This window comes from Dromaius novaehollandiae, chromosome 8, assembly GCF_036370855.1.
Source record: "Dromaius novaehollandiae isolate bDroNov1 chromosome 8, bDroNov1.hap1, whole genome shotgun sequence".
Taxonomy (NCBI): domain Eukaryota; kingdom Metazoa; phylum Chordata; class Aves; order Casuariiformes; family Dromaiidae; genus Dromaius; species Dromaius novaehollandiae.
In genome coordinates, this window is record NC_088105.1 from 18,466,508 (window position 1) to 18,610,686 (window position 144,179).

The window sequence follows — 144,179 nt, forward strand, 5'->3', positions numbered from 1 at the left end:
CGTGCACATTTGGTTTATGTGTGAAAGTGCCTTAATCTGAATTTTCTGGCTTTCAAACCTTAAAGATGGATATAAATTCTCATAATATTTTGATTTCTAATTCATATACATATATATGTGTGTGTGTGTGCGTGCTTCTTTCTGTTCTTTTTCTGTCACTCTATTTTGGGGCCTGCTGCCTCTGTGTTTTGGGATTGGGGAAGGTTGCTCAGGGATGTTCAAGTCGGCACATTTCTGAGGGTGGAGGCGGTGAAGCCCCTGGGCAGGTACTTCAATGCCAAGTGCCATGCATCGGTGCTCATAACTGGGATTGAAGGTGAAACCAAACCACGGGCAGGGCTTGTGAGGAAAGGGCAGGTCTGTGTGGGTCTCTGAGCTGGTGAACAGCCTGGGACCTACCCTGCAGCAGCTGGTTTCTCCTGGTCTGCTCCAGAAGTTTACATTTCATGGATTTCTCGAGGAACTGATTATTCTCCTGAGCAATTAAACTGCTTAAATATTTAGTTTGTTCCTTTTTTAGTTATTTACCTTTTGTACCAGATGTCTTCCCTAAACAAGTGTATCCATATTGTGTTGTTGTTCTAAGCCAATGAAAATCAGCTTATGTCTAACTTTTCTTTCTTTGCTGGCTTAGTTGGAGGATGGTGTTGGAACAAACAAATCTCCATTAAATTAGGATTTCCTGACTATTGACAAAACTTTGTCATTATGCAAGCTAATAGAAGGATAATCAAATTTCATACTTCATGCAATAAGCCGATCACCACAGGAGTTCAGAGGAAATCTTTCTACAGATTTAAGCACTAAAGAACTTGCTGCTCTTTGGCTTTCTCATAGACCTCATGCGTTGATTTGCTCTTAGGTAAGAGATGCTGGAATTGAAGGATCTAGTTAAACAAATCTTGTCCCTAGCTTGTGCTGAGTAATAGGATGGAATTTTAAAACCTTTGTTCAGTTTACTTTTGCCTTTCTTGGCAGTGAAGAAAATTCAAAATTTATGACCTTTAATTAGTGATGCCAAGAACTTGCAGCAAGAACGAGGTGGAAACTGCATAGTGGATGTACTCGTTTGCAGTGGGCAGTAGACCTGCTCCCTCTGAGTGTAGCAGATAGGTCATGGGCTGGTGTCACCCGTGGAGCTGCCTTGACAAAAAGAGCGGTCCTGAAAGCATGCATTGTTGTATGTCATGAACTAGTTGGTTAGGTCTAGATCAAAATCTTGCAGCCTGATACCTTTCTCAAAACTGGAAATGGCAATCAATATTAATCAGGTGTGGAAAACTCCCTTGTGGAGAGTGATGTCATCTCACTAGATGGTGCTACAGAATCACTTTGGCTAGAGGGAATGAAAGCATACTTTGTGTGATGATTAATGGCTACTGTATTTGTGAGAAAAAGCTGGATTAGATGTTGGAATTTGTGTCTGAGCGAGTTTTAGGTTTTCTGCTTAACTTTTTAATGAATAATTGTGTCTGGGAATGGTATCTGTAATAAACAGTTTGAGTTGGGGAAGAATGGAAATAAGAACTAAGAAGAGTTACCTAAGTATCACTGTGGTGTGTGTGTGTAAAATACACAGAATACACATTTTTAAAGATGAGATTAAGGGATTGGATAAAGCAAGACAAAGTAAGAAAAGTCAAAAGAGGAGAAACGCACTTCCTTTGAGCCAATCCTTTTCCAAGATTTTCATGCGAATCCTTGATCCTTCACTTGCTATCACCATGAAGCTTGACACTTTTTAAAGTAAAATATTTTGTCCTAGAATATTCTGTATTTAAATTGTATCTTGCTGTGTTGCTTTTTGCTAAATATTAATGTTCAAATTTAAAGGATGTTTTTCCTTAAGGACATTTAATTAACCAAGGATTTATATACTTTGCTATAAAATTCTGCATGTAGGAGAGTTGGTTTACAAGTTGATGGCAGTAGATTAAAACATGAAGATTCATTCTTCAGTCCCAAAGTAGTGTCAATACATGTTAACCATAAAAGCAGCATTTCAAATTCATTCCTATCCTTATTGTTCTCCAAGTTGCAAATTATCATTCACTGTCCTATGATGTCAGGGAAGAAAGTTGATGTCTCCTGTCGCAAACGTGCAAGATGAAATGAAAGGTCTTTGGTTGAAACCAGGTCTTTTTCAAAGCCAAGCCATGTAGTGCAGTACATAAGCTAAAAAGTCAAACAGTTACAGAGAGGGGAATTGTGATTAGTATTAGTTCTGCAATCATTTAGTGTGTGCCCATCAATATTATCATCTGGACGTGACAGGTGGAGCAAATCATGTCAATATTTCAAGCGTATAGGGCATATGTATTCATCACTTTCTGCAGAATCTCAGTGTCTGTGGACAAAGAGAGGCAAAACTTGCCAAACAGGTTAAATACCGAGGATAATGCATCTAACTTCCATGGAGAATCTTTGGTCTGGTGTATATTACACTGCCTTCTGACTATAACTGTGCTCACGATTAGACATCATTTAGGTCTTTGAGAAGGATTGCTACTGAGGCTGCCTAGCACGCAGCACAGTCTGACTGTAGGGGCAGCAGCCTCTCCAGTCCACTAGTGATCCAGGGAGCAATCTGAGGTCCCATTAAATTAACGTCACCAGCAAAGTAGTAGTAAACTATTCAGTGTGTTGCAAACAGCAATCAGTATTCTGTCCTGTATTCAGTTCCTGAGAACACCACATAAACAGTAAATAGAATAGGACTGGGAAAATGATGGATTTTTTTTTTTTGTTTGGTTTCTGGAAAAAAAGAAAAAAGTAATTGGGGGGGGAAGGGTCAATCTGAAACAGCATTTTTAGAGGCAGTTTTAAAATAAGTAATATCACTTGGGGAAAAACTTTACATGTACTTGATTAAAAAATTTTAGGGGTTAAAAAGAATTGTTGTCAAAGTTAAATTTTACATTAAAAATGCAATTTGAAGATGAGAAGTTCTGAGGTTTTGTCTTGCAAGTATATAAAGTGTATAAAATTACTGGCATTTTTGCAACTGAGTTTCTTGTTTGAAGAATGGTGGCATGCTTCATGTAAAGCTATATTTTTAGATAATTCTTGCTCTTGCGAGAAGTTGCAGCTCTGTTTAATGAGAATGCTAGTCATTAATGGAAATGTAGGGGGAAGTTAGAATGTGAAATGGATCATTTGAGATAAATGTATGATTGCTGGTAGATAACTAACAAGTTGGTTTTATCTTGCGGTACCAGGACTATAATTCATTATCCAACTTTTGTGGTTATGCACGTTGATGCATGACATTATGATGACAGAAGTATAGAAGTTATTTGTGTAAATGGAGTAATCTTATAGTTCAGTACGTAGCTTTCCTCTCTTAAATACAGCTCTCTAAAATCAGCATAATTATTACTGAATAGTTTAAAGCTGCACTTAGTGTTATTGATGTCAGAATTCATGACTATTTTGAGTTAAATATGATGTTTCTGTTTGTTTCAATTAATGTGATGCTCCTTTTTAATCATTCTTTAACAAATAATCTTTCCTCTTCTCTGGATGAAAGAACAGCTATTCCCAGGAGAAAAACTTTTTGATCTATATAAGGTGTTTGGCATATTATGCTTAAAACATTTGTTTGTGGACAGAATTTATTGAAAATATTGGAATTTAGCTATAAGTTAAGACAAAGCTGCCCTTACTTTCAATTCTGAACTAGGGCAGAAAATGAGTAAATTCGATTGCAGCCTATATGTAACTTAATCATCAAGTTTAAATTGTGGGCAGCATTGAGTATTGCAGGTGTTGTGCTCTGCCCTGCCCTGAAATCCTTCATCTGGCTGAGACAAAGTACAGCCTTTGCCAGAGGGGAAAAAGGGTCCTGAATGCAGGGTAACCTGCTCCTGCCTGTGTCCCATGGTGAGCGTGTGTCCTGCCTGCCCAGTCCCCAAAATCCCTCCCCTCCAGGTACGGGGCTTGTATCTGTGCCCCTCGGGTGCGCTTGCCGTGGTGGAAGGACGAGCGTCGTCCTTTAGTTCGCCTCTGGGTAGACTAATTGTAGAAATGTGTCCAGCCCACAAGGGCTCTGATGCATAGGCAATTTGGATGTCGGCCACCCCCCCCGTTCAGAGGTGGTTATACTAACCACAGGCTAGGAACGTCACTGTAGGTTCCCATTTGAAGATAAATCAGATACCTTCAAAAATAAAAATAATAATAATAAATCCCATAACACAACTTCTTTTTCTCCACAGCCAAATCCTCAAGCTAATGATGCCAAGTGAGGAAGATTTAATGTAGTTGCTATGGCAAAACTAGAGCGAAAGATACAAAGCTGATATAAAAATTGTGTGATCTTCGGCATCTACTCCAGCTTTCTTTTTTCTTACCACCTAGGAAAGATTTGAGAGTGAGAAAGAAAGGGGAAGGAGGGGTTATATGTATTCATTCTTTGCATTATATGCATTTTCATATTATGATACACTATATTCACTGTGACATTTAATACAAATTAATAGACTTCCACAGAATTAATTTCCATTATGAGATTTACTTATCGTGATTGCCAATTTGGCAGCCTCCTGCAGTGCTTAATGTTACATCTGCTTAACAGGCCAGATAATAATACTGCAAACTATACCCAGATCATTTGCTAAACCACAGATCAAGTGACTATGAAAATAAATATATTATCAAAAAGGAGTATTACACTACTATTATTACAGTACCACCAGGTATTACAGAAGATGTAAAATTCCATAGTATCTTCTAGTTTATCAATGCATAGTATGTCGCATTCCCTGTGTAATGTCTAAAGAATAATTCTTTTTATGAAGAAGAATATCTTCCTGGGGAGATGGATTTTGGGCTAGGGTAGACTAATTTTGGGTGCAAATATCGTTTGGTAATTTTTCCACAATATGTATCTTTCTGAAATAGTGAAAAAGAAAGCAATAATTCTGCAGCAGTTCTGTGAGTGAAACGTATTTCTAGCAGAGCAGAACTGATCGTAAAATTCTCTTGCAATTCCCTTACAGCACGTTAAGGTTGGAGGACCAGTTGTTCTGATGTATGTCCTTCACCTTCAGTACAGGATGCCTAAAGGAGAACATTTAAACTCTAAATTCTGTCCAAATCCTCCTTTCTAGCTGCTTTCTTGAGTGTTATGGGACACGGTCACTATATTTTTTTTTTCGCTCATTTGTATCCTAGGTGCTATGTTCAGCTCACATTATTTATTTGGGTTTTGAGTTGCATATGATACTTGCAATTCTTTCTGTAGTCTGATGTGTCAGACTATGAATATACTTTTTTTCCTCCTTCTATCCTCTAGTAGAATAAGCCTTTTCCTTGCATTCACCTTTGCAGAAATAACAATAGCACATACTGAGAAAGATTTTTTTTTTGTGGTGCATTAGTTTGTTGGTTATATAAAGCACTTCTTGAAATATTTCAAGAATTTTTCCCAGGTGAAGCTGCATCATGGACTTCATTCCAATGATTAAGCTATAAGTGAAAAATCCCAGCAGATTAAACTGGCTAAAAATTCTGAATGGTTTATAAGCTGGAAAGCCTTGGAGTATCTGAAATTTCTTGATGAAGTAGTTGAAACTGTTATCACCTAACCAAGAGGGAATGAGTCCACTTGCTCTAATTCTCCCTGGCTTTGAGCTGCAGATTGCATCAATCAAGAATGCGGATTGACTTGTCGTATGAATAGGTCTTTTGATGAGCTAGTAAAAATGAGAAGCTTTTAGCAATTAAGTTTTATACCATGATTTGAAGAAATCTTTATGTTCTTAATATAGGTAAAACATCAAAGTTTAGTTGTTTGTTTTTGTGAATCTTTAGAGGTCCTGCCCTGTTTTATAACTGTTTGTCTTTTTCTTGGTTCTAGATCTTTCTTACATCAGATGTGATTCAAAATGAAAGGCGTGAGTTATCCTCCTCCCCGCTATGTGTCACCTCTGTTTTGGTCCTTGGGGAAAGAGCAAGTTTTGAAGAATAGAACCAGAAGGATTTTCTGTCGTCTTGCTTTAAGACCCTCTTGCTAGCCTTCTGAAATGGTAAGTTTGTTTTGCTCAGTAAAGGAAACACTTACTGTGTATGCTGTTTTTATGCTCGGGGGGAAGTTCTTGCCAGTCTTTCATTAACTATTCGCATTGCTTTGAATCTCTGTGCTATAAATGGGGCTCCAGCATCATTACTAATTGCTGTGCTAATTGGTTAACCAATCTGAAATGTAAGCATATTTTAAACCCTTTCTATCCTCAGAAGAGAACAAGTATATTTGATTGTTTCCATATTTTTATCCACCAGTTCCTATTACTTTTGTTCCCCACCTTGTTTTACTTCTCCTGAAGCTCTTTGAGGTCCTGCTTCAGAGATGGTGGATTTTTTTCTGTTTACTTGTTTGGGTCTAAAGGGCTGACAGACGCATGCTGCAGAGTCTGTGTGGGCCCAAAATGTTGCTAAACTTCAGCCCATCTGGCAGCTGAGTGGTGGCAGGCGCTGGGGTGGGAGGCGGGCGTTACTGCGGCCCCGCGGCTGCTGGGCTGGGGGCACCGCGGCAGGGAGCCCTGGGAGGTAGCAGTGGGAGCCCTTCTCCAGAGCAGCTCCTCGTGTTTCCCAGCTGGTTTCTGATATGCCCTCTGTGGCTGCAGACTTCTTACTTTGATAAGCTCAGCTTTGGTTTTGAGTAGAGAGAGTTGGGTAGCTTCCAGAGTTGGGTGTTTTTCTGTCAGCTTTGTACCAATATGATGTGTCTCGCATCTTGTGCTTTAATAATTGTGAGCAAACTGGCTACTCTTCCCTTGAAATCGTGATCTAGCAACGGGAGGGGAAATTTTGAGGGAAAGGAAGGAGTAAAGTTTTCTTATATGAAAGCATTGTCATAAAAAAAAAAATTGTCCCAGCTTATTCTGCAGATCTGGATTTGGTACTGTAAGCCAATTGCTAATTTCCTTATATGGGGGAAGAAGGGACTTGTTTCTCATTTCTGTACTGTAAAACCAACTGGGGAGAAGTTTACATACTTTCATTGCTTCCCATTTTTGTTTATATGGCCAATATGATTTTTGATTGTGCCTGCTGGTATTCCTGGAACAAATATACTTCTTTTAAATGAACTCATTGTTCATTTCTGAATATTCATTTCATTGAATATCCAGAATTTGGCTTATAATAGAAACCTTGTTTCTATTATGCCTTAGTTCACAGGTTGCTTCCTCTGCTCTATGTTCTCTCTCTCTCTCTCTCTCTCTCTCTCTCTCTCTCTCTCTCTCTCTCTCTCTCTCTCTCTCTCCCCTGATTTTTGTATGCATCCTGTTTTTGCATATCTTACTAGGATATGTTGTGTATAAGAGTTCTGTAAAGAAATAATGATCTTCTGTTTAACTCCTATATTTTCAATTGAAATCATGTGCACTCAAGTTTCATATAGATTTAATGTGGTCTCTATTACAAAACCTGATAGCTACAATTCAAGATTATGAGCCCATTCTTTCCTACAAGGTATTACATGAATTTGTTTTATAAATTACAATCTCTGATACTTGTTGATTTTTTTTTCTTTTTCTAAAATAAATGAACCATGAGCAATTCTGAGAAAGAACATAGCGAATATTTTATTTCAGTTCGGATATTTTAGAAACAAGGTCTCATAGTTTGAAATAACCAACAATAATAGATGCATATGTTCATATTTGTTTCATCTAGATTCCTGGTAAAAGTTAGACATCTAGATCTGTTTTATTTTTTTCAATTTAAGACATACATGGTAAAACACTGGTGTATGTTCTGATTCTTCCTTTGTAGACTACTTCTGTTATAAACATGAGGGATACAAATTGTTTTCTGCATAAAATATTTCGCTCAAACCAAACTTATAACAAACATACTCTGAAGAAAGATAGGGTGTCTAGAATGCCTCGGCCTTTTTTAATGTTAAGAAGTTTCTTGAGAAATAACTGCTGAGTCATAGACTAAGGAAGGTCCTTAGGTGCTAAAAGCTGTGTAAGATGGAACAGCTGTGCAAAAATCAGCTCGAGAAAACTGATGATTGCTGCAGAAAGCCTCAGCTGTGGTTTCTGATACTTGTGTTTAAAGCAAATGTTGGAGCAGGCATGCTTGGCAAGAGGAGTCGTTAGGAGCTGATGGAGGGGAGACATGCTGGCATGGCCGTGCTGCCACTGCGCTTCCAGCGTGGCACGAACCAGGGAGCCAAGGCAGTGGCAGGCCTGGAAGTGGAAATGGAGAACTTCCTACCAAGCTGCAGGGAGCTAAGCATGCATGTGGCTGGTGGCAGTAGCTTTTTTTCCTTGAATCTGCTCTGCTGTAGTCATGTTGGGTGGGCATTTCACTCTGCCCCGGATAACTCGTTTTACATTAATTTCCAACATTTGCCAGCCCATTTAATCTTTGGCAAAAAACCTGTGAGATCACGGGGTTGGACACCTAAAGGACTAGCTTCCCCCTGAATGTGAGCTGGTTATGGTCAGTAAGTCATTGCTGGTCCTGTGAATCAAGCGGCTCAGGGTGGGTCTTGCCACTGCTCTACTCCCTCTAGCCCTTCAGGTTGCCAGTCCTTAAAGGTGCTTAACTGCTCTCTCTGCCCAGACCTCCTCTTAGGAAAATATCTTTGCTGCTAATTCATGTTTCAAGTATTTAGGTCTTGCTCAGTATTGTCTTTTCATTCCACTGTTGGTTACCTCACTGCCTTGTATTGCAAAACTTATGGCAAAGGCCAGGTTAAAGCTCCAGTAGCTTTTGGGTAAACTAAAAGACAGCATCCGGCAGGAGGGTTAATATAGATGTTTGTTTTGAAATATTTCCTTCTCCTTCCATCTCCAGTGTATATCAGTATAAATTTATGTAACTATAGAATTTATTTGATCATGCTTATGTGTGCCATCATTTATATGTAAATTCAGACTGTTCATATGAAGATCATGTTTTTAAACTTGTTGCCGGCCAGCTGGGAACCACTCTTGGTTTTGGATGGTCGGAATATTTTGCTTGTGAATATTAATCATATAGGCTTGCTACCTTATGAACGCATGGAGTTTTATTATCTGTAACTTTCACCTCACAGCGCATCAACTTACAGTAATCAATCTGGAGTGAGAAACTCATGGATTGGTCTGGTGGTCACTGAAATAGGATGAGTAGCATGTATTGCCCAGCCAAACATGAGTGAGACACTAAGCAAACTGTCACTGGAAATCTTGTCCAAATAACTGAGACTGAGGTATGATTGCATAATAGTCATGTATTTGATCAAGTTTGTTTCTGGTTTCTCTTAAGAAAGTATGAGAGGAACTTCAATAGAACAAAAACATAATTGAGGAAGGGATGAGCTACATGGTCAAAAGTTATTAGGACAAGTAAATCCACATTAGAAGTGATGTAACTGTGAAAAAGAAAATTAAGACTAATTTTAAAAAAAGATAAACTGACAAGTAATTTGTAGGCTTAGTAGAAAAAGCAGTTGGGCATAAACTCTTCTCTCCCGTGCAGAATGAAATGCTTATTCTGACAATTGACAGCTTCTGAGTATCTGTACTTCTTTTTTTAATCTCTCTCCCCCCCCCCCCCCCCCCGTGGACTTTTATATTCCGTCTGTGAATTATCAAGAAAGCAGTGATTTTTACAACATGACAATTAATATTTTTATGTATTTTTGCTGTGGAAAAGACAGAAATAATTATCACATTTCATTAAGATGCAGAAATAACTTTCTTAATGTTATTGCAGAGCTTTCAGTGTAGAGTGTATATGTGTAAGAGAAGGGTTTTGTCCAACATGAGTGGCTTTAGGCATATTAGGGAATATTCCAGTGATCTTTGAAGAAGGTAAGAAGAAGAAAAAATAGAGAAGGTAAAAACACAAACTATCCTCAGGCTGGTGTAGTATTTCCTCCTTTCATGGATGAGTAGCCTGTCTGTGGGAAGTGGTGTGGGAGTTTTCCTGTGCCCTGTGTGGTTTGTATTGCAGCAGGTGCTCTCCCAGCCCATCAGTTTGTGGAGAGAGAATGGCATCTGGGCTGCCTGCTTAGGAAACAAACCAGTTGCCTAAGTTGATAACCCAATCTGCAGAGGTGCTCGCCATAGGGCGTCTCCGGAGAGCTTGGACGCAGCCCGCTGGAGGGGGCACCCGCAGGGGAACGGTGGCTGCTGTGGGCTGGTTATGAATGCTTCACCCCACAAATTAGTACCTACGATGTTCCAGGCAAAAAGAGTTTGAATTAACATATTAACACATGTACACGGGATAACAGGAAAGAGGAGAGTCCTTTTTACATGGTACTTGTATGCCGTCCACGTTATTAAAGTGGTTTCAAAAAAATAGATGGTGTCTAAAATACATAGTGTGGGTCCTGCGTGTCTCCATGGCTCTTTGTGCCAGGCTGTGGGGTTTCTCTTTGTGGTTCCCCAGGGCTGCTGAGGCAATAGTGCAGTGGAGGAACACTTGAAAGGCTCCACTTGCTGCTTAGGCAAAGTTATGGGCAATAGTAAATATGATTAAATGGCTACTCCTGCAGCTGTCCGTTTGACAGCTCAGAGTCTCTCTTTTTTAAAGATGAGTAAAAGATTGTCTAGAGTGCATAACAGCAAGTTTCTAGAACTGCCTTTTATGTCTTCTGCATGGCCATTGAAGACGTGAATATAGCGATGGGGAGTTGCAGCAAGTGGCTTCAGTAGTGGCTCACTGGAAGCCTCTCATCTAGTGGTTGAGTTTCTTTGGTGAGAGATGTTGGTCTCTGCATTTACAACTCCACTTTAGGCCTTGTCATGAGCATCACTTAGTCATTTGAGGAAAATAAAAGATTTAAGTAGCCACTCATTTGCTATGAAAACAGCAAACCTTATTCCTAGAGAGCTGTGGCTGCATCACACACAAGGAGAACAGTATTGGTGTAAGGGGAAAAAAGTGCATTTTATTGACAGTGAAGAATTTCATGTTATTAACCACCTGGCATTATGTTGTCTATAGCTGATGTCACTGGATTGCAGAGATCATGAACAAAATTAAAACAGAACTCACGAGTGTGTGTGTGTGTGTGTGTGTGTATATATATATTTTTTTTTTTTTAACTGGCAAGAGAAATGAATGGGGGACACCCAGAGGAGGCATGGGAATCGCGCTTCTGCTGAGTGTTGGTTCTGCAGGTGTAACGGTGCGGCTCGGAGGCGTTACTTGCCCAAACCAAGGAAGCCTTCCTGTAAGATGGCCAGTCCCATTTCACACTGTGGTGGGTGTGTTGACTTCAGGCTGCTGAAATCAGAGTCAGACTTCAGTTTCTTTTTGGTGTTCTCAAAGTTTAATAAAAAAAGGGGGGGGGGAAGTACGTTCCTCTCTTCATAGGAAATTGTTTAATACTGTTAATTTTTAGGAATATCTTTTTAGAGTTCTTAGCACCTCGTCAATTTGCGTTACAGCAACATGGAGTGATAAAGTGCTGTGAGCATCCTTCAGGATTTGGACTTCTCTGTTCCTCTCAGTTTTTGGAGGTTTTAGTATGTTCCACTGTTTCCGAATGAGAGAAATCAAGTGCTAAACAGCATGCAGCAATCTTGCTGTCTGGTCTGGCTTTCCATCATAGCTTTGTTTACAGGAATACTGTCTGAATATGATCATGCCTGAGTATAAGCATTTCTTTTGTCTACATGTGAATTACCATGTAAGATTGTAAATTTTAGTAGATCTGATTATGATGCCAAGCTTACTGCAAGCCTGACATTCTTCTAAAAAGAAACCCTACCTGTTGTAGGACATACAACCCTTCCAAAAAAAGGGGGGGGGGAGTAGTTTGCTTCATGCAATAGGGTATGAAGAGTAAGTGTGGAAGTGTTGTGTGTGGGGTTTTTTTTTTATGACATTAGTATAAACAGGAAAGAGAATAGATGGATTTAGATCCTTAGACACTATCCATAGCTCACAGGCAATGCCTGTTCTTCACAGTCTAAACAAGCTGTTAATCATCTTCCTAGCTGTAACATTTCTTTCTATGCTATTTGTGACATCTTAGTGTCAATAGCTGAAATGTTCATTATTTATTTTACTTAATTTTCTGTGATAACATTCACTTTCTAGAGGAAAAATTGTAAAATATTTGTAAAAAATATATAAACTTGGCCTATAAGAGAGAGACTCTTAATACATGTGGTAACTTATTTTACAAATGCTCATATTGACAGGTATAATTCAGTTAATATTTTCTACTCAGCCACAAGCAACTCGATACTGCAATATCACATATCCCCAAGCAACCTTCTTGTGAGCAGTCTTTATATCCACCACTTTTGCATGAGTGGGCTCAGTAAAGAGGAGGGTGCTTGTAAGAACCTGCCTATTTGTTTATTTGATCAACTAACAGAAAGTCAACAAAAGTTTGATCTGAAGCATGCTAAAATATTTTTCAGAAAGTCAGTGCTGTCACTACAATATCTACTGTAAAAGCAACATCGAAAGATAAATCGTCTCGGAAGGAAACAGTAATATCTATATTGATATGAAAACTGGTGATCTTTATTGGAAAAAATATGCAATTCTTTATTTCCCAATAAAATATTTCAGTATTTCCTTCCATACATTTAACCAACAGCAGATTGATATTTTAACATAGCTATTTTTGAACAGTTTTCTGTATAACTTCAAGGCACACTCAGATATTTCCCTGGTTTTAAAGAATGACAGCAAAAGCACCTTTATCTGACATTTAGGATGATTAAATTTTGAAAAATCGCTTGGCATATTCAGCATGACTCCACAGGGTACTCTTGCTTTATAAGGCAACGGATCATGTTAGCTTAACTTATATTTAAGATTTGCTGGCCTGATATTATTGTGTTAGGCAGTATTGCTGAAATGGAAACATAAAATTTTGCTGCCAGGAGATAAAGTCTGTGCCTGCCCTACACTATAAATTAGTTCCATAAAGTTTTAAAATGCAATATTTGCTCTAGCCCAACTAGTATTGTGAGCCACCAAATTGTGCTTAAATATATAAAATTAAACTTCAGGTCAAAAATGTGTGCATTTCATTTCTGACATCTTATACAGTAGGTAGAGAAATTACTATTCTAAAGGGAAAATTAACTTCATCTCTTGAATATATTTACAAGCATTAAAAACTTGTTTTCCTTTTTTGATCCAAGACAGTGATGTAGAAACAGATTTGGGAGTATCATAACTTTTTCATCTGGATTCCTAAATGGTAATGTGTTCGTATTTCTTAAGGGGCCTGAGTCCAAAGCAACACATGGGCTAGAAAAGCATTTTCTGTTCTTTAAAAGACATGGATCTGAATTTTCTGCCAAGAAATCATGGTTGTATTCAACAGCTGAAAAAAATGCATTAAACTTTCTATTTTTCTTGTCTTAAACCTTGGAAGAGTGGCTGGAGGTGGCACTGCAGGGTTCGCTTCAGGTTAGACTGAGATCCTGGAAGCAGTCCTGGTCCCCATCCTTGGCACAGCCTGTTTTCCGGCTTCCACCTCCACCAGCTGTGGAAACAGGACAGCGGAGTTTAGGATCCTGCAGGTCCCCTTGCATGTCTACTTGAGGCAGCTGTAAATGCCATTTGAACTTCCCCAGTTTTCTGTTCTCCACAGTGGGAGCTCATTGTGTTACCTGACTGAGCGAAAATAGCTTCTGCTGGCTATGTAACCTCTGAGGGTCATGGAAAAGACTTTTTAAATCAAAGGAGAGAAGCAAGTTGTTCCTTAAGCTGGGCAGTGGGCACTTGTTTTTGTCCTGAGAAGCAGGCTTTCTGGGTAAAGAGAATGCTGGGTTTGCAGCTTTTCTAATCACAGAAATGTACATTTTACAATAGCTTTGTGGAAGAGAGAATCTAGCATGTCATTTGATTGCACCAGTGTAGCAAAAAGCACAAGAAGATCAGAAGTGAGAGTGAAGCAAGCAATCCTGGCATCTTCAATTCAGAAAAATTCTTTTAGCAGCCTTTGTTTTGTTTTTTTTTTCCCCATGTCTGTATAGATCAATTAATATTTTTGACACAGTGGACCATTTCCTATATAGCCTTTAGGCTACATTAATACTATCATATTAAGAATTGGTTATCCAAGTGAAATGTTAATCAAGAGAAAGCCTCTAACTCAGTATCATTCTGTGCAAGATTTCTAGTCCACTGAGAGGGGTTGGTCTGTATTTCAATGATATATGTGGATAGGAGCTGACTATTCAGAGCCTACACGAGCGAGAGCTGGGTTAATGCAGAGACAAAGCAGCTATCCATCTAGGCGAGGAGTCATCTCTGTCCCTGTACCTAAGCATCTTGGATAGAGAGTAAATTGGGCCCAAGGAGACGCATGGAAATTTTATAAATCTTACTTCATGTAAAGCAGCCTGCCCCGACTGAGGCTGGTGATGAGTTACAGTTTGAAATCATTGGGTCTCGTAAGACCCAGGAAGAAGCGTTGTTGAATACAGGGTTCTTGCTGTAGATGTTGGAATTGCAGCGTTGGCCTGGCTGGTGCCCCGTGTTGGGATGGGCAGGCTGCAGGACAGGGACTTGCAGAATAGAGGCTGGGAAAGAGCTGTAACAGAGATCTCTCTTCAAATCATATAAATTTTTCTCCTGTATTGTTCTTGGAATCACATAAAGAAGACAAGAATTAAACCAAATAGAGTTAGTTGAAGTACAGAAGGATATGAGACTCTTCACATATCTCTAGATTCACAAGAGCTAAATTTATGGAAGATATTATCTTTCTTTCCTTTCAAGGGCAATTTGAGAGGATGTGGCTAATACTTAATTGTTTTTCTACAGTTGATGCATTCAGCAAGTGTCCTCAAAAGATTATAGCTTATACTTATATACGGAATTTCTGCTTTAGGAGACAGCATTTCTCTGTTAGTGTTGTTCTGGTTGTCTTAAAGTTGCACCTGAGATACTTTAGCAGAGAGCAGGACAAATTTTGACAGTCTACTGTAGTATACCTGATATTTTCATTTTAGGGGGAGAACAAGCCCATGTGACATTCTGATGGGTGGGTATAACCTCATGTGATATAGCTGCAAAGCTGTCCCAGTCACCAAGGTGTTAATGAGATAAATTATACTACTGGTTATGGCTAGAGGAAAAGGAAGGCTAGGAGTCAAAAGGCTTTGAAGGGAAGGCTGAGTATGAGGAGCAGGGAAGGAGTGCTGCAGAGTGCACTTATGGGAAAGCACTGAGAGGACAGAGTAATTGTATTGCCAAGATAATGCTGTTTTGGTGGTGGAGCTGGATGGTGAAAGCTGCAACCAAAGCGCTGGGGAAGAGATGGTGCCTGAAGTCTTGGTCCCCTCCCCACTATGTTATATCACAGTTCCCTCCCCTACCAACACCGTGTACGTCTGGTTGGAAATGCAAAGACATTCAGTGTCCTTGAGCATGTTCTGATAATGATCTATGTCTGCAAAACTGACAAAACACTAGTGAGCTGCCCACGAGCATTCCCAGCAAAGATGCTGCCGCCCATCTGAGTGAGCGGTTTCCTCCTGCCTGGTGACAAAAACACCAGCGTTTCAAGTCCACAGTAGCAGCAAAAAATGATTGACGATGTAGTCAATTAGTTGAACTCAACAGCTTAGTTAGAAAGGTCTTCAAATCTGTATTAATGCCTCTTTACCCCATTTGGATGGGGGAGAAAGCCACTGGGAATGCTTTTTGGGCTGGGCAGGCACTGATGGGAGGTTGCAGTTGTGTGGAGCCTCCGACTGTGCAACGTGGCCGAGTTGCTGCTCGCAGGGACCTCACTCGCACCCTCTCCTTCCATGTGCTTTCTCAACAGTCCAGTTCCCAGGCTGATAAATCAGCCAGCAGTTTACACTGCACCACTAAATTAATGTCTGCTTTGCATTATGGTTATGTTAACAAATGCATCTGGGAATTTGAGTCAGTGGCCAAGTTCCTAGTATTGTCACCACTGATCTCTCTACTGTTTTGCTCTTTGTACGGGTACATTCTGGGAAAGATAAACAACTGCAAGCTGCAGCTAGAAAATCAGGTTTCAGAAAGGGTGCAACTCTGTGCAGGAGTCAGCAGAAGTTGAAGCCTGGAGAATCACAGAAAGATTTGAAAGAAGCTAAGCATTAAACCAAGTGATAAATTGTTGAAGAAATATTTGTATCCCTTTGGTTGCTTGTAACATCCCTTATTATTAGTTAATTAAAAATCCTAAAGGATCAACACACTTTATGAAAGCATGCTCACTGAAATAATTCAAAACAAATTACGGTTTCACAAATGGACTACTACTAAGACGGGCACTAACCAAGAATTAAATCCTTTTTGCCCGGCCCTCTAATAGTACCCATACAAACCAGTGCACACAAATGCCTCTAATAGTGCCAGTTCTGAGAGCACTGAAAGGGGTGTAGATTTCTAATTTGTTTGTAGTTTCCTTTGTCTTTTGGTTTCAAGTCTGTATGGAAATTGTATCATATTTTGAAGCTTATTTTATCTATGGAAGGTATCTGATGTAATTACGTGCCTCTAGAGGCCATGGATCTAAGATGAATACTGAGTACTACAGAGATTTTGATTAAAATCAAGAAAGATGGCAAGAAAACTTTTAACATCTCTTGTACACTGCAGCCATCCTAAATGTACCATTTGGCTGCTCAGGGTTAGGCTGGTACCTGCTCAGACTGGATGGTCTAGTATTGTCCGTGGCGATAATGCGTTTTGGCCTGGTTTCAGCAGCAGTTATGATAGCTGTTCCACGCTGCAGGTTTAATATTGTACAAGCCAAGAATTCATCTGGTGCAGAGCAGACGTTTTTATCTCAATCTATACAGCAGCTGCTTTGGGCCAGCAGCGTGGGCTGCTCTGTGCAACAGCGGTCTTGGACAGGTGATTTTGCCAAGGTGTTTGTGCAAGTTTTCGGTCCATGCTCTGAAGCAGGTTGACATTAGTGGCCACTTAGCAATCAGCAGGCATTATCATGTTGGACTAGCATTCCTGGAGACTGATTAAATGGTGTCATATACTACCAAGAAAGGGGCTACATGTGAATTAAGATATTGTTCTGTCTGATGTTATCAACAATCCTAGCCCTAAATATTTTATATTAGGATTGTTTATCTTTTTTTTAACCTGATTGTGTGTTTTGATTTTTGTAAGCCCATTTAGCAAGTACTGATTTATTTTTGCTATTGAGTCTGATATGGGGAAAGGTTGAAATGACTGAATTGAATAGCTAGCTACAATTTTCATTTATAACTGTATTTCCTATCCAGGATAAAGCATATCCCTGTTCCTTGGTACAGTATTCCTGTCTTATATACCCACTGTCAGGAGATTCTAAAGTCTCTTGGTTTAATGAGAGACCTCATTGTATAAAGTACCAAAAACCTGATGTTCTCCCATCCTTCCCCAAAGCTGTTGTAGCTCACACAGGTTTGAGACCCATCTGCTGGCAGTGTCTGCTTGCTTGATCCTGAACTGTACTTGATTAAGGGTGTATAAACTATGCCTTCTTGGAAGGGGCAGTACCACTGGAGCAAGAGGAACAAGTGGCTGACCCTGTAACCTCATCAATTCAAGCTAAGGACTGGCATTATTTAAAAGCACACTTATAGATTAAAGTATCTAATAACATATTAGAGGGAGAAGCACTGTATAAGTCTGTAAAAACTGCTACTTTCCCAATTGTATTTTCTTTTGTCCTCTATATTCAACTTGTCAACCTTTTTTTTTTTTTTTTTTTTTAGTAGCACTGAATACAAAGTACAGCCAGAAACCTTATCAGATGTGTGTATTCCTCCAATGAAAAGCTTTCAATAGCATGTTTAAAATCCTTTTAGATTTGGGATGCCAGAATCCAGGGCAAGTTTAAGAGAAAAATCCTTTAGTTCATACCACGTTTCTGAAACAGTAAAATTGTATAATTTAGGAGTTCTACTTAAAAATGCTGGTGACTTGAGAAATCAGTATCTCTTTGTGTTTTCTTTTCATGTCATACATTTTTGCTGAGTATATGATCAACTACTGTCTGCTTTTCAATATATTCAGTCTTATATACTAGGGCACCAGAAATGATAGTATGGTGGTTTACCATGTGAATTTAAATTCCAAGAAAACAATTTTGCAGTGCGAAGAGTAAATGACAGGAACACAGACTTTGTTTCTTTACTTTTTCAATTTGGGTGTTATTTTAGGTTCCATTTTATATTTTTAAAATCTTCTGTTTTGTTTAAAAAATGGATATAAAATAGGAGGCTGAATTAATATTATTTGGGGAGAGAAGTTTTAGTGTTGTGTATTGTATCTATCACATTAGTAAATGAACCCAAGTATTCAACTTTCTTAATGGAAAGAAAGTTCTCTGACTTTTCTGACAATTTTTTAAAGTAGCCAAAAAGTCTATACTGCAGTAGTACTCCTTGTAGAAAAACATGACCAAATCACATCTTTTGTTTTGTGTGGAGGCTTTTTGGACTGCTCTGTAATAGCTAACTGTGCTACTGCAGTAGCGCTATATTTCTGAACATAATATATTGTTATCAAGATGGAAGTAATGAGATTACATAATCTTTAGACTCTGCAGCAATAAAATACCCCCTGAGGTGTGTATCTATTTGTTTCATTTTTCTTGTTCAGGTTTGTTTTTGGAGAAGTTTTTGTAAATGTGGGAGGGAGCACTGAAGCATAGATTAGGACTTTTTTTAAGGGTTAGGGTGAATATGAACACGAGCTAATGTTCTGTTTACAGTTTTTGCATTTAAGAAAAGCTATTCATCAGGAAAGGCAATTTTACATTTTCAGTGCTATCTTCACTGTGAAAACTGATAGAAATAAGTTCAAAACAAAGTTAAACAGAAACAAATCAGCTTTGTTATTTTTAGTGTCTGTGATTTCAAAGCCTTCCTACTGATGATATGTTTGTTCTTTCAGTCCTGATTTTTACTAAGAATGTATGTGTAAGAAGTTGTAATGCTAGTAATCAGTGTATTACAGATGATTATTGCAGATTGTTTACCACAGATAAATAATTTGTAAGTAATAATCCATGGTGCTTTCTATGAATGTGCTTCTGACTTTCTCAGTATCCTCAAGGGGTGGCTCTTACCCTGGGGTCTGTCTCTTCCAGGACTATATGATTTCCTGGAAAATATCCTAAGTGTAACTTTCATGAGCGGATGAAGTATGCGCTAGTACCAACCCCCTTGCTGAAACATGCTGGAACAGGGAGTATAGTGTGCCTGCACAGTGTCCTCCTTGGGGATGTCTCTGGCTGTCCCTGGGCTTGCAGAGATGTGACCGTGCAGCAGCTCAGGCTGAGCACAGAAACAGCCCACAGGGAAAATGTAGGTGGTGTTGACCCCGACTGTGCTGTGATTTCATTCCCTAGGTGAGCTGTAAGAATTGATTGTATAACTGTGTGCTTCGTTTCCCATCCGCCCCTTTACACAGTGAAGTTGAATGACTTAAAGTTTTGTGTTGAAAACCAAGTTCAGAAAATGTATTACAGAGCTCCTGTGCATTCATTCATGTGCATGATAGCCTTCAGCGGGCGTTTCGCTGCGTGCTGCCAAAGTTGCAGAGATGGGCATGTGGCAATGCAGGCAGAGCATGAGATGGGGCCTGTAGGAGACAGCTGTGAGGTCCGTTACAAGTTCATGTCCACCTTTTGTTTTCTTACATAAATATTCTTGCCTTATTACTGTTATGTTGATAATAGATGATTCATACTGTTCTATTTTTGCACCACATTGTCCTCCTCTAGGACATAATTTAAAAATTTCTCTTAATTACAATAAGACAGGACCAGCAGTCAATTATATTGGAGATTGATACTGAGAGCTAGGAGCTGATTAATAGGAAACAAAATATGACTGATAATCCGTATTGGCAAGGAGCTTTGAAGGAGCTATCTGAGTGATTGGAGTGATGTACCTAGTGTTACGACCCAGGGTTGTAGAGATCCAGGTTTCGTGATTCCCTTGGGCTACGTTAAGGTGAAATGATACCAATCAATCGGTCACGTGCTTTATTCATTAACATGGACTCAGAAACAACATTAACTTGGAGGCAGCCTGAACCCGGAAAGCATAAATGGTAGGTGGCCTGGGTTCTACTGAAATGTTTTTAAGAAGAAACAGAAAGGAGCGAAAGATAGAGAGAGTTACCATGATGGACGTGGCAATCCTTCAGTGGTGGGTGCGTGCGTGCTTTACAGAGTCTGCGGTTTTTATAGGTGCTTTCCCCACTGCCGACAGGGCGCTTCCTCGCTTCACGTGCAAATTGGCTGCCATGTGCAGCCCCCCCTCCTGGAACCTTCCAGAAAGGGTCTAGGAGCTTCTTGGGGTCCCGTCCCCCCCCCTTGCAATGTCAGGGCCAATCAGAAAGCAGGACTGTGCCCCCCGGGCGTGTGCCCCCCCCCCCCCCCCCCGGTCCTGTGTTGCCTTTGGGTTCTGGAAGCTTCTCCTGGGCAGGGGTGGCCCCGTGCCGTGGGCTTCGCAGGCTTCCTTTATAGTTTGCTGCCGCCGTGCAGAACTGGTTTGCTAAAATTCATCCTGTGGCAATGTGTGAAACATTAGCAACCCGCGTGTCCTTAATGGTCTCTTACACCTAGTATTTAAGCTTCATTATGGGAAGAAATTGAAGTATAACATCAACCATTTCTAAAGGTCTGAGCGACAGTAAAACTGAGATGCAAGGCAAAACCACGTTGGGTTCCACCTGCAAAGTGACAGGGAGGAGCTATGGGGCCCTTGAGAAGGAGGTGGCTCAGGGTCAGATGGATGGTAGTGCATCTAATGAACAGTAAACTGGGAGAAAACTGTCTGGTAAGTAACAAATTTAGTTGTGTTGGGAGATTTTTCTCCGTATTGCTGTGTCTTGCTAAATGTCTGTTGGCCTATTCTAGTTTTTGTGGGATTCCCCCACATGTTGGCTGTGAGCAAGTCATGGGCTACTGGCGTTTTTCTGCAGGCTTTGTAGATCTGCCCCCACGGAGCGGCAGCTGCCGTGGGTCTGCCGGGTGGGCAAAACGCTTGGCTTCAGCATCTTGTGGTTGCTACCTGATCAAATGGAGCAGTTCATGTGGTCAGCCTGTTCCACTAGAGGAGGGCAGACACCTGCGAGGTGGCTGTGTGACAGATGCACTTGTGGGCATGGGCTGGAGATGTCCACAGATGTGGGGCCTGCATGTCTCCCCAGGCATCAGTGGGGCTTCCCCTGGGACTTCTCCTGAATTTCTAGATGTGATGGGATGAAATTGCAGATGACATTTTCTCCAACCAAGGGTGCACTTCTGGCTTTTCTTTGATTATAAATACTAGTGTTTATTAAAATGATAATAGAATTGGGGAGAAGTGAGAGTTTTACAGAAAACAGATGTCTTGGAGGCATCATCCGTGTCCCAAATATTTGTCATTAAAAACCTTCAAGATGAAATGTAGAAGAAGAAGGAAACTGTTCAGTCTAGGAAGGTAATAGTATAAACCTCATGAAAACTAGTACGTAGGTTGAAATTTTATGGGCAGAAAGAACAAACCAAGAAATCAAAATACATTTCAAAGCATGGTTGACCAGAGTGGTGTTAAAATCGCTATTGTCCCTGATTCTGGAGAAGTCATAGTAGGTTTTTCTTTTGTTTTTAAGAAGTTCCATTTGTCTTTAGCCCCAAACTGCAGTCTGTGTTGAGTGCTCCTTCTCCCTGAGTGCTCCAGCCTGCTTCTGTGGGACTTGGTGGCGTTCTGTGCCACTAAATTTAGGGAAGGGCATAGTGTGCCACAAGCTTTGGGTAATGAAATTGCATCATGTCTCACAAAACAGACAAGAATGAAACTCATTTTTCTCTGTTTTACAGCAAGCCCATTGGGGAAAAAACATTGTCTTTCAGAAATGAAGTACACTGAAATCAAATATCAGGTAAAAATTGTATGCTTGTCTTTGGAGGTAGCTTCCATTTTATGAAGAATTATTCCAGTTTTTTCTTCTCCTAGTGCAGTTTTTTTCTGTCTAACCATCAAATAAAAGTGCCATGGATTAGCTGCTGCTTGTGTCTGCTATTTTGCTCCACCATGAAGAAAAGTTGTCTTGGCATATTATCTTTATAGGCATATTCTCATACCTGAGGTGCCTAAACCTCTTTTGTCTCACTAGCAGAAACAAGCTGATGGGAACTGTTGCCTGCAGTGAAACCCCAATATGATCAACTGCTTTTAAGGTAAAAAGAAAACCACAACAACTTTTAAGAGAATAAAATATGAAGTCTTCAAACAACAAACGCTGGTCATAATCATTTTTTTGCCTTAGGAAAGTTATGCCTCAAAATGGAATAAGACTGTCCAGAGATGCAGAAAGCTGGAAAAACAAATCAAATTTTTTTGATTTTTTTGTTATTGACTCTTTCTAAAAATATTTATAGACAACCTGACTGCTTTTGAAGGTGGAATTTAAGAAAAAGGCTAAAACTTGATTATGAATCCTGAAATGTGAGGTGTTTTGGTAGAGTAATGCTATTTATAGGGTTATATAATTTAGAGGGCTGCTTTTTCCCTTATGTAATACTTGCACTATTGATGGCCTCTAGAAAATGTAGCTTTTACCCTTTATACCATGAATGTTGACTGGAAAATTTCAGTTTTCCCCCTTGTCCGCTCCTTGTAGAGAATTAATTTTTCATTTACTGGCCCATCAATAGAGGGGGGAAAAAGAATCTTCTGATTCATAGTCATTCAAATTGTCAGATAGCTATCTTGGACCAGTAATCCTCAAGGCTATCTGGTTGTTGCTTTTCAATGCAATGTAGAAAACAGTGCATAACACAAAATAGAAGCTGGAATTTAAGTGGAGGGTGTCATGTGATATATTATAGTCAAATACTAAATGAGGTATGATTTCATTTGAAGAATAAAATCAGTTGAATGTTTTTAAGCAAAATATTTTTCTCTAGTAACAATGTTCATTTTTAGTTAAAATACTTTAAAGTGAAATTTGAGTTAAATTGCTTATGGGGAAAAAAGTTTTCTGGCCTGCTCAAAAAATAAATATTTACTAAAGATCTCATAAAATCCAAAGAGTGGATTTCATTGTACTTCCATAGAGTGCCAGCTAGTTTGACCTGTGCTGGAATGTACTAAATCTCTTGAGACTTATTTGAAACTTAGAAATATTAGTGTCAGTATGATGCCTAAAAGCTCAGTACTTCGTAATTCATCTTGTTTTCTCAACCAAACAGATGCAAAATATCAAGATGTCAGTTTAATCAGCAATAATTAGATATGGTAACGCACACTCAAGGCTCTTTCTTATTTTAATTAAAAAATTCTTTGCCATCAGCTGTCACTTAAAACATAATCAAAAGTCTCTTTAAAAAAAAGCACTGCCTGTGTGATTAATCTAAACTATAAACTTTTTCCAGTCAGCTTACAAGCTGCACAAAATACAGTCCAGATTTGAGGGTCAATAACTATGATGTCTCGGGGATATGGGGAAGAAGTAACATTTTAAAGAATGTATGGCGAGGATGTTCTTGGGCAAGTGTGGTTAGTAGCTGGGATGTATTAACACACCACTTTCACTTAACTCTCTGAGACATAGCTACAGTGTTGCAGCGTTGTGTCAAGAGAGGATCCCTGGATGCCTCCCTGTTAAGGGAGTTTTGAAATGAGACCATTCTTGCATTTTGCAAGTGCTGCTTCGGTAAAAACACTTGGGAGAGTTTCATGTTCCTGGGGCTTTTGTAGCAAGGCTTCTTTGGCTGGGAGCTGGTGGCCTCCTGTACGGACAGCACACACAGTGTTTGCGTTGGGTGACTGTAAAGGCTGCAGGCTAGTCCTTCTAAACTCCTGAACAAATGTGTATTATATTGGAGCAAGAGCTATGGAATTTGAGAAGTATGAAACTCAAGCTAGTCTTATAATTGTGGCATAGCTGTTTTATCAGAGTTGTGCCTGTGTGCAGGCCATGTCCTTGGGTCGTCAATTCCCTGGGCAATCCAGGAGCTCCCAGCTACGCACAGCGAGATATGGATTGATTTGAACCAATGCACTGACTTTTGAGACAAGGTGTTTGGGGGTGCCTAGACAAATATGTATGCTTCAAATGTTGATAAACATCCTAGGTGGAGAATCTCACACTTCCAGAGGCTAGATTGGGTGGTTCCTGCTGCAAAATAGATCAAGCTGTACATAGCTAAGATACTTGCAAATACTTGGTATGTTAATTCCTGTTACTGTAGATGCAGAAATGATTGTTTACAGCAATCTTTTGTACAAAGCATAAGACAGGAGAAGTTTCATACATAGTTTAGGATAATGGATCACATGTGTGCTGGACTGGTCACATAGGATGTGGGCCAGCTGCAAAGCTGAGTAGAGCAGCAGTGTAGGACACCTCATCTAATCTAGCCAAAGATCAGTTGCAAGGTCCCTTGCAATGGAGACTCCCATCACCATCCGGACAGCGGCTCATTGTCTTGTTCAAGCAATTTGATTCCCTATGTGATATTTACCTTATACCAAGATTTTCTTTTTTTTAAATCAAGCACTATCCTTGAGTGCCTGTGCAGTAAATGCCACATCCTCTGTGGGCTGAGTTAGAAAACTCTTTTTTGACAACCCTTCCCCCCACACACTTCAAAAGGAAGGAAAGAGATCTGACTGTGGAAATAGGAAGGACAGGACAGCAGCAGAGATTGTAGCAGACAGGAGCTTTGCAATGCCTTGCTCTTCTCTGCAGGTGCTTCCAAAGACTCCAGCATCAGTTTCCTTCATGAGGACTTCTCTGACACCAGATAACTCAAATGACAAGATGGTGCCCTTAGGTCCAGGTGCTGGAACTGACTCAGTGCTACAACTTTCCCTTTTGCACAGCAGAAACATGCAGGGCATTGAATTCAAGGTAATGGTTAAGCTGTGCTGATTCAGGCATTATTGTTTTTCAAAATATAATAGCTATTCTGATAAGGTTGTATAACTTTTAATAAGAATATATTGTCAAATCACGGCTCTGAAGGTAACATGGTAGTTTGCTGCCGATTCTCAAGAGGAATTATTTTTCTCATACCTCTGAAAAGGTATCTTTTATTTTGAATATTACTGCTTTCTGTGCTGTGAAAGTATGAATATGGCTTGCTAAATTCAAGTGTGTTTCAACAGCGATTAAGTGGAAACCCCTTTGTTTAGCAAGAATATTGAGCTGAATAAGAGCAAATTCAGTTCAGTGAATCAAAGAAAAATACCCAGACTTCATGTTTGGTGTGGAAGCTCAGACACTTCAGGGTATACTTGCCTGACTACTGTTCTTTGTAGTGATACACACATGAAAACAATAATTCAACTACCTATTTCATGTTACTACTGCCACACCTAGCTCCTCTGGAACTGCAATGTCAGCCCAAATGTGCCCACTACCTATTGTTACTTCCCTTGTTAGCTCTTCACAGCAAAATCTGTGCTTGGTATGGCATTTAGTATGCTAACAAAACTTAGATATCTAGTAAAACCTCAAAATACTTGAAGTGTGGTGATTTTATCCTCCATGGTTTGAGCAGCCATTGTAACTCTGCAGAGTGCCTGAGTCGCTGTGTGTGTGTGGGTGGTCTCCTTGCATTTGTTCAATTGCTCGTGTGTGTGACATCCCTCCGTCCAGAGTAGAGTCACAGTTGGTGTCCTCACTTGGTTGAAACCATCTTTTTAGTTAGCATGGGACTTGTGTTTGAATAAAGCCCTTAGTAGTACCCACCCCAAATAATTGCTCTGGGATCACCACATTTGAGGCTTGCACATAGAGTTCAGATACTACACAGTGATAAAACATCTTGAGCTTCCTGCTGGCAAAACGCTACATGATCTTGCTTTCACTGGGCTTGTGTCTGCTCAAGTTGCATTGTTAGTCAGAAGCAATTTAAATAGCCTCTAAGAGGCTAAGAAGTGCTCTGACACCAGGCTGTTATGGAAGTGTGATTTTTCTTTTCTCTCTGAGCTGTGGGTATTTTCCATTGTTTTCTTTGCATCTGAATGGGGGAGGTCATCCAGTGTGGTTTTCTATATGATGCTCTATGAGCATGTATTTAAGACAGTAGTGGTATATTTGTTAGCACTCTCTTCCCTTCAATTTTTCTTTCATGGAAACCTATCAATTTTATTTCTTTCCTTCCTCCCATAGTAGCATGTTTTTATTGCACAAGGTAGGAGCATAAATTCCCTTCTGTATCTGACTGTATGCTGATATTTCTTTCTGAAAAGTGAGTAGAAAGGTAAGTCAGTATAGATCCTGAAATTAAATTTCTGCTGTGCTGTTTTGAGCATAGCCTAAAAGGAAGGGCATAACTATACTTGCCAGCATGAGTAAGTCTTACTGGGCTATGCACACTTTATACACTTTACAGCATCATATAAATTGAGATTAAAGAAGCATATCACTAAGACTAATACTTGTTGCTATTTTCCTTGATAGCATTTGAAAAATGACAAGCTCCTTGGCCCATGAGCATGTTCTTACCTCTGTCTGAGTTGTGCTACTTGCTGAGAGTACAAAAATGAAGCCTGTAGATTTCAAAAATAAGGAGCAGGGGGTTTTGGATAGTATTCAGTCCGTAGTATGCCCGGACAAAGTGTTTTGTTGTTGTTCTTGCTTTTTCCTAAGCCTCTTCATCATAGAAGTAATTATAGTTAGAAAAATACCAATAATCTAAGAGAAAACTGTGATCCATAATGTTACTTGCTTTCCACTAATCATATTGTAACAGCCTTGAATAATGACTTGAAATGAATAATAATTTTATTCTTTCCTGCGTACTAGTGTACCTTTCATTTTCATGCTGGTGGTACATGGGAATAGATTCAATACCATGTCATAAAACTAAATAAAATCTTCTTTACTTTGTATTCATTTCAAATCTTATTAGAATGGTGTTATATAGTTAAGTAGTTACAGATAATTTTTTTGAAATGTTGTAAGTGATTAATTTTACTGTTAGAGCAAGCTCTTGTTCTCAGTAGAGTTCACCTAATCACAGTAGCTTCTGTAATGGATTAGTTGACCAGTTGAGTTAATTCTGTGATTTTACATGTTCAGAATTGCACAATCAGATTAAGAAGTGAAAGTATTAAATATTGTATCTGCAAAACCATTATAGGGTTTATTAAGGTCATAAATAGCAATTCAAAATACATCACAGGTTCAGAAGTTAAGATTTTAATTTTGGCTTAGTCTCTTTGGAAACAATGGCTGCAAAAAAGTTGGGGAGACTTAGCAGAAAGGCTTGCAAAACCTGCTCGTGTTTGCACTCGTACAATATGCTGAATGCTGCTCCAAATATTCCTTACAATTATAGACTGTAGTAATGTGTTTATGAAGACAACTTATCAGAATTGATCTGTTGGATATTCAGCATCAGAAAATCCTTTGTCATTTTATGTAGGCTGCATAATAATGACTTTTGTTTGCCTGCTCTGAGCTTTAAAGTAATTATAAAAGGATAAACCTTTATTGGTAATCTATATCTTCTGCAGAGTTGTGTTGATTTTAACTGAACAACAATGACAAAAAGGATATTAGCTTCACTGAACCAAACATTTGCAATTAAATCAGAGGATTGAGGAAAGGATTAAACACTAATGAGGTGAATAGTATGTATTACAGAATCTACATTTTGTCCAATTATCTCCAAAATCTTTATATTTATCTAAAGCAATGCTTGGGGTAGATAATGGCTATTGCCAGTCATATGTGAAATATAGTTTTGACAGAATACATTAAGAAAAGGTTTATTCAACTTGCTAAATAAATTAGGATTTCACTATCTGTTCTATTAGGTGCATTACACGATAGTCCTCTTAGCCGCTTAGGCTTTCTGTGTTTTTTTTGGTTTGTTTTTTCTTTTGAAGATGAAGTCTGGGAAGCAAATTTTTCCAAGATCTGATGTTAGTTTTAACAACTTCATGTTCCAGAAGCAGTTATTGTGCACAGTCATTGAGCATGAACATGTATGCAAGAGAAACTTCTCTAATTGCTAAAATTTGTAAAGGCATAATCTATGGATCAAATATCGTATATTTTTCAGCTGAATGCCCTGAAGTTTTGCATATTTGCTTTCTCAGAATGCCCTATGACTGCAGCCTTATAAAAGGCTTACAGCTCTCTTCTGGGGCCATTAGAGAGTGGTTGCACAGGAGCTGATCATCTGTAGGTAGCAGCAATCTTAACCACAGAAAACTTTCCAGAATACCTGACATTCAGTGTAGACTTGAATAATTTTCCATTTTTTGACCTTGCTTGAGATTTTTTTAATCTTTCTTAAGAATATTCTTAATTTAATTTGCATATATACTTATGGCAGAATTATGGTATGTTTTCTCTTGTTATCTTGAAAATTCTAATACAGAGGAGTACGCATTTCAATTGCAAAATCAACCTGCAGCAGAACTATTGCTTAACCTACCTATCCAAAATAAAAAGCAGATAGAAAATTTCTAATAGGTGATTGTGTGCAGGAATATACAGACATCTTAACATACAGTGACTAGTTATTTTCATCTTATCACTTAATTTGAGGAAAGAATAATTTTATTTTTAAATAGCACATTGAATTAAAAAAAAAAAAAAAGACCTACTTGAATACTGTCTGAGCTTGTAGTTTCATAGTGATATAGAGACAGCTTCACCCAGTTCATTAGTTGAATTTGGTCCAGATTGCCCAAGATATAGAACAAAATTTCAGGTATTATACTATGCAGTGGAAGCCCTTAATTATTTCCCTGTTGTTATTTAAAATCGCATAGCAATTGGCAATGAAGCAGACTTAAATTTGTGTTACTCTAGGGGTTTGGTTGTGGATTTTGATTTTTTTTTTGGGGGGGGGTATTAAAATTTTATGCATAAGATTGATTATGTTTATAGAAATTGACTTTCTTAGATTGCAAATGTTTGCCTGAAGGAAGCTGTGTTTGTTTTTGGCTACACACAGAATATAATCATGAAAATATAATGAAGAGTTAATGAATGTGTAGCACATTAAATAGATCAAAGAATAGTGTGGTGAAATGAATTTTTCGGATTTTTTTTTTCTTGGCTGATTACTTGTGAAGGTAGTTAACACAAAGGACGAACCATTGCATAATTAATTTATAACTGTAATACTGCATATACCCTAAACAAAACTGTAAAATCAGAATATTAATATATGTACTGGTGATTATGTCAGATTTTTTTGCCCAAACCATGTAATTATTTAATGCAGTATTTAACTGTAACTAATGCTATGAAAGGAAAATGGAACATGAGTGATTTAAAATGTTTATAAATACATGCTTGTGTGTGTGTGTTTTATTTTTTTAAATCATGTTGACTTGAGATGATTTTAGGATGCCAGTTTAATTTTTCACAAATTCTTTATTATGCATTTTATTTCTTTCCAGTGAGAAAAAGTTGTGAGAGAGGAAAAAAAAGGTATATTGCTGTCTTACACTTCTCGGGTTTCTGTAGTTTGGTTTTGTCACAGTTTTCAGTTAATGTAATTTAATTTTCCTGCAAGTAACTAAATAATTATTTCTGTGAAGATAAAGGAAAAAAAACAAAAAACCCTCCATGAATTTTGTATTGAGTAAAGCTCTGGTTAGGAAGACAACAAGAGTAGTAGGAAGGTATGTGCCACACTGGATATGACAGGGAGCTTTGATTCCTGTAGGTAACGCAAGCCATGTATGGCTGCAAGAAGTTTGACAAAAGCATTCAGAGAAATTTTTTCAAAGGTGCGTAAATAACTAAGGATTTTCTCTTCCACTTTTAAAGAGTAGACCAATGTCTAGGTTTTTTGCAAGCACAAAGTACTGCTAATTTGAAAGAATAGTGCAAGAAGGGCCCAGGGCATTTGAAAGAAGAATGGATTTAAAAGAAGGCAGAATTGGGCCTGAAAGAAGGGCAGTAAGTTTGAAAGTAAAGGTTTACCTAAAGTTCTTTTCTTGGTGAGGGACTATAAACCCCCACTTCACTGTGGCATTTCTCTTTGGCAGCACCACCATTGTGCTGAGCACCCTTCACCTGCTGTGGCAGACCTGCAGCATTTGGTTCTTTTCTTCAGATGGTAGTGAGGAGCGAGGCAGGGTTTTAATTACTGGAAAATTTCAGATGCAGATGTAGTGGAATACCAATAAATGCTATTTTTGAGAGATAAGTAGGTAGCAATGGTGCAAACTGTAGTGCTATTGATAATAGCAAATCACAGTGTGGTGATTTGTGACCTGAGGAGAGCAACATGTTTGGGACGTGTCTGGAAGGATGCCGATGTCACAACTTGGATTGCAGACAGACAAATATCCCCTGTAGATTGGCTGTCATGTAATCGGCTTATTACTGCGAGGGAGAGTTGGGGAAAACATTGACAGGCAGATCGATTAAGTGGTGGAAGGGTACGGGAACCTTCAGAGTTGAAGACTTATGTTTAAGACTTTAAAGAACCATTTATAAAAGCATCTCTCAGGAACATCATAGCTACAGTTTCTTCTTGAACGCAATGGCATGGAAAGGGCTTCTCAAGGTCCTTCTCCACTTTCTGTGACTTCTGTGGTCATCAAAGTGCAGCGCACTGGCAAGTTCCTGTGCTCATCAGTGTAAATCTGCCACAGCAGCTCCACGCAGTGTGGTCAGTCACAGCCCTGTTTTCTGAAGTGCTCAGCAAGAAGTGAGTGATCAGCAGTGGGACTGTGGGCTAAGACCAAAGACCGCTTACACAGGAAGGTACATAAGGAAGTATGGTACTGGATTTTGAGGAAAAGGGACCTTCAAGACCTCACAGATTTGTCTCTTGTTCACCCACACTCCCAGGCAAGATCCAGAGAGTTTTCTTTCCCTTAACCCTGAGCCATGTGGAAGAAGTTCTCTGTGCAGTGTTTATGCCTGGACTGGGTATGACAACCCAAAATCACAGCCTGCCGTATGAGCCAGCTGTTCTGGGGCAGGATCATGTCTGTCTTGCAGTAGCTGAAAACTGAATGCTGAGCTAATTGAAACAAGTGTTTTAGTAACTTTAAAGGCATTTATACTGGAAGGTTGCAGTGATATAACAAGACTAGAAGGAGTTAACTTGGGTACAACTTTTCCATGCATTCAAGCTCTTTTGTTTTTGCATACACAAATCATAAGTAAACTGCAGTAGTAGTGGACTGGTCTAGGTATCTGTTGCTTGTAATAGTTGTCTGAAGGCATGTACCAAAATGACCAAATAAACGTGATATTAAACAAGCAAATTTGAACCTGTGATCACATTTTTAAGTGAAAACAAGAGGTTTGCTAAGGCAAAATGTCTTGAAATGTTTCCAGTCTCTGCAATGCATACCTCAGTGGTCATTTTCATCACCAGTCCTATAATAATGTCTCAACTCAAACTTTCAAACACTTTTACCAAGGGGTTCTGGCAAGTTCTTCATAATCCAATTAACCTGACCAAGGTACCTTGAAGAGGACTCCCAGACTGCTTAGCAAAATTTGAATTAACTGTAAGACCTGTCTAATTAGATAGCATCATTTCTATTTTAACTTCTATTTTCAAATATTTGCAATGTAAATGCTCTAAATTGCTCTCTATACATCACATCATAAATATTCAAATCATCATTTGACACCTATTGCTAATTTATACTCAACAAAATGATTCTAAAGTGCTGAAGCATTATCCCCATCCCAGTGGAAGACAACAAAAACCAGCACAACCTTTTTTTCAAAAAGGTGTGAAAGAAAGGACTCTGAGGAATTTAAACAAGACCTAATTAATTCTACTGGCTGTATGTTGCCAAGTGCACTTTATAAGACTTCTGTTAGCAAATTAGATTTTATTTTTGATGTGTAAAATATGATACATACAAATACTCTCCAATAGTAATTAATTAGTCTGGGGTGTTCTTAAAATGTAAATATTAAATTATGAAATGGCTCAGAGAATAAAGGAGAAGTTTCCACATTTTTGCCTATAGCTCCAGTTTTGTGACCTTCACTAAAAGTACAGTTCAAGTATTAGAATGATTGTAAAATGCAAGTGCCAAAGCAAATGACATGCTCCTGTTGTCCAAGGGAGAGATGTTATGGCTTGAGACCTGGTGACTCTGCATATTCGTGTTCATCATGTGAGACAGAGTTGAAGAAAGTCATCAGGGGACCACCTAAACATCTGCTTTGCAATGGAGAGGGAGAGAATGAGTCCAGCAATGTTCATACTTGGAAACGGATCCATTCAAATCTGTGAACTGTTTTTTAATCAAATTCAGATCTGCTGCTGAGCTGTCTGCTGTGAGTTACATCTCTGGTTTTTGGTCTTCACATGGTGAAGCAGCATGTCCCCTTGTTCAGGCTTCTGAGGAGCACCAAGCTGTGCTGCTGTGGTGACTGAGTAAATGTGGTAACTGCTGCACCCGCCCACCGGTGTTAGGGCATTAGAGACAGTTGTGGTGGGACTGTTTTACAGTATAAATAATCAGTAAATCAGCTCCCCTATGGCTTACTGCCAGCATCAGAGAACTTATTTGGTGGCTTATCTGTTTTGGTGGTCTTGTGTTGTTATTTTAAAGGGTGGTATTTCTTCTAATATCCATTAAAAAAAAAAAAAAAAAGACAAACTCTGAAGGGGATAAAAACAAAGCCAACAGGCTATTAGAAAAAAGAAAAACCAAAGTGACTTAATCACTGTAAAGCTGACGTAGATGAGATTTTGTTTTAAGGCTGTGAGGGGAAGGGTAGAACTAAAAATGAAGAGGTGTGTCTGGTGGGATTCTGGAATTTCAGTACTGAGCTGGCAAAGTGTCTACTGCTCATTGTCCTAAATGCCTGGCTGTTTTCGGTCATTTCATTTCACTTCCTTAACAAAGAACATGGGAAAATCCAGGATTTTAACATAGATGTTGAAAATTGCAGTTTCCCAAGTCGTTAAAGCTTTTAAGAAAACTTGACTTTTAAATGTTTAAGAAAACTTCATAGGAAAGTTGCAGAAGCCTGCTGTTCCCTGTGCAATTCCTTGTAGATTTGTAAAGATTTTAAAATTCAACACTTCTCACCAGAATTTGAGAAATCTTGGAAATAACATTAGTTGCAAAAAAGAAAAAAAATAAATAAAAAAGGGAAACTTTTCTATGTTGTGTTTCTTACCATGCAGTCTGGTGGTTCAGGAGCTCTTTTCCACTCCCCGAAGCTTTAGCCGGGGAGAGCCAAGTGGTGAACTGCAAAAGGTCATTGGGCACTGCTACTTGAACTGGTTAGTGTGGAGAGCAGCAGGCTCTAGCTCAGCTAAAACACTGAGGGATTTCTTTTTTCCTTAAGCTAAAAGAAGAAATAATTTATGTGAATGAGGCAGGATGGGTCAGTTCGCAGGTTCCTACTCTGTGCAGGAGTAAGGCACATCTCAGTACTGCAGGTTTGGCTGGGATTCAAAAAAAAGTTTTGGAACTGTAATGCTCAAACCAAAACTTGTCTGTCTAGCCCTGTTTCCTATTGCAATGATAATGATTGGCCTTCTCTTCCTGAATTAGGAAATATGGAAGGGGATGTTTCACTCTTACTGCTGTTACTCATAAACCTACTGGATGATACAGAGATGTAATATGTTACTGTTTTAGACAAAGTAGTGATCGTTTAAGTACTTTTAAAACTTTGTCTCTGTTTTACCAAGTGAAGAGTTACATGTGTTTTTTAAAGATGATGCTGTAGAAGAGCATTAGAGGGGCTTCTGGAGAAGTATCCCAGTAGACTTGCCCTGTTCATGTGCTGTTCTCAGATATTTGCTGTTTGCCACTATGGAGGCAAAGCACTAGGTTAAATGGGCTTTTCCTCTGACCTGGTGTTGGCTGTCTGCCCTCTGCTGAAGGTTATTTTGTTCTGATTTTAATACTGCTGTTAGACTCCTAATTTCTAAATCAGTAAGTTTCAAAGAATGAGAAAAAAGAAATGCTAAAAGAAAGAGCAGGGGGCTGGAGTGGGGGACAAAGCTTTTCTTGTAATGGGGGTGGATTGTTTGAAAAGCAGAAAGATTCATCTCTTCCTTTCAACTTTAAATGCTGATATATACTGCAGGACATAAACCAGAAAGGTTCAGACAATAAAAGAAAGTGATTCCAGATAGAAAAAGATAACTGAATGAGGAATATTGCTCTTGGGGATCGTTAAAGGGAATGTTTCAGCATGGGACTATATAACTGATCTTCCCAACATATATGAAGTATTTCACTGAAGCTGCTTCCATGTTAAAAGTATTCATAGGAATTTATAGGAATTTTCACAGTCATAGTAATTTTCTGAGGATTTAAAGTTCGTAAGAGCAGGAAGTGTCAGAGAGGGAGAATATCCCATTTGACTGCTTTTGAAAGTAAAAATACCTTCAGCAACCTGAAGTAAATTCATGGAACACCTTTTAAAGTAAAAGAAGAGTGATATAATAGAAATAATGGCCGTTACAATATTCAAATTAGCATTCTATCATGTTATAAAAATAAATCTATGCTAAGTTATGAAATTTTACTGTGTATGCAGCCTCACAAAGTTCTTATACTTTCATGAAGTTGAAGGTAAAGATTTCAGTATTCATTAAGAAAATGAAAAACATATATTTAATGTTATTTTGCTTGTGTTTATATTCATAACAGTTCGTTTCCTTCCCTGAAAGGAGAGAGAATGACTCCTTAAAATATTAAGCTCTCATTTATTGAACATTTCACAGCATAAAATCTGAACCAACTTATTTTTTTACCGAACCCTATCCTAAATGTCTGATTTCTTTAGTAAATTAAACAAAAGAGGTACTTCATTCTAGCTGAGATATTGCAATATGTATCTTGTCTTTGGGTGCAAGAAAACTTCAGTTTCTGTTTTGTTAACTTTTGTAAATCTGATTTTGTTCTTATTCACTGTTTATACTTCAATTTTTTTCTTTGATATTTGAAGTGCTGGTTCATTTTCATTAAAGTCAAGTGGAAATATGACCTGAACTTTGAAAGGGCTGAGATTCAACTCTAAAGTGTTAAGTAAATGTGTATTTAAAATGACATACAAAATAAAGCTGCTTTCTCTTACTGTTGTGAAGACTTTTCTCCTAGTGGGTAAATATTTACACACACGTGCACATATATATGTGTGTGTCTGTGTGTGTGTATACATATATACATATATACAGAGAGACACACATTCCACCTTTATGTTGATGAGAATAAAATTTGGGTATTCTATCAAACGTAAAGTAACAATATATATTTCCTTATCAAATCTAAAGCTTAATTCATCTAGACACCCAGGATTTGTTATTGTCTTTCTTCAACCTTCAGTTTTATTTAGTTTTGTGTGCATGTGCATATGCGTAATAAAGTATATGTGTTCTTTCGAGGTTGTTTTTTATTTTTACTATCTTAGCCTATCGGGTCTAAATTGAACATCTTTAAAGCATTCAGAACAGTTCTTCAGAGGCTCACAGTCCTGAAACATTGTCTTCAATTTATGATGCAGAATCTGGAAATTAATTTGAGAGTTTTCTTGCAAGTTATATTTGAAAATTATATTATCTCTGTATGTTCCTTCTCTATTGTACATGGACCTCAGCTAAGCCAGGGAAGTCTATTTGGACTGAGATTGTGGTGGCATTATCCTTGTCTCTATTTCCGTAGGGTTTCAGCAGCAGCTTTTGATGGAGCATGAATGCTATTGGGTGAGTGATTATCAGGTGTGTAGCTTATGTAGCTTTGGGAGAAAATGTGGTGGAAGTTGCCTTGGACCCTCCTGTCACAGTCATAACCCTTTTTATTTTTGGGATTGTTTTGACCTGTTTTGACACGTTGATGTCAGGTCCTGCATAACTTGCACCTATAGAGGAGGTGAGAAACAGAAAAACTATTTGCAGTCTCAGGGACCTCACACTATGGTCAAAGACCATTTTTGCACTTCTAAATACTGTGAGGCAGAATGGTTGGCCTTGAGCTTTGAGAAAAGAGGATGGATTTGGTCCACAAACACAACCTTGCTCCATATTTATGTAGTGTGGTCTAAAATTCAGCCAAGAGACTCTGATATCTCCCAAAAGAGGCACAATATGGTGCCCCTGAACCTGTGCACTGGGCACAGGGATGTCTGCAGATAGGTATCTGTGTGTGTATAAATGCATGGTGGAGCCCTGCTTCAGTATTTATGTCATCCTTCACCTGTGATACCAGAGCAATATTCTGCATTCAAGAATTTTTTTGTGTTATGAAATCCACGAATTCACAACCAGCTGCAAGTAGATCTAAGCATTTAATGACTATAGCTTGCTTCTGGAAGCTATTGGCTCTATAATACCCTTTCTTAGAGCATTTGAAATATTATGGAAGACTGTAGAAGTGGAGAGATCTTCAGTGATCATTTTTTCCCTGTTCTTGCTACCAACTTAAGTGCTTTCTCATGATATCCTTCCCATCACACTTCTCTCTGCTTTTGGTCCATTGATTATGAAATGAGTTGCTTTATCTGATTGACATTTGCCATTCTTTAGTACAAGTTCAGTTACAAGTACATTACAGTTTTTTCGAAGTGTCTTTAAAGGTGATAAAAACTCAGATGAATCTAAAATCTAGACAACACAGAGGTTACTACTGGGAGAAGTTATTGTAGCAAGCTATGTTTAATGGATGAGGAAAGGAGAATTATCCTTCACTACTTAATGAGTGAACAGCCAAGCCTCCCAGTTATAATTACAATGTAGAAAAGGACCATTTCTAGTGACAGTTGACAGCAAAAGTAGAACAAATACTTTTCTGTTGGTTTAGCGGGCCCCTAATGTTTGCTCTAGTGGGGGTATACTCCTTATGCTTCTTTTTAGCCAATACCTGAAACAGCTTCAATGCTGTAGAAAACTTTGCAGATTAACTTTTTAAGGATGAGGAGTAATTGGGGTATTTTGCAGCTGGGGGTGGGGAGGGTCTATGTTAGCATCTTCATTCAGCTCAGCAGTGCACTTGTGCAGTGAATTTCATGGCCTTTCTCTACCACCTGGGTTTGGCTGATGTTGCAGGGCAGCCTTGGAGCAGATGAATGGGGTTTCTTCCAGGTGAAACTACCCCAAAGGATTGCTACAGAGATGTGCCACTAATGGGGGCCCAGTGTTGGTGCCAGACTGGAGCTAGTCTGAAGCATGTACTGTGTCGGCATGGGTCACTTAACACCAATAACTTCAATCTCCAGATCTACTGCTTGGCGATGGAGCTGTAGCCTGTGACAGCTCCACTATGTGCTTTTACTCTAAACAGTTGGTTGCAATTGGAAATAAAGTAAAAGTCAGTTGTTCTAACTTCAGTGAGTTTAGCCTTGACATAAAAGGCTTCTTGGGGAAATGAAAAGCCCTAATGTTGTCATGATGGATGTTCACCTTTTCGTTTATGTTAAGTAACTTTTATTTGTATATTACATAAAGTTGATACCAGGCATATCAAGCATTGGACATGTGCTATAGCTGTGTTTCATTTGCAGCCTTTCTTAGATCTCAGAATATACACACCATGGGAAATGGGAAATACTAGTAACTAATGGGTATTTTTATAGAACAGCAGAACAAATAGGCACATAAAACTTCCACAATGGTTACTGCTTCCTTTCAGCCATAGTAACTCCCTGGGGTACACTTTTGAAGAGAAATTTGGGATCGAGAAGTAAACACACAAATCTTCATTTGTTAGGAGGACTTCTCTGGAATCGTCTTTTCTGGAATGCTATTTAATTTATTTTATTTTGAAAAATCCTTTTTTCTCTCCAGGAAAAAATGTACTTAATTTTCAGACTATTTTTCACCCAGTTTCAAAACCTTTGGTTTTCTATGCTTTGCTTCTAAATGTTGTCTTTGACTGGTTACCATAGCTATCCAGAAATAAGCAAACAGTGTTTGAATCCAGTGCAGTTGGGTGTTTTTAACTTAGCTGGGGAAGGGGGAAGAAACTGCCTTTTGTATTTTTTCAGATTAAATATTGAAATGTGATAAGCATTATCTCAATTTGCAAATGAACAGATTTTTCTAACCACATTTTCCTTTGATACTAGTCAAAGACTGATAGAGAAAGGTAAGTTGTTAGCACTCAGATATTACTTAATGGTTAAAAATATTTGCTTAGGAAATTCAGAATCCGGAAGAGTTGTCTGTGTCCCTAGAAGTGAGCAGGACTTGCACTATGAGCTGCTGCTGTGCTCTGGTGTCATGTCTTACATGCTGTGTCCAGAGAAAGAGTTGAAGAGAATTATACAGTTAGTGTGATAAAAGAATGTTTTTTTGGGGAAAAAGAAACAGTTATAAAAATCACTGTTGAAAGCTCTCTGAAACTGCTAGCTACTTCTGGATGTACTATGATAGAGGCATTTTCCCTTGCCTTTGCTTTAGGTGCATGACAGCAAAAATGTCACTTTAAGGGAGACCTGCTTCTTATTGTGGCTAGCATGTAATCCGATTACGTGTTTGAGCTTTGAGGGTCTGTCATTGTGCTGTCTCCTTTTATGTATTTATATTGCTTATTTCTTGTTCTGTTTGTTTTCTTTGCCATTTTCTTTCAGGGTAATTCTCTGGATGGTCATGTGATTGCTTCTACCACAAAATTTTCTGAATTATTTTAAAGAGAGAATTTTTTTTAGTAGGAACTAATAGAGTGTACTGACATGTATTTGAATTCTCCCTTAGTTTTAAGCTCTGCTCAAAACAAGAGACCATTTCATATTACATCACTTTTACAGAAAAGAAAAATAGTAGGTGCAAACTGGATTTTCCAAAAAAGTGGCACAACTTGAAGGCCATGAAAAAACAGTCATCCCTTTTCGACAGCTGTGCCTTAAGCACTTAGTGAAGAGATGGCCCATGTTAGTACATGGTTGCAAGCTATGTGCCTGATTCCGCAGATGATTTCATAGGGGCAGTTTTGTGCCCAATGCTGTGCATAGGTGTGCAGTTCTGGTTGTACACCACTCTCGCTAGCTCTTTCATACTCAATTTTAGCACGAGTGAGCTGCTTTTGCGTGAAACTGGACCGGCTTTGGCTGATGCATTTGTGTATAGTGTATATGTATATATACCTATTGATACAGTGGATGCCACAGTTCACAGTCATATTTTTAGATTTACTCACCTAGGGACTGAACTGGGACTTCTAACAGTGCTTAAAATAGCTTGCAATAAACTGTTTATTTTCTTGTTTGTTTTTGTTAGGATCTGCATGTCTAACTCCCTCAATAGCAGCTCTTTTCAGTTGAAAGATGGCCTGTTTTAGAACAGTCAATCTTTTCTCAAAAAAATAAACATTTGAAAGCAGATATGAAGGATGTATTCTGTTAAATATTATTGATTTACACAAGACAAAGCCATTCTCTTCTAACAGCAAAGGCAGAATTTGGAAAGATCTGGGGCTGTATAAAAGAATTTCTGTGAGTTTCTTCTATATTCAGTCCATATAAGCATAGAGATAAATAGCACAATGGCTTAAACGGAAACCTCAGAGTGACAGCAGGTACACTCTTTATGATATACTTAATGTGGGTTCTGCTACTTTGAAAAACGGGTACAGGCAGATTAAAAAAAAATCAGTCTGCTTTGTGAAATAGTAAACAATGTATGGTTGGATTTTTCTCGTCTAAAAGAGTTTAGTTTAAATGAGGGAAGAAGTGCAATTTTGGATTTCAATAGGATGTCTACTTATCTGGGCTAATTTTCTTTAGATTAACAGAATACTTGTCAAGTCTTACTGCAAAGGGTTCCTCTTACAAGGAGAATTTCAGCTTCATTTTCAAGGTTATAGGTATTTTGAAATTACCATAGAGACAAGAAGCTAAAGGTAGCAGCTGCAATTCTTTAAAATAAAAATAATAGAAAAATCAGATGATGATGAAGTGCCTTCAGTTGCTTCTGTAATGTGTAATTGTTGCCATTGAAGGTGGCTTCTTTTTTGTCACATGATGTCTGTTATGATGCGAGATGAAATTTCATAGCTCTGAAAGCAGGTGAAACTTGTGGCTGTGTTTTGTGACTATTCATCATCTGTTTTATTCATATTTTTGGGCCTTTTTCATGACAATCAAAGTGTGTTTAAGTAGGCATGTTTTTATTAACAAGAGCACGTGAGAAAAGGAGTCAAAGTTCCATGAATGTTCTGCAAATAAATACTGTGTGGGAATATTTGTAACTTACCTGCTTTTGCTGAATTCTATGTTTTTAAGGCCAGAGGAAAGAGGTGTTAGAGTGGGCAGTGGAAGGAATTTGTTAAAATAGGATGCGCTATCCTGCCCGAATGCATTGGGAAGCACAGCTCCAGGTAACCGGAGGGGGATAACAGGGCACCGAGCAGATTTGGTGATGAGTTGAAACTGATGTAAAAGTTCCGGTTAAGAATATATTCTTTGTGAAAACCATGGGCGCTGCTGAGAACCTGGCCTTGGTGAGTTCAGGCCACTGCCTAAGAAGGAGGTGATCTCTGGTTTCAGCTGTGTGTGTGGGAAAAATGGTGATTTGTATAACTTCCTGAAGCATTTTTCTCTGCACAACTAAATTTTGCTAAAGCGATGAGTGAGTGAAAATGGTTTCTTAGCATTCAAGTTACCAGGCCATGTTAACCATCAGCAGTGTCTTGACACCCCGTATTGTTAGGAGTAAATGGTGAATGAAAGATGGTCAGTTAGGTCAGATAATATCACATATTATATATATATTTTTAATACCTTAAGGACCGATAGCACTTCTTTTGGTTATATAATCCCTATGAGAATGTTTGCAGAAGTAAATCCCTCAAAATTTTGATCTTTTTCTAAAGATGATATGCTCCTGGTATTTTAATGTCCTTTCATTTTTTTAGTTGCATCCATGTAATTTGACCGTACTAATCTGTGTCTCAGAACTCAGACTTACTATAAAAACTGAAATTCATTATTTTTCACATCCTAACCATACCCTAATGCCTAGTTGAAGGACCACAGCACAATATTTTCCTAATTTGAATGTTTTCCTCATTCAGGAGTTTATGCTATTTTTAGAATAACTATTTCTGAATACATTTCACAAGGTCATTCTGTTTTCAAACACTTGCATGAAATATTTTATATTACTTTTTGCTGGTGTAAACAATGGCAATTTGTCCTAGTGTACAATTAAAATTAGAGATTAGGTTTACACAGAACTGGATAAGCAGTTCGTTGTTCTTGCCGCAGATGATTGTGGAAGGAATGCAAGTGAAGTGTGGGCGTTCTGTGCCTTGACCTGCCCCTGCAGATTTCCCTGTGGCTACTTCTGGGGTTCTTGCTCGGTGTCTAGTCTTAAGTGAGGATATCTCTTCAAGCAGATGTGGAAATAATGAAGATGTAATCAGGGGGAGAGTTAAGAAGACTCCCCCCTCCCCCCCCCCCCCCCCCCAGTATGGGGACATTTTAGGTGACTACTATGAAATAATGAAACAAGTGAATTTGGTCCATGTGGTGGTAGTATTATTTTACATGGTTTTTCACTTCTGAGCAGTAATTATTATTTGTTTGCTTGGAAACTTTTGCTCTTTGATAAATGGTTAAAAATCGGTAGAGATTAATGTTTAGCAATGGTATTCGATTTTCCTGATAAATGTATCTGGCTGTACTTACTGTTTGCTTATTAGTTACCTTCCAGTGTTGGCCTTTTGGGTCTCATTGTCTTCAATGTTGTAGATTTGAGGAAGGCTACTCCTGACTTGGTACCAGTGTGGCTCATGCTGGCTCACCTAATTCACTTAGTCGCACACACCTGACATTAGATGTTGCAGCCTGATGTTGGCTGTGTAGGTTTCCTTAAATACCTTTAGCAGCATTCAAAAGATAACCCAGCTATCCATAACTGAGCAATATAATTTAAATGACTCTTCTTGTGTGTGGGTTTTTTTTTTTTTTTTTGGCCAATATACTTTTTCTCAGCAGAATTTTTCATCTTAATAAAGCACTGTAGTTACTATCACATTAAGATGAGCTGAGGGAATGATATGCTGCTTCAGGTGTGTTGTAAGGTCAGCTTCATGAAAGTTGTTATTGACGAGTGCTTTTTATTTATAGAGCTTTTCATGAATAAATCGTATCTGAGTACCAGGAATTCTATGTAAATGAGTTGCTGAGAAGGGAGTAGAAAGTTGGAGTTTTAGTAAGGTGCCAATTAGAAACATTGGACTTCTCAACAGATAAAGATAAATATCAAGTTGTTTCAGGTCCTCTGTAGCTCCGTCACTATTTCTCAAAACTGTTTTGAATTCGAACAAATGTATGGTTGAGTATCAAAATTATTTATATGAAAATAATGCTGAGCGCTCTATGGGACTGAGCTGCTGTGAAGACAAGAATATTTAGTACATTTCAAAATTGAACACAGCAAGACTAGGTTGGATATTTTCATGTAGCATGCCTTCAGTTGCAGAGAAATATGATTAGGAGATAGTCGTGCACTGTGTGTGGTATGGTGTGATAGTTGCATTGCTGAATAGATGCATTTTATTAACATGTCTGTAGTCCAAAAACACCTCTATTGGTTGTGCTGACCAAGCCTCCCGTTGCCCAGCCAGGGCCAGGTTCCGAGTTGCTGCCCGGGATGCTGCTGCGCCGGCACCAGCTGCGCCGTGGTCACCCTCGGCTCCCTGGCTTCCCTTGGTGAGCAGCCCCATAAAGTAGGGGTGGCCAGAGTCTCCTTGTAGACTGGAAAAGTTAGTGTTTAAATATTTATTTTCTGTCCTTTGCAGACACTGCTTTTTCTAGTCTTTGCAAGGCATGTGTCACAGACAGTACAGTCATACAACAGATAAATAAGATTTGGGTCCTGGATCCTGGTATTTATGACCTGATGCCTCATCAGGTGAAGAATGAGCTAGGAACCTCCTTTTTAATGGTGGGAGGGATGCTATGAGCTCTCACAACTTTGCCTGTGGGTCTTTCATGGGTAGTGGGAACTGAGCTCGGCTGCCTGCCACGGTCAGCTGGGTAGCTTGGGGCTGGTCTCCCAACTCTCCCGAGGTGTCCACAGTAGCGCCAAGTTTCTGAGACCAGGTGGGCCTTAGCGTGGGGCTATGCTCCTACTGTCTTTCCCTTGATTTCTGTTTTTTTAAGATAGCATTTGAACTCCTGAATAATTATAGGACCTAGGTAGCTCCCACCAAAGGGTACAATTCAATTTAAAGGAAAAAAAAAAATGTTCAGGCTCCTACATTGCAGATGGCCACGCTGGGCTACTGAAAGCCTTTGTGGCATTATGTGGGCTATTCTAGCATGGAAGCCAAACATTGTCTGTTACTGATTTGAGACTTAAATGATTATTTAAATTTAGACTGAAGAAGGGATTAATTTCTCTTGAATGTAAGTTGTCAGAATTAGTGCAGGTTTGTTCTTTTCTCTCTGGCATGCTTTCTTGTTGGAAAAGACCATCTGTTTGTCAAGGGAAGTCACAAAATAGTATTTGACACAAGATTTGCACTGAATTCCTGACATCTAGTAACTGCAGTTATGAAAACAATTATCTATAATGTATCTAATTCATTTATATTTTAATTTTAATCCATCAGTGTCAGACAAAATAAGTTATTTTCCTTCTATTCCTGGGTGGCACCTATAATAGCTTAATGTTGTCTGGATAGTAGAACAGGGTAAGTCCTGCTAGCCGGGGACTATTTTTGACTAGAGTTGCCCAGATGAAAGCTGTCGTTAGAAATAATTAAACTTTGTATTTCAATAGCTAATTATTGTATTTTGTTTCTCTAAAATGATTTGCCTATCACAGTTATTGGAAGCCATATGCAAAGGGAGAATAAATTAGGGATAAAGCAAGAGCAGGTACAAATTTTGTTTGGATGTGAGGACAGTGATGAGACAGTGGAGATGGAACGTTCTGTTGGCTATCAGAGTGAGATGGCTTCTCTTTTATGTTGCAAAATTAGTAAAATAAATGAAAAATTAACAAAGCAATTGTGTGCAGTTCCAGGTTCTCTCATTTGACTCATTGCATTAAAAGGAAGAGTGCGATCACTGGTTTAAAGGATGTATTTAGCCATTTCTTTATTTGCCAGGGTTAACCACAGACTTCCTCAATGCCAGGAGGTGCTTTTCAGAAGAAGCCAAGTTGTTTCCTTTTGGCAAGAGTCAAACATCAAAAAATAAGTCTCCCTTGCATGATCTTAGGAAGATGATCTAGGCTGAAGTCATGACATCATGCTGCTTCCCACACTGTTTTTGTTAATTTCTTTTAAAGAAATTTCATTTCAGGCTGTTACTTCACTAAACCTCCTGCAGATTTTTTTTAACTCTTTCATTGTGAGCATTCCTAACCCCATTATACATTCATCTGTCAGCTTTGCCAAACTGTGAGCCCTGCCAAACAACAAAAAGAGATGGTACTAATTCACTTTTTCTCATAACGAAACTTGAGGATACTAAGTCAGGTTTCTAGAGATGGAAGTCTACAGGCTCATCTACCTCTTTAAGCAGTATGTTCTTATCTTGAAGCTAAGCTGGACCTTAAAGTACATCAAAAAGTAGGGTACGTTTCTTCATAGTCTCCCAGCTAAAATATGAGGAGAATATATAAATTTCATGATCCATTTTCTGTCTAAGCCTGTCTACTGTATTTTTCTCATATAGCAAAATGAAAATTAACCCTTTTAACCACTTGCATGGGAGTTAGTTAACTATTTCTGGAACACAAGCCTGCTTAAAACTCCCATTTCACCTCCAATTATATTTACAGATCAAGGCCTCGGATCCAAAAAAAGGCTTACTTTCCACTGATGTTGTTATCAGCCTAAACACCCCGAGGATCTGGGCTCAAGTGTTTTCATGACTTACAAAACTACTTGAGCATAATTGAAATAAACTGTCCATTTCAGGCTAAGCGGAGTATGATTTAGGCCTTCAGCACTTTGCAAGGAGTCAGAAATAAACAGGGGTGAAATGATAAACAGGGAAATGAAGGAATTCTTCCTTTTCTCATATCCACTTTTGATCTGCCATTGACAGAACAAAAGAATATATTGTAACCGTGTCCTCTTTTAGACAAAAAATGAAAGTATGACAGCTACATTGCACTGATTAATCCAAGAACTTTTAATCAGTGAAATATTTTTCTTTCCATTGCTTCAGACTCAGGTGTCTTCTTCATAATGCCACAAGCTTTATACAATTTTATTTTTATAGAATATTCAATGACAAATCCTTTAATCTGAAAGCTTGATTTATAGAGGACAGTTTGTTCCATTTCATTAATTTGCAATATTGAAACCCAGAGGTGCTGACTTCTGTTTTACAAGAGGAAAGTGAAGTGTATTTTATCTATTGCTACTCTAAGCTTCTTTTCTTCTCTTGTCTCTTTACTGAGAGCAAAGCAGCTATTCTTGCTATAAAATATTCTTGTATTGTAAATGTGTTATTAGGAAGCAAATGTGTTAGCAAATAGCTTTCTTTTGATGTAGTGGGAATGGGAGTTTGATTTTTTTAGTAACTGGCTATTTGGTTACAATTGTAATAAAGCTCTCTATATGGATACAGTTAACCTAAAAGAAAGCATCAGGATTTGAGTTTTGTAGTTCTAACTCTCATGTACATGAGCAAAGAATGTTTTCTGTGCACCTTGAAGGTAAGCACAGCTGATGGTGAGGCATACCGGAGACTGACCATGCACTATGCTGTGCATCGTGCCCTGGTCTTCTCATCCCGGTCTGTGCAGCCACCTTTCTTTCCTGTGGAAGAACGGAAAACTGGTGCTCAACGGAGTGTCCCTTTGAGACACTGTCAGCACACCCACCTGGCTGTGGGAGCAGGAGGAATAAACCTGGCGCTCATTGCCAGTTCTGCTTCACCAACAAATAGTAAAGTTGGTAGTTTCTCAAATATTCAGACAAGGACCTCTCGGATGCTTTTCTACCCTGTTGTCTATGTGAATGAAAGGAGCTCACTTTAAAAATATGCAAGGCAACCATTATTCTGCTGGTACTGTCAAGAAATCATACATGTAGCCGTGGTACTTTGGAAAGAAAAAAACAAACAAAAAAACCCTGCAGTAGAAACAGAGCTTAACTGTTGAGAATGATTAAATAGCATGGTACTGTTTCTCATCATACTGATCAGGACTTTATCCTCTTTCCATCTTATGTTCTGTGGGGTAGAGTGAAACCCACTTCACTATTTTAGTTCCATTATTAATATATTCCTTCTAGCAGAAAACAGCAAATTTGCAAGAATCCTTTTCTGAAAAAGTATCCCAGCCCTATCATCAAATTGGAGAGGCTTTATCAAGTAGCTGAGTCTATAGCTGTGATGGACATTCAGATATTTTGGAATGGAACACAGACTGACTGTCCACTGTCAAGAAGGGACCAAATCAATATTTTATTAGTTATTTCCCTCCAAACCTAAAGAGTATTTTCAGGTTCATTCAGCTGTCCATTTATGGTGGCCACTTTTGCATATGAAATTCTGATATCTATAAAAGATTATTAGTCTGAAAATTGTTTGTTTTTATTCCTTTTGGAATGGTCAGGAAGAAAATGTAATCGTATTTTTCAAAAGGTAAAATAAGTGTCTTACCTATTGTTCGATCTGCTTTTTATCTACTCTTGGCAGAACAAAGCATGTAAAATGATCAGTCCCTCTGTCAAACATCAAAACTTAAAAATCTGACCTATGTCATATATTTGAGAATAGTTAGTTAATAGGTCTGATCTTTGCATTTCTTGAAAATAAATGCTAATTTCCATTCCACTACCTGCTGCTTTATTTTTAGTCTTAAAAGCCAAACCTCAGCATCTCTGAGGGTTCAAATCAGCTAGACCAAGCTATTTTATTTCCTCCAATTTTAATGTTTTTTTCTATGTATGCTCCATTTTATTATTAATCCATGCTAAGCAATCCGAACTGCAGTGAATGATTCTATTAAAAAAAAATCAATAACCTAAGTGGCTTTATCTACATCCACTGTAAGCTTCTTTTCTTTGTCTAGTTTTGCAGAAAGAAATACAGACATTGTGACTCAAAGATTTTCAAATACTGTGCTATTCACTGGGTACTTAGGGATAGTACATTTAGAACTGGAGTGGATAATGTGTATACTTTGCTATCTGCTTCTGGCACTATCTGTTCAACAGTCATGGCAGGGAATAGCTTCAACAGTGAAAACTTTCTGGGGTTTTGTAAAATACTTCAGATGAAGAAAGAAGAATGACACTTTCCTTGCCATTTCAGAGTCAGTTTTGTCTCATGCATAGTGCAAGGAAGTAAAGTGAGTTAGCTTAAGCTGAGAAATACTTTACTCTAAAAATGAGGCAGCATGAAAATGTGAGGTGGATGAAGTTTTTGTAGATTGAACTTGTGTTTTTTTACTGTGACCCATTTAGCTGCAGATTCAGATTTATATTATTTGTGTAATTTTAGTGTCATGGTTATCAAAGGAGGACTATACATAGAGATAGCTTAGATTCATTTTTTAAAAATCTTCTCTACCTTTTTCTCTTGCATTAAAAATTGTTTAAATTTTGAAAATACTAGAGCACTATTACTTTCCAAATATTTCTGTATTAGGAATGGCCATCAAATATGCTGTAGATAATATCTTACTCCTCAAATAGCCTCTGCAAATGAAAAGAAATGGTAATTTCTAACTTATTTTACATATGGTCTAGATCTCAAGTGACATGATCCGAACAGATGGCTCCATGAGTACAGGGTAGTGTGCCTTAGGAAAGTTTTGTTATGTCTTTATGTTGTGGTGATCCTCCTCCCTACTATTTCTCTGTTTAGGCTGTAATAGCTTCAAGGCAGGAACGTATGTCCTGGTATGTGCATGTTCAGCTTCTGACATGATGAAACTCCATTTTGGCTGCAGTTTCTAAATTTGACCATAATCCAAATAATTAAAAATGGAGGAAAAAGAAAACTATTAAAATAATTAGTAGTCATTTTATCTCAAGTATTTGGCATAGTTGCGGATTTTGTTGTAGCTAGTGTAGATAATTCAAACATTTCCTTCTTTCTAATTTGAAGTACAGGACCAATGTGTTAAACCTTTTCGTCATATAGAAGTTCTGTCCTCACTCTTAGCATGTATAGAAGGACACATGCCCTTCCCCCAAAATTATTGTAGTTGTTGGTGGTAGCCCTTCTAGCTTTTCCTATGTTGAGCAGCATGGAGAAACAGCAAATGCCTGGCATAGGGTAAAGATCAGCAGTGGGCTTGGGTGTCCCTGTTAGCCTTCTTGGGTGCTCTCCTACCTGTTGCTGCCTTTTCTCTCTCCTTCCCACGTGTTTGCCTCTCACAGGCCCCTGGGGTGAATAGCAAAGTTCCCAAGTGGCCAGAAGCAGAAGACAACAGGATCACCCATTAAAAAATTGGTCAGAAACATCTCAAGGGGAAAGGGTTTCCAACATACCTGTACCCAGCAATTGAAACAGCTTGTTTGGTTTTGCATCTAACTCCTTAACTTCCTGTAATTATTTGACAGTTTTTTATAGGAACCTTTTGTAAATTTCAGACAGAATTTTGGTAGCAGACAATCACATTTCATTAATTTTTTTTTCACTAGATGATATTCATAGCTCTGCTATTCCTCCAATATATCCTATCTGTTTAACTACATCTTATCTAAAGAAAAGCATAAATCTAAGGTCTTAGGTCAGGCTATGGGATTTATTACATCATCTCTGTCACAGTATTGGAAAGGGTGCTGCTCTGGCAGGCGCCGAATATTATAAGAAAAAGTTTCTGCAGAAGAGTCTGCTCACATAGACGAAAGCTTGGAATAACTAATTACTGGAAGTAGCTTATTTCCTTGAGGTAAATCAGCCAAGGTCACAAAGAAAAGTTTGGGTAAAATTAGGTGGGTAAACCTTAATAACACATTGGTTTAAGCATGAAAGTAACAGATTGACTTGTATGTAACTGAAAATCTGAATTTTGAACTTTCTGCCCATCTTAAATCTAGTGGAGTGTTTTGCAATCTTTTGTGGGGTGTGAACTTGGTTATCTATTGGAAAAAAAATGCATGTGGACTCTTAACTTTGCCATGTTACCTCACTCCCTTCTGAATGGCAAATCACCATCACTTGTTTCATCTTCTTTCAATGTACTGCTAAAGGAAACTTTGTGTAGAATGCTAAATTTTCAAACTTTAATGTCAGATTACTTGCTTCAGTACAAATCAGAGCTGAGAAGTATTCCTTTCTTCTTTGTCCAGTGTTGTTTCATTATTAAGTAATAATGATAATAGCAGAACTTTTTTTTTAACCTATCTAAATTAACCAGGAACTGTCAGGTATGCAAGCAGAACCTGCTGCTAAGCAACAAAGCCGTGCTACCTGGGGAATAATATTACCTTGCAGTAAATACTGACAGAATTGGCAAATGGTCTCAGAGAAAGAGGATCAGTCACTGTTCTGTTGCAAACCTATAAATACAGATGGTAACAGGAGATTAACAGTCTAGGGGTTTTCTGGCTTAATAACTTACAGCCCATGTCCTTTCAAAACATGCATTTCAATTGAAGTCTGACTCATCATAGTCCTGTAAAATACTATGTATTAAGAAATCTACAGACTAGTAATTTGAAGAATACAGATATAGTCTATCGGGCTATGAACATTTACCTTTTATTACTGTTAAAATTCCTGTATATGTTGCAGTTGCTCAAAAGGCAAATTTGAAATCATTTTAGTCTAGCACCTAGTGACGTGTAGGTCAAAAATAAAGATCCTTCACAATAATTAAATTATCAACTTATGGATAGTTAGATATTACTGCACAGTAGATGGAATACCACTGAAGAGGAAAACTGAGAATGTATTTTTCAGAGATGTTTTGAGGAGGCATAGATCTGCTAATAGGCCATTTTATGCATTTCAACATATAGTACTTTGCAACATTGCTCCTATGCATTTTTCTTTTTATATATGCGATCCTTTTATAGGGCTGAGTAAACCTCAAATCTATTCCTCTTCTTTGAATGTCTATATATTTTTAAGACCAGGTTAAAATGATAAAGAGATTTCATCTCCCCTTTTTGCAGCTTAGTTTGTTGTCCTGGTTAATTATCCATCATGTGCCCCAGAATAACCATGATGTCTAGTTTAAATCTCTTCTTGCAGTCTAATTCTGTTCCTTTTTGTCCTTTTCCCCAAGGGCAGAGAGAACAAATTATTTACTCCTCTTGGCAGCACCCTTTAACATACTGGCTTAGTTGTGAGGTGAAAGGAGGATACAGACAGCGAAATGGAATTGAATAGCAGAACACAGCTGTATTAAATATTAAATTAGTAATTACAATTACTTTGTGCCATTTCATGCCAACAGAGCTCCACCCTATATGCACTGAAGGACACTGCATTCTGGTTTGATGTCATGTATTTGGTAAGACATAGAAACAACCAATTCTAGGCCTACTCGAAAGTGTGCTGCACCCCCTTTGCAGAAAAAGCTGTGTCCTCACTTGCCCAGATGCTCTTAAGAATCCTATTTAAAAAAAACAAACAAACACAAAGCTACATGAAGTAAAACCTGTTTGTATGGTTGCAAATATTGCAGCCATTCTAGCTGTATTTACTTGCTGTCTTGACCTTTTTGACTTTAGCCTTGTAATCAGACCCAAAATCTCCTTCTTGTACGCTCCTGTTCCATTTTTGAAATCTCTGAGGTGAGGGATAAAAACAGTATAGCCTTCATAGAGGGTTGAAAACTAGGTGAAAAGAGGACCCAATTATTTATAAAAGGAGTGCAAAAGGAAAAAAAAGAGGGCTAGTGGTCTTTAAGCAGGGGTCTAGGTCTAACTCAGTGAACTGTTTTTCCTGTTAGCTGTTAAATAAAAGTCATTCACTGTCAAAAAAAATTGCCCTTAACTACCTTCCTCATTAAGGCACTTGCAGACCATGATTTCTTTTTCAACTGTTATTGCATGTTCTTGGTGCAGAACTTCAGGTATTTGAGCTGATTTGTTGTTCTTTGGGTGAGAACTGGGTGTTTTGTTTGCGTTTGTACAGTGCCAGTCACCCTGGGATGCTAGTCTGAGGGGACTCATGGGCACTGCACCATCGAGACAGTGCCAGAGACAAGTGAACTATGTGCACTTTCTCCTATATCCAGCTTGCTGGTACCTTTTGGCCCGTGTATAGGTGTGGGTCTGCCTTGATAAAATACTGTCAAGTAGGAACAGAACATCTTGCTTACTTGAATTCCTGCCTTCTACTTAGCTGACATTGATGTAGTATCTCACTGCTGTGCTGTAAAACTTGTTACTCACTGAAGTTCAAAAGATAGCGTGCTCCCAGGTGCTTTCTTGATTTCCAGTGCAGGCTTATTTTAAGAAGTTTCTGCATGCGGTCCTTGCTTTGAAAAGCGTGGTGTTCACCCTCCACAAGCAGAATGCATTGTGTTGTGAATTTAGGGCAAACACAAAGTCCTAGTTTTATCTTTTTATTGCAGGCTTGTTGGAATATTTTTAAAATGACCTCTCTTTGCCTTCTTCACAGCAAAGGCTCACGTACCCTTATGTGGTAGTACAACACATTCTGGATTTTCAAAGCTCATTCTGTGCTTTCTTACAGACAAAGATGCATTTTCTGAGGAGAAGAGATTTTCTGATTCTTATAGCTGCTCTTGGCTGCTCTTAAGCTTTGCCTCTAACTCTATTATTTCTGTTAAAGAAGAGCAGTTACTCTGCTAAACTGGCTGAAGAATACTCTTCTACATGTCTGAGCACACGGCAGAAGTTAGCATCTTAATTAGATGCAGTGTACCCAAATTTTATAGGGAGAGCTATTACCTTGGATAAATAATGAAGTTAGTGGTAGATGAGAGTAGGAGCAAGACGCACTTAACCTAGAGATCCGGCTCCCTGTCCAGTTTTCACTTTCAGATATTTACAGCTTCAGACAGAGAATAGGTTAGGACATGGATCAAAAAGGAAACGGGATGTCCAGGGCAAAATTTTGCTTTGGTTTACTACAGTGACAAGCCAACTTGACAAAGCTTTTGGGAGAAATGCCCATGGCTGACAGAGTGAGCAAGAGGGGGAGAAAGCCTGGTGTGCTATCAAGCTGCTGCAAGTAACTGTCTCCCATGCGCAGTCTCCAGCTTCATCATCTGGGGTCTGAATTAGAGATGGCAGGTGGATAATATGTGAAGAGTTTCAGATTCATCTTTAATGGGAAAGCAATATGCCCAACTGTGGTTGCACTAAGCAAGTTTTCCTCTATTATGAGTCTATCAGCTGTACTGAATTTGTAGCATAATGACATTACTATAAAATAGAATATTCCCAGCATAGAATATTGTCTATTGACTAGACCAATGCCTGTTTAGTATGTCATATGTGTGCCAGAAGCAGTGGCTTTTCTACATAAACAGAAAACTGTTATTTTTGCTCTAGATGCATGTTCTGCTGCGACTTTATATCTGTTCTGGTGTACATTTATAGCAATATGATAAATATGGGTGTAGACTTCTGCTGTGTTTTCTGAAACGTGAGGAAGCCAAATATTTAAGCAGCATAAGTAAACATAGACTCTTTGAAATATGTGGGAAAATGCTGATTTTATACCAGCTCAGGATCTGGCCTTTCAAACTTTACGCTTCAAAACTTTCGAATAAGCTTCAGTGGCTACAAAGTTTGTGATGATGCTATTTAGATAAGTTTGTCTAGCCATCTTTTTTTCCTTCTCTCCTTGTTTTTCTAATTGGACAATGGAAAAAAACAGTTGACTTTTTTTGTCCCTTTATTCTAGGGCTTCTATGCACACTTACAAATCAGGGATACATAAGATGCATGTATTTCTGGAGCTTCTGTTGCACTTTATGGGGATTTTTTTTTTTTTTTTTTACATTTCTTTTTGATTTCTGACCTTTTTTCAGAGATACTGGTTTATGTTCTGATTGTGATTCTGATAGATGGTGACATTTCTAAGTTTCCAGGTGGGGCCACTGAAAGGACATCGTCTTTAAGTAAACATTTATTATCATGACTTTTTTGTTGTTGTTGGGCCTACAGTACACTCTTCAGGTGGGCATTATAGCAAGTGGCTTCCCAAGCATGAAAAAACATCTCAAGCCTATCAAAATACATCCTCTTTTCAGATGGATTAATGTCATATTCATCAAGCCTCATATGTCTAATGGATGGTCACACGTACCGTACCGCATCAAGTAATTTAGTCCACTGTGTGTTTACAATCTGAGGATGATATTCATCAAAATTGCTTCCTTGTTTTTCCTCTTTTACAAATTATTCAATATTTTGCTTGGACAGGTCTATGCTCTAGGCTATCATTGGGTTAGTACAGTTGTTTTAAATCATTAATTCAACACCTTCAGTGCTTTTAAATGAATACAAAAACTACCCAGGACTTCAGACTTCTGTGGCCTTGGAAACTACAATATATATTCATTTTAGAGATGATTAATTTATTACAGCACGGTCCAAAATGTTTTGGATTAAAATTGAATTGCACTATTTCTTTTGTTAAAATATGTTCATATGGCCCATCTGCTGCTGCTGTTATTACTTTCAATTTATTCTTAGTAGTAGTAGTATATTTAATGAACACTTCCCTGCTTTGTAGCACTTACAACCTTCATTAAGGAGTGAAGCGCAAAGTGTTGGCCTCTATATAGAAAGACAGTCCTTGTTTTGGAGAGGTTGTCCTCAAAGGTGTTGGTGGAAATGGGTAAAGCTGTTGCTTGTTAAGGAGGTGGCTTTCAGAGGGCTTTGAGAAGAATCTGACAGGAAGTCAGCTCACTGGAGGAGTGAAACAGTTCAGATGTTTTGAGAAGAAAACTGTAACAAAGTAAATATAAGTAGATAATTTATTTTCCTTTTTTTGTTGAAATCAAAAGTATTAATGATACCTAAAATTAATTACACTAATCTAGAGATCATAAACTTTTAGCATTTATTTAAAGTGGATATGTGTGAAAAATTCCTAATCTATTGGAGAAGTGCCCTTTTCTTTCAGTGCTACCACTAGTTCTGCATATTCGACAAGGCAGAATTATTCAGTGTGCAAGCATATAATAATAAAAAGAATCAATTAACACTGTTTTGCTCTCTGTTTTGAAACAAGAGTAAAACATATTTATAGCATTCCTTTGCTGTAATAGCGTGTGTGAATCGGTGACAGAGTTTCATTGTGCTGCTTGTTAGCATTTGCGGAGCCAGGCTGCTCAGGAGCTCCTGGCATTGCCTTTGCACTACCCTGCCTTAACCTCCACTTCATAGCTACAAAAGGCTCCTGGCAAGAGGCTGAACTTTGCCAGAAATGGTTAAAAAAAAGCCATTTGGTAAGACTGGGATCTTTTAAAATGTTTTGAAAGTTATTTTGAAGAGATTTTTCAAAGCAAGTGAGAATTTGATAAATACTAGAAGTGTGAAGTTGTCATTAGGTATACAAAGATCTGTTCTGCTATTTGCTCCCTTAACATCCCATTTTCCAAAGTGGTATTTTGCTGTTACCTCCAGAGAAAGTAGAAGTGGGACATGCATGTGTATATGGATACTATTGATGAATATCACCACTGAATGCCTTTGAAGCACCTACTGAAAGGCATCTCTGAGACTGTCAGCAAACTTCTGACAGCTTTCTGGGGTCTGTGAGATCCTCTGCACAACAGCTTGGATTTGATTGTTTCTCATTGGACTGAAAATAACACGTTTTGAATGTTGTCATGCAACAGAATTGTCAGATGTTCTCAAATCAGAAACCTTGATTTTTCTTTTTGTTCAGAAGTTATAGAAGGGATCTAAAACTTCTATGCTAAAAACACTTTGGGGAAAATAAAATGTTTCTGTTAAATATTTGGTTTAAATGAAAGGTCATAGTAGACTTCTATGAATTTTCCACACCATTTAAAAGCTCTGCTGGTACAAGAGCTCGCTTCTCCAGAAGGCTTTATCCCTATAGCAAGACTACAACAGTCTTCAGTAAAGATAGTGCTAAAATTCGTATGGATAAGGGGGAGAATCATTACCTCAAGAAGTAATGATGAAGTGAAAATACCTATCATGACAAAGAAAGTAAGTTTAGTAGTACAATATTTTATTGTTTAGATCAGTGTTATTCAAATTATTGATTAAATTGCAATAAAATACAATTATTATTGCTCTGTAGCTGAGCAGCTTGTTCCTCTGTAATTTCTGGATATCAAAATTGTTTTTAGCACTGGGAATGGTATATGACTTGTCATAAGATCAGGATGGCTACCTTTAGCCAACTGCGGCGATCCTTTTTGGATTAAGATCTTTAAACAATTGTACCAAGCATTCCTACTGCATGTTATTGTAAATGGGTGAATGAATATTTGTGTGTCATGTATAAGAGAAGTCAGAAAAGATATTTGAAGCCCTCCCTTCCTATTTCAGTGTCAAGTACAATCATAGAAATGGTGACACACGTTAACTTAAATACTTAGTTGTTTCGCCTTAAAATTGTAGCTTGATGTTAATATCCTGAAACAGCTTTTAATTCTTCATTATAGTTGTAAATATGCAAATGTTAGAATACTATTTTTATGTAAGAAAAATATTCATTTCCGTATACGAAGGTATTTAAGTGGAAGTCAGATTAGTGTACTAAGTGAATCACAGCTGAGAAAAACAACAATGCAGTTCAATGTGTTTTTAACTGGAAATGGGCAGTAAGAGCCCCTGTGGACTGAAAGGACAGCTGGCATGACAGTATTTAACATCCTGTGTGTAATTGGTTTTGAATGCTTGACAGGTTTTTATAATGGTACGGAGGCACTTAGACCGGCAGGTAACTTGGGAATAGATTGACTGGTGGTGAGCCCATTTTCATATTACTCTTACTTGGGATTCCTTTAGACACACTGGATATTGGAGATGTGTTCCCTTTAAAGTTCAAGTGCTTGTCAACTGATACACTCTTTTTCACCAAATTCAGGAAAAGCAGAGCAACTTAACACCTCTACATTAACTGATTAGTTTAAAGGTTAAATTTAAAGTGCTGTTATACACAGTAGGAATGGGAAATAGAGTATCAGCTGGGCAACGAGCCTTCACGTTTTATGTCCAAATTATTTTTTGTTAGTAAGCCCTGAGCAGAGAATCACTAGCAGAATTTGTCAGAATCAGATCAACCAGGCCAGCAACTACAACTGGGGACAAGAAAAGCTGTTTCTCCTCTGTTGAAACTAGTGGTGTTTTTATTTCTAATATCAGTTAAGTGAGTTGATCATACTGTTTTCTTTTTGTGGTAGGTGATTGAAAGTTGTCAAGTAAAAGAAAGTCATCGCATCTGAAAATAGGTTTGATTTTTGAGTTTGCTCTTCCATTTGTTTCTCTCCATCTTTGCTGCTGATTGGATGAAGGAAATTAGGATCTACAGCTGGGTTTTTTGAAAAAAATTAGTGGAATGAGATACCTTCATTTTGGGATACTGAATTTATGACATTTTAAAGGATTTGCCTTGCAAATAATTGAACAACCTTGAATCAAGCACCCAAACATGGGAGATTCAAACATGACCAGTTGCTGTAAAAATCTAGGTCATACATCTCTAAACCTTTGGTCTACTTCAAAGTGATTGAAAATATTTAGTTCTTAAAGGTTTTTTTTGTTTGTTTTTTGTTTTTTGTTTTTTTTTTTAAACCTCGGTCACCACTAGCTGCTAAGGGTTTCGCATTTACATTTCATGTAAAGTCCATTAAGAACTGAATGTGATTGCTTGGATTTTCAAATTGTGGGCAATAAAATATCCCACATGCTACTGTGTAGATATCCAAAGAAACCACTGTGCTAAACTAATGAACTGTACCAAGCAACATTCATAATGTCAATTGGATCTAGAAAATTTTACAGTGGTTGGACTGACCATTCATCCAAAAGATACAGGAACTTAATTGTGTCTAAGCAGATATCAATTTTGTATGCCCTTAAGAGGTCCCTTTCTCACTTGGCTGGTTGCATCACTCTCTGAGCCCCTGAAATCTTCAGGCTTGAACCAGAACAGAAAATGTTGCTTGTGACAAAATTGCAAGAGCTTAAATACCATTCTTCTGCTGCACATCTATATCTCTGTTTCTCAGAAAAAAAATATTCAAAGTTATAGAAAGGGACAAACACAGTTGTAGTGAACTTGCATAATAATGTAAATATCTGTTTTGCAGAATTTTCAGTACTCACGCTATAATTTTTTCATCAAAAAGATGCTTAGATGGTGAGCCTTTTTGATCATAGATGGGAAATTTTTCCACACTGAAAGAGCCAGCATGACCTGTGCTCTTCAAAACTCCTGATTTTGCCATAGGTTATATTCTTGAACATAACAATTAAATCATGACCACAATTTTCTCAGGAATAGAGGTAAGTGGCCTTGGTATCTTGACCCAGTTCCTATCCAAATTGCATTGGGTCTAGCTACCCAAATCTTTTCAACTGTATAAACTATTCTTCATTTCCTGTTATAAGGAGTTGTGCAACATTCATGGCAGAGCAAATGTGCAATGCACTCTATCTTAGAGGTATTTTCAGTTATTTATGTTGAGGAATATAAGATAAAAATCAGTCAGGAAACAAAATCTTGCACTGGAGGAACATCTTGATTGTTCCTACAAAATTAATTTTGCATGGCAAAGCCAAAGAGTGGTGTTGCTCTGCTACTCACCCTAATGACTCTTACAAATTATTAATTGGGGAATTATAGATTTTTACTTTTTCAAAACTTACTAATTTAGAGCTCATAAATAGCCACCCAAGCATTGGAGTTAATCTCATGAGTTTTACTGTCATCATCCTGTAACAATTGTTTGAATATTTGATACTTTTCCACTCTCTGGAGGCAAATATTTCATTGCTGAGAGGCATTTGCTATAAACAGAAATGTGATTTAAAATTTCTTCTTTAATGTGCCATGCTTTTTAAAAAAGAATAAAAATATTGCAGTTATTTAGAAATTGATTTTTCTGTTATTCAAGTTCCTTAAAGACACCCAAAAATGGTAGCTAAAATATTGCTTTAATATTCAAGAAACATTTATTAAAGAAAAGGTCTGGAACATCTGCTAATCTCCTCCTTTTCATTTAGCATTTCCATTGTACATGCATAAGATGGTACCTGTAGACAACCTTGACTTTAGGTAGTACTCTAGTTAGGTTAAAGACTGTCTATAGAAAATTAGAACTAGCCTAGATTAGCCTAAGATAGCATAGGACAATATTAGCCACTAAAAGTGCATCTAATAAGACTAAGGAATGCATTTTTTAAAAAACATATTTGAGGTAAATGCACATAAAGTTCAAAATATGTAGCCTGATGCATTCTAAACTGGCTAATGCTGGCCTCATTCTTAGCTATGTTATGCTTTAGTAAAATATACAAGCTTGATGAAATAACTTTTCTTTTTAAAGCAGAAATATGTATTTGTATATTTTCTCCTCTGTGTTTTTTACTGTCTAATTCCTTCCCTTTCTGGCTTTTCTTAAAATAAGAGAAGTCCTAGTGTTAATCCTAGAAACAAAAACTAAGACCAATTTATCCTCTGCAATTTAACACTGGGAAAATCCTATGAACAGAGGCAATGTCTTCTGCATTAAAATGTGACAGAATGGTAATTTAAATTATGAAGGAGGGCCAGTTCCCACTGAAGCCTATCTAAGCAGAATTTAGCATACCTGTCAAAGTCCATTTCATTTTCAGAGGCATTATACATCTGCTGCCTCCCAAAAGATAATCTTGGAAAACCAATTAGTATCAATATTCAACTTATATATTCCAAACTTCCATCCTGCGATCACTTGAACTGATTTAAATATACTGTGTTATCCCAGTATTGCAGCTGTATGTTTTAGATGCTAAAAGTAAAGATTGTCTAAGTATGTGGCTGCAAAATTACTCAGAAGCAAATTGTGATGTCCTTAGATCCTCCCTGAGGCATTTTTCTTTGTTATCACAAAAGTGAAATAAAAATTATTTTGGTCTGATTTATTTATTAGAGCAGGATATATTTTAAATCTATTTGAATGCCTCAGCATTGATGGAAAATTCTTACATATAGTCTCCCTCACTCCCTCCCTCTTCCATATGATTATATTCTATACAGTTAGAAAGAATATTGTTATTCTTGAAGGGAAAATTTTGAGTGCTGGGTCATGGGAAGCACTGTAGAGCCCAGATAACTTTTCCTTTGAGGAATGTTAAGACCAATTTATACTTTGTGTTTGTATACAAGTATACTTGGTATGCAGTCAAATTTCTTATTTTCCTGAAATGATTTACAGCTATCATATTTGGCCAAAAGTAGGAACTGGCTCCACTTACAGCTGTTGAGAATATGTCACAAAAATTTAAATCTGTTTTAGGAGGAATATCCAAAATAGTTCTTCCCCTGTACTTGAAAGTCCTGAAGCCTTCACCCTGGTGTAAGTGATTTCTTATGGTTGAAGATGAGTTCTCTTGAAAAGCCATAACTTTATTCCATGCAACCAGTTTTCAAGCTGAGAGACTGTACATGTTCCTTAGTGCTTTTGTTCAAAGAGAGCACACAATGGAAACAATTTCTGATTGAGGAATCCTTGCAGTACTTAAATACAGTCATCGTCTGCTCCCACTCATCCCTCATAGTCTTTAGCATCAGAGAAGGAGCAACCTTGATGGTAAACCTCCTACGCCAGATTCTGTCTTGTCATCTGTGTCAATCTGAATATATGTCTAATATACAGATCAGCAGTATCTGTTAATTTTGCTCTGTTTTACATTCTATCTACCTTGCCAACTTTGATTTTATATATATAAAAAAACCAGGCAGTTGTCAGCACTGAACAGGTTTAGTTTTTGTGGTTTATATGTAAGCAACATTTATAGCTGTATCCATGAAATATGGTTATTTTTAAGTTATGTAAACATCCTGCTGACTCACCCTTGACCTGAGTTAGAAACCTTCTGAAGCAATTAAGTAGAATTTATTGCATCTGTATCAGCTGATGTATCAGTGCAATGGTTACTTTTCATGTAAAAGCCATTAAATGTTCAGTACCTGAATAGCCTTATACTGCTCAGGTTTCAAAATGATTTACTTCACATGATTACAGCCTAGTCATTACTGTCTGAGAAAATATGTATTTCTGCCATGCCAGATGGTAATGGTACTGATGGCTTTTTCAGTGAAAAAAGCTAGGAAGCTTTTAAGTTTCTTTTCTTTCAAAAGTCATGTCTTCCCACTCAATGTTATTACCACCTGCCAACATCAAAAGACAGATTTTCCCACAAGTTCTTTACTCTCTATCTTGCACCAAAACAACTGGCCATGTTTTAGCAAAAGTTTAATGTAATGGAAAGTTCAGTCTCATTGTGTGTGCCTGAACTTTTTTGGGGAAAAAAGCTATTCCCTTGGATTTTTATTGTTCCTATCATGGCCCAAGGAGTTGAAATCAAGCTGGTCTGGTACTTCTGTCCATGGGCAACCACCAGGAGCAACCACACCAGTGCAAACTTGTTGAGGAACAAGGCAAAGCTGCTGGAAGTTATGATTTACACAGTGTTAGCTGCAGCTGGGGAAATAACGGGTTGTACAAGCTTTGCCAGTGTATAGTAGGATTTTCCAATATACACCAGTGCTTGCTGCTGTTGACTGTAATTGGAGCAAATCCTCAACGATATAGCTTTGCACATACTGGCTCAGCAGCCCTTCAATGCATCTTTTTCCTATTGTGTTGTTACATTGCAGTGGTGACAGTGAAACCTCATAGTTACCCAAAGTGAATCAGAGACCTTTTTTCAGGACAGTGATGTTTTCAGTGCTGTTTATTAGATTAGGCTAAAGGAAGTCTGACCACCTCATGTCTTGGTATATAGATCAATTAATATAATTTAATATTGCAAATACATTTCACCTATGTAGCAACCAAATGGAGCATTTGATTTATTATCATGCGTAACTGCTTTTTAATATCAACATCTGTAGGGGGCTAATTTATTTTTCAAAAAACTGAGATGTACTATCATAAATAAAGTGTAAAGCAGCAATAAAAGTTTCTACAATGTAATTTTCATTCACAGAGAATGAATAGATGTGCATCCATTCCCAGAACATACTGGACAGGAAAACGTTACCTGTTCAAGTGATTAATGAAGGTACTGTGTATTCCAACAAGTGCTCAAAAATCCAGATATATTTGGGAAAATAGGTCTGGATTCAGTGATAGGCATCACCTACTTGATTTTCTTTAGAACACAAATGTAGTCATGCTAGATCTTGAGGAACGTCCCCAAAGCTCCCCATTAAAGGAACTTCTATAATGGGAAGCAGAAAAAAGAATAAGCATACTGTATTTTATTAGAAGAACCTGATGCATAAGATAGAAAAGAGAGAGCTTGTTTGTTGTTTTAAAGTATGATTTTCTTTTTTTCCTAATCAAAGAAGATAATTATTGATCAAGCCTTAAATATATGTTGAAACCTATTTCCAGTAATTATGCAAGATGGGGCGGCGGGGGGCAGAGGGGGAATGGTCACCTTGTGGGACAAGGTTTTGAACTGGCAAAAGTCAAAAATGTTTCTTCTAGTTTAGGATAATCATCAAAACACAAAATAATGGTTAGGGGTGATACTTAATGCACAACTCAGTAGTATACCAAAATATTCTTATTACCACCATTTGCTTTCTCAAATATTCTCAAGTAGACTATTTGAGATGACTCTTTCTATTCTCTATAACATTTTCACAACAGTATAACTTAACTGAGCAGGTTGACTCGGCTTCTAGCAGATACTCTTCCCTATTCCTATGATCCCTGGTAACTCAAGTGAAATCAAAAGATTGTTTCATTAAAATCAGTGTAATGCTGCTAAGTTCTATGGAGAAACATTGGTGTTGATGCAAGACTCATTATAATGAGGTGATGAATGATGATTATGAAACAAAAATCACTGCATTCATCTGTTTTAAGCAAGTTTTTCTAGCATGAAGGATACAGCACTGGAAATTTTGAGATAAAAATAAACCTAAAGAGATAGCAAATGGGAAACAGGAGCTGATGAATCAATGGACTTAACCTGTTCAGCTCTGTAATCTCATGGGCCTTTTGGTCAGCATTTATTGTTGCATATCCTTCTCTATAAATACAATGCAGAGAGGTTAAAATATGCACTGTATACTATAACAGTGGCTGTGCAAGTCATGCTTTAGATAAAGCAGACATCTTTACTAACAACCTTTTTTCAGCAATCAATAGTAATTGCTCTTGTAGGTGTCTGATTATTCCATTTATTTTAGTCTATTAACTGCGCATAAATATTTAAATAATATGTTCAGTGAAAAGAAACTAAAACTTTGTTGTGAATACTCTTATTATATTCACAGTTTAGCATTTGTTGCTATTACGTGGGATAAACATTAAGATTGCTTCTAAACATGGATATTGCTACTACAGTAATGTCTGTTTAAAATAGATTCTGCCAAACGGAAGATTTCTGTTTACCTTCTATGCTAGGGGATACCTGATATTGCTAACCAGATTTATGTTTGTTTTGGAAAGCAGAAGTGAGATCCCCGAGTCATGGGTTTGCACTGGGGAATGTTCCCCATGCTGTGTGCACATGCTCCCAGGCTGGATTTGATTGGAAGTCTGAAGCTAATCTAGGAATTTGAGTTTCACTGGTGGCTCTTCTCCACAAGCCCTTGTTTGGCAAATGCTGCTGATGTGGCAGTGATATGCTAAGCATACTGGCTGTGTGCACCATAACTGAGCATTTTGTGCTGATCTGCCAAGATTTGACTTGATTATGAGACACCCAGGGACATGCATCCTAATCAGGTCAAGCTTGTTCCTAGTTCATTGGTATAGTCCCGTGATGGGATGAGGGGTTTGCCCTCTTGATGGGTGGGTGGCTAAGGATGAGTCTGGACAGCATGTGTCTGAGCCATGCAAGTGTCTTGGAAGTTTGTTTACGTAGCAAATGTCTCTACAGTGAACAACTCCAAACTTTTTGTAATCAGGAATGTGTGGGAAAGGTATAGTTAGAAGTGGAGATGTCTGTGCTAGGAATCTGCTTTGTAAGACTGCCTTTTGCCGTGATAACTAGTATTGTTTAAGCTCAACTTACTATGATGTTGAGATTAGGCAACTTTTGTAGAGTGCTGCATGCAAAAAAGAGACATGCAGCTAGATTTTCAGATTATTCATTGGTTTTATGTACCCTGATACTCAGAAGTGAAGATGCTGTATCTTCTGTCTACAGGAATTAGCAAGGCAGTTGTCCTAACTATTCCATATAGAGTGCACGTAAAGAAGTATCAGGCCCAAAAGTTTCAATCATATGTTGCAAATATTAAGGGCAATTTGGACCTGAATGCAAAAGTCCAGTTCTGCTGGTATGTTCTACAGCAAGAATTATTGCATGCTCTTACACAACCACTGAACTTTCTCCCCATTTTTCATGCAAATTAAAAGTAGAGATCAATCCTCCCATAGCAAAGAGCAGGAAAAAAGACTGTTTTGTAACAGCTTCATACCATTGCTTCTTTGCACTGGTACTTTACATGGTGAGTAAGTGATGTCTAAAGAGTTAAGGAAGGAATCTGCTAGAACTGGTGATTTTAACTTTCTGCTTGTATTTAATAATTTAAAGTTTTATTTCTAATAGGAATTAGATTTTAATTGGGGAAAAATATTCTAAGGAATAGAAAGTATCAATGTTCTTTAGTCCTTGAATTAGGAAATTATGTAAACGAATGGTCTTGCAACTGAAGGGTTGTTTGGCAGTGTGGGTGGATCTCTGAACTTAGAGGAGCCTCACTGCAGTCAGGAATAGTCAGGAACTTTTTGAATGCATTCAGTCCCACTCCTAAAGGCAGCCTCTTAAAATTGTTTTAATTGCATTTCCTTCCCACATTCTTTGGTACTATTTCAGAAATGATGAATTTTCTCTTATTAAAAAAAAATAATCAAAGTGTTTGGAATCAATCCTTGTGGAAAGAGGTTTAAGTCAAGGAATTCTGTGCAACTATAAATTGTGCATTAGACCCATCAGAAATTGCTTCAGTATGTATTCCTTCCTCATCACTAACAGATGGCCAGCAATTTAGAATTTCCTTTTAATGAATCCTCAGCCTGATCACTCATACTGATGAATTTGCTATCAAAAGTAGCTCCTACTACTTTTGAGGAGTTTCTCAATACATGAAACTTTTATCTATTTCTGGCCCTAAAAACTGAATTAAATGAGCCATTGAATTCAGCCAGCTGTTAGCTGGCCTCCTCTGAACCCTAAATGCCATGAACTAATTTTTCTCTATTAATTGTTGAAGTTCAAGAGCTCACAGATCTCCTAACTGGACATGACTCCCAGTGGCCAATATTTTACAAAGTAACCAGCATGAATACCGGATCTGTTTTTTTTTACTGTCATTAGGAACTAGTGCTGGTACAGCTGGCACTATGACAGAACAGCCACAAAACTGCTTGATTCTCTAGGAACATTTGCAGCTTTAAAATATATAATTAAATTCTTCAATCTCCCAGAAGAAAATCCCTAATTAATTCATTAACGCGCATGTGGGTGGATGTCCCAGTAACAGTCTCTAAGGGAATTACATTCTACAGTCCATTCAATATGTGCTTCAATAAAGGTCTTCACAAGACTTGCACAAATAGCAGAGAGATGTTTGAACCCTGTTTATAATGGATGGAAGATCTTGGCTGTTTATGTTTATATATTTTTCCCTCAAACACAGGCAACACTCCTGCAATGACCATGTTTAGAATAAGATGCTCAGCAGGATTGGAGGTCTAACCTTTATAACAGTTCTTTTTTTGGGGAAAAAATACCCGTTTGCAATATGTGAGCAAGGATCTTTTCCACCATGCTTCTCCCTTCCCTTTAGTCTCTGACTGTAGGAGGGTAATTTTGCTTCCAATTTTGCTTCCAGAAGCACATGCTTCTTTCCTTGTCTGTAGATTCCTGACATGCATTATACTGTATTGTACCTATTCCTTATTTTCCCTTGTTATGCCTCTGCATCCCCTTTAGTTTTAATTTCCTTCTGGTTCTGTTAGATCTAATCTAGCCACGTACTTGCTCATTTTGTTTACCCATTATTCATCCCTGTGGTATCTGGCCAACTTAGAGCTTTTCAGCTTCACTACAATAAAAAATGTTTCATCTAACCTAAGTTTCTCTTTACTTTTATTTTCTGTCAGTTACCATTTCCATTGAGGTAGGAAAGCTAAGCTTAAAAAAAAAAAGTCAAGTTTTGTGTTGAAAAATAAGGATCTCTTTGATCTCAGTGATTGCTCTTAGGGTCTGTCCAGTTGTTTCTCCAATCTTGACTCCTGAAGCTTTAGCCAAAGATCAGTCTGTGCAGAACCCAAGTTTGAGCAAAGTTCTGCCCTACTTCACTGTGGAGGAATAAGATCTTAGTCTTCTCTTGCAAGAAGCTTTGCAACTGTGTTAATTATTGGAATACCTTTCGATTTCTATGTATCATTTTGTCTTCTATCTTGCTTCAAATTTAGTAAAATTAATTTCTTTCATTCAGATCCTTCATCTTGTCTGTTAGAAAAGTCCTTTGCCAGGTCCTCGAGTTATGGACACGTGACTGAGTCAATGATGAAATCAGTGGTGGTATACCACGAGTTGAAAGAAGTTTCTTCCCTTCAGGAGCTGATATGTGTAGCATATTGTTCCCAGTGAAGGCCATCGTAAGGACACCAAAGGTCCTAGAGCTCTGCTTCTAACTACTAAGCTTGGGACAAAGGCTTCTCAGAGCTCCCTGAGCCTCAGACAGCTGCAGAGCTTTAAGGGCCACAAGCACTACAGAAGTTGTAGCATGCAATATTGATAAGATGTATTAATCTCTGCTAATGAAAAGGTTACTATAATCTACATTAAAAACAGTTTCGAAGGAAATTCAGAATAACAGAGCATATATCTTTAAAAAAAAAAGAAATTATTTTGTACTAAGATCTTCCACTTTCAAACATGTAATAAAAACAGGGTAGAGTGAAAACTGTTGGAAAAATATGGCGATTTCTCATGTTTGGATCATGGCATTATTTCATAAGAAATGCTAATAAACCTCCAGAATTAATATCCTATTCAGCAGCTGAAGGCAAATCAAATGCAAATGGAATTCCTTAAATGAAGGCATAATGCTTACTGCAGTGAGGTTCCAAAACACTTATATTTGTGATGCTGAGTAGAAGAAAAAAATCAAACATACATTGAATATACTGTGCAAATGCCATCATCCATTTCTTCTTATTATGCTTCCCTGATTTGTGTTCTTTGTCTGTTTTTGCAAATATGGTTATCATAATACAATTGTATTAAAATTGGAAGTCATCAAAATTCACCCAGCAAGTACAATCTCCTCCTGAAGCTGTTTGGCTCAAAAATGTACAATGGATTTGGGATTTAAGGTCTGAGTTTAATTTTTTTTCACTATTTACGGTAATTTGTGCCAGGCAAAGGAAGTCCTGAGACAACAGCATGTCATGGTGATGCTTCAGTTTCTCTCATATGTCACTGCAGTTCAGTTTGGTAAAGTAGGCTAAATCTATTGGTAAGTAACGCTGATCTTAGATCTGTCAGGTGGTAGAGAAACCAGGGTATACATTTACTTAGCTGCTTTTGCTGCAGGACAGTCATGTCCTACATCTTCCAGAGCTCATGCATTAGCAGATGATTTTAAATGTTTTGGAAACTAAGGGAATCTCTGTCCAGTGCAGGTACAACCTAACTGGTTTTGAAATCGAAATAAGTCTTTTCCTGTTCCTCTGCACTTGGCCTCCATTTTTACATATTGCCTGCTTGCTTTCGGATGTTTTTTTAACTTCTGCCATTTTCCCCAGTTTCATTTGTAGCCAAGATCTTTCTTAAAATCCACCTTGCCTCATACCCCAAAGTAGGGCCTGCCTTTGGTTGCTTGATGGTAACAAGTGTTACTGTCTCCTTTTCAGGCAGACCATAGCAAAGATGAACTAAAGACACAACAGCAGGAAGTACTTCAGGGTGTGAAAATGGTAAGTGATAGCTGTTGTCCATGGATTAGTGTTACCACCCTCACCTTTCTTTAAGGGATTCCACCAGTTACTCAATATTGAATTTTTATGTTTATCCTGTTCTATCCCCTCCATCAGTGGGAGGCTCAGAAAACACAGATTTCCCTTTGGATCGGCTTCCCACAGTTTAATCCCAGGGTTTATAGCAGGTCAGTGCAAGGGTTTCCCTTCTTAAGAGGCTGAGCACATGAATGCACTTTTCTGATAGAACTAGATACCAGGCTGGAGAGTCAAACTGGACTCTGCCAAGAAGCAATGTGTACTGGGGATAACGGGCCAACCCACTTCTGGATTTCATGCTAGTTTTACTATCCGATAGCTCTCCTAGTTTGTTTTATTGATTGCATCTGAATAACGAAAACGTCACCCTGTTACTAATGCTATGTGCTGAAAACATGCTGATTGTCAATCACAGTGTTCTAAGAAGCTGACAAGCTCCAGACAACTTGGATGAATCCACAGTCTAAATATTAGCATCCTATCAATTATGTCTTTGCACAGAAATTGCACATTTCTAATGTCAGATTACCAGATTAAGTCAATTCAGAGAAAGAATGCTGAATTACTCTAAATGACTGATACAAGCTTGAGCCTACTATAATTCAAATGGAAGATGTTGGAGCAGAGTAACGCTGTGTCAGGTGTGTGGCATATAGTGCTTTGTCAGAGATCCTCAGCTTTGTCAAATGAAAAGATAAAAATGAGTTTGAGAAAAATGACAATTCTGACAAGTCATGGTTAGTGATTTAGCGTGTTGCATACAAAGCTTGGGGAGAAGGCTTAGAGATAGCAACTTGCTAGCAAGAAAGCTGGTGGAAATGCTTAAAGACCCTGAACAGCTGTCTGAAGAGAGATATGTGTCAAAATATGCAAGGCTGAAGTCACTAGCAGTTATAAAACTGTGTGTAGCTCCTCAGTGCATAGAATAAAGAGATCCTTCCTCAGACATTCAGGGACGCAAGCACTTGTCATCTCCTTTTACCAACAGACTGATGGCTGTTTATGCTCTGATAATTGCTGTGGTATTTTGCTTCCTTCAAGTTCTTGGAAAAAATCCTTGTAGACTTGGTAGTTTGGTTGCTGAACAGAAAGTCCTTCTGGAAAGCTGGGCCCAGTTGAATTTCCATTATTGTGATTCCCTCATCTCTTAGCCAGAAAAATTCCAAGAATGTGGAAACAGTTTCTGTGTAGTCTTTTTCAACTTGAGCAAACCCTTCTTTTCATTCAGCTTGGAGGGTCTCTCTGGCCATCCAGACAGCTTTGGGAATATCATTCACTCAGGTAGTACGAAAAGCCCTCATTGAAGGGGAGCTTTTGCAGGCAAAAATAATTCTGGATGAAGGTGAGTCTCCGTACTGCTATGTGTTTAAAATCTGTTATTTTGCAACACTTTTGGATTCTATTAAATGTAATAATGAAGGAATCTGCACTTATTAATGGGAATTTTCAACCAGCTGATACTGCACAGTACATCAGGGATCACAGAGCTCCTGGTTTGCAACCTGATCTTTGTCGATGGTTAGTGAACATGGAATCAATAGACAGAAGATGTGCGGCACACTTTTGACTGCTTTGCTCATGCTGCCAAACCTCATTCTGATGGAAAATGCATTGAGCAACATAGGAAGGGCAGCACTGATGACATCAGCACACAAAGTCTATTACTTTGTCAGCGTGCTGTCTTAGGCTACCACAAGCAAGGTCATTCATAGGGACAGCTAAAGCCAAAGCATCTTTTGGAAGATGAAGGTTACATCTCTGGGGTGAAAGAGGCCTCCAGGCAAACAAAAGTACCTGTGCACTTTCATTTTTTGTATAGCAGCAAAATATGTTTTGGTCTAATTTGTCATGTTAAATGTTTCAAATAATTCTCTGTGTGTTGTCTTCAAAATATATAAAATTATGGTAAAATTTACACCTATAAAATATAGGTTAAGATCCTGAACACTGTTCTTGTCAAATTTTAAGATTTAAATCAATGTCACTGGACACTTAGCTACATTAATTAACCACAGCAGAATTATGGTGAGTGTTGGAGAGAGAGGCTGATGAAGTATCACAAGGTTATATGCAAGGCCGAACTTTAGTTATGTGGTATTTGATTAGTGGGGAGCTACCACCAAAGACTTCTTGTGGCGGCAGAGCTTCCATATTTATGCCATCAGAGCCTGTGGGCAAAAGGAGATTGACTCCTTGCTGTGCCCAGGTACTGGAGAAAGAGGTCTGTGAGCAGTAAAAGCTACATCTGAAAGGCCTGGAATTGGGCCAGTTTCTCTGGAATGAAGCCAAAAACCTTGAGCTGGTAGAAGTCTCCACCATTGTGTGTGAGGTCTTTTGGGATTACCACTAATTTGTGGTTGTGGACTGGGGTTTATTGGTCATCTGCTTTAACCACTGCAAATCTCAATTGCTAAACCTCAGTTCCTCGTACCCTTTCTTCAGAACTGACTCTGTAGCTTGGGTAACTTAGGAATGTGAGTGACATTGAACGTCCATGAGATTGCATGGTCTTACAGATTCCGGGGAGTGTACATTTTATATAAAGTATCTATCTAATTCAAATATTGATTACCATGATTGTTTTAAACTGCTTAATCCTATCTGAGCATGAAGTAAAATATCAGCATATATGATCAGCCTGTCAGCTGATACAAATTAAGATAATTTTATGAATCAGCAGAACTGTTCTGGTTTCCTCAGGAGGACTTGGTACAAAATCTGTTAAAGTTGATGTGATTATTTTTTTTAATCTATATTGTCCAATTTGTTCAAAAAGCTTTTTTTGCTTTTTGTCATGAGGGAGTGCTTGCTATGTGACACAGACTTCAGATATCACCAAAAATATTTATAAATGCGATGATTTCAAGTGTTACATACACAATGGTGTTTAAAGACGCACAGTACCTTTCATAACAAATTCTCTCCTTAAGTGGCCCAGCTGTATCAACATTAGCTAGTGAGCCACTGCCAGGCAAAAGCAAGTGTTGACCATAAACCAGGAAACAGTTTGCTGTGCTGGGTCATTATCTCCCAGCGATTTTTCTGTCTTGGGAGATGCTCTCATTTGATGGAGAGGTAAACATGAGGTGAGTGAAGTGAAAAGTTTCCTACCTATTTTTCTTCCTTTTTTTTTTTTTTTTTTTTTTTTTTTTTTTTTTTTAGTGCATATGTGCACTACGTGCAGGAGGAGATAGCCACTCTGTACTGGCAAATACCACAGGCTGATAGTTTTCAAGAATTTGAGTTAGAACCTTGGATGATTGGTCACTTTGCTCTTTTAGCATTTTACTGCTATGTTTTTTAGAGCTCAGTTTACATATGGTTCTTTCTCAATGATTCTGTACATTTGTGGTTTATTAAAAAAACAAAAAAACAAAAAAACCCCCAAACCCAAAAACTACCTAGTAGTGTGAAATTACAGAAACTAAATAAAGCTGACCTTTCAGTGTGTATGATTTGGAATCACTGAAAAAATATAGAACTGCTGCAGGGAGCAGTTCTGCAGTAGGTGAAGATTTTTCTCTGAGTCACTGTGGGCAGATCAATTTTTCCAGTGTGGTAGGTCACAATCTCTCAATGAATCTGCCATCTTCAGAGATGCTGTCATGCAATTGAGATGTAAAGATGGGAGAAGTGTAGTGAAAAGTTTCCTACATGTTTTTCCTCCTATTCTTTCTTTTTACGGTGCATATATGAATGGACTAGAGCCATTTGCAAATTTGTATAAATATACAAATTCACAATATTGTTCTATCCAAAATAAACAGGAACATTTAATTTCTTTTATTTTTGTCTATTCTTATTGTTACTGCTTTGCTTCAAAATACATACTTTTAAGGGCTAAATTATATGAAATATTTTAGGTTAGGTCGATGTATGTAATTCATTTCAGGAAAATTCCTTCTCAAGTCTGGCTGAATCCATAACTTCGTCTCTGTCAGGTTAAGCGATACATTATTCATATTTATGGCGTTAAATGTGAAGTTCAAACCAACAGCAGTTAAGACCCCTAAATAGAAGGAAAAAAATACGCATACAGCTTTATTTTGAGATCTCAAGTCCTGTTTTGTTGATCTGCTGATGTTCATGAAAACATCAAACTTTGAGCATATTGATTAATCCAATTTAAAGATTTTTAGGATTCCTGTCTGGCCTTCAGCTTGAAATAACTACCGATGATGGTTTCAGAGAGAGAGAGAGAGCATATTCTGGAGAAATACTGTATGCGAGCATTTGCAGCTATTACCATTTAAATAGCCTGTGTCAACCTAAACAATACACAAGGGATTGGATGACATTTTTTGTTGGAATTTGATTCCAAGAATCGTTATGGTATGATAAGTACATGATCCAAACTGACATATTATGGAGATATCCTGGGCTGGGTACAAACACAGCTCTTAAGCAAAGGATAATAGGCAAAACTGCACCCAGCACAGAAGGAGCACAAAATAACCAATAGTTGGAGAAAAGCACTTTAAACTTCATAGTCCAATATGTACAACACCGTTCTGTGACATTCATCAGTAAAATCTTATCTTCCCTTGCTTCTTCCCATTTTCTGCAGCCTATCTGAATAGTTCCATTTCTAATAGGACCAAATCTAATAAAAGAGAGGAGTTTTGCTCTAGCTGCACCAGCATTAGTCTATACTGGTCTTGAACTCTGGGCTTCTTGGTCTGTAAATATTGTGCATTTGCTTACAGGTGCATGCTTGAATAACTCATTTAGGTTAGTGTTTCAAGTGCTCATAGTTAGAAAAGTATTTTCAAGATTGAGAATTAGGAAAAGTTGTATTTTCTGGCTCTATTGCTCAAGCAATAAAACCTCTAGGAAAAATCCTCAGTAGGTTTTTCTAAGAACCTCCAGAGAGATATATATTATAAATAAACCAAGGCCTGGAAAAAATTAGATCTAGGGAATCTCAGAATTATAAACTTAGATTTAGCATGTTAGGCAGTGATAAAGAAAGCTTTCCTGCTTGCTCCTGCTGCATGGAGATGCAGGGAGCTGACAGCCCAGGGCCAGAGGAGCGTGGATGCTGCCAGAGCAGGCAGCGGCTAGTCAAAAGGAAGAAGGCAACTTTTGGTATCCGAAACTGCTTTTAAAGTTGATCTTCAAGCACTGAGTTGGTGTTAAATTACAGCTTAGCTCTTGATTGTGCAGGTGTGACACTTTCACAATAAACGCAGGCTATCTGGGATTGTCTGAAAATAATCTTACATATTTGATTCTTTTTATTCATGGGGATGTTTTTATGTCATCTGCTGAGTGGGTTTGGCTCCCCCCACTCCCCTATAGATCTAGTGTTGAATGCTTGTGAGGAAAAAGAAGAGACACCAAGGGGAGCTGAAGTTCTTCATGGGAACTCTGCCTACAAAATTTGATTTAAGTTTATTTTTGTTTATTTAATGTACTGTGTTATCTATCTAAATGCTCCTTACATACCTGTCAGTCCATTATCTATTCATGAAGTACTGTTTGAAAAAAGATTCTTTGCTTTGACTATTCTTTTCTCATTTAACATTATCTATAGAGTACCGATATATAAGAATTGTGTGTGCGCATATATATAGATATATGCGCATGCACACGTATGTCTACATGTGTGTAGGCCCTGAGAATTATTGAGATGATTGCTCACATTTCTACTGCTTCCTGTGAACTGATTACAATTTTTAAAGCTCGTTAAAATACAGACCATGCTTATGATGATCATCTAATTGAAAGCTGGTTTGAAGTATACTGATAGCTCACTAATAGATGGTGTATGGCACACATTCACACACAAAATGGGCTGTGCGAAAAATGGCAACCCACATTACTGACAATGTTAAATGATGCAACCCCATCACTTTTGAATCAAGTTAGACTTTATCATCATTTATAATTCATTTGAATTCCTCTTAAACTGTGCTTCAAATCTCTCATAGGTGTTTATACTGCAGAAAGATAAAATGCATAGATGTATGTTGCTACCTAAAAAATCTCTTTCATGTTTTTCACTTGCAGAGACAGAGTACCCTGACCTTGGAAAAGGACTATAATCTAGTGTCTTTATAGAGATGAGGAAGCAGCTTTGACAAGTAGAAGTTAAACCCTAGATGGTTCAGGACTATCTAGCCATTGCTTAATCTTCTTAATACGGTAAGACAAATCCCATTCTTCATTTTTATATTAACATATTTCAATTTTATTACAATTTTTAACTCTTAAGCAGAGCTGCAGGAGCTTGCATAGAAATGGCAGGCAAGCACACGCATTAGTAAGAGAAAAAAGATCTCTTCAGCTCAGCAAGCTCACAAGTTTCAAAAAGCTTTTTTTAAATGGCTGAGAGTCAGGAAAAATTAGGGCATTGAGAACAAGCCCACAGAACTACTGCAGAGACAATATAATAAGGAGTATAAAATGAGAATTAATTAGTATTAATGAGGAAGTACATTTTTTCTGAGTAGGATGCTGCCTGTCAAGATAGGATTACTAAGTGGGCCTAGGCTTAGAAACATCCACTTGTGATTGTTACCTGCATCCTCAGGAAGTTTCATACTTTGAGAAGCAGGATATGATTATCCCCAGTTGTTTCTGCAAAGGAACATGTAATGTTCAGTTTAATCTGTCGGAGATGCCTGCTTGCCCGTGTGGTCGGTTTCTGTGCACGGTAACGGGCGAGAAGGATTTCACTTTGAAAACTATTTCTGGAATTGCAGCTCTCTTCTTCCCCCCATCTCTTTCATTTCTCTGTATTTCAAATGGCATGATAGATGTTTTTCTGTATTTGAATAAATTGTTTCTCAGTGAGCTAGTTGCATATTCCAATAAACCAGGTAAACAGATAACTGAGTCTTGACTGAAGTTAGTCAGATTATTTCTGGTTTAAATAATAATTTTTTCAACAATCCATACCTTTTTTGTCAGAAGAATAGTTATATATTTTATGGTTGATTTTAAAATGTTTTAACTCCTTTTGCAAGCTAGTAATAGAGAATCTGTGGTGTCTGCTCAGTTCATGTTTTGGATATTTAAAAATTGTCTGTAGCTTTAAAAATTGTCTGTTTGTGGTTGCTATCATTAGATTGCGTGACATTTTCTAAGAAACTTGTCCTTTTCTGATTTTTTTTTTTTTGGTAAACACTTCTTGTCTGTTTCTTCTTAAAAAAAAAAAAAAAAAAAAAAAAAAAAAAAAGCCTGGGATTTAGTATTTGCAAAGCTCTTGTGCAAAAATTCACACTATGAATAATATGTTATAAAGAGCCCAAATTAAAACTGTTCTCTACTCAAGTGTTTTGAAAACACTTTTCATGTTGTACTAGTTCCAACATTTACAATACCATGTGGAATAATTCTTTTTATTAAGCAAAAGAGATAGTGCAGTCCAAATCAAAACACCCCGAGATAAGTTTTGCATCTTCACAGTAAGGATGTCACACTGATATTGGGGAACCTGAATTTCAAAGGGAAGATTTTCAATCTGGCTGCTAGGATAGAGATTCAACTCAACAAGCTCATAAATAATCTGGGTAAGGGGTGATTAGTTACAAGATACAGGCTGTTGATTGATTAAGTTTTTTTGAATATTCAAAGCTGAAGTTGACTCTGAAGAGGTATAGCAGAATTTTATGAAGCTGAATGACAGAGGAAATTCAGTCTTGATAAATGTGAAGGAATGCATGTAATTAAATACACATTCTGACTTAATAGTTGCCATTCAGGAGGGAGCTTTTAGAGTCATTGTGATTAGTTCAATAAAATTGGCTCAATGCTCAACAGTAATTGAAGAGAAAACGCACTTTTACAAAACAATGAGAACAATAGAAAAATGAGAAAAATATTACAATCCTATTGAAATAAAGGTTGCACAGCTTTCTTGCATGTTACCGGCAAGTCTGGTAGAAGTCCCAAAAGGAATTGGAAGAGCTACAAAGAACAACAACAGTGACTGAAGGCGTGACACAGTTTCTTGTTGAGGACAAATTAAATGGATCTGTACCTTAACCTTGTGAAAGACATGGCTAAGCTTGTGGTTAAGGTCTAATAAATGACAAAGGGTGTGGAAAAGGCAGTGGTGCTTTATAGTCCTTGTAACATAAGGATGAGGGGGCACTAAATGAAGTAATCATGCAGAAGGTTAAAACCAACAAAAGGAAGTATTCATTTCATAAATGCATAATTCAGTTGTGGAATTCCTTGTCGGAAGGTATGATGGAGATCTGAAATGTAAACGGGCTCAAAAGAGATTTGCTTAGTTCATGTGGTAATGAGTAGGCTTGCTTGTGGCTTTTAAAGATGTGATGTGCTCCCTGCCTTAAGAGCTTTCTGAAGCTCCGGCTGCAGGAAGGTGGAAGCATTATACCATGCTGTATTTCCCTTGCTTCTTACGGTATTTCCCAACTGTTCAAACAAAATATTGCTGTTCTTATGTTCTTTGGACATTTTTCAAACAGGATTAATCTTATTACTATAAACAGTTTCACTATGAAGTGTGATATTAAGCACTTGCATATGTTTACCTTCCAATCTTGTGAAGTGCACCTGCAAGATATCCATGCTAAAATATTGTGCTGGCAAAGAGCTAATTGATGGCCCATGTGCTTTCTCAGTTTGTTGGTGCACACAAGCCTTGCTTTACGCAGTCAGTATCTTTGGCAGTCATGAATGACTGCAAGAACAAAACCGCAGGTGCAAATTTAGAAATGGGGTTTTACTGCTGTTTGCTGTTGTTTTTGTTTGGAAACTTTGCCCCTGGTAATATAGTCATGTCAGCTGGCATCTTGGACAATTAACTTTGGACTACCAATTTTATGTTAGCTGAAATTTAAAAACAAAGGGATACTAGCACAGGGCTTCTCTTTTCCTCTGTTTGGGGTCTTGTACCTCTTTTATAATTCTGTTACCAAGTTGCGTTCTAGTCCTTGATGCAGAGTAGACATTTACCCCCTTACACTCATGTTTTTTCTTCTCCTGAAAAAGCTATTGAAAAGCTTTTGCAATGCACATAGTGCTGGTGACTTCTGAGGTTACCTGTTAGTTTGGGGTCCAATGAATTACTTAAATTTTTTTTATTTATTGTTCTTTGCTTTTATGATACCCGCTAGAAGTTCTATTACTTTGTCAAATAACACAAGTTTGTGGGTGTGTGTCAGGTTTACAAGACTTCTTTTCTTTTCAAAAGGCATCTCAGAGAATGGAGAAAAATGGGTTAAGAAAGAAATAAGGTAACAAAAATGGAAGAAGGAAGAAAAAAAGTAATGGGGATTTTGAAATTACCTGTGCATGAAAATGCAATATCAGCAAATTCTACTCATTTTCTTTGGTACAAGATGATGAAGAAACATATTTCAGAAATATCCAAAACACTGATACTTACAGAATCACTCCATTTCCTTAAAGCCTCTCCTTTCCATCTTGGCCTAAGTTTGACACGGCTGGCGTGTCTTCTTCGTAGCAACAGGCCTGCATAGCCAAGAATGGCACAGCTGGTACCTGGCTAGCTCAGTGCCAGGGAGAAAGCCTAATTAAAGCCTACTTCATTATGTATTACTGTGCCCTTGGAAGGGATCAGATGCGTAGTGTATTCAGTGTCAGGGAAAGCTTCAGGGAATGCTGCGCAGGGAAGAGGAGCTCTTTGGAGAATGAAGCGTTTTTAAAATAGATAAGGGTATGCAGAGGTAGAGTTCTGGAAAGTTTAGCCTTTGCTGTGGATTTGCAATGGTTTGAGCATTGTGCCGGTAACTGTACGCTCAGATCCTGCAATTTCTGCCACTCAGCTGTCATTTGGTGCCATAACACCCAGGCAAGCCCCCCAGAACTCCTTGCTGCTCTCTGCACCACACTTAAACCAGATTAAAAAGCAACTATGAGCACTAGAACATAAAAAGAGCCTTAGATAATTTGGGAAGCATGCACTGGACTCTCACAAGTCAAAGCACAGCCTGGCATGGCGCAAATGTTGGAAGAGCCCTGGGATATCAGCCTGGAGCAAGAGCAAGGTGGTGACATGCTTAGAACAACTTCCCTGAAAAGCTGTGCCTTTAGCTTCAGCTAAATGGTGCCTTGACTCAAAAAGAGTATGATCTGGTTCAATTCAACCAAATAAAATATTTCAATTTGGGACAAACCTACATGAAATTAATATATAGTTTTATTTTTCCCAATGGGAAGCTGAAAAACACTGACAAAACCATTCCCTTACATAGAATACTGAACTTGCACTTTTAAATAACTGTTTTAATAATAATAAAAAATTCTTCCAGGCTCAGCTTAGTATCCCAGAGTTTAACATGCTTGACTGAAAATTGTCTCTTGTCCAAAAATAAGTTTTTTTTCTCTGCAAGTGTCTTGCAGTGTGTTCACATTGGCTCAGGCTGATATATGTGGTGACATAAGTGAAGAAATAGTACTCTTACAAGCTTCTAAATTTAAAAAATATTGATTTATTTTGGGGTAAACATCCCCCTCCCATAATTTGATTATGAAAAAGGGTGAGTGAAGAGCTTTCAATATAACATGTAATATTTCTTAGAGAAACTTTACAGAATCTTCACTCCTGCATAGTCTCGATTTCAGGGATTTGTGTTAAGTGCAAGCAAATTTGTGTTTTGCCCATCTATTTCCTTCTGTGAGTACCTAGCAATTTCTAGTTTGCCCAGTTACTTCTTTTCAAATATACTTTGCTCTTCTTTTTAGAGAGGCCTTTTCAGTCTCAGCTGTTTCTTAGTTCTTGGGGCTATCCTTTTTGGAAAACTTCTCTCATTATGATAGAAGATGTGGCCAATTAAATCACACAATGCATCTGTCAGGCCAACCAAGTGAAGAGATGATTTTATTGTATACATATATTTTGCTAGATACTGTTGTGTTGCGCTAAGAAACTAAACAAGTCTAGCAAAGTCTATAAAAAGATGACGCTATTTTTGTGGTGCTTGTTAATGGTATCTGCTGGAGTATTTTGCTTTTATTGAACAAATACAAATGTTGCAGTATTCCTAAAAATATTTCAGTAATAGCTCTGTATCTCAATGAAATGAAATATGCAGTGTTTGCATCTCTCTTTTTTAATCTATCAAGGTCTTCAGAAAAACCAATCCAGTAGCATCTTATTGACATTGTTAACTGTTGCGAGACTATGCTACATATTAGCAAACTCAAAGGGAATTGGATGGAGAAAATAGTTACATTTTTAATTTATTCAGATAATTCTGAAATCGCAAAACTATTTTATCATTTTGGCAGTACATTAAAATATCTTTCCCCCTTTCTTCTTGAATAAGTTTGCACATTTGAAAATGTGTGTCTGCGCAGATATAAGAACACTTGGTTATATTTAGCCTATTTTCAGTATTTCCAAGGTTATGCCAAGAACAACATTCAAGGACTTAAGAGTCAGATTCTGATTTCAGCCTCAGCAGTGTAAACCTGTGCTAATATATGATATTTCAGAGATGTTGCTTTGACTGTAGTATGGGAACAGAATATGACTTTTAATTATTACACCAAATCCAATTCTGTATGTTAAAAAAGGGGGGGGGGGAACACAAGCTCAACACACTTTAGATCTTTCTTTAAGGCAAATTTAATTAAAAGGAAAATCCACACAGGAAATCCTATTGGCATTTCAGGCACAAACTGTAACTGAAAAATGCTTTTATATCCAGATTCTTACCAGCAGCTTCCTGTCCAGCAGGTGACTTTCTACATTAGAAGGTTTGTAGAAGTGGTGAGCGTAATAGGATGAACAACTTTGATAAAGCACTTTGATTCTTATCTTTGAATTTTTTTCCCTTTTATATTGGCCTTAGTTGGTGCTGCTGCAGCTAAGGGGATGTCAATGCTCTCCTATGGTAAACTGCTTTCATGGGGTTTTATGACTTCATGATAAAAAGTAGCTTTTGTCTGAAATATAGCAGAAAAAATTTGAAAATAACTTTGGTCAGTTAAATAGGGAATGTTAAGTTGAAAAAATCATTTATTGTAAATGAAAGAACAATCTTCAGCTAAGTAATATCATGTCAGATTAATAAAAATGACAGTATTTAAAAAATCCAATTTTGTTTTCACAGCTTATGTTGTTGGTTTGATTACCTTCTTTGCATTGCACTTTGCTTAGACAGGGAAAATCAATGAAGTTCATTTCACTGCTCTGGTAATCATTTTCACTTTGGGGTCATTAGTACCACGATGTTTAAGATGCAATAGCTGCAAGGAAAGTTTGAAAAACAACAGCATGTACTGGAATTTCCTGAGCAGTTCTTAGGCTGTATCCATCACTTTTTGGTTTTGCCAGGGTGCACCAGTCCAGCAGCACTGAGGGGCTCGCCTCCGCTTCCCACCCCGTGCAGTGCACATGGCCACGGAGGTGCAGCTTGGACAATGCCACCTGCAGTTGTGCTCCCTTTGCCAGTCCTGCGTTTAACTTGGGGGCTGGAAGATGGAGGAGGAGGGAATTTGCCACGGGGCGTCCCATTCTCCGCTGCCCGGCCTCTGCCCTACGTGCTAGGCTCTGCCCTTTCCCTGCGCTGGCTTTCTGTAGCGGTCTCCCGGGCTCATTTTTTGGGTTCTCCTGACTTCTGGGTTTATGCTCAGAGCAGTGACTGCTTTAGTACAGCTTGGGAAAAATGTGTTGTAATGGGCACATCAGTGACTTGTGTCCCAGTGGCTCAGCACTTAACAAACAGCCGCCGGGGTGGAGGTCTGAGCGTAGCACCAACTGGTGGTGTTTGGGACAGTTATGAGAGCATGGTGATGCTTCATTGGAGCTCCTGGGGCTTTGAAAGTGTGTTTGTCAATGGACGCAGGGCTACCAGAGGCATCACATTAGAAAAGCTATTTCTCTTGTGTTGCTGTTGTAAGAATTTAGGAATCAGACAGAAGACAGCAGTAAATCCGAGCAACAGTGGCAGCTTGGAGCTCTTTGGGCAGTTGGATACAGCCCTGTGTATCAGGTTAGCATATGGAGGGCTTTGCTCTTTCAGTGAGTGATGGGAAACTGGTAGTTTTTTGTCTGTGTGGAGGGTATAGTGAATATACAACAGAACAAAAGTCCATGTTTTCTCTTTAACATTGCGCAGCTCAGATCTTCAACTTCTTGGGAACTTATTATTTGTTTTTATGTGCTAGTTTGTGCTGTGAAATATAGGAATGAGCAGCTAAATATTTAGTATCATTAAGTATCTTATTCTTGTTTATGCTGGTTTCCTCTTGTTTACAAAATGGAATTAACTGCTATTGCATAATTCAGTAAGGACGATTATGCTGAAGATACCAAATACCCTTCTCTGTTGAAGAAGGCCCTGTTGAAGGCGAACAGGGAGCTAGTATGAGGAATAGCCTGCAAACACTTGCGAAGAAAGGATCTAATACTGCATGAAATTCTGTCACTGCTATTGTTTGCAAACAGGAAACATTAGATTTGACTGTGAAGTATTTTAAATGCTCAAATGCTTTAAGAAGAGATTTTCAAAATGCCTATCCCAGTTTATTGTAAACTACCCTCCTTTGAAATGTGTAGACTGAATATATTACTTTTGTAATTCAAAACACCAGGCAAGTTTGCTTTATTTTGTATTAGGAAATATTGCATTAATTTCAGAACCGTACAAAACTGATATGAAAGCTTTAACTAGAAAAGGTTTAGATTTGTGATGCAAATGAATGCATGAAAATGATTCACTCACACTAGATGAATAATGAAGCTACGTTATTGGAAAGTAAAGATGCTAACAGTATCTCTGAGATCTCATTGTTCAAGAACTGCCTATAAATACATAGTGCATTATTGTTCAAGCATTATCAGGTTATCTCCATGTTGCTCAAATTTATGTGAAAGACTTTTCAATGTGTGTGGAAAAACAGCGTGGGGGTATTGACTATTTTGCCTTTTGGTTCAGATGTGTTTGCCACATCCAATGTCCGAAAAAATGAATATTGCATTGCTAGAGTCAAGTGACTTGGTTATCTAAAACTGGGCTTGAGACAGTATTTCTTTGATCATTACAAATGCTATATGTTTTTCTCTTCAAATATTTTACAATTAATCAGCAAATTCACTTCAGCTGGGAGACTGGAAAAGTGAGAAACCTTTGTGCCTAGCTGCTGCTGCTCTCTCTGGCACCCTACTGACCTCTGGCTATTGCTCAGGTGAGGGTTGTTCTTTCATCGACGAGCCCTGCTGCTTCCCTCCACCTCCTGCTGGAAACACAGATCCAAGAGGGGAGGGCCTGGCCCTACCAAGCACCATCAGCCCCCCCCTAACTGGAGTTGTCCCTCTGCCTCTGCATGGGAAGGCAGCAGCTGGGGCACTGGTGACTGAACTTCCAGTGACTCCCTCATGGGGAATACGGTGCCCTCGAGACTGCAGCCTCCATGCATGCAGATAAGTGCCCTGACTAATAGTCTCTTTCCCTTCCTGTAGTCCATGTATTCTGCATTTCTCTCTTGCACAGTGATATGATTCCCATGCACTTCCCTTGGATCAGGGACAGTTTGTAGCTCGGACTCTTCTTTCCTGGTAAGAGATGCAGGAGTAAATCTTCAAGCAGAGATAGAAAGCACATTTTAATCTCCCATATTCTTGCATCTAATCACTTTAACTATAAGGCTTTGACAAAGTGTACTCAATAAGCCTCCTCCTCCTTGTCTGGCTGGCTGTGTTCTTAAAGAAAAGCCTAAGTTTTGCTTATTTTTTTTATAGAGAGATGACACGTGCCTCCCTTCAGGGTGGAACTTCAGGCTGTAAGGTGCACATGAGGTCTCCCAGTGAAGTCTTGTGGAGGACTGGTGTGCTCTCAGCCTTTCCTGCTCGCCAGGTTTCTCGTGGTGCCATCGGGCAGCTCGGTGTGTTGTGCTGTGCCTGTGCTTTGTGCATAGCGTCGGCTGCTGTCACAAACTCGCCCTGCAGTTAACGAAGGGATGCAGCACTTAACAATAGGCCCAGAATTCATTGTTAGGGCGCTCTGTTCTTTCTCAGTGTAGTACTATGTGGCGCGGACATTTATTCTTTTCAGGTGATTATTCTGTCTTTTGTGAGGCCTGAACTGCAGATATTTTAGGCTCTACTTGTGAGCCTGTATTTTTTTTTAGAGAATAACATATAAGGGGCTGTAGTAATGTCAGCTAATGAACAGTAAATTTATCTGGCAAGTTACTGCCCTCTTTCCTTGGTTTTATTCTTAGGCTGCAAAATTTAGTTTAGAGTAAGAGTGTGGAAGAGCAGATTCCTTTAACTCTCCATGCTTCTCTGTGGGTACAGGAGGCTTAGCGTTGAATACGGTTGTCTTTGTTTTCAAAATAAGATATTGGCAAGTCTGTAAGGAAGGAAAACATCACAGATCATGTGAGAGCTTCTGTTGACATTTTGCTTTAATATGCATCTATGTGGGAATGGTTTTTAAATGCAGGCTAGTATTTTCTAGCTCCTTGTCTGACTGATACCAGCCATGAGTAAAGTCATCGTTTACGGAGTCTCTGTTAACATACTTCCTTTTTCCGCAGCTGGTTTCTCTCCCAGCTCTTCCTTCTGTACGGATGCGCTGGGCACTGCAGCCATTGCTGGCTGCCAGCCCATCCGACTTTGGCTGGCGTCTGCTCCGGAGTCACGGGAGGGTGCTGTACAGCCCTCAGAGGGAGGAGTGATACTGGGGCTTCGGCATCAGGTGTTCCGGGTGATGGGATTGGGTTTTTCCTTCAGGTTTCTATGACTTGGAGTTATAATGATGGAGCAGTCTCCTGCACGTCTCTGGGTATGTGCATGGGGAGATTGGTGTCGACTTTAGCATTTGGTCTTGCAGAATCCAGAAAACATCAGGTTTTGATTCTTTAATTTACTTGTTTCAAATATACAGTGGACCTCTGAGATCCCAGGCATGCGACTGGCAAAAGATAAGTGCTGAATCTAATTGAGCTTCGTGTTTATTGGGGAAGTTATTTGCGGAGGACGAGAGGCAGTTCTGCTGCCATCTAGTTCCCTGACGAGGAGAGAGAAACACTAATTTACATATCGCTATACACATAATTGGAAATTTGGGTATGCAAATTAAATGTGCCACATTCTAGTCTTGTTTCTGGGTTTTCAGGGACTTAATTGCCCTGAAACAATTTTAAAAGGTTGAAGGGGATGGATGTTTTCTTTCACAACCAGCAGGAAAATAAACAACATAACCAGACTATTAGAGTGAGAGAATGCCTGGGTTCATCAGGTGAAAAATATTACAACCATATGGACTAAATGCAATAGGAAGTGAAGTCACATTTAGCATCATCTTACTGCTTCATAACCTCTGCCTGACCCCTGCTAACTGTCTGCATTTTAATTGTTCAGCTCCTCCTTTCTTCACTTTACCATAAAATCTACTTATCAGCAATTATTTACAAGTATTTCAGCGTTTCTGTCATGTTTCAAACTGGCTTCAAATTATCCATGGAAGATGTGTAACAAAGGCAGCACAGCAGCTATTGCAGCATGAAAAGGTGCTGGTTTCTCTGTCCATCCTGGTTTTGGCTTCCCTCTTCAGGCCGTTTCCCGGCGTGCTGTTGCTGTGGCGTTTGTTAGCCTATCTACCTGCACGCAGTGCCGTTGTGCTGTGCAGGAGTGACTCGCAGGCCATCAGATCATGTTTGACTTATGCCAACATAAGCATGCTTTCAAGTGGGCATCCCAAAAAACACATGATAACTCTGGGGGTCCATTAATTGCATTTACAACTACTTTTTTTCTCATGAAAAATCAGTTATACCATAACTTCACACTATGTAGTATTTTTCAAGTGTATTTTTACTAGGTGGGTGAAAAGTACTTTCTTCTGATGGAGATCTCTTTCTGACCATGCTTCTTCAGCCTGCCCTTCTCTTCTCTCCTTATGCAGAAATACCATGTTAGCACTCCCTGTTTCCCCTTCTCTAAAATATCATCACAGGTAGTTAGTATCTCGCTGGGAACCTGCTAGAAAACTGTAAAGGTCAATTCAAGAAGAAACCAGAATGTTAACGGCTGAGAAAGTACTGTACATGCTGAATTGTTTCATTTAATGTTCATCCCTTCCTCTCCTCATCTTAACCTTAACATAAAGTGCTTTCACATGTAGGTTTGCATTTTCGGAGGACCTAAAGCCACACATCAAAACTGGAATGCAAAAGGGCTTCGAGCTTGCGTGCTGAAAACTTTCTTACAGTTTTGGACATTTCACTGAGGCGCTGCAAATATGTATTCCTTGTTCCTGTGCCTCAGCCTCATTCTTGTCTCTACATTATAGAATATAAAATGGCCAGGACCATCAGGGTAGACTGTGAGCCTGGTCATGCACTGAATGCCACAAAATTAAAGGGTTTTATATTCTGTCTCACATTTTTTAATATATAGCCATAAAAAGTTAATTCAGTTCGAGCAGTGAGAATATCCATATTTTTAGCTATTGCTAAAATTTAGTTTAAAAATAATATAAACACATGAAAAAAATCAATGCAGTATTAATGAACCAGTCATACTCTATTCAGAATAACTTGTCTCATTTATTTCCATGCTTATCTTGTATTGACTCTTTTTCTATATCTGGTTAATTTGGAGCCTCTGTATCATGCTTCAGATTTGTATTTTAGTGATGCTGTTAATATATAGCATATACTTGTTTACATCTTAACCCCTATTTCTCTCTACACGTGCTAAGACAGAAAGACCTGTTCGATTGCTGAGTGATTATATGTCTGATTAAATGCAAATATGTATGTTGCAGATCTATTTAAGACTAGGTTTATTGAAATGTTCAATGCAGAATAAAACATCATCATATCGTAAACTACAGTAACCATCTCCTTGGAATAGTCAGTAAATGCAGATAACTTACACATTATCTAGGTGCATATGCAGAAGAAAAATAATTTCAACAGTTTTTGTCACCAGTTGTGGAAGGAGAAAAATGTTTTATGGTACTTTAGATAATGCAGTTCTGAAACAGACCTTGCTGCCCCACTTCAAACATAATCCATATAATGGCTATATTGCAGTGAGGATAAGATCATCTTATAAGTATCATAAAGTGCAATCTGCCATGGTTCTCCCCCCACCTTTTTTTCCCTTTTCCTGTTCCTTTTTTAAATCAGACTTAAATAGACTCCCAGCAGTAGTTTATCTGTGCTGCATCAGAAAATGGATATTTTGGGTTAGTGAGAACAAAAAGCCCTATAGGTAGTAATTGCTGCTCTCTCATGAACAGTTAGCAAAGAGTATCTTGTTCCTCCAAAAAGAAAAAAATGGGGTTATTTTCAGGCAGCCTTGCAAACAAAAATCATGCTAAACTCTATTTATTTTAATGGGGAAAAAACCCTAGAATATGTAGTTAGAAAGGCATTTACTTCAGTGATGAAAAAGATTGGCTATAAAGTTAAAAACTACTAGTGTCTGACAATGACAGCTTTAGAAAGCCAGTAATGTTCCATTTTAATATCAATTGTGGTTTTTATTAATATTTTAGAAGCCAGGGAGCATGGCTGTAAAAACCAAATGCTATAAGAAAGCAGTACTTCAGCAAATGCTTCCTAAAATGGACATATTGTCTCGTTATGTATGCTCTGGCTGAGCAATTTATTTGAAGCATGTACACAATGTATTTGTTATCAGCATGTCCGGATGCATTTAAAAACAAGTTAATATAGGAAAAGTGCTTTTCAAAGCATAAAGCTAAATATATGAGGAAGAGATCTGAAGCTCTCTTTATTGTATTTACTGCTTAACAGAATGGTTCTGATTAGGGTATATAGAACTTCCTGTAGCTATATGTAATTTTGGTAAATAATGGTACTGCTCCAGGCTAGTCCCTGCCTCACTAACATTTGCAAAAACTTGTGGGTTGGGGATATCTGTTGTTTGTGTTCTGAAGGTTGACATGTTTTCTGTATTTCAGGCAAACAGGGAAGCCACTTATGGGAAGTTATTTACCTTCCTGTTATGCTTGACGAGCAATAGTGAGAATGGAAAAAGGGATGGAGGCTTTGAAAAGGGCGCAGGAATGGGATTTGCTTCCATTGCTCTCTGCTAACGCAGACAGATGCTGTTACTTCTCGGTCAGAAACCTTGTGTCTTTTTCCAACCCTTCCTACCTGCACAGAGCAATAGTACTTATTGGAACAGTACTGATCTCTTTGAAACTCTCAACAAAACTCTCTTTTTCAAACCTTGGATAGTAGACACAAAATCAGAAAATAGCAGGAAGTCTTTAAAAAAATATTTTATATTATAACTTTGAAATCAGATTGAAATTCATTTACTGTGGATAAAAGAAGTGTAGTAAATGGTACAGCCCTCCATTATTACAAGGTATTGTTGTTGGTATGGTAAGTGGCCAGCTGCAGAAGCAGGTCGCTGAAGAGCACGCATTGTACAGACATGCCAAGGAGGAGTAACAGTTTTCTTCCCAGTGTACGTGGCTTTTCTTACATAATTGTTAGCTTGTGTCAGAGAAATGTGACTGTGTGTTTCACTCCACATGGACCTGTGCTGTCCTGAAAGCAATTTTAGAGGCATGTGAGTGCACATTAGATTTCTGCACAAAATCCAAATGAAGCAAGACAGGTGAGGTGTGTAATTTGCCTTCAAAGTCCTGAAGGATACCTGTCCCTATCAAAGGTTAGGCAGAAATGCCATCTTTCTGTGTTGTTTTGAGAAAGTACCTGCTATGGTAATGAACAAAATAAAAATCACTTACCAACTTTCCTCACCAATTAACAGTGGAAAAGGTGAAAATAAGTTATATTAAGTTCTAGGAGTTTTTAGCGAGTTTGAGGTTTGGCATTGCTGATGTCCATATATCAGGTTCACATTTTGACTAGACTGATGCAAGTTGTGTACTAGTGGGGTTAGATGCCCGTCTGAGTTCCTGGATTTCCTCCAGAGCATCTACATGGTACAGCCCTGAGGTGCTTTTGAGATCCCAGAGGAAGCTCTGAATGAGGGCTGCTTCACTGGGACACAACACACCTGCACACAGTGATGCTTGCCTGGATCTTGGAGGCTATGCAACGTACTGGCTGCAGCCCTGTTCTGCGCTTGACTGCGTGGCTCACCCCTGGACTAAGGTGTCCCTGTGTAAACCGATCAGGTCCCAGCCTAATTAGGGCTGAGTTACAGACCTTACCAGAATTACATGCGAGTCTCTTTAGCTTCATATTAGATAAAAAAAACTCTTCTGTTTGATTTTTTTCAACAACCAGTAGTGGGATGGAGGGAAAAAAAACAAAAAGCCTCTTCTGTTGTCTAATGGAAGAAGAAAGAGGCTGAAAGATACAGTTTACAACCTGTAATTCCACTCATTTCTTTTTTTCTCACAGTTAAAGTGCCTTCTCAGTAAATGAATCATAGAGGAGCTATTAGCCATTATAGACACTATTGATTGTCTACACTGTTGGGTACTTAATACCAGATGTATGTGTCGCATATTGCCTCTCTTCTTTTTGACAGGTATGAAGGTGTATGTCATAAAAAAAGGTAAATAAGACACGTAAACAGCATATTGATTAGCTTTAGAAGTTAGGTTCTAGAAAAAGCCCTTAATGTGTTAGTTTAAGGCAAAAAAGGCATTAGATCTCAGCAGCTTCAGGTAGAGAGAGACACTCTTCTTGGACTGTTAGGTTCACCTTAATCAGTCTGCCTTTGACTATAGAGTTAAAGGAGTACCAGGCAAAAGTGGTTTGTGATTGCCTACCCTGGGCGCACACGTTATTGCTCCTGCAGGCAATTGGGCAGAAGTGAGCTAACAGAGTTCCTTCTGCCCCATTCTCTTCCCTGGTTTGTAGAACCAAGTAAAAGAGCTTTGTGTAAGGATTATATTGCCTGTTCATATATACAGTGAAATGCCTTGTTCTTCTAACTATTTCAATTTTCCAGTCTTTCCAGTAAGATCCTTGAAAGAGCAGCTAGGAGCTCTTTGTTGAAATGACAGTTGAACCATGAGCGAATGTCTGGCCCCTTGAAGTCAAAACAGAAGTCCTATTCCCTTCAGAATGTCACCCACCATATACCACTGTTTTTTGAGCCAAGAAGTAACTTTCAGAAGTCCCTGGCATTCTGGGTTGCAGATTTCTTGGCTTCTCTTGACTGTCTCCAGTTGGCCTTGAGACATTAAGAATCAACTGAAAAGAAATTTTCTTGCTGTGGCTTACTGGGGAAAGAATCCAGACACTGGACAATGTCTTCTGATGTTTCTTGACGACTGGGATGAAAAGACATAAGCTGGATAAACATCATTCATTAGAATCTAAAGTTCTTTCTGTGCTTTCTGTTTAATAGGAGTAATATTCCTCCTGCTAGTGACTGGTGACTTAGATTTCTTATGGTCTTAGGGACATACTTTTATTGACATGATCCACCATTTACCCTTTCCAGCAGCCTGCAGTATTCTCTGTTTTGGAATATTATAAGGAAAATTCCCAGGACTACTTCATTTCAAAGAGTCTTTTACCATGTGTTGTACTGTAACCTCTTGAGTTATGTGAGGAAAAAAAAGATCTGCCAACATTGTGAGCTGCCACTGTTAAACTCTTTTTCTCATATCTGGTTTCCACATCTGTTATCCTAATTGATAGTGATGAACTGAATTACAGTAGTATCTAGCAAGCCCATCTGAAACTGCTGTTCTAGGACCTGTGCAGGCGTGTTATAGGTGATCGCTGTTGCTTTAAAGAACTTGCAATAAAGAAAACAAAAAAGCTCATAGATAATGCTTTTATCTGCTCAAGGTTACTCGCCTGTTCAATGAAGAAGTTCTGTAACCCCAGTTTCCAGTCCAGTCTAATACCTCATAAATCATTCTGTCTCATAATTAATTGTTTTGTGTCCTCCCAAAATAGGATGGAGAAAATAGAACCTTTGGCCCTTTCAGTGACAAAATCCCATTCTCTACCAATATTATTTGGTGAGGATGATGTAACTGTACGTGCAAACTGAGACCTCTGACCACCATGCATCTTCTCTTCCTTTTTTTAGCTCATTTTCTCCTTGCTATGTATTTACAAGCTATGAATTGTGGGTAAAATTAAGTTTTGTGTCTATTCGTTTTTTTCTTTGATTTTTTTTCTATAACTGTGGCTGGATGTTACTGCTTTCTTCTAATCCAAACAGAATATTTGCTGTCTTGTTTGTATATTTTTTTCTTTCTCTCCGTTAGTATTTTGTTCCTTGGTGGAGACCTGTACCACCTAACGTAATTCTGAATGTGAAGGTGAATCAGTCAAATTTGCAGGTCAATACAGGTCAGTGCTCAGCAACCCCTTCCTTGCTAACCTAGCTTTTGGCCCCAGTTCAATCACTATTAAAGACTACTCCTACTCCCTTCCCTCTCAGACAAATAGGCAGATATATTTTGCGCCAGACAGGTTACCTTGCAAAAGCAGGTTGATTTTGTTTCTTGTGGGGACATTGTGAGCTTTCCATGGCCTTGACAAATACTAACTTTAATCATAGAAAAGATAAACCTATGGATGCCTGAGGCAATACAAGAAAAGAACTTTCCCAAACTCAAATATTTATACTTTTGGGAATACATTCTAACCACTGTAATTTCAGGAGATGATTCAGTTGCCCCATGGCTTATTTATAAAACAAAATGTTAAACACAATTAGTATAAGCATCCTAATCTCTCTAGAGACTCATTGCTCTTAGTATTGCTTTGAGCGTGTGTAAAATAGTCTGGAGTATTTTATCTTTTTGTTTGGTTGTATTTTTTGAGAATGAATGGGAAAGCACATCTCTAAGATACAGTATTTTCATACTTCTGTCAGACTACTACACTCTGGTGAAGCTGTGGTAGGCTGGTTTTATCCTGGAGCAGCATGATGCAAGCTGAGTACCTGTGGTTTTGGATGCATGTGTTGGTTTTTGTCACTGTGTGGTGAGAAGGCTGTTGTGTGGTCTATTTGAGGCTGTTCCTCGTGATCAGGTAGAAATGGAAACTCTGTCAATTTGCTTCTTTATTAAGTAGAATGTCATGCTGCAAGAATGTAAAATTAGTGCTCTGGTTGCTGTATGTGGTCTGTGTCCACCTAGAAAGTTTCAGGCACCAGGTTTTTAAGGCTTAAACAGTTTGGGAGCTGGTCCTGTGAGATCTCTTTCCTGTGTGATACTTAATTAATATTTTGACAATGAAAAAGTACTACAGCTTCCTCCTTGGACAGATGGCAGCTGGCCAAGAGAACAGCATTATCTGTGAAGAACTCCTTTTTCCTTTAGCGAGCTTGCTGGCGTTCTCTAGCCACCCTTCGGGCTTGCCAAGTTTTGGTGGTGGTGTTGATCTTGAGGAATTTAAAATAATTGGATGAAAAGACCAGTGATTATAATAAGGTTTACCGTGGCAGGAAACGTAACATGAAGTAAAGATATATTTGGAGTTTAGATTTGTTTAAAGTTTGATATGTGCTTTGATTAATTCAAAAATATCTGGAGTGTATTTGATACTTGTTTGTCTTTCAAATAATTTCACTTTTCTCGTGATATGCATGCTGTTCATTAATGGCTAGCCAGAAAGAGTCATCTTTCTAATTTGGCCTCCTAGGTTGCTACTGTGTTAATAGTAATGCGCATATAGGCCCTTGGACACTCTATGTTGAAAAAGGAGCGCTTTTAGTCGATACACACTAAAAAGTTCCTCCTAACCACTCATAAACTTGGATGTGGATGATTGCCACCAAATAAATCTATAGATTTGCCCCTGAAGGAAGATTTTCTGAAGAGATCGCTAAAGGAATTAACATCCAGTTAGTGCAGACAGCAGAGCAAGGTAAGCGTTTGTGTGGCATGTACAGCGCGAGGTGAACATTGGTTTATCTGTTCTATTTAAAGCAGGCAAAAGAGGATGAATCTCTAGCGGAAATTCTATGAGATCAGAGTAAGGTCCTCATTTTTTATAGTGTAATAACTTTTGGTGAAAATCACAGCAGTTGTGTTAAAATGATTCGGTAATGAGAAGCTCATGAAGTGGGGATGTTTGCTTATGGATAAATCAATCATACATTTTGGTGTTTGGTTTTAACAAAAATGTAAAGGAAGAAAAATAAATGTGTTCCTGGAAAATAATTCTGTGTATTTGGGGCTAAAACAATTTACCCTAAAATTATGGGAACATGCAATAGCAGCTACAGATACTTGAATCATTTCAGCACAGGTAGAACAAGGTCATTAACGGTCCTAGTTGTTATTTGTTCATCTGTACAAGCAACAGCAGGTGAATTTTGCTGGTCTAAACTACAATATTATGGTATGTTAATTGAATGTGCTGATAGCAAGAGATAAAATACTAGTGTTTAGAAACAAAACCAAGCTAAAACCATGTTTTCCAGATCTTCACCGTAATGATCCACTTCTGTTAACAGAAAACACACGGGATTAGTTTGTTTTGTGTTATCCCTTCTCTCTTTCTGTGTACCTGTTCTTCTCTAACCTAATTATTTTCTTTTTGTTTCTGCTTTGAGAAAGACTGTGTCAGTTTATGGAGTCAGCGTGAGCCAAATTAATTTGTTTATTTCTATCTGATTTTCCTCATCTTAAAATAGTGAGAAAATATGGACAGCACATTGGAATTTGTTGGTAAAATTCCAAAGGAAGATAATAGGCATAAAGAGTTGTGAAATAAATGAGAAAACTCTGTGAAATCTCAAAAATGAGAGTTTAAGAATGTCTATCACAAATGTGGCAAAGACTCAAGTCACTTTGGATATTGTATTTGTAGGACTGGAAAGAGAAAGGCCAAATTAATCAGAGCTTGATGTAAAAGTGATTGACACTAGTAGGAGTTTCTCCTAGTCTCCAGTGAATTTTGTATTCACCTCTTTCTGAATTTGCTGAGTGTCGAACAGCAAAGTCAATCAAGTCTTGAATAATCTTAACAATTCAAGGAAATATTGCTCACTGTTTTTATCAAAAGTTTCTCTAATATGAAGTGATCTTTTCAAAGTATGTAGTGTTATCCTCGGTGTTAAGAGTGTTAAGTGTTAAGACTATGCTTGAACAGAAGAGTGTACAAATACAACAAAACCCACAGCCACAGACTTGAAAGAAGGTTTTATCTTAGCAATTTTCTCTAATAATTGTATACGGGTGATGGTATTGTTTGCTGAAAAGGATTTCTCTTCACGGGCTTCATGGAAGAAACCTTTGAGTAAGGATTTGTATGAGAAATAGGATAAGACACTGACTTGCAATGGGCACTTTCAAACTAAGGATAAAGAAGACATTAGGCAAATGAGAACAAGCAAAATGAAATAAGAGTTGAGGCAAGTTTGTTCTTCAGTTTTTCCTTAACAGAGTTTTGACACTGATCTCAGCCTGTGAACATCTAGCAAAGGGAAGAAAGCAGGCATAAAGACCTCTGCTGGTCACATAAATTGGGAGATGCCTTTTAGTGAGGATGCAAGACACAGCTGCAACATGCTGCCACACAAAACTTGGAGAAGTAGAGGATGATCTACCTTTGCATGTTATCACAGTCCTAGCAGCTGATGGTTTTATTCTGTTGCCACTGATTTCAATAGCAATGATTATCCTTTTAATGCATGGCCGATATAATTAGTCTAGCTGATGAGACCTAAATTTTGTTCTCATTTGGTTTAACTTAGGATTCTACTACTATGCTTTATCTTCTAGCTTTTATCCTCACACCTGCAACAAAAATATGGGTCTCAGACAAAATTTTTATGGAATGGTTCTGGCTATGACAATGACCAAAATTGTAAATGAGATGTGACAAGGCAGAGGGTGGATATTCTGGTTTAATAACTACAATTAATCAATCAATCAATCACTCTATGTCCCTAAGGGAAATGGTACGTTATATGGATGTAGTTGTCTTATTTACTGATCTGTTGCATTGCCCTTGGGGAAGTTCAGACTCTTTTGAGATGTAATCATCCACTCAGACCTGACAGTGAATTTAAGCTATTGTCTTTACCATTTCCTCGGGTTGGTGGATCATCAAACTGGATCATACAGTCATGAGCCAGTGAGGGTGAACTATTCCTCTGCTCCATGCAAGAAAAGTAACAGAATTATGCTTTCTATGCTGCAGCAGCTTATGAGTTTTTCTGAAAACTGTTACAGAGCAAGATGAAAATTAGTCCTTTTTAGATTTCCTTTATGATTACATATAGTTAGGCATACGAACTAATGAATGCTGATAGAGAAATCAACTGGATGAATAATTTAGCATACAATCCATCCAGTTTTATCTTCTGCAGAAATTCTAATTTAGTCTGAATTAAAGATATGATTAAATTCTTTCTTAACATTAAACATGACCTTAAATCTCATTAATTTGATTTAAAGTCAAGCTTTATGCTTATGTGATTTTCTGAATCAAGATCTTGAAAAATGGTTTCCTTCCAATAAAACATTGAAAAACCCTGCAGAATGAACTGTAGGGTAAGAGGATTTTCCTGACTCTGAATGTTTTGGCTCTCTTGTTACAGTTGTTACTAACCCTAAATCCCTAGTAGTTTTAATGCAACACAAATGCACTCTTTTTGAAGGAACCTTGTAGAAACCTTGTAGAAAACAGTCTGTTCAAACACCTCTATTTGTGTGCATCGTCTTCCGCCTATTTTCTACTCGTTTGTTATTTCTACAGCTTTTTCACAAATAACAGGATCTTTTGTTCCATATTGCAGCTTATCCATTGCTGCAGTTTTTTCTTCACCTGGAGTAATAATCCTCTATTTGCAGCACTGTAAGCTTCTCCACAGTAACCAGCTGTGATGTTACAAACAGTGGATTAATCAGGTATAAAGAATATATTTTCATGACCAATGTACATATTAATAAGAAATGAACGATTATTGTTGTTCATCTAGATTTAAAAAATCATCTAGATGAAAAAAAATAAATCCAGTTGCTTTAGATGTCATGGTACCAAAATAGAATGAGGAATTCTTCCCATGGTGTTAATAGCATATTGTAGACAAGATGGTATCCTCAGTTATTCCAATGAGGAGCAACTATTCTGTTGTTATTTAGCTCTGATTTTAGTATACATAAAGGGTAGATAATGAAGAGTATAAATGACTATTTTGCTTCGAAAAAAACAAAGATAATATTCAATATTGAAGAACTAATTCTGAACTAATTTCCCATTTAGCACCATTTTGTTTTCAGTAAGGCTCATAGGTCTTGCCAAGGCAACCTGCAGTTATCTGTCCATTAAAAGCACACTTCTGAATTTTTTTAGGAATTTCTTTTCTAGTATCTTTTCATAACGTGTAATTTGAGACATCGTCCCATTCTGAATGTGCCAGATGGGAAATCTACACAAATTAAAATGACAGAGGGTGACATCTTATTAGGATAAAACAAAGGGAAAATATATATAAATTTTTTTTTGTTTGTTTCTTTACCACCCTCATAAAATTTGAAGTCCAACTGATGTTCGAAGCTCACCCTAAAGTTGAAACTAAAGAAACATTATTGTCACCTGATAGTTTGTGAGTAGCTCAGGAATCTAAGGTATCGTTCCTGTTTTCCAGCCATTCGATACACGAAGGTTGGATTCATATCTTGCATACATGGAACCCTCTGCCTTGGGGTGTATAGGAGAGACTTGCTCTTGCCCCAGGGCCAAAAAAGCAGTGCGCTCTCAGGAGCAGCATGCAGTTCCTCTGTCTTGCAAAGCAAGTTACCTGTTTTACCATGGCATTCATAGATATAAACAACATACTGCTAGTTAGGACTGAGCAGATAATTTGCTGAAAACAAGTTGATTATTTTAGTCCTTGCAATATCTAGAGCGTATTGTTGGTTTTATTTGCTTTGCAAGTCGAAAGAATCAGTTCAGTTGTATGAAATTTTAACCCTGAAATTTTATTCTCAGCTATTCAGGAAATAATTAATATTTATTTTTCATGTCTTGATGGTTAGGTATAGTTGCTTGGATACCCTGTGGGATCCTATTTGTGCTCACTATTGAGTAGGTAAATGCTATAGGCTACATAAACATTTTTATGCATGAGTATTTGTAAATAAAACCTGGAAATTCTTCTGTAGACATTCATGCAGAAATAATTTTGTATGTATTTTCAGAAAGTATCTACAAAACTATTTAAAAACAATGTGAAGAGCAATGGATTTTGTGTTGTTGTTTTATCTGTAGTGACTCATTATTTTTCAATAGAAGTGTGAACAACTGAGCAGATTTTTTTTACTAGAAGGTATTTTAAGGCATGAGATTCTCCTCCTTTTCAAGTACAGATTTTCTGTTCTTTTTGAAATAAAGTGAAATGGATGTATAATCTCTTCTACCTTGAATGATTTAAGAAAAAGTTCATTAGGAAATCCTTGAGATTTCTTTTCCCCTACCCCCAAAAAATGTCTTTCCACAAGAAAATACGCTTTAGTCCATAAGGAGTTTTGAAGCTTTCACCTCATAAAGCCTAGTACTAAAATCTGCTCTTTTGTGTGGGTAGGAAATGTCTTTTCTGCCCACTTTTTGTTTGGAAGAAGCAAAACGTGAAGCAGCTTCAATAAGATATTTGTACGTTTAGAAGAGAAGTCCCCAGGATCAGACAGACTTTTTTTGTAGTTTTGAATATATTTCAATGAGCCTATTAATTTCTCTCTCTTAAGTCTCTTTAATGCTGACTAAATTCTAAAGAGCTGCTTTAATTGCAATAAAAGGCAATAAAAGCTTCATGCTCATGTGATTTTTTTTATCTTAGATGAATCACTGCAGTTTCATTATTTTTACTTTTATAGTCTAAAGAAACATTCTTAGGCATATATATTGAAATTAAAAAACACTTCATCAGAATACCTCTCAAAATAATTTTCATTGCCTCAAATACTTTATCTGGATTATGGTATAAGTCTGTTTTTCAACAGCATTTTTATACTATCAGCCTGTGCACAATGTAGTTATAAACAGTGCACTTCCTTTGATGCAAAACTAACCAATATCTGTGACCAACCAGAATGTACTGTATATATGAGAAAATCCTGGACTTACTTAATATGAGAATGGGTTCATCTATTGGTCATAACAATTTTCATTATTTAAAACTACCTTTCATTTACATTAACTAGGATGTGTATAAGAACAATTCTTTATAACTTTATGTTGTTTCAATTAAGCTGTTCTTGGATCAAATCAAATAATGGTAGGATTTGTTGATCTGCAAAACTGCCTTCCCCATATGGATTGGTATGAGATTATCCCACCAGGGGTTTACTATCTGGGAAATTAAAAAATATATATCTGAGTGACTAAATGTTTTCAAAAGGAGAAAACATCTATGATAATGAAATTGAGTCTATTTTAAAATGCAAGGCATCCTCTTGAAAGCCACTACTAAGCACACTCAGAGAAAACACTGTGCACTAAACACTGTGCATTATGATTATGAAACTAGGTCTCATTTAATCCATCAATATTTTGGTATGTTTAATATTTAAAGAGACTTTTTAAACCATTACTCAGAAAACCCTGGGATAAAAATGATTTTAGAGATAACAAAGCTTACAAGAATGGAAGGTAATTGACCTTTATCACTGTATTGTTATTAGTGAAAGAAATCCAACTGTAGAGCAGTAGTCTGCATATATATGTAATCTGTGTCTTTTGAAAACAGGAGAGAACATCAGAGCACTTTCCATAATTTTGAGACTTTCACAAATCAAGTGCATAATAAAATATGATACTATATAATAAATGCAGTTATGCATCCCAAATACATGGTAGATGTGTTTTGCTATTCAATACACAGCGATGCAGATGGCTGAAGGAAATTTGTTTTTGCTGTAATCAATACAACCAATTTTAAAGAGTACTTACCAAAGCTTGAAACAGTGAGTCATCACCTTTGTTTTATCATAATATAAGAAACATTCCTTTATCAACTTAAGAAACCTGAATATATGTTTTTTATATTCTGGACTTAGTTTATAAAGGCAAAGCTGTTCAAATGTTGAAAAAAGGCATTATGGTTGCATTGTATGACTGGAAAGAGTGTGAGTATCAGGGTTTATGTGGGACATTGTTTTGTAAGTATCCCCCGTGTGTGTGTCTACATGGTATACTATGCATACTAAAAGGCATTAAGGCACTATTGAGTAGTGCAGTGAAACACAAATTGAAGCTGCACAAGTTTTTTGCTCGCCTTTGTGGTATACTATGCATTATTGCAATACTGTATGTTTTGTAGTACTACAAACTTTCAAATAACTACTATATGCCTATATAGACATTAAAGCATATATGTAGAAGTTATAACTTGCAGGGATCCCAATAGGAGATTGCCCGGTGTTTCCTTTGAAGGTTTTGGCTATGCAGGTCTTGGCTTGGGTAACTCTTTTCAGAACAATATATTTTAAATCAGGTGTATGTGTGTAGACACTCACAGTCCCTGCATGTATAGCAAATAACACCATGCTTGTGGATATGTGGAATGTTAAATATGAAGAGTTTGGAAATCCTTAGTTCATTTTATTTGTGCACCAGTATTATGTCTTTAAATTACAGGATCACATAACTTCCCACCCCTAAAAGGATGTTGCCTTATGCATTATGAGGTTATAATAAGGATATCAGTGATTCATGCTGATGGAGGTTATTGACTGTAAGATGTTATTGCTGTTTGTTGCAGAATGTGTATAGTGAATAGGGCAAGTCACTGCAGTTGCAGGTCACCTTGGAAAACCTCTGCTCTGCATATGGAGATACATGAATAGATTTAACCTACCAACAGAAATCTGTTTAAGATTTTGTGTGTCTGTATGTTCATATAGATTAAAAAAAAATCAGGTAAGTTCCTGTGAAGTAGATGACTTACTGTTAGCTCATGCTTATCTCTCGGTAACCTGCTTTTATGCCCCTACTCATACTAGAGATGGGTAGGACATTAAACTTCTCACTGGATTCAGAGGCCAGTTTTGCAGAAGTGTCATACAGCGATAGTTATACGGCACCAGTAGCATTGTTCATAGTGCTACAGAATGCTAAATATTCAGAAAAAGTAACAGACTACTTCAAAGCAGACTGAACAGATGAGGGTAAATCCTTTACATTTGAGGGGACAGTAAATTATAGGGACCGTCGAAATGTAGTACGTAGCCAGCACTGATCTGTAAGGTATGTAGAGCTGCTATTCTTCCTTAGCTAACAAAAGTAGGTTAAATAGTCCTGGCTGAATTCACAGCTATCATAGACAGACTGCTATTAGCTTATTTAAAGGCTGTGGATGCCTTTATGTCACATTGCTGTCACTGTGAGATGACAGGAGAGACTGTACTCTGTGTACACTGGAGATAGGGAGTGTTACCTTCCGTCATGAAGGTAAATTCATCAGTGGCTGTTAGTCATACAAATGCTACAGATGAAAGCTTTGCAGAAAAAGCCTATGGTGAAATTAATAATGAGGTATTCCAAGCAGGCTTTCGGGGTGACATAAAGAAGGCCTGTGGCATCATATTGAATAATGGGAAGAGAGTAAAATAGAACACTTTTTTGTTCATTAAGGGAGGATCATTCATCATATATACTAAACAAGGTGGAGTCCTGGGGAAAACGTTATATATGAATCAATAATTGCAGAAAGACTGCTGTCAAATCTGTTATCGCAATTAAGCAAGGAGTTGTCTGCGATGTTGCTGTTCAGTTTGCCCCTCAGCCGAAAACCAGTTCTCCTGCATGGGCCACGTGAGTGCTCCTAGTCCATGATAGAGCAAAAAGTAAAATAGGGTAGCTTAAAACACCTTCTATGATGGTTATATCTAAGAGAAATGTATCTCAGGGGATATGGTGATCACCACTCAGATAGCCCCAGTCTCATTGCAGAAAGAAACCTGACAGTGCCCTTCATCGCAGTGCCTGCACGCAAGCATAGGAGTCATCACTTGTGTGCTCTGACCTGTCAGTAGTGAGAAAAGCTTGGTAACACTGTCAGGGTTGGGTGAAACAGCTTCTGATGTTATGAATATGTATGTGGATTTTCCACCATGATTAAGAACTGAAGGAGAAGACGACAGGCATTTTGTCTATCCTTGCTTACTTCTGCCTATGAGCCAAAATTATTACAGTATGTTCAATTTATATATTTGTAAACATCATGATGGAGTCCTACCAGTGAATTGCTTGTGCTCGCACCTGTTTGGAGCAGTTCTACAGCCTAGAGTTTTACAGGTACTTCTGCAATGGAGGATAATGAGAGTTAATTACACTAAAACATAGGTTGTTTATGCAACCTGTCGTTTTTAGAGAGATTTTCTTTCATTGAGACTCAAGCTATCAAGCTCTTGATCAAGCCTCTTATTTTAACAAGCGCCAGCTCTGTAGTAGTTCTTTATTTTCAGCTTCTTCTCTAGAACATGAAAATTATTTTATTCGCATTGTTCAGCATGGCAAGGAGAGGGGAGAGGTTAGGTGATGTCAGATGCCATCTGCAGCAAGGTTCCTTGCAAGGTCCAAAGAAGACCCCAAAGGTAAGAGGCTATTTCCCTGTTGCTGGGGCTCTTTGGGCTTTATTACTGGAGAAGACGCTTCATGGCCCAGATCTGGGGTTTAACTTTTCCTCAGGTGTAGGCTGCTGTGAAGCATGCCAGGAGCTTTCACACAAGCCACAGAGGGATGTTTGCTTAAGCACAGAGCATGGGGTAGATAAATGTGTGCAAGTGACCTAACGGTAAGAGAGCTGCAAAAAGCTAAATGAAGGTAGATCTGTAACAGAAACTTAAAGGAAGCCTACCCAATAATCTGGCCGCTATGTGTAAAGAAAACAAATACTAAATTTATTTAATTGTGGCCTAGTTTTAAGTTTTCATACATATATTTGCAAATATTAACATTAATATTAGGAATTCACACAAGAATCGCTTAGTATTTGCTTTGGGAAAAAGAATTGATATCTTGCAAACCTTTCTGCACTATAAAAGGCTTTTTCTGGTTGTCTCTTTTTTCAAATACTTTTTATGTACCATACCTTAGCTGGAAGTGACTATGCATGGAGTTGAAACCTTGCATTTTAAATCACAATTTACTTTCAATTTTAATAAACAAAATGAGCAGGGAAGGAAAGTTTGGTTGCAGAATAAGGTTTTTGTTTTAAACATATTTAAAATGGTAATGAGATAAATATGAAGAATTCTCTTTGTCTTTTCTTGTTTTGGACTATCTGTGCCTGAGGGTATAGATAAGGTAACCTATATAGTAAAGATTTTAATAAATTGGTCTGGTAAGTAAGACAACCTATATGTGTTTGATGTCTGTCTGTAACTGGGTAATCCACCATATTTTGATAACCACAGTTTCGATGTTGCAAATACTAAAGAGCTTATGTAAGAGATTAAATACTTTTCTCTGACATTGGAGTTAGGCCCTGTATGTTTATATAACACATATTAAAGATTTGGGTTTTTCTGATAATTGCTGGTTTGATTGCAGCCTAAGATCTGCAAATTATGAATGAAATGTTTCTAGAAGGGTGAGGAGACCTGTGTTTTATGGTCACCTTTTGAAGCCTGCTTCCATCAGTCAGAATGTGATAGAGTTGTACGAACTCGAGTAACTCCATAAACTGATGTGTGACCACTAACAAGCCATAATCAATGCTTTTCTGTCTGGCTGCTAATTGCTGGAATTCTATTGCCATCGGTATTTGCAAGTTAAGCAAGAGATATTTTGTGGCATCTAAAGCAAATTCAGATTCTTTTAAAATTTCATGGATAGCATGCATGAACAATCAAGGAGGAGAAGAAAACACATTTTTATTTTCACAGTGGGCCGCCGGAGATGATGATCATTTGAAGCAGTACAATGCTGCCAAATGTCTGCCAGCAAAGACTATTACATTGCCAGCAGGTACTGCAATGTAATGTTTGGCACAAATCCCATTTAACACCCTCAGGGGAAGAGAGTTGCATGGAAGTGAGCTGCATTACATTGCTGGTGTTGTGGCGCATCGAGGCTAGCAATGACCAGCTTTGTTGTGTTTATCAGCCAATAGCGAAAACACCTATTCATGCTTTTGAGTCCTGTCACTGCAGGTTTTGCCATAGTACTTCACATGTTTCTGTCGTTTATTAAAGAAGGTGATGACAGACACCAAGCTGACTTTCAGTGCATTCCCCTGGTGCACGTGTGCGGGAACGGGTCCCAGGGCTCGGCAGGGTTTGCTCCCTGCCGCAGCTGCTGGCGCTCACTCCTGGAGGCGTGTGGGCACCTGTTGGGGCGCCCAGGTCTCTGCCGCTGGGCGAGCTCGCGGCCCAGAGCATGTCTGGGAGTTCATTGACAGGTATTTCCGCCTTGGGCAGAAGGATGTGGTTATCTGGAGCATGCAGGGATTTTTATTTTGGGAGCAGCTTAGACTGAATGTGACAGCTATTCCCTAACTCTTCAGAAAATGCATGTGTTGAGAGATTTAGTGGATTTTGATTGCTGGATGATCCACAGTTCTCTTGGTACTTGGTAATATGGCAAAATCATGCCACCTTTTTGCCTTGTGAGGTGCTGAAACTTGTCTGATAGTTATTGAATCACTTGTGTAAACCAGCTGCTGGCCTTGTTCTTCTGCAATGTAGATGTCCAGCTTCTATAAATTCGACCATACCAACCATTATCAGCTATTACATGAGCTGACAGTCTTGCAAGAGAGAACAAGGTGAGTCTGAACACAGAAGACGAACTTGGCTTTCATCTCGGCGGGAGGGTTGCCCTGGCAGGTCAGGGCTCAGCTGCACAGCTGGGCAGCGAGAGGCGCCGCGGCTTCCCGGAGCCCCTGTGCTCAGCTGGCTCGGGGAGCAAAGAGCCTTGGTTTCCAGCGATGTCAGTCTGACTCCTTTTCAGAGGCACTAAATTCAATTAATAAAAAAGTCTTGATGGCGTGCTTTACCTTAATCTTTGTCTTTCTGATGGGGCAATTTTTTTCTCCTTTTGCTTTTCTAATTTGATTATTCATTTTTCTCCTTTGATTGAATTTGACCTACTCACCTCTTTCTCTCATCAGAAGTGTTTCAGACCTGAGAACAGCTCGACTTCTTCCTTTGAACTTTCAACTCAAGATTTTAATGAGTATCCATCTGATTCTACTCAAGCTGCAGCAGATATAATAATCTGCTGTCGTACTGATTTAATTGTGTGGCTCCATTATTATGCTAAGGTTCTTGAAATCTCTGTTATCGCCATGATTTAGTACACGTTTAAAAATTATGAATTTCTTCTTTCTCAGAAATAAGGAAAGTGTTTTCCAGTGCAAGCAAAAATTAGAGAAGGAGCATAGGGATGCTGGAACAGGTCTGGTCTTGCTAATGCTGCGGTGCTAAGAGTTTCAGCTGCAGTGTTGCAGAGACTTTCTTTTGGTAACACAACAGAATTTGTCATCATTGGCATCCTTAGTTTCAAGTTTTATGAGATGTCTGTAGCTTTTTCCCCTTGATTTATTTTAATTGGTAGCATGTCTTTTAACTTACAGTATTAAAGCTTTTAAGAACTCTTCCTGTATACAAACAGCAGTTCTCTCTAATCTAGATGCGCGCGTGCGTGCTCTGTCTCTCTCTTTCTAAATATATATATGTACGTACACACACACGTACGTGATTCGGAGGAGTTTCCAGTTCATTTATCGCATGAGAGGTACTTGGAGGGGTGTCCTGTGTTTAAGCTGCCCCCTGCCGAAAGTAATGTTTATGCTGCTGGAAGTGTAATGGTTAACATTGTTGAAGATAAGATAAGTCGGGCATGTTTGATAAAAAAGTACTTGCTCTTAAGGTATATTTATTGACAAGAAGTCTGCAATCATCAGTTATGGGTCTTTGCTTTCTCTCTGATGCAAAATTCTGTAGTTGGTTTTAGTTTTTAAAAGAAGCTTATTGCTATATGGAGGAAGAGTTTCTGTTGTTGAATTTGCCATTTCTATTCTATTACAAGAAAATGTTACTTTGAGTATCATTTATATTACTTTCCTAGTTCATCTCTGTGGTGTGTATTTTGCCGTTGAATAATCTTTTCTTTTCTGAAGTCATTTAGGCATTGGGATCAAAATAATGATGACATTAGAAAAAATGAATTTATAAACATGTTCATAGGCATAGCAGCTAATAAAACATCAGTGTATGGGGAGACTTGTGACAACATCTTTAAAATTATTTTACATTCTACTTCAAAAATAATGAAGGGAGGCTGCTACTTAATGAAAATTCAAATATCTTTTGATCTAGGAAAAGTTCCCTTTCACTTGTGTTTTACTAAAAGTTTGACGTTCTACTTAAAAATAGGGGATCAGAACATACAAAATCAAAACACTCTTGAAATGAAAGAATTCCAAATTTATCACAAAAATACTGAAAAATCTAGTGACTTGAATTTGAAACAGTAATCCCATTGAACAGGAAAAAACAGTGAAAAAGTTGATAATTTTTTAATGGGGAAGTGCTGAGTTTTGCTTGTTTAATTCCTCCAATAAAATGATGCAGTTTCTTTTTTTGTCAAGTATCTTCCTCACTTTCCAGATAGGCAGCCTGCTGTGTTAGCTATTATTTAAAGGGGAGGGGAGGAAACAGACTTTTACTCACATACTGTTCACATTTGTCTAAAACATTCTAGTTTCAGTTTTAATTGTTTTCCATCTCACAGGAGTAATTTTGTTTTATAGGGATGACTTATACCCAGCTCTCTTCCAGAAATATTTGGTTCCCTTTGTTTAATATTTATATCTGACAATCATTGTTTGTCTGGTTTTTTTCTCTTTATGAAGATGATGTACAAATTCACTTGACATTTCTCTTGAATCAGGGACGCTTTTACTTTATCTCTACTCAGCTTTGTAATATTTATCATTCAGTGGAAGGGAATTGGCTGCATCTCAGTCCATAGAAAATAACCTAATTTATTGACTTCTAATATAATACTGTTTAAAATTAAAAGATTTTAATCTTTCCATGTGTGGTCCTATGTTACTGAATGCTGCTTCTTCAGATTCTGGATTATATACCACCAATTTATTAGCTGAAATATGCTCAAAAGAGAGATGTCTTTGTTGCTCACAAAATGTTGGTGAAATACATTCTCTCCTTTCCTTTTTTAATGTTCTGAAATTTAAATTCTTTATTTCAACTAAGTTTAGGTTTTAATATGTTGAAGTGTGCACACATCTGTTAATTAAAAGGAAATATCTACACATGCAAACATCATTTCTGACTTTAATTTTAAATAGTTTGGTAAAATTGTTGGAAGTATACATTTCAGACTTTAATACCATGTTGTCTGTAGCCTCACAGAATAGATAAATTCTGTTCAGATACAATCAACTTTTTTCTAAAAGGCAGCTTTAGTGATTTGTTGCAGTGCACAACACACTGGTTAGTTCCAATTCTCCGCTGGCTTGTTGTGCCTGCATGGTGGCCTAGGCTGCCTGCACAGGTGCACCAGGTGTTGCATCTGATTTTCAGCAGTCACATCTCAAGAGCAAGGTACAAAACCAAACACAATTTATATAGACTAGATAAATGCACCTTGTACGTGAGGCCAAGAACTTAGCAGGCTAATTAAACGTTACCTCCCAGTACCGGTGCAGTCTTACGTATGCCAGGTTTGTGGTGTTTTGCACCTTTCCCTGGTGTCAGCACCCAGTGGGTGCTCAGTGGATGGCTGCCATCCCGGCGGCAGCCGTGCAGAGCCTTGCTGTGAGTTGTCCGGTCCCAGGTCCTGTGCTGGAAGGATGTGATGTTGACGGCCTCTTCCTCATCAAGCTCATCCGTCATCCCCCGTCTGCCCATGGTTCCTGATTTTCAGAATTTTCTTGATCGCTGTAGTCCCAGGTCTTAAGTGTTTATGATGCCTTTGTCACTCTAAGGATAAACTGGATGAGAAACATTTAGGGATTTTTGACTGTTCTTCCTCTCTTGCTTTGGAGAATTTGATTGGAATTGCACACAGGATTTGTGTGTGTAACAGAAAAATCTTTTTTAGAAAGTCAGGGAAAAATCTTGTCTACACATAATTAAATGTTAAAATTTGAAGAAACTGATGCTGTCATTTTTTCCCCTTTTCTTTCTTTCTTTTTTTTTTTTTTGCATAAAATTTTATTTTGAAATAGGGATTTTGATTAGAGTTGCCCAAAAAAGAAAAATTGAACTTCAGGCTTTTCAGGAACAAAATAGGGAAGACTATATTTTTCTTTTTTACTTTCTGTCATGAAAAAGATTGACTTTTCCCTCTAAAATAAGGCAGCCTGTCAGTCCCAGCATAGCATAGTGTGCATGTATGTGCAAAGGCAAAAGAGGAACTGGGCTATGGGGGAAGTAACGGGATAGTCTGAACTGTCCTTGATGGGAAGGCTGCTCTGTGGCCAGGTTATTCTGGCTCAGTAATAAATGAGATGTGAACTGCATTGTTTAGATAACAACCATATCCGTCATCCCACCATAAACTCAACTGTGGCATTGTGTCTCCATGTGCGTTGTGTGCAGAAGGCGTGTAAGAGCTTAAGACCGCATTTAGTTCAGAAGCCTGTCTCAAATACTTTCATTCTTTGCACTTAAGTGTGGGCTCTTAACCTGTTCCTCGAATGCAACAATCATGTGCTTTATCTCCCACACTCTGCAGTCCTTAACAAGAAGTACCTGGTTATATTAAATGCCTGTTTTTGCAAAAGTCAAAGCCAGATATTCTGCCTTACCTTTTAAAGGTAGAATGTATGTTAGAACTAGATTTTTAAACCTTTCTAATGATTCACCCCGTTGAAAACATATCCGTGCCCTTCTTGCATCCAAATGCAAAGATTAAGTGCTCTGCCTTTAGCTCAGACATTTTTGCGTTACTGACTTCCTAGAACTTTTACTTGGATTTCTACTTTATGCTGCCATTGAGTTCATAGTTTCGCCACTTCATTTTGTTTTCACTTTATGCATTTTGATTCTAGGTTATTTAGACCAGAGGACCTTAAAAAGTTCTGGAATTGTGCTTCTTCGCTATAGTTCATACATAGGTAAGTATGTTGTACTGCAGAGATAATTAGGGTTTTTATTTTAGTCATTTTTTAAAATACGATCAGAAAATATGGCAACAATTTGTGATTTTTTCCCATCATTTCTCTAATTAATTAAACACTTGCTGAACATGTCTGTTGTTTATGCTTATAATTCCATATTGACCTATTTTATTTTCCAAATTGACTTTACAATAGAAGTTGCTGTAGAATACTCTGATGTTGCTCAGTCAACTGGTGGGGATATCTCCAAGGAAATTCCATAAGAAAAAATACAGTATTCTCTATTTGTGTTAAAATATAGAATAAAAGAGAATTTTTGACCAACCATTTACCTGAAATGGTTGTAGTTATAGTTGTTTACTTGAATTTGCTTAAAATTCTATAGCTTAGCTTTGCCATATAAGTATTTGTAAATTACTGCTAGCAAGTCTGGGTACAAAGTAAGAATTTACCCAACTCGTTGTGAAAACCAATTATGTAAAGGGGAGCTAAAGTATTCAACTCCTATTCACTATGATATTCTTACAAAAATTATTGTAGAAAGAGAACACTTAGCTGAATAAGATCTTGTACACATCATACAGCCAGCATTCATTTCAGATGTTATTTTAAACACAACATAAATACATATATTTGATGATATAGTTTGAATACTTTTTATTGTGGGTATTTTTAAAAATCTTGAGATAATGAGGGTATGGGTTTCTTTCCAATTTTAAGCATTTGCTTCAAAAAAAAAAAAAAGTCTGTTTGTCCCAAGCTGGTGTACCGTACCAATAAAGTATGATCTCCATTATAATAACCTACTTTATGAAGATTAAATGGTTTTGCAATTCAAACAAGGTAAAATTGGTTTAAAGCAAAATCAAACACTAGTTTGCTAGTTTAGGATTTGAATAGTGGAATGAGAAATCTTTTTTTATATTGCTATTGTGCACTGGTCAGCTAAGAAGTAATTGCTTTTTATAAGGCAAATTTGCTTTTACTTTTCCAAGGTAATGAAATGAACCTGAAACATTTCCTTTGAAATCAAAGTCACTATCGTTCAAATGTCACCAGCAAAATTCCATCATATAGTTTCAGCAAACACGTAATGAGAAAGTTGTGCTTGGAAATGATTGACAGAATTCTATCAGAAACCCTTACTTCTCATTCATCCATAATTATCGGTGTTGTGCATCAATAGTGATTCGATTTTGTTTTTTGTGTTTTTCGCATTACTAACATGTACAGAGGGAGACAGATCTGGAAGCTATTAGGAAAGAAATAACTCCAAGATATAAGTAAGATATAAGTTATAAAAATTGCAAATGCATTGAGGCAAGATGCTTTGAATTTCACTTTTATATTTCTAGCACCTAATGAAATTCTGTGGGGAAAAAAAAGAAGTATACCCACTGACACAAAAAGGTCCTAAAATATAATATGCAAAATTATTCAGAAAAATATCTGACTGAGTCAAATCTTTATGGTAAATAGATATGTGTAAAATTCTAACAAAGAAATTATTCCCAAGAGTGCAGATATTCAGTTGCATAAAATCAAAGCTTATTAAAGGAAAAATTATGTCAAAGATGGTTTAGATCATCCCAGCTTAAACATGTTCAGAAGAGGTGATTTTATTAGTGGCCCAGGGAATTTGGGGGAGGGAGGCCGAAGGACAAGTGATGTAAATTAAATCTCAGTGGGAGGGCTTCTTACTTCTAGCAAAATAGAAAGCTACTGAGAGCAATGTTGCAGCGAGCTCTGTGAGGTATAACAAATTTCAAGCCCATTCTAATGATCCTAACATATTTCTTCTTTTAAGTAAGAATAGAGTGAGGGCCATCAAGTTAAAATGTGGTTTCGTGTTAATGTAATGCTATTATGGCATTGTCAAGGGAGACGCTATTGAGAGGATATGCTGAAAGCGGAGGAGGCAAATTAACAAATATCAGGCCACCAAGGTAACGCTGCAGCCCCATGCTGTGAATCACATGATTCAATACTAACATACTGGGGGAGGCTGAAGTGGCAGGAGAGGAGGGGAATGATGCTTTATGCCAAATACGGTTTTAGCTGTTTGAATTACTGATCGCTCAGGAGGCCTCCAGTGACGATGGATAAATGTTGTAGGAACTACAGCACAAAACGGTAACAGTGGGTGTCTGCTTTATACTGAATGCTCAGACCCAAGAGCAGAGTGACGGCTCTCTAAGGGCTCATTTGTATGGAGCGAAGCAGGAAAGTACCTCCCTGTGGAGATCAGGGGGATCTTCCAATGATGTTTCCGTCCCAGAGCCAGTCAATTCTAAAGTAATTTTGAAATTCCTCAGTATCCTAAAAGACAATTCCTGACTGAAGTGAGTGCAGAATATTACTAATCAAAAAATGGTAATTTGGACCTCATCCAGACTGAAAGCAAAGACTTAATGACAGCTCAGTAAGAAGTGTTGACTGGATTCTGATCGCTTGTAAGAAATGTGATCAAGTCTGAACCAAAAGAATATTCTTTTGAAAGGTTTGGCTTGAAGAAAAAAACAAACAAGGCCTTCCTCTCAAACGTTAGGCTCAGTGATTTAGAAAGCAAAACTGAATGAAGAAAATACGGTACAAGTTGGGCATTGTCCAAGATCTTCCGTGAATACAGGAAAACATAATGCTGCACTGGAGACCCCTCTTAGTGATGGTGCCAAGCAGCTCTGTTTTAGACGGAAGGTTGACACAGCTCTCCAACATTAGAAAATTAGGTTTAGAAAAAGGAAACAAACATATAGGAAAAAATGTAAGTTGAGAATTTCAGAAAGTCAGATGGAAAGAAAAGAACATAAGGAAAACACCTATGGCTGGAAAATTTTGGTTAAATGGATATAGTCAAGTAATGACATTCAATCAAATTAATGTACTTGAAATATTGAAATTAACTTGTTTTATATTGTATTGAAATGGAGTAGATGTGTGCAATTACCAATACTCAGCTGGGGAAGAATTACGTTAAACATCTCTATTGCACATGTGATTCTGATGGCGCATTTAACAGGAATACTTGGAGCTTAAATATATTAAAAAGGGTACATAAAAATTACATGGTAAATAATGGAACAAGAGTGTCCAAGAATATCTCTAAAGCTAATTTTTTGCTATTTCTTTTTTTGAGAAAAATGAGAAACTTTTCTTTCAAGAAAGCAAAAGACAGTTAATACTTAACCAGTATTTTAGAAAAGCAAGTGTTATGACTAAGTTAATTGCAAGGTTTTCATTCTTACTTCAGTACATACGAATAATCAAATGAATGAGAAAGGGGCTTGAAAAATAAAGAACTAAGGGAAGTATAATTAATGACTCTCAACAAGGCTTGATGCAAGATATATTCTGTCAAGCTGACTTGAAATAATTTTTAATGTGGTTTAGACTGGCTGATACACACAGTGGTGTCTACGTGATATATTCCTGTAAGCATTTGTTAAGATTTTGATTGAGAAGATAGTAGGATGCCAAGTCCTATTGCGCACACTGAATTGTAAGGGGAATTCACATGGAAGTTAGCAGTTTCAACAAATACTGGAGCTGGTAGAGGGGAGGTTTTTAGACTTATTTGGAAAGTTTTTGTCAGTGACCAGGAGGAAAATATAAAGCCATTACAAATGATGTTTACAGGGAAAGAGGTATTTGGGGGGGAATGATGGATAATGAATAGAAAATTATACTGCTGCTGATTCATAGTCAGCTGAATGTAACACTGCCAGGGTACTGTTGTGGCCAAAGGATAATGCAATTGTTAGGTGTCAAAACAGGAAATCTAAATTAGGGGGGTTATTTCCACTGTATTTTTCACTTTTATAATCAAAGTAGAATAGTGTGTCCACTCTTGGAGTCTACAGCTCGAAAAAGCCGTGACTGTGAGGGAAAGCACACCTCAGAGCGAAAGGTGTGTGATATTGCAGGTGGTGCATCAGCGGAAAGTGCTGAGTGCCAACCAGAGCAGGACGCAAGACTTTCCTCAGAACACACAGTCCTAGCCACTGGACACACAAAAATATCCAATATTTAAAGCTAGAGAAGTTTCTTGCTTTACTTGCAGTTAGCATTTTTGACAGAAAGGGTAATTAACTATCACAGCAAACTGCTAAGGATTGTTGGGGTTTTTTTTCCATCACTAGTGATTCTAAAATCAAAATTGGATTTACTTTTTTCCCAGAAGATATTCTATTTAAAAAGTTAATTCGTGGGTATGCTGGGGGCCTAGTGGAAAAGACTGTGTTAGAGGATCATAGTGCCTTTCATAGTCCTGTTTTGAGGCAGCTTTAGTTATTGTAAAGAGTATTCTACTATTAACATTGAGGAACATCTGCAAACTATAATAATGCTGTGGCGGTATACAGTTAATGAAGTATGATGAACTTTTCTGTCTCCTTCTGCTCAGCCTGAAGAAAGGCTGGGAAGCCAGAAAGGGTAGGAGAGGCGCGGGGCTGTGTTCTCCACAGCTCTGCTTCTTGTGTTAGAATGGAGTTATGTGGGAAATATTCTTATTCTGGCGTAACACAGAGTCTGGTTTGCTGAAAGTGCCCATTGCCCAAGCGGAGCGGTAGCTGGTGGTGGCCCTGCCGCGGGTTTCTCCGGAGGGGCTGGCCCAGTGCGGAGCCGGGCTGCGGTGCTGAGCGAGACCCGTCCGCGCAGGGGCGAGCATGCTGCCCTGGTGGCAACGCGCGGGGTCTGCCAGGAACCAGCCGAGCGCCCTTCCCTGCCTGCTGCCACCGATTCAGCCGCGGCGAGCTCAGCGGTGTGGGAGCGCTCGTGTACGTGCAGGTCGAGCCGATGCCAAAGTGGGTTAGCAGTGCCCGTGGCCTTTCTGAAGATTTAGGAAAATTTGAAGCCTTTCTGTATTACTGTGCTGACACCTTTTTTTCCCCAGAGTGTAACTCTATCTCGTGCGGTAGATCTTCTTTTGGTGCTTATCTGGGGCCTAGGCAAAGTGAAATGACATTACTGATCCTAAGTGGTTCTGTGATTCCTATGCTTAGTGGAATATTCCAGTTGGTAATTAGATCTCACTCTTGGTTATCAGGCATATTTCCATCCCTCTCCTTTACAGTTTGGAGGAAAAGACAGACACAAATCTGGATCCTCAGAATAAATTTGCATTTTCTGTCCAGTAACTCTATGAAATAATGCAGATTTAAACCATCTCTTCGCACTGTTTGTAAGGATGGAAACTGTCTGAAGTTCACCTCCAAGATGGTTTAAAAAGTGTCTAGTGTAACATCTAACCTCTCAGAGTTGTCTGTGGAGTAAGTGTTTCTGCTTGATTTTTTTTTTTTTTCTTTCTAACTGATGGCTGTAGCTAGACTGTTATTATCTGCTATGACAACATTTGGAGTCCTCTAGGAGAGTGGGCGTTTTCATGTGAAATTTTTACTCGGGAAACATTAGCAGTAAGGAAACAAATCTTTCTTTCGCTGTAATATGATTTCTTAGGTAGGTGCTCCTATGAGACTATAGCAGGACATGTGGTAAAACTCTTTTACATTAGGAAGGTCTTGATTTCCACAATAAAAAATTAGCTGGGTATAAGGTATCTTGTATGTCCTCTGCCCTTGATAAAATTCCACATGTATTTGTGTATCAGAAGCCTGAAGAAGACACACAGGAATTTGCAGCACTTCTGTCTTCAGCAATTTGTTGAGTGTATTTACATTTTGGTGCAACTCTCTTGGGAACCAGTGAAGTAGTACTGACCTAATATTATGGCACCCGAGTGCTGAGTCAAATCAGCAGGATTCGTGATGACTTTTCTAAAACTATCAATTTTTAGAAACTTTGTATGGCTTAAAAATAGGACTGAAAGTTTTTCATACTCAAACAAAAATTACATTTACAAAACCATTTTATAAACGTGAGAGGAGACATGAGCAAATACAGTATGTTAACATTACTAACAAAATAAATTGAATAAAATATCTTCAGAATGGAGGACAGCTACAGCTTCTTTTGTTAGGATATATAACAACTGATGATTTTTGTAGTTAGAGGGGTATATGACAAATTGATAGAAGGTATAAATTGGATTGACTCTTCATAAGTAGCTAATATTTTTAATTGTTTAATATTAAGGAAACTCTATTCTTGGAAAGAAAATATTATTAGAGCATACTTAAAATGAAAACAACACCCCTGACACCCAGAACTGTCTGGAAGGTGCGATGCTGAAAAGCTCAAGTATTGTTTTTCAGATGGTCTGGTTTTACTCTAATATGGTTCCACAATGAAAACCACTAGCTACTTTTGCTAATATGTTTTCCATAACTGCTCTTAGTCTGGCAGGAAATTTCCTGCTCTTTAAAGATGAAGAGATTTTTCTTTTTATTCTTTGAAATCTGTGGACTGGCAGGTTTCTGATAGATGGAAAAATCCCAACCAATCTACCAGCCAGCCTAAAAGCCCCTGCTGGGATCGGACCTCTTGCCATCAACGATCGTCAGAGAGATTTCCGCGAGCGGTGTGGGCTTCCCCCTTAAGCTGCTTTCTTGCTGCAGAGGCAAGCGGTGGAGCCATGAAGGTGCGAGGCTCAAACCGCTGCGTTGCGGCCCTTGATAATGGTGCCGTTTGGGGCTGGGTCTAAGTCTCCTGGTTCGGGGCTACACAGCGGCTGCACGCGGTGCGTGTGCAAACACAGGGGAAGGAGCAAGGCCGTGAAGGGCTCGATCTGTTGCTGTGGAGAAAAGAGATGTAGAAAATAAAGCACCTGGCTCACTTTCCAGGTTGATTTTCTAAAACCATTGTTACTGAAACTGTTCAAAAAAGGCTCCTTTAAGCTGGTACTCTTGGAAGGCATTTCTAAGGTGCGGGCAGTGTGCGGGATGAATTCCCAACCTGCTCCACTTACGAGTCCCTCAATCTGGACTGCTCTGGAGCAGTTCCTGCTGCCTTCGGGGTGACGCCCCATCTCTGCATAAATGGACCCATTTTATATGATGCTCTGTTTTCTTTTCATCCTGCATTCCAATATTAATATTGCAATATTGATATAATGTTGATATAAAAACATTTAAATATACAGTGAAAGTGACTGGATCCATCTTATGCTGCTAAAACTGTAGCACAAGCAAATCACAAAATGGCTGCTGACTTTGGAAAGGCAGAACCCTTCCTCGGGAGAAGCCGCGGAGTCTGCCTCGCACCTTGGTAGCGCTCTCTGTGCATGTACAGTAATGTGCAGTGTGGATTGGTGTAAGCACCTTTCTGTTTTGCCCTTTCACTTACAAATGAAGGAAGCCAGAGCCTGAGTGATATATGATGTCTGCACTGGAAAGTTTGGACCTACTTATGCAACAGTTTCCTTACGCCTTAACATCGGGTGGGTTGGGCATACCCATAGGCATGTGTGACTTCTTCCTATTTTCCATCTCTTATGCTATTTCCATGGTACTGAAGGAACAATATGAACGTTATCCTGCAGTTGATTTAACACCGGTATGCACTTTTTACTGTTAATGAGAGGTGTGATTGCCTTTTAAATCAAGTGGTTGTTGTGTGACTCATAGGTGTTCTGATCAAATTCAGTTCTGAAATTTATTTTAGGCTGAAGTAATGTATTTTTTGCCCTCTTAGGTAGGAATAGCTAATGACACTTCATATCCATGGTATACTGTGTTATTCTTCTCTTGTACTGGTATAACTATTGATTTCAGAGTATAGTAATAGTGTGAGTCTTAGCTTTTTGATGTCTAGTCTCGAAAATAGCACAATGAGAAACAAAGGTGCTTCCCAAATACTGCAAAGAAAGAACAATTCTAGCTAAAATATTATATATTGATCAATCTGATTAAATACTTCCCATACTCTGTATCAACCTGATATTTACTACAGTACAAAGATGCTATTCGTGTACTTTAAGAGTGAGAGACAGAGATTTAAAAGCACAGTTTTACCACCAACTTTCAGGGAGCTTTACTTTTATTTTTCCTTACTGTGCTTTACATATTTATGTATTATATTGCATTTCCCCCACTCCATTGGGTGTAGAAGCACTTTTCTTTTAAGGGAGAGGAATGGCTGGCAGGAAAAAGTAAGGGCAGGGGAAGAAGCTTCTGTAAATAACCATTTTGATTTCAAATTATTTAGGGAAGTTCGAAGGAAATTGAAAAATCAGATACAACTTGCTGAACAGACAGCATGTTACAGTTATGTTTGTTAAAATGCTGCAAAGATTTGTGTGTAGCTTTCTATGCTCTTTTTTTTAAAAAAAAAAGACATTTCACAGTTACTGCTTGACCTTGCATCTGTGAAAGTCAACCCTGATTAAACTGTAGTTGAGAAATAAGATTGCTCCTTCTAAAGGCTTCTATAAGGTTGCCTATTTCTTTTGTTAAAATTACGTATATAAACTATACTTTAACAGGATGCATATATATAAGCAGCTCTGTTTTGCCCATAAAGGGCAAGTAGTTTCATGCAGTATTAAATAAACAATGTCTTATTTCACTACATGTGGCTTCAGTTTATGACTTAACTAATTCTTTTACAGATACATACAAAGGCAGTAACCTGCTGCATGTAGTAAAGCAGTGAAAGATACTAACAAAAAAGAAATGATTCAATTCATTAGCATGTTACCCAAATATATAAATGAACTGAATATCTCTCTTGTTTCTAGTGTAAGAACAGAATAATGCAGGCGTAAGGCACTACTGGGTAAGGACTTGCCCAGCTTCATCTTTCTCCCCCCTTCTTCCTTGTCCAACTCCTCCAGGTCACCCCTAAGGAGCACACAAAACCCTTACTTCATTTGTGAAGGAAGAATGTAAACACCAGTGATGTGCTGCCATAAGCGTGCAAGCGTCTTCCCCTTTCCATGCTGCCTAATGCTGAAATCAGAATCTGCTCATTTCCTGGCGCAATCCATCACGTTGATTTACAAGTGCTGCTACCGTCTGTATTGTGCTAATAGGAAGCTCATTGCATCTGTCCTTGCGCTGAAAGCAAGCCAAGAGCACAAAACACATGATTACTAGATGATGTACGATCTGTAGGGAAGGGAAGGCTGGGCAAGGTTCTGGATGATTTCTGGATCTTATTCAACAAGCTGGAATTGGGAGACCTTTTTCATAAAAAAAAAAATTTTTCATGCTTCCTGTATGAGACTATGCAATTCCTTAATGGTAAGATTAGTCACTTTGTGTTGCATGTTCATGACTGTATCACAAACCTAACTGGAAATTTTCAATTTTCTTTTCTTTTTCCTGCTGCTATATGCCTTTCTGCTTTTCACATGGGCCTAGCTAAGGCTGCTGTAGATAGTTCACTGTGAAGATGGATGACATATGTTGTGTAGACTTCTCCTTTGAATCCTATCCTATTCTACTTCCTGCTGGTTTAATGAATGAAGAATTTGATTTTTGGAATGGAAAATTTGATTTTGCCTTTTCAAAGGCAAATCTTTTCCAAATCTCTCTTCTTTTGCTCCCTGTGTGGGAACTTTGTATTCCTGTATTCAAAAATTTAGTATCTTTTATGTGAATGGAAAGCTGTATTTTACTTCTGTTTCTCTGCTGTCATTCCTCTACCTTTTGTGGATCTCTTCAGAAAAGCCTTTTTCCAAAGAAGTCTGGCCAAAATGCAAATAATAATGTAGTAGAAGACTTTATTTTAAGTTTCTTTTAAGGAATTAAGGTCATCATTCAGTTTTGGATTCTGAATAGTTTCAGCTCTTTTGGGTGTAACAAGAGCAGAGGCTGTTAAGAACATTGTGCCCCGAAGTGAGAGCACCATCTAAGTCCTGTCTGTTCTTCCAAGACCGGTCCTGATGCACTTTTAAGACTAAAATATGCTTGTTTCTTCTCTGTGTAATCCACATTTACAAAATGAAGATCTTTATAAACCAGAAATGTTTGCCACCTCTTTGAAGAAAAGACTCTTACTTGGAAAAGTAAGAGCTTATTATTCCAACATAGTCATGGACGATGAGTGCAAGGTCTCTAAGTGTTGTTGGATATCCTGATGACCACATGATCAAGTGTGGATCCTTCAGTTTTAAGCATCTCATGTGTAAACAGGCACACTTTGGAACTGCATTTTTGAATGTTTGCAGGTGTGTGGCTGAATTCTGTTGCCTGAGCTTTTTTTCCAACCAAGTGATGTATTTTGAGTGACATCTGAGCCTTTTGATGCCACTCGGTCATTTTAAATACCTCTTCACACAGTAGGCTGTAAAAGGTGATGGTCCTGAGGAGCTCTGATGAGTTAGCAGAATTTGTAATCTCTTCCTCTTCCTAGGGGTAGTAGTGGGCTGCTGAGCATTTGCTTTGGGATTTTCCCTTGGGTTTGCTTTCCCAGGCTGCCTTGTGTGGTGCTGGTGGGGTTTCTCTGTTTTCCTTTTGATGATGAGCAATGAATGATGCAAGGAGGATAACATCTGGCAGTACCAGTAGCAAAAAGCCTGGGATAAGTGTGACTGACTGTGACACAGAGATTTCTTAATAATGTATGCTGTGGCTGTGCTGTAGTCTGTAAAAACTTGAGCAATTTCTTATAGTTGACAGCTTGTTTAATCTAGATTATCTTTTTCTGGGAATTAATTTGTATACTCACGTGATGAGGAAATGCCTTTTTTTGCAGAGACTAGTCTGCTCAAAATATGAATGATAATCTGCTACTTTTATAGCAACAGGGTGGAAACGTCAGGAGATGAGTTCTTTTCAATTTCAACTATAAATTGGATTTATTTACTGAAGCTACAGGTATTATATTCTATAATAAAACCTGACCTTTGGATCTATATCCAGCAGCCAGGGAGTACTTAATCCTTTACAGTGCAAGCTAGTAAATGCTTCTCCTAAAGACAGCAAAGTTTTGGGAACGTAGTTGTTTGCCTGTCTTGTACTTAGTTGTCTGTCTGTTAGCTCAGTGTTCTTGAAGGTTTTGCAACCAGCTAATTTTATGCTAGGAAACAGTTAAAGCATGTATATTCTTCACGTAGAATTTTGAGAGCATGACTAGAAATAGTAAAATTAAAATGAACTCGGCCAACAGTTTATTGTATTTTGGGAGATACTTCTTAGTAAACTGCCAAAGGCCAGGAGGTTTGAGTAACATCACATTGTGGATGCATAACTCACTTTTTAACTAAACTGAGAAATCTCAGGCTGCAAGTAGAAATTAAAGCATTGGAACAGTTATTTTTTAGTTCATATTGAAGTACTTTAGATGTTTTTGAAACAAATCATGTTGATCCTTTTCATTTAAAAAAAAAAATCATTTTTAGAGTTTCCATGAATGAAATCATACTTTCTAACCCTCTTTGTGTTTCTCCATTCCCTATTTGATAAAAACCTTTAGAGATGTGTGAAGGTAGTCTGTCATCTGTCAGATGCTATGTGACATCTGTCAGATGCTATTTACTGATTTTGGCAGGGGAACATATTGAAGTGAATCAGTTAATGTTAAGATACAAGGAGTGTACGTATAGGAAGAATAAAGGCAATGGTACATGACTCCAGCTGGAGTAAATGGCATAGGAAAATTAAGCATTTTACCTGGGAACTCCCTCCTCCAGCAAATAGGAGGGGAAGCTGGAATAGTTTCTGGGTTTTGGAAGGACACCTGAAGCGCTCGCTGTCTGAGAATTATAAGTAAAAATGGGTGTTATAATAGGGTATCATCAATAGCTGATCAGATCTGCCACGTTAGAATCATTATTAGAATCATAATTCATATTTCATTTGTCCTCATTTCATTTGTGAGCTAGGAAGAAGCTTGAAAAGTAATTTCAGCATCACCTGCTTGTCATTTAGTTTGGTTTCCTAAGAGGACAGAAAGATGCTTTGGGGATGAAAAACATATGTGCTTATTAGATGGGTGTCCTTTAAGAATCCTGAGAGCTAAATATGAATATGATTTGTACTTTATCTTTCCTTAAGAGTAGCTACTTATCAGACAAAAAGGAGAAAAAGTTTTATTTTCATGTGTCAGGTAATTATATATTTATATCATGTTTAAGTAATTGGTGACAAAAGGTCTAAAATTTTAAAACTTCTACAATATTTGTTTGAATCACAATAAATTAATTAACTGCTTTTTGCATTCTTTTATTTACTTATATCTTCTTGTTGACAAATTGCACCGTATTAAACAATATCTGGAATCTACAGACCATCAAAAATGTATGAAAAGACTTATGAATAAATCAGCCTGCTTATTTTATCACTCTTTAGATTTTGATTCAAGTAGCTGGAGTTGCTGCAATTCTTTTGGGGTCAGAACATTCGAAAAAAAAAAAAAAAAAAACACCTACGGTGTTCACCTCAAATTTGCCTTGTCTGAATGCCTGGGTTCTGCTACTTAACACTTCAAACAGCCTGTGCATCTATCTCGAATCTCTTCTACAATCCATATTCTGTTGCTAAATCACAATTTTAGAAGAGCATCACTTAACCTAAGAAGATAGTGTGGTTGGTGTTTAATGAACTTAAACTCTACTAGCCTAAAGCTTTTTTGAAAGAAGAGCAAGAACATCAGTTCTAAAATTTGCCTTTTGAAACTCGACAGTGTATTAGTTTTAAATAAAAGGCATATTTAGTCAAGAAGATATTTTGCTATACTTGAGAAGAAAATTGTAAAAATTGTACCTCAAAACATTTTATGCAGATGTTTTGAAAGATGTCTTACAGGTGTTGGGTATTTAAGGCCAGTTTTTTTTTTTTTTTTTTTTTTTTTTAAAGTTGTGGAGGAACAGACTAATGTATTTCCATAGGCACCTGTGAAAACCCCAAACAAAAGTTCAAATTTCTGCTTTAAATTCAGCATAATGCTAATGGCATAATGGAATTATATGTGTCGTCATTCAGTGCAGAATTTGGGCTTTTGCCGAGAGAGAAGTTAGGGAATATTTTTCTGAAGCTGCAAATATTTGTCATAACAGGAAATCTAAGAATAGCTTAAGAATAACAAATGTGTAGTACAACAAACCTTGTTTCTAAAGGAAGTGCTCTTGTTTCAAGAGCATAGAATTGAAACTTTTATTTTATTTTTTTAATTTGGTGCACCAAAGGGCATGTGAAGACAGGAGAATCCATAAATAATGCTAAGGTCCTCCTAGGCAGCCTGCCATTCTGACAGCATATTTTATAAACAACCATAAATAACACTTGCTGCAGCATATCACAGACAATTATCCCAGGCCATCAGCACCATTGTTCTGATTTACGGGGGTCTTTGAAGCAAAAGAAATACTTACCTGTCATGCCTAACTGTAAGGCTCTAATATGGCTGATATTTTTTCTCAGGGTTCATTATGTTTGGCTCTTGTTTTTTTGTTATTTGTCTGCTCATTTTGTGTTTCAAAATACAGTCAAGAATGAACCTAGGTTTTTGTTGTTGTTGTTGTTTTTTGGGTTTTTTTTGTTTTTTGTTTTTTGTTTTTTTTTTTTTTTTTTTTGAATCAAAATGCCTGAGTGGCTGGAGTAGAGTATAGCAGCATGTCCTGTAGTACTGCTAAATAAAAATAATGCTCCTAATGCTCCATAAGAAGAATCTCTCAGTGCTTTTCCTCTGGCTCTTTTGCAGCGAAATCATTTTGTCTTGGATGAGCTGCAAGAAGTAGCAAAATGACACAGGATGAGGGGGATAATGGGGATGCAGTTGGGCCTGAAGACAGATTCCCAAGAAAAGGGATTGTTAGGTAAGTGTGTCTGCAACGTGCTACAGTGAGACTTGGGTGGTGTGGTGAGTAGGTCCTTAACCTGGCTGGTAGGGCTGCAGCAATCAATGTGCAGTAGGTTCAGTAGAAAAGCGGTGAAGGACAAATCGTCTTAAAAGGGCTGGAGCATATGGGGCACTAACTCTTACTGAAAATCGGTAGAAATTAAAACAAATAACTTGGGAACCTTAATGTTTTTCAGCCATAAGTAGAAATATCTACCCTTGTTAGTTAGATGTATCTAATGCTTTGAGAACCACTGACTCATTTTTTACAGAAAAAATTGAGTGGAAATTCTGAGATATTTTCCCAGCTGAAGAGGTCAGACAGAAATTTAGAAGTTGCTTGTGGTATGATGAATCAGCAGGTAGTATTCATGCATTCATTTTTTTTTATAGTGGTAGGGACATCTGGGTGTGACTTTATTGGGGTATGTCTGTTTGGTTATCTACATGAAGCTTATGTAGGTATACCTCAACGAATGTGTAGGCAAGTAGCATGAGCACTAGAGCGGTGTATTCTTGATAACCTTGGTTTAAGCTTGTGACTACCTACCCAGAGTTTTGATTCAGCATGTGCTCAAGATTCTTAGTCCATTCAGTCTTCATTTTTATACCTGGATTAAATCACCTCTCTCATCCCTAGAGGAACCACAACTACAGCTTAGGCACTGCCTTGGAAATCTGTTTCAGAGGTTCAAGTTCTTAACCCGCTTGCTTATTAAGGAGCCTGCTGCACTTTTTGACAAGAGGAGACTTGAACCGATAGCCTGGCTAGAACTCAAGATAAACACTTTGGTCTGCTTCCAGTGCCACGGACGGATGGAGGCTTTGGCCCCTGCTTTGAAAATCTCTTTTATGTCATGCATCATTTAAAAAAGCTGCATTTCTGAGAAGAATTAATTGTATTCCATAGTTCATGAAGCTTTTGAAGAAGTGTTCTTGAAAAATTAAGAGTATTATCTATGCCATTGTGTTTCAAAGCTGATGCTGTCCTTCTGGAGTAACAAAAGGAAACAGCATTAGTTAACTAGCCTGCAGCACAGGAAACACAGAAAGCAGAATTTCATCATTTTTGTGGCCTGTTTGACTATGTTGTTTATAAATACTTTTGAAAAAACAGGATGGTCTTTTGTCTTGCAGGAAGTCTGTGTCAGTAAGAAGTATAATTCAACAAATTAATGCAAATAAATTGTTATTAGATGGTAGCCATCTGGAGCAGAAAGAGAAGTATCATAAAATGAATTTTGTGTGTAATGTATAGAGTTGCTCTTAACTGCCTGGCTTGTCCAAAAGTGCCTGTACATTGAGGCTTGAGCATCCTTGTAAAGGCCGAACAATTATTTCACTTTATAAATCAATAATCATAAAAAATTGTTTTGCAAATATTCAGTTTATTTTATCAGCTGCCGAACATGTTAATTCCTTCGTAATTATTTTACACGCATTTCAGATTTATCCAGCCCTGGTGAAATATTTTGAGTGTAGGCTGATTAGAATAAAGAGCTTACAGAAATATTATTTGAGGAATGATGGTGCTGGAAGTTTATTTGAATAAGGAAATGGGACAGATTTGCATATCTCGATAAAGAGGAATCTTGGATAATTACTAAGGTGCACTCTTGGATTCTGCTGTGATTGCAAAGCAAACCAATCAGTCCTTCTGGTAAGTAAAAGGATTGGCTGTTTCTTACCTTCGGAGGCTGTCTGTTTACAAAACAGATACGATTTGACAATATTCAAGACTTTTTCTGAAAACCAACAGGGTTTGTGATCAAATAGATCGAGCCTTGCCTTTTTTCATTTTGCATGCTGCTGTGTGCACTTGAACATAAGCTTCCAATTGTGGAAGATATTCCCGTGGGATTTTTTCATAGCACACTTGGTGTTTAATCTTTTATATCTAAGACTCTTTGTGCAGATGGGTTCTGCATTGTGCATATTCTTTGTAATTTCTATGAATGCAAACATTAATAACTTATCTATGAAGTGAATCCATAGTTCCCTACCAGTTAGTATTGAAACTTCTAGTTTAAGGAGGTTTTTGGTCAATTCTTAGTTCCCAAATAGCTCTCTGTCTGCTGAAGTACAGGAGCTGACTTTTTAGTGAAATAAAATCCCATCCAGATATAACTCCAGCTGAAAATTAGGTGTCAGAAGCAGGTGACTAGAACAGTCTTGCAGCCCCCTCTGGATTCACTGGTTTGCTGGATCTGGGTAGCCTAATTCAGAGTGCATACGTACAGATTCACTAGATCAGAAAAGACGGAGGAAAAAAAAAAGGAAAAAAAGAAATATAGATTAGGCAGGCAGTTGGAATTCTACATAGAATCTCAAAGTCCACTTCCAAAACTGTTTAATATTTATTAATTTTTTTATTAAATATTTATTAAAATTAATGCTGGGAAAGCTGTGCTTTTGTGCAGGGGCACTGTGATGGTTACTGGAAGCTCTGGTCCATGGGTCCCCTTGAGCAGGGGCTGCCGGGGGCCAGGCTGCCTCCTCGGCGGGAGCTGTCACTTCTCTGCCTGCTGGGCCCCGCGCAGCGGCTGGCTGAGCAGCAGCATAAGCGGGAGACTTGGGGCTGCCTTGACCATTTACCTCCCAAATACAGAGTCACCTGCTATTTCTAGTGCAGTGTTCACCTTAGCTTTTGAAAATGTAGATGTTCACATTTAACTGTAGTGCTTACAGGTATTGTATGCTGAAGTTGGGGGCCAAAAACTTAGATTCCAGTTGCAAATCAGTGCCTGTTTGCAGGAACGCCTGGAAAGTAGTAATTGGCTGCACTCTGTAATCAGAGGTAAGGAACACCTAGATGTAGCTAGTGCAGTATTTTCCATTGCACTCATGCTGCTTATAAAGCCTAGTGAAACGGCTCTGCTGGAATATTAAAATACCTTTTTTTTCTTTTCTTCCCTGCTTACGGCATATGATTCAGGGAAGAAATGATTCTAAAAACAATCATCTTTTTTTGTTATACTGATGTGAATGATGTTCTAGTGAAAATTATGTGTTAAGGTACAGTGTTGCCTAGCAAAGATGTCAGAACTGCCTGTAGGAAGTGCAAATCATTGAAGAAATTTATTGTAATTTCCTTTGACAAATGAATTCCAGAGAAGAGAGGAAATATTAAAGAGGCAAAAAAGAAAAAGGAGAATAAAGTGTTTGTCCTTATATAGCACTATGTGTTCTGACTCAGGCATTCTCGTAGAGTTATTTGACTGATGTTTATGTAGGGTTTAAAAAAAACAGGTCCAGTTCAAAATTGGCACCAGTTTACAAGAAATCCTGGAAATAGGTAATTGCCTACACTCTGGAATAGGAACTATGGAGAGCGCTATGCAGATTAGCGTGGCATGGCCTTCTGCGCTGTTCATGCACAACTGCCTGTGGCGAGCGCCAAGCCTCCGCGCTGGCTGAGAGGCCAGATATGAAATATCAAGCAAACACTAGTCAGCTCATGGCACAGCATCGCTACTATAGGTACTGTATGGGGAGATGGTAACTTGGGTCCCAGTGCGACGCAGCTGTGGTAGCGCGGGTGTTTTGGCATGTCGATGAGGCTGTGTCAGTTTGTGGCTGGCAGCGGCTCAGGTGATCCTTTGCTTTTCCCCATTGTGCGGCGTAGGCGGGCGTCAGAGTTAGGGTTTGGTTTTAGCTTGCTTTGTGGTCATTTGGTCTTGGCTCATTGACCTGGAATCACAGGAACACTTATGTATCCAGGACCACCTTGGCTCTTAAACAGGGCTCCTACGCCGGTGGCGCAGCTCCGGCGAGGTATGCTTCCTTCCTTCGGAGTGTCGTGCTCGGATGCTTGTCTGCCTGCGGGTGCTCCGGGGCCCTTCCGACACCAGCCGAGACCCTGGCTCCTGTGAACGGCTGCGATGGGGAAGGCTGGTTCTTTAGCACTTGAATTTAAGGGACCAAAACCACTATGCTGAAAGCTGTCCAGGGAAATTGCTGGCCTGTTATTATTTATTGACAACAGGGAAGGGCAGTATTGAAAATATTTCAAACTTCAGATAGCCAGTCAATCACCTGTTGGTTAAAGGCAGGCAGTACTTACATAGAGGCAATATATCATCTCCCAGGGGAGCAGGATCGTGGAAGTTGCTTTAAATTAGAGACCTGCCAGAGGCCTCTGTACAGGCGCAGAGGCACCTGCCATCATATTTTGTCTGATGACAATATACAGATGAGTGAAAGCTAATATAATTTTTTGCTTGTTTCAGCCATAATGTTTTAAATTCAATAGAACTGTGGTTTTAGTATTGTACCGATGTCTGAAATATGCTACAATCTGAAGAAGACTTTTGCATGATTTTGGGGTCCAGTTAAGTTAAAAAGTAAAACTGCTTAGAAATACCTGATGTAGTATTTTGTAATGTGACTATCAATATACAAATGAATGATTAAGCAAAAGATACAGCTCTGATTATTACAAGCATGTACGTTACTGGCAATATTATTAGAGCCATTAAACTCTATTGGTAGAAAGGGATAAATTAGTTTGTCCAGTTTTCCTTGTGTGCTAAAACTCTGAATGTAACATGCTTTAAAGCCTTTTAATATTTTGTTTCCGTTAATAATACAGAAGTTGAAGAAGTATAGCATGAAATTATGCTGTAATTGCTAATCAAACCTAAATATATTCACATTCTTGTAGGACTGCAAAAGCTGCGCATGTTAGTAGAAATTTTTCTCTACTATTTGTCCTTTTTTAGCTTATAAAGAATCAAGAAGGTTTTGTGGGGCTGACAAGATGTGGCAGGAGAAAACAGAAGAGAATGGCTAAAATATACTTGAATTAGACTAATACAATCCTTTTTTGATTCTCTTCTGCATCGCTTTGGTAACTGCATTGCATGGCAAGCTTCAGCTTTGTGTTGCTTATACCTCCTTTTTAATTTTGCTTACAGACAAGCCCCTTCAAAGAGTCAGGAGACAACTGTAGCACATCAGTATATGATTTCTCTCCCCTTCCCCCCCATTTCTTCTACATTTCTTTATTCTGGGATGCAGAATTTGTGGATCATCTGGAACACGAAGATTAGCTGTGATGGCGTAATATGAGATTTCTTTCCTCTGTTAAATTCCACTCAATCTTGGCAGAAATGCTTTTCCAGCTGCTTTCAAGCAGCACGTTTGCAGGTTGGGAGCCTTTGCTGGTGTCTGTGTGTTGTCATCTTCCCCAGTGTGCCTGTCCCTTCTGACTTCTCACCAGTTCAGCTTACGGAGGGGCCAGTGAAGCTGGGGGGTTTATCCCCCCTACCACTCTGTAAAGGAGATAAAAGCCCTACTGGGGTTATCCTGGTTTCCCTTTCTGGCTGAGTTTGGGGAAGCTGCTGGGGCACCTGTCTGCTTCTCTCTGGTGACCTGTTTTGTGTTTTTAGGCAGACTTTTCTGTAAAGGAAGCAACACCCCTCTCTGAGGAGTATGGATTTACAAACACCTGTGATCCTGTTAATGAAGCATTAGAAAATTTTAAAGCAAGTCCAATAACACTCACTGCTACTCAGGTTGCTGTAAAAAGAGAAGATGGAGGAATAGGAGAAGGGGCAAGACAGTCAGATGTGCAACTAAAGCTGCTGTGACCACTGATGGGTGATGTCCTTTGGTGCCGCAGAGGCTGAACATGCAACGTGAGAAACACCACCATTGAGTAGGGGTCAACTGCATTTGACGGGGCAGCGGTGCCAGCAGTTCCTCTTTTGGTATTAGCAGAATGAGTTCAATAAGCAGGGAAAATTTTGAGATGAGCAAAAGGCTCAAAGGGGTATCAAAAAGGAGAAACAAAAAGGAGGGTTTGAACTGGAGCGGTGTTACTGCTATCAGCAAGCAAGCAGTTCCAATTGAACTGGGATGGAGTTAATTCTGAAAATTGGAAATTAACTGTCATGTGTGTTTATAACTGTTGTATTAAAAAGTGTGTCTTTGAAGTATAAATAAGAAAAGGCAATGGTAAAATGTATGTACAAGTATCATGACTACTTTTAATGTTTAAGTAAAAAGTTTGTTACAAGAGAGAGGTGAAACCATTCCAACCCTTTGGATATCATTAATTATATATTTCTTAGCTTTGCTTAAGCTGTTTTTTTCATTTTGTTTCATCAGCATATATGAAAAAGGAAACCTTTAAGGCTTTTTATAGATCAATTGCCATGGCTCAAGTTAAAATAAGAAAAAAATATGAACCTAGATAAATAAGGAAAAACATTTCCAGTTTCAGCTATTTCCATCTCCAAACAAGAGCATCCTTGTTTCTTGGGTGCAGATAGATATGTACCTCCTTTTATTAATAATGATCATAATTAGAAGATTGCCAACATATGGATGTCTATTTATGTAACATTTCATGTATGTTTATGTATTTACACACATAGGAATGAAATTTAGTGTTTTTATAAAACATAATGTTTTGAAAGCTCTAAGTAGTAGAGGTGAATTGATTAAGTAGGAAAAAAAGGTTTACAGTTTGAAATTGTATTAAAAAAAATCCATATTATCAAATTCAGCTTTATAGCACTGGACTAGAAAGACTGTACCTTCATTTAGTGCTGTACTGGGGGTATTTTAAAGCATATAGTGATTAACAAATGATGGAAACCAGGGTTTCTCCATTATGGGAATATCAAAACAGTACATACGTGTATGGAATTTAATCGTGTGAATTTGATAGGAAAAGTTCTTTTTATTATCAAGGAGCTGATTTGGTAACTTTGGAAATATCTAGTAGCGTTTCTAGGATAGATGTGTATGGGAATGGGCGGCCAACCAAGGGCAACATGCCAGCAGCTCTACAGAAGGATGCTGGCAAGCAGCAGGTTATCGTATGCAAGATATATTAATGTATTAATTTTCAAACTTCAGACAATTTATAGATCAAAATTTTACCAGATGTGATTATGAAATTGTTCTGTTGATTTGTAAGTAATTTATAATTATTTATGTGGAATCTAGTTGTTTGTATACCTGCTTAGTGCTCAAAAATCATAGTCATGTGTATAACCCACCTTGTAGTAGGGGGTGTGTGTAATATAGCCTCTGTTAAGGCTTAATTACACTACACCCTGCAAAGTAGCACTATGATTTGCAGCAGCTGCAGGAAGTTCGACCTTAGCTCTACAACCTATAATAGTAATTTCTATAATTAAAATGTTTTTGCTGGTTGAAAAAATTGCATTAGCTATACATAGGTCATCCTGCAGCTCAGCTGTGGCTGGGGGAGGCCGGTGGGCATCTGCTGCACTGTGCCTGGCACCAGCAGTAAGGAAGATCGTCATTAGAAAGCGTATAAAAATAAATCATACCATACTGTACCACACACCTTCATCCTGGTGAAGACCTCTGGAGAGTGATGACCTCTGGAGACTCCTAACCCTCCAGCCTTTTGCTGTTGTGCCTGGGACAAAGCTGTGTCCACTTTAGGGCCTAGAGAGCCATTGGAAGGGCGATCCTGACCCCCAGAGAAAAGAGGTAGATGCTAGGAATTTTATGTGTAACAATGCTTCTAATGAAGCTTTTCTGTATTGATTTGATAGTTTTGACTATTAGACTGCTAAAATGTTAATTGAACTGACAGTAGATTTTTGTCTCAGCATTTATATATGCTGTGCCCGCTTTTGTCCATGTAAGATCTTGAATGTAACAAGTGGTAGAGAAAACTTGTAATTGAATTCAAAGATCTTGAAATGTAAATTCACAGAAGTATAAGCAAGAAACTGAAGAAAACTATTTAGGAATTAGTTTTCTAAGCAATTTGAAGATGTGTATAAGGGCAAGGTGCAAGGATCAGTGATGAGATGAGGAGTGAGGTAATTGAGTCAAAAACAAACGCTAAACCCTCTACAATGTAAGCATATATAAAATTGGGATGATGCTGTAGGCAGCTCTGAAGGAGCTGTGACTTGGTCATAGCTTGTAGTTGTAGAGCCACGAAAGTCACTTATTGGCTGCAAAACTTCCCAAAGAATCAGATAAATACCTGGACCACCAGTCTGCGTGGAGCTTGGTGTTACTCTGCTAGCAGAACTTGAAGCAACTTGATGAAGTGTGGTTTAGGCTGTTCTGCAAAAACTTTAGTTGTACCATTTATTGTATTGTAGGCACACCTTGATGTAATTCATACAATCTTTGTTTTTCTCCAATTATTGCCTAAAACTTGTGTTATAGGAAGCCATGTCAGCATGGACTGGCAGGCTGGACAAAAGATACTGCACTACCTTGGGTGTATGGAAGGGGAAAAGTTCTGTGTATCCTCGGTCATTCATTAACCTGTACATACATAGAAAATTTCCCAAACTCTTGAAATTGAATTTTTTGCCATTCTGGCTTATGGGAGATTAACGTCAAGTAACTACTTGGATATACAGTCCCCAAATGAGTGATATATGCACACAGGGGTTCTTATGGCTTAGACAATGTTCTTAACAGAAGTGCTGGAGTCTTTAATGGCATGCAAGATGCACACTATACACTTAATTGCTATTCTGTTCCACTGCGGACAGACACTAGTATATAACTTCTGACTGAGAAACATCTATCTTGCTAAGAAACAGCTAGGTTTTTCCCCTGGTGTCCTTTATAGGTAGCAGTTCTCTCTCTCTTCCCTGAATGTGCATTCCTCAGAACAAATACCTTGTGTATAATACTAAGTTTTAACCATTTAAGGATGATGGTGACAGTTGAAACTTCTGCTTTTAGTCTAGCATCAGAATTCAAACTCAAAAGAAAACTTCAAGCAACTCACAAGGTCAATGCAAGAATTGATTCAGTGTTTGAAGAATGCATTGATGTTCTTGCGGCTGCACTAGGAGGAGGATCAGTTCTCATTACTGTTGTTTTATTAGATGGATTTGGGTTCAAATACGACAAAGGTCTCAAGTACTATTTCAGGATATTATTTAAACACATGCTTAAAATTAGTCTTTTCCATAAAGGCATGCTTTTCTAAATTAGTTGGTGTTGTATTGAATATAGAGGGAAGGAAGGAATACTTTTCAATATCTCCACGCTTATTTTCTGTTTTTAGGGAGGGTTCTCCATTGGTGGCTAAGATCTGCAAGAAAATGAAGAATGCCATGTCCTTTTGCATTCAGACACCTCAATCTGCATGTGAGTATGTATTTATTTTGTAGGAAGTCTTCTCTTTTGCCTTCAGCAATCGTGCCCCAATCAGATGTGTTCTTTCCTTTTGCCTTCAGCAATCGTGCCCCAATCAGATGTGTTCTTTCCTTTTGCCTTTGATTCTGACTGACAAGTCTTGTGCTGAGAAGTACTATGTGTTGTACTCTGTTATAAAGCAGAGTTGGAGTGGCAACATGAGATTTAGATTTAGATTTCAGTCTCCCCTTATAAATTACATTGCTATGTGAGTTTTTTTGCAGCTTTTCCCTCTTCTCCACGTTTTTTTGTAAAATGAAAGAAAATGGGTCATTAGGATGCACAAGTGTTTATGGTCCTGACCCATTACATCATCTGTTACTCTTTAAATGCAATGGTAAATTGTTAAATATTGTGATGTGTTTATTCAGAATGTAGGATAGGCTAGAGTTCGCTTTGTAAAGAGGCTGACCAGGCTGTCCAGATGACCATTATTGTCCGTAGTCTGTCTGTTAGACCCTTGTCCAACCCTAGCCGGAGCCCATGAAGTGCTCCAGGGGGAATAGATTGTGTGGGCCTGCTGCATGGGGAGGGATTCGAGCAGCCACTTACTCTCTCACAGGCAAATCCCACCGCGCTTTGACTGAGAGTCTTCGTAGAGCAGAGAAGGGAAAACAGCTTGCTGACTTCACTTGGAACAAGTGCTCTTTGAATATGAGCAGCTTTAATAAAGTGAAAAAAATGTATTATCAGTTAGCTACAAATTTAGTGAAACTGGAAAATATTTTTATTCCTGGGCTTGTGATTGTACTACAAATATGCTAACAGAGGCCCTAGCACACACGGAATGTTTTTTAGAAGGATTAATTAATGTAAAGATAGCATTTTTCTTGGCAGAGGAGAAGGCTGGGCTGATAGCTTCAGGAATTAGTGTCAGCAGAGGAATATATTATCTGTTTGCAGATCAGCAGAGCATATTATACTGCTAGGTCAAGAGTGGCTAACTTCATTTCCTCCTCCCCCACAGTACTGAACACCTTAATTAGAAGAACCTTCCCAAAGTTTTTGGCATCCTGAAATTTGCTGTAGGGAAGTATGATTTTTCAACAATCTAAATGAAATAAATTCTGAGGTTCTGGGTTTTTTTGATGAAAATAAATTTCTCAAAGCAGTGAATCACAATTAATAAGCAACCATACGATAGTTATTGACAGTCCCTCCAGAATATGCTGCAGAGCAGAAAGATACTTTTTTCTTCTAATAAGGCCTAACATTGCATAAGGTTCTTTCTGAAGGACCTTCTTGCTTTATTAAATCTCATTATGACCACCTGAATTGCTACATTCTCCGTAATGATTAAAACACTTGACTCCCAAGTGTGATATTGTAATGAGGATGGAGTTCATAGTATAAGGCATTGTATCATTCTGCAAGGGCTGTCAGCAAGTGGAAGTATAAATCAAACTTCTCGGTGTAATTTCCATGCTGTTTCCACAGAGGAAAAAAACATTTTGCATGCATACATACATACATACATATATATGCAGGTTTCCTGATCTGAATAAGACTGATCTGAAGGAAGATACATTTTACATATTTAAATCTTAAAAAATATAAATGCCTTGGTACCACCCATTTTAAAAGGAGCATGGTTTACTTAGAGTTATGTGAATTGAATAGTTAAAACCAGTCACTTGTAATGTAGTATGCCCTATCCTTCCCACCACACATATATTTCTGGGAAGGGTTGGCACTGAGTGTCCTGGCCAAATTTCAGTTTGACAAAGTATGTATTTTCTCTTGCTCTCTCCTGTAGTTGAAAATGTATAAACTGTTCTTCATTTTCTTAACTGTACTATTGATCAGTGGGATGGTATATTTGTGTAAGAATGTTCTTATAAAAATCTTCTTTCTCTTATTCAAACAGCCTCAAAATAAGTACAAAATTTGGAATCTGTCTGGTTTGTAAATCTCAAAACCAAATCTGAGAAGTAAGGATAGGAAACAAAATCTCGTTCTGCCAGTTTTCTCTGGAGGACTCTTGAGTGAGAAAATCTCTGATGTTCTTCAGCATGAGGATCTATTATAAGAAAGGAATAGTAAAAGAAAGGAATAAAGCATGTTGGTCAAGTACTCCTGAGGTATGAAACAAGTTACCTGGAACTGAGAATAACCATTTTCATTCAAGGCGCCCTAGCTTATTGTTTGGACCAGGTGAAAGGGTTGTGTTATTTCCCAAAGAATTGATTAATCCAGGATTTGCCTGGTTTAACGGAAAATTATGTGGGAACAAAGCTGCCTGAAAAACATTCAGCCTTGGCTGCACTCAGCAGGATTATCTGGCAACAGTTCATGTATCCCACCACCAGAAACCCAGTAACTTTGATTATCTGTATGTTCGGTTTCTTTTTTGCAGTCTCCTTTCTGGTCTGATTTCCTGTCTAATAGATGCATTCAGTTCCCTGAACTATGTACTGTTTCCCAGTCTTGACCAGAGCAGGAGAGAGCATCACAGAATGAGGTGCTGTTATGGAGGGAAGGATGACATTTCAAGGCATTACCTGGCAATGGTAGAGCCTGGATCTGTGTGAGAAGATAGTGAAAAAATATGGAGGAAACCCTGTTCTTGAAAAATTGGCTGGAGAACCATGTGGAGCATATGTCTTTCAGATAAAATTATCTACGAGGGACTTTCTCCAGGGATAGACACCTGCTGTCCTATCAAATGAAATTTTTTCCAAATTACCTTGTAACCACTATTTTGGCTTTGAATGAGTCAAATCTTGCTCTGACTTATGCCTGTGTGTTGCTGTTTGCAGTAATTGTGCTATTCCCAAATATTGAGGAAGGGCAAAGAAGTGTTTTGAAGCCCTGAATAGATAAGTGGAGTCTAAGTGTTGGTGTGGTAGAGGCTCAGGTTTAGCGTTGTGAGAGACAGTGTGCAAGAGTGTTAGGAAAACCGGTTAGAACATCATTCACAGCACTGGCCAAATTTCATATTACTTACATTGGAAAAGAAGGGAAAAGACCCAATCATGACTAAGGTCAAAACACAGAACCAAAAGGACAGAATGTGATCTACTATTGAAAGAAACAGAGCTTAATAAAAATATTGCTGCTGCTGAGATATGCTAAGAGATTTTTCTAAGGCTCATTTGTACTATTAATTATTTGTTTTATAGGTTGACTTTTCTATGATGGCATTGAGAGCTTTTTTTGAACTGAACTGAAAACCATTTTTTCTTTTGTTGATTGCACGGAAGGGACTGTGAGCTTTTTGAAGCTGTCTGGTTCAGTAATTATATCATTGTTCAGTTGTCAAACTAATTGAATTTTCCACTTGGACTAAGGTTAGGTAGATTTTGTTCTCATTAAAATCTTAATAAAAGACAGCCAACAGTTGTATCAGGAGGGACCATATCCTTTTTAATGTTTCTTGAAAGCAAAACCACTTCAGGTCATGACAATTCATATGTGTGATACAGATGTGAATAACTTCTCACTGTAAATTTGGCTAATGTTAGCTATTTTGGCTTAGGACATTGAAAATTCAACAGTTAACCAGGCTTCCATGTTTTTGTGTATGTTCTCTTATCCATTTTAATTTTATCCGTGCTATCAAAGGAAGTTCTGCTTTATCCTGTGGTACAGAAACTTATATGTGATAGGTAAGACAGTCATAGTCTTGTCAAAAAGACAAGAAAACTGCTGTTGTGGGGGAGGGTTTGGGGAGAATTTTATTATTGTTGGGCTGTAGGGAAAATCATGGATGGATTGAGGAGGACTAAGTTTTGTTTACCTATTCTGATCTCTTAGTAGGCTGTTCAGTCTGATGTTGCAACTGGGCCAATGCAAAATTGGGGCGAGAACTTCTCTTACCCCTTGTGGAGTCTGAAAACAGGAAGGACTCTAGGTCAAAATTATTTGTTGATAGTGGATGAAACTTGTCTCCTTAAGAGTTCAAAAGTTGACAACTATTTGAGATATGTCCTAGAAGCTAGTAATATGTCTACTGTATGACCAAAATCAAATAAATCTCAGCAATGCAATGTTTCTTCATTTAGTTGTACAGAAGTGAATTTATATTAAGACTGTAAGGGTAGTAATTCCTTAGTTTATCGTGACTTAGTGTCTTTTATCTTAAATGACCAAAAATGTTAGAGAAAATAGAATTTTAATTTATGATCTCAAGAAAACAAGCAGTTAAAGATGGGAAAGCTAAATGATTGCATGCATTAGTTATGCATATTGAACACAAACTTTCATAGTGCTATCTTTGTATTATCCAAACAGTAAGATCTCTCTTCAAAAACTTTGCTGGAGTTTCACTGCCTGTAATTGGTTCTGATCTGCAGCAATAACTGTTACAGGCTGTGAGGTGCTATAGACCCTTTTCTATGAAATATTATTTTAGTTAGCTGTTTTTTTATCAAATAATCTAAGCTGTTTCTATCCCAGTAGAGATTTTCTTTTAGCATGTAATTGTCTTTACTATTTGTTTTGAGGGTATAATTCATATATTTCTCAGTGTCATTGTTTCAAAGACAATTTAGGAGTCTAATAAGGCAAGAATTAGTTAAGGCGATGCTGAGAAAAGGATGAGTGAACTCACTGTGTTTTGTTTGTGTCTGTACGAGCCTAGTGTACAGAGAAAATATTAGTCAAGCTGTAATCCCTTATACACCTATAAAATACACTTCTTGACATCGCTTCATCATATAAAGCCAAAAAAAAAAAAAGGAAGGGAGGAAGGATCCTCAATGCATAGAGGGCACTTACACTTTATGTTGCAGTAGCTTTATTTGTGGGAAATCAGGTCAAATCTAGGCCTTTCATCATGCAAACAATAACTAACATCTTAGGTATATTGCTGCTGGTTTAGTGCTGAGTTTCTGCAAATGCTCTCAGCAGTGGGAGAAGTATGTGGATGGGATGCCTTGTTTTCCATTTCTGCTCTAATGCATGTGTTAGTTTTCTGTAATACTGTGCTGTTTTATGAGATCAAGGAAATATGCATCATTTTTGCCAGAAAACAGAGTATGATGGCTTGACCTGTTTGAATTGTTCAACTTTGGAGATGCATTTCTGTTAGAGAGAGATAAGACACACATTGGTATGTCATACTTTGTAACTTAGGAATAAGGCAAAGACCGGCAAGAGAAAATCAATGTATAGTCTAAGGGGAAAAGAGGGTATTGTTGATATTTTTACTGCTTTGTGAAATGCCTTTTTATAATAAGATGATTAATGGAGATAGTATTTCATCTGAGACTCTCTGACAAGACTACACTCTTTTATTCTAAAAGTTTGCAGTCGTGTGTATTGAAACATATGGGTCCTTATTGTTTGCAAATGCTTTATTTACCCTTGAGAGGTTTTGCTCTATGTATATTTACATATACAATGTTTTGATATTGTTAAGACAGCAAGCATTCTGCTTAAATGTGCAGTTTGCATTTTAAAATTGCTTGGGGGAAAATGTGTGGGTTTTTTCTTTTTTTAATATCCATCTATACAGATCTGTATCTATGTATGCAGGATGACTGTCAACATGTTAGTTTCTATTTGCCAAATAATGATGTTTTCCAATTAAAGAGCAGACTTGGGACCTAAATAACATTTTTTTTTAATGAAGTCAATCCATCAAAAGTTAGCAAATGTCTGAAGAAGGTTGCCCTTGTATTCTTGTTTTATCCTCCTTGTATGCAAGCATTAGGATTCAGTCTTGAGACATAAAATCATAGGACTGGAAGACTCCTCTAATTTTTCCCTCTGCCCTAAAATGAAATCAAGTATACTGTGTATTCCTAACAAATATTTGTCTAGCTTTTTCTTACAAACTTAGTTCTGGAGAGTCCACAGCCTTGCCTGTCAGACTGTGACCTCATACTGTTTTTCCTTAGGATCCCTGTTTTATTCATTTCAAAGGGTTGCTTACTTATCACATAATATTGATTGGCTTCTGTCTTATTGATCTGTATGTATATCTGAGTTTATTTACTGCATACTATCTCAAACTTTGCTGTCAAGACAGAATTATTAATTTCTGGTGTGTTCATCAAAAGAAAGATTAAGCTTTCTTGCTAATTCGGATGCATTTTTCCAGTCCCTCTGTGATTCAAGTAGCTGGTGGTATCCATTCCTGGCCGTGTCCTCCAAACACAGTAGGTCTGTATCTTCTGCTCCTCCATTTCTCATGACTCCTGCTATCTCCCCCTTCCCTGCAGCTCCTCTCTTTATTCATTTGTCTCAAAATCCTCCTCCCCTTCCCCCTCCCCCCCCCCGCCCCGCCCCACTGCAGCTCCTCGGGCTTTTCCTGGCATCTCCCTTTTCAGGAAGCAGCCCGTGGCCCTTCCCATCCTTCGGGCATTGTCCTGGAGCACTTTCATCTGAGACTTCCCAGAAAGAGTTAAATTGAACTGGCAAGAGTTACAAGCAGTGTGGCATCAGCTCAGCTCTTGTACCTCAAGCCTGCCGCAGCCTCTGCAGGAGAAACCCTCACTAAATGTAGCTATTTGCACGCTAACTTCATGAATCTGTATGTCAGGGCTTGCTTCTGCATGGCATGAAGCTACCCTGGAGTCCCAGGGGCGCAAGGAGGACAGCATCAAACTCTTAGTGGGATCTGTAGCCCTGCTGGGGCAATGCACAGGTCTTTTCTAGTTTACTCCACCTGTTTTCACTTCTGTATCCTTGTACCTATCCTGAAGGAGAGGAGAGCGCAGTGTGCGAGATATAGTGGCGCTGTGGTACAAGCTATCCCAATTGTAGCACCTGATCGGCTTTTTCTGGAGTTTTGTTCTCCACTCCTTCTCTTCTCCTGTAAATAGCCACTAACAACTCTATTAAAAAGTTCTCTGATCAGGGTGAAAGAATTATCAAAGCCTGCAAACTAAAAGTTGCATTGGCAACCAGATGCTTGGAAGAAATGAACAATGTTTGGCCGTGAACTACCTTTAACCAAGATTTAATTACAATATTCATTACTTCAGAGACCAGGAAAATTCAATATGACAATCTTAAGGGACCTATAGTAATAAAATAATAAATGGAAAATTCTAAAAAAAACCCAGCCTAATGAGAGAGTTTATCTATATCAGTAAAACACTGTGATAATTAAAACAGTCATTTAATTTCAGATATGTGTGATTGTATTGTGTAGCCTTTAGAGAAAAAGGATAAAAAAAGAAACCACTTCAATATTTTTGCTTGGTCTCCTGCTGGATGCTGAAGATCATTTTTCTGTTAGTTGTGAGTGCTTTCTGCTAATTTGGGTCAATCGCACATATATATCTTGCTGCAATCACTCTAACCTTTTATTTCTTCTTGGCCCCGTTCCAGTGCTGCCGCCCATTGCTGCATCCCAGCCCATCTGCCAAAGGACAGAAGAGTCCAAAGGTCAAGGGCTGTTTTTGCATCACGAACCTGCTGCTTTGCCGTAATACCCTTCTTTGCAAATTGTAGGTAGTTATTACTTGATTTTGTTTTAAAGCAGGCAATTTACATGTGAGCCATTTGGATTCTGCAGCAGAGGAATATTTTGAGTTTTAATCCTATTATAATTTGCGTAGAATTTCACTTAACCTTTGTTTCATGATAGCAAATATATTGTAATAAGCTGCATACCAGCTTGGGGCATCTTATATAAATTGTAAAACTGACCCAGGGGTTCAAGTGTCAAACAGTTCTTTTCCAAATGTCAGCGATTTCTGAAGCTACATTTACCCTGGCATTACTATTCTTATTTGCACAAAGCTGTAAGATATTGACATTAATCCCTTACTGTATATTGAAGCCACCTTTTTTGCCAATGAGTTTGTATTGTGACTGATTGGTTGTAAGTGCCGTTTCCTGTTGTAATGTACACCAAGCCACGTAAGGTGCCATCCCCTGTAAACAGCAGGCATTTCTGAAGCAGTCGCATTGATTCAGAGGGTTTTAAGGTAGCCAGGGGAGGGGAAAAAAAAGGATACTAGTATTGGAAAAATAGCTCCAGTATCATTTTCATGGATTGCTACCTTTTCTATTATGCAGTTTTTACAAGTTTTTTATTTTCTAGAACAGTCACATATTCGTACATTTTGAAGGCTGAAATATATCTTTACAAATGCATTTCCTTCTAAACTGAAAGAATGTTTTTTGTTTTTGAAAAGGCAACCTTTCAGATAGTATTGTTGATCAGTCAGTTTGGCTGATCTGCTGAGGATTTAACTTACTATTCATACTGCACAAGGCATTTTCTTTTATGTATGATATATGTGTGTGTGAGTGTGCATGTTAGAATGACATAGGCTTGCGACTTCTCTTATCTCTTTCTTTTCTTGTCAGGTTGTTCATTTACTGCTATACACCCCTAAGGAGCTAGACTACTTAGTTTCATTTGATTGGATTTTAAAATGTGGTTGATGAATTGGGTCCACTGAGGCGCACCTCTGATGCCACATGAATCCTACAGAAAGTGCTGGGGCTGCCAAGAGATGTACCCGGGTAATTCCGTTTTCAAAGTCTGCTCCTATAAATGCACTAGATGTTATCTGAACAAGTGAAGAAATATGGTATGTAAGTATTGTTCCAGGATGTTTTCCCCAACAATGGCATTCAAATATCTTCTTTGAAGTTAAGCCCGAATTTATGTGCTCCTCTGCAAATCTGTTTTAGAGGAGGAGGACAGAATATGTAGAGGTGGTAAGCCCAAGTGATTTTTAGTGAACAATTGTTAGAAGGTTAGTCGTATTCTGAAGAAATTGTATGCAATTAATATTCCTGAATTCACGTGCTTTGTGCTGTACCAAGATCAGTAATGATTGACTTAGGACAAACAATAAACTGTCTATCTTTTCCCACAGCCAAATAGCAATCTAGATTATAAATACCACAAAAATGAGACTTGGACCCAAGTATGGACTCAGCAATCGCTCTGAACAGGAGTTATCTGTAAAAAAAAAAGTAGATCTTGGATTAGACTTTGCAGCTTGACTAAGGATTATTTGCAGTTTCCAATATCTACAGAGCCTAAATAATATGAAAAATACTTGAAATATATTGTATTAAAGCCATGCATTAACCTGTATAGCTGACTTAGTGTGTAATAGTTTATTTGCTTTGATTTACATTATTTGCTTCGATAATTTAATCTGTTAGAAAAAAAACCCAACACTGCTGGAAAATTTACAGGCACAGAATGTAGCATTTTTGCAAGTAGATTCCATCAAAATGATTAACAGAAGAAATTAGGGTGCACATTACTTAGAAATTAAAGCTAATTTAATATTTTTCAAATAATAAATAAGAGATGGGAGGAGGATGGGATACAGGATGACTGCTTGAGACTGAATCTCTGTTAGCAGTATTATGATTCCAGTGTAATCCATCTGGTTATTTCCATGCCTTCTATGGGCAAAGCACTGGGACCTCCCAAGGCAGAGTAGTCAAGTTTCTTGCCCCAGAAACCAGATTACATTAACAGCCTTTTGTTAAGGCAAGATGGACAGATACATCTTACAGTGGCATTGGGGCCAGAAAAAGTTGTCTCCCCACTGCTAATTGGGCAGTGGGAGTTTAAGATATCCTTAACCAAATGCCTTGGGAAGAAGCAATGCAGCCAAGTAAAATAAGAATGGTGGACAATTAAGGAAGTAAAAAGACAATAAAAAGTTAGGAAAAGGAGGCATGGGAATGGAGTACAGAACAGGATGACTCAAAGCAGACATCCTGTGGAATTAGCTCTGAAGCTGCTACGAACAATGCACGATCTCCAAAAAGATCCTACAAATCGTTTGTCTTGTAAGACCCAGTCTGTCAGGAGTTGCAGAAACTTGCATAAAAAAGCTATTAAATCTTTTTTATAGGGCTGTATGGGAAATTTTGCTTCCTCATGGTGAGATTGTTCTGTTGAAAAGTGATCCAATAAGAGACTTAAGTTGTTTTTTTGACTTATATTTTTGTCTGGAGATATAGAAGAAGAAAGTAAATGTTTCTTTCCAATTGTCAAAACAGACAAATTGCTAGGTATAAATATAGAACAAAGTTTTCGGATACATTTATGATGCAGAAGAACTGGCTGGTTTAGCTTATCCAGAAATTTCCTTTTACATTATTTAAGACTCTTGTCTTGCATATTTTTTTCCTTCATTATGGCATTCATCAGCAGATCTATCATCATAGTTTAGTAGTGAAGAGACAGAGTTGTAGATATAGAAAGGAAAGTGTGTGTGTGTGGGGGGAATCCTGTCTCCTCCCTAGCTTCTGTCTTCCTTTTTTTTGTGTTTTCCTTTCATATTGTCCTGTTTTTAAACTACAAAATATTGTGTTTACCTGTGATATCATCACTTAATGTAAGTGGTGTAAATAATTCTGGAACAAGGCAGAAAAATAATTTCTAAAGGTAGAAGATTGTTCTGGCATGTTTAAAGAGGACATATCTGGTCAAGAGAACAAGACACTGAAACATATGAGGATGTTCTTTTTGTTCATAAAAGAAAAGGCTTGTTCACAGGTTCGTTAACTTGATATTTAAAAAGGAAATATAAGGAAGAAAAGTATGAAAACAATTGAAATAAATTATGAAGGTAGATATAACCTGCAGTGGGGTATTGTTCAAAGGAATCCTATGAAAATAATGAATAGATTTTCCAAACTGGAGATCTCTTTCTGGAGCCAGGAGATCTCTTTGTTATAGGTAAAAAATAGATACCATTTTTCTCTTGGAAGCTTTTAAGCATGGCAAAAAAACATCAGGGAGATGGGACAAGAATGGGCAAAGACAGTTTTTTCCTCCAGTCCATGTGTTTTCAAAGGCTGAAGAAAATTCTGCATCATGTTAAGTCACACTGCATATAAGCTTGCAGCCTTGGCTTTGGTTTGTGCCCAGCGTGGCCTCTGTATGCAAATGAAGACCTGTAATTTAGTGTTTATTTCCATCAGTATGTTACCCAAGATCCATACCAGTGGTATCTCCATAACAACACGAGACCCCAAAGGTCCAGCTATCGCGGTTTCTAGGTCTGGGATAGGTGTCCAGTGATACTCTCCTAGGCCCCAACTATAGACTTAGTGTCCTCCCATTAAAAGCAATAGAATTACTACTATGCTTAAGGGCATTGCTTATTTAAAATCTGAAGTCCAAAACCTAGAAATTACCTACCTGAAAATACAGCTGATACAGATGTGATAGAAGTCTTACTAAAGTTTAAGAAGTTGATCTGAAACTTTTCAGAGACACAAACTTTATCTTAGAATTCCTACTTAGATCTATTTTTGTCGCCCTACTTGAGCAGCATTTCTTTGGACAGAACAGAACCACCTTCTTATTCCTTTGATAGGAAGAAAGATTCATCTGAAAAGAGAAAAAAATTAAAGTCATGCTACATTGCCAAAGACAAGCCACAGTGGGCATAAAATTCCCTAAGAGCTATTGTGTGTCCTATCCTTTGCTGAAATAGTGTTTTGACCAGAAGTTCATTATTATGACCAGAAGTTCATTATTATCTCTTATTATCTCTCTATCAATACTAAAAGCAGACACTGCTGCAATCATTCTTTCTATATTTCATTTCCATAGCTAGGTAATGTAATTTATAATGTTATGTACAGGGAAATAAGGCATGAAAATGTATGTTTTCAAGAAGTTTTGAAGTAGATAAATTTGACCAGAAGATGATGTGCAAGTCTTATTTTTTAAGTTAGCTCTGTTTTTCTCTCCTCTCTTTTGCTATATTTACATCACATTCCTGAAATGCATTGTTTAATATTTTCCTTTCATTTATTATTGAAGAAAAATAAATGCTTGCTAATACTTTTAGATTCTGACAAACAAGATCTAACAAACTGCAGGGTTTAAGTTCATTGCTATTAACGTTGTAATCTAGTTGGCTTAAATTGGAAACAAGGATGACTTTTATGATATCTGTTACAAAACTCCTTGATATGGATATATGTTGTGGATGCCTATAAACTTTTATAGCCATGCAGAGAAAGAACTTCTTTTTTATAAGCTTAATTTTAAGCCTACAAGAGCCTTAAAGAAGTTAAAATGTTTAATTTAAGTGTACTCCAGAACACTGAATGTTCATGATCTTCCTGTTAGCCTAAAATAGTCTTGGTATGTTCAAAATTTGTTACATGTTGGAACGATGCATAAATTTAACTAGCTTTGTCCTCTGGGTCTACAGAAATCCAGAGCAATTTATTGTATTTTTGTCAGAAAATGATTCCTGGTTGATGTAACTTCAGGATTTAAGAAATTTTCTGAAAAATACTATTTTTCTAAATGTTATGACATAATGTATCTTCAGTTATATCCTGACAAACCATGTGCATAGATGATGGGCTGTAGTAATCTCGGGAAAACTCTTTATACTTGAAAATGTTCACCAACCATCTCATCACTCAGTTGAGATCATATGCATGTTACACTGCATCCTGAGACTATTTCAATAAATCAAAGAAATAATTTCCACTATTTGGAATGCAGTACTGATACTTTAGTAATAAAAATGTAGTTCTAAACTCATGTGCTTTTACTCATTTCATGTGTTTTCTGACTTGTGAAGAAAGAGAGCCAGTTTCAGGTTTTATACAGCATTACAAATGAGTATGCCAAAATCTATTAGTTGTCCTCCTCCTCCTCCTCCTCCTGAGACTCCAGAGCTAGGTCTGTGCTGCATTGGGCAGATCTGTGTTAGCTCTAATGTAACAGGTGATAACAAAGCAAATGGTGAAAAGCGCAGTGGTGTGCGTTTTAGGCAGGACTAGCCACTGCGAGGTTGGAGGTGGAGGTCCTGATCCCCAGAGTGGCTGCTGCTGGGCTGTGCGTCTCTGCCTGCTGCTTGACATGCCAGATAAGGGTAGTCCAGGTGGGCCTAGGCTACGCTTGGTATTTTTTCTCCCCATATAACAATTTCAAATCTATTGCTGAGGCCTTTCTGTATTAAATTGGACTATCAGTGTTAGCATTACTGTGCCTGGTCTAACAAGGGTGGTTCATCGTGTTTTGATCAGCCTATTAAAACTTTAGACTAAAAGTTGTGTATGTTTTTGTAAATATTGTGTATATATTATCCTTATATAGAGACAACACATAGTGCATATAGATGCTGTGCCCCTTTTGCCCATAACTAGATTTTGCGTATAGCAGAATGAGCCTCTGATTTCACCTGTGTTTCTTTGGTGTCATCTTGTTTAACTCTGGCAGTGCTTTCTCTTGGTTCCTGCAAGGAGTCTAATCACATGTATTAAACCCTTTACCCCCTCTTTCATATCCCTTAGCAATCTTGCTATAGAGCTATTTGTTTCTCATAAGTGCTGTCTTAATCAGACAGTTCATAATTTTTCTGTCTGTCCCTGATACAGTCAAGTATTTGAAAGGATGTCCAAGGAAGATTTTTTGTACCTTCTAGAGAAACAGTGATAGTGAGAGATTTTCATAGTATGGGAGAAAATAACAGTTCTTTCACGTGCTAATGTTAATGCAAGTGCTAATAGTATTTTTAACCTTTTGGATATTTAACTAGCCAAGCCTTTGATTATTTTCTCATCTTTTTAAGTAAGTGTAATGATGCAGATGTTGCTTAGAGATCTTAGATTTCTAGGCTTGGTTTCCTGTGACTATAGTTGGCTTGAGTTAATTCTATGTTTCAAAAGTAAAATTATTGTAAATAAACCTTTAAAATTTTAAATACAACATTAAAAATTATGCAGAGGATGCATTTTCTAAAGGACTTCTAATCAGGTTTTTAACACTCAACATTTAGAATTTAGCCTTATGTTAAAAAAAAAAAAAAGGGGGGGGGGAGGAATAAAATTATTGGTGATGTTTGTTTTTGTGTATGTGCATAAATGGGTGTGTTATTACTTGATTGGCTCCCTGCTCTCTCTCTCTCGTCAGTCAGCATTGTAGTTGTTCATCAGCCAGGACCTCTAGCTAGAGCACGGGTACTTCAGAAAATTTTCACCATCATTAATTCATCTACTCTTAGGCTATATATATGAAAAGCAGAAAAGCTGACATTTCTCCGAAATCCAAGTCTGTCTCTGCAATATCCTCTCATGTCCCTTCCTATCTACTTCTATCAGCTTTAGTTTGAGATGTAGGTTTCAATATTTAACTTGACCACGCAGACTGTCAAACACAAATGATAAAAATGTTGTGAGGGTGTGCTGCTATGAAGACAGCCCACATTTAAAAAATGTCTTAGATTTAAGTATCTGTAGCAGTAATTTCATGATGTAATAAACATAAATTAACCTGATATGTTAGAGTATTTGGATTATTTTATTTCTTCAGATGAGGATTTGTCTGCAAAGTCTAGTGCTCTTTTGTTGCGTTGCTTGGTGCAAGTGAGGGAACCCACCTGGACCCATCTTCTTCTGGCCTCAGGCATTGCTTGCAGCACGGGGACCCCAGTGTTGTCCCTGCTGGGCAGAGCTGTGCATGGGTCCCTCCTTGGCTGGGCAGGGGGTCCCACGCCCGCTGCGTCCTCCTTGCCCTCTCCCCCCCCCCCATTTACATCTTTAAACTCACCTGACCCAACCAAGGGTGTAATCCGTAAGTATTTTTCCCTTGGATGTCTATCAGATGCCGAAGTAAATTTTGAAACCTTGTTTCAAAACAGTAACCCAAAGAAAATAGCAGGCAGAAAAAAGAGAAAACATGTCTTTTGTCTAGACCTTGCCCTTTGTCTGCAGCAAGAGGTGGCTGTGGAGCATCCAGACTATTGGGGCAGTCTGCGCCCTCCCCAGCCCCACATCTTCCCTAGCTGTTCCCCCTCCCTCTGATCGCTTGGCTTCCCCAGCCCGGTGCCTTTAACAGCTGAGACCACCCTGAGCCTGAGACTGGGGAAATAAACCTTCACTGCACTCAGATGGGAGAGTATTGGGTAATTAATAGATGTTTTGCTGCTTCTTGAAAACCCATCTCCCAGTAGCAATCTTTGTGCTTTGTTTTTCTTTTTTCTTTTTATTTCTTGCAGCAAAGAAAAAATATTAAACATGTTACAAACTTGTGTTAATGTAGTAGTGAACCAGCGTACAACTCTCTCCTTTTGCAGAAGGAATACCTGACCATAGATCATAACAGACGTTAGGGAAAGAGAACCAGAACTGTTTAATAACATGCCTTTAAGTAGGAATTAAGTATATTTATCCCATTGAGATTTTTAAGACATTGATTTTATACAGCTTACAAGAAAAATTTTAATGAAATATTTAATTTGGGAATTCAAGGAAAAATATTGTTTTCTTTTTAAGTCTGAAACTCTCTGAAATTGGTTTTTGTGTCCAGAAAGACAAAAGTGAAAATGTGCTATGATGTATGTACTTTTTCACTCTGCAAATTTGTGCTCTACTAGTGATCAGTGAAATGTGCCTGCTTCTTCACTGTGAAGTTAACAATAATTAAGGTTTGATAGGCAATATATGCCAAGCCGTGTTCCCAAGAATAGCATTTTGAAAGCTTTTTGCAGGATGAAAGATGGATCAAATAAAAATACAATATTAAGCAAGGTAGATTACTAGGAGTATCTGGAAATCTTACCTAAACTA